Raw genomic sequence first — 144,179 nt, 5'->3', positions numbered from 1 at the left:
GAGTAGGTAGGCTTTTACCCAACAAGGCTTCCGGTTGACTTTTGGAGATTTGATTGGTGTGCGGTTTTTTTTTTAAATGTTGCTGTGGCCAGAACTTCAGTAACACAAAGATCTGTGCTGTGTTACTGAAGTTAAGCTGTGGCAGCCATTTTGTGGCTGGCTCTGCCTCCTGCGGCAGCCATTTTGTGACAGCCATTTTATTGCTGTGTACACCATGTGGTGTCAGAATTCCAGATGTGCCGACAGGTTCAAAAAGGATGGGAACCCCTGGGTTAGAATGTCAAACTGGATCAGCCTAACCTTCTTCACAGGTTTATTGTGAGAAAAAAGTAGAGGGTGGAGAATGTCGTAAGCTATGTGGAGCCTGTTGGAATAAGCGACTTCTGCATGCCTGGGTGGTGCTGTGTATCTCACTCTAACTGTGATGTTGCCTCTCTTGTTTGCCCTCCTTGTCTGGGCCAGGAGACCGCCCACTAACTTCCTTTCTTCCCCATGCTGGTTTCACTTCTGTTCTAGCCTTTGACCTGAGCGCATGGTCAATGGCAGCCTGCCACAGTGGGGCTTTCCCACTGTAGCATTCTCCTTACCCGCACACACGTGATGGCGCGTTAGTTGTGCCCACTTGTAGGGAAAGTAATCTCTTTAGACGAGGGTTTCTTTCTATCTACCTTTTTCCTGTGAACTGGAGATGCGTGAATAAATGTAAGTTTTACCTTTTACATTTATCTCTTGGGAAGTTTCTATAAACTGCACTCACACACACTACTGGGCAGATCTATGACTCTAAACTAAATCTAACAGAACCTCCATAGGGGAGAAGAGCAAACGGATCCACTAGAAGGTTCCGTACGGGCTAGAGTCCTTGCACAGGCAAAACTGTCCAAAGTAATTTTTAATAGTGAACTTAAAAATATAAAATGAAAACACAAGGAGGACACAGATACAAGGGGTCTCAAGCACATATATTGTTCATGTACATTAATCAGAATTGGGATTTTGTTTCCAGTTCCCTACCTGAACATTCCGTGGCTGGGATTGCTCAGGCTAGCTTGATTTCAGTGTAGCTTGAAGCTAAGCAGGGATCACCCTGGTTAGTACTTGGATAGGAGCCCACCAAGGAATACCAGGGGTTCTACATAAATGGCAGATCACCTCTTGCCTTGAAAACCCCTTGCAAGTGTAACCCCCATGCTCAGAATGGGTTGACCCAGAAAGGGGTGGAGACTCAAAGCAGCAGGAGGCTGCAGAGCTCCTGTAGTTTGGAGGAGACAAGGCTACCAGACTCGGACCTTGATTGGTATAAGCCCTTAACACCTTGTTAAGGGAACTGCAATGTTGTTGGGAACTAGTGGGAAGGTAGTTGTTTATTTTTGCTATGTTGTAAATGTTGGAGTTTATTGTTTCAGGGTTTCTTTTATGTTTGTAATGGGTGAGAGTTCTCCTGGAAACCTTCATCATGTTGAATCCTGTTCATCAAGCCCTTGGAGTCTTCAGGAGCCAACCCACTTGCAAAGAAGAATTGGACTTGGCAATATCAGAAGACTGTAACTAGAAGGACTTGAAAGGAAACCTGAACAGGACCTTGAAGTGTGATGTAAAATGTTGATGTTTGATGTTGTATGTTAAGAAAGTAAACCATTTTGTTTTTAAAATTTGTTGTTGCAAACTCATTCCAAGTTCTTCCCCACAGAACCCACAGATAGAGGTTACACAAGGATCACCATAAATTGACTGTGACTTGACAGTATTTCGCATGCCCCCGTGAACGTGCAGTCGTTGGCAAAGCTGCATTTGCTCTTTGTGATGTGTGAAATGGCTCTTTCTAAAAGTCCACAAGCAGCTCAGCCTCGCTCATACAGAAAGCTCTCCCAGCCTCCAGATCATTTTGGTTGCTCTTTTCCATGCCAGGTCGCTAACTGCAATATGTCCTTTCTGAGCTGGGTTTCTGCAGCACACAGCCTTCCAAATGTTGTAACATGACAGATTATGCAACGGTACGATGCCATTGACTACAACTAGGCTCTGGGAGATGTCAGGTCCAAATTGTCACTCTGCCATGGAAGCTTGCTGAGAGACCTTGGGCCAATTGAGGAGGAGAGGACAATATCACAAGCTGTTTTGGGTCCCCATTGAGAAGAGAGGTGGAGTAAATGAAGGATGGCCATTCAATTTGTTCTTTTTTAGTGCTGCAGCTTACACAGTTGATATTTTCCATTCGCACAAGACAAAAATCCCTTCCCTGGGCAGCCAATCCAGACCCCACCTATGCATGTGTGATTAACATTTTTGTTGTGCATGTCCAAATATGCATAGCTCCAACTGATGTGTGTGGGAACGCCACAGAGGGATGTGCCCAGCTGGTCCTTTGGAGTAACCTTCTGCCCAGAATCCAACACAAAGAAATACATGAAACCAACCACTGCTGGTAATAGCATCCAAGTCAAGAGCGTTCAAACAGCAGCTGGAGCATTCAAGTTGCTGCCTAGAGCATCCTTCTCTGACTGTATCTATGGTCGTTTCCCCACTTACCTCGACCACCCTTTGCTGCGCGCTACTCTCAGCACGCGTCATTTTTGGCGTGCTCCCGGGCTTCCCCCCAACCCCGCGCAGAGGTCAAAAGGCGCCATTTTGAGGAGCGCCAGGAATGACGCGTGCTGAGGGGACGCGACAGCGGCAGCGTCGGGGCAGCTGCGTTGTCGCCACCCCTGTAGTGAGGAGTGCCGGGGGACCCCGCACTACTTGGCGACAGTAGCGCGCAGCAGACAGTAAGTGGGAAAACGACCTATGAGTGTTCAAGGCTGCAGGGTATACTAAGTACAACTGGTTACTTGGAAAAAGGGGAGCTTCTCAAGGTAAAATTGTGGACTAAGATACTGAAGAGATCCACAGATTTCCACCTTCACCTGCAATCCAACCTTTATATTATTTTTGGATCCTATGTGGAACAGAAAGTTCCTCATAGGCTATGGGAGCTTACTCTATGGGGGTTGGATTTTGTAGGGGAAAAAAACCTCTGCTAGTGGAAAGGGGTGTGATTTTCACCAATTTTCCCTCTCCTGCAGCAGACCGCCCCCTCCCCCCCCCCCAATTCCCATCATTTTATTCCTGGTGATCCTGGAGCAGCCTTTGGAGGGATTTTGTGCTGAAATGGAATGCTCTGCTGACAGAAATCCCCTCAGTGAAAATGCCCCATGGGATTCAACCCCAGTTTTACAACAAGGAAGGAAGGAAGGAAGGAAGGAAGGAAGGAAGGAAGGAAGGAAGGAAGGAAGGAAGGAAGGAAGGAAGGAAGGAAGGAAGGAAGGAAGGAAGGAAGGAAGGAAGGAAGGAAGGAAGGAAGGAAGGAAGGAAGGAAGGACTCACTCACTCACTCACTCACTCACTCTATGGAATGGATTTCACACAGCAAATGTATAATGGGTTGCAGTTGTTATAAAAGATCCAATTTTCCTTTTTCCCATTCACATGCGTGCCGTGCAGGCAGCAATTGGAGCCTATGGAAACAATCCAGGTTGCCTTCGTGCCTTTGCACAGAGATGCTTCTCTCTCTCTCTTTAAAATTTCCTGCAACACATGTGTTGCTGAGCTGCACAGGTATACAGAAATGAACCCCCGCAGCCAGGCCGAACGTCCCACAATCCAATCGGCAGCACCTGCACAGCTGCACATGTGCAACACGCAATATTAAAAAGAAAAAGAAAAAGGACCTCCCTGCAACGTTCATACTCTCACTGCCACAGGAAGAAAACGTGCTTGGGGGACTTTGTACCCTCAGAGAATCTGCCCACAATTTTGCTAGGTGACCTGCCCAGAATGGCAGGTGGGCCATCTCCCTGATGGTGGACAGCATGAAACTTACAGTGAACAGGTGGAAGGGAGGGAAATAAAGTGTCTCCTGTCTGGCCATTCGCGTGGGAGTGGCTCCAACCCGGGATTTTGCAAAAGAATTGCTGATTTCGTGATTTTCCGAAAATCCTGGATCGAGGGAAATAAAATGGGGCGAACTCATTTTGGGGATGGAACCTGTACAAAGCCCCCCTCCCCACCCCCCGGTTTATATTGTGACCTAAACCCGTTATATTTGCCCAGTGTGGAATCCACCTGGGTGAGGCATTTCCCAAGATGGTTCACAATTCTGAAACGTGCATCAAGCAGGGTACTGCGGTGACAGAAATTGCCGTCCCCCACGAATTGTTCTTGAAAAGATCTCTGTTATCTCACTACTGTTTTCCTTACCCCATTCCCAGAACCAAGGTTTCAAAAAATAATAACGGTGACACAATTAAAATATAAGTGTCATATTGTGTGGATTGCTTTAAAAAAAACTGTCAAGAAGCTGCACAACCCAGAAGAGCTGATCTCTCCAAATACCTCAGAACAGGAACGTTTTTGCTTGTTTCAGGAAAACGGTGACAGAAACCGAGATAACCAGGTTTCCTTGAAAGCGTTTCCAGAATTTAGAGATAACGGCAAAGGCCCGGCTGGAAACCAGACTGGTTTTAGAACCTTCATTGGATCATCCTGAACACTGAGGAGGCTTATAGGGGTGAAGGTGCTCTTTGTGATAACCAGGATCCAGACAGATGAAGGATTTGTAGGTCAGATTATTCCTGGCTATAGCTGCTTTGTACTGTCAGTCACAAAATCAGAGCGAAATGTTCTTTCCCCCCCACCTTCCTCTCCACACCAGCGCTTGCTTTTCTTTTTTCCTCTCCTTTTTTCCCCTCTAACAGCCTTCGTCTTTGTAGGAGATTGTTTCCTGTTGATGCTACAGTTCTTGCTAAATGCACATTTTAAAAAATCCAGGTTGAGCGTAGTTAGCCCCATTAGCTGTGCTTACTTGCTGCTGGACAAAGTAGCTATTCCTTTACATGATAATCTCTCAGGTCTAGCAAGCATTCCCAAGACTCTTCTCTTTCGGCTATCCCTTCGTTGCTGTTGCTGGTATCCATGCTTGCTTCCACTGGAATCCTTTTCTCCAGAATTGACATAATCTGTTTACTGGCTGTTGTGGGTTTTCCAGGCTGTGTGGTCGTGGTCTGGTAATTTTAGCTGCTAATGTTTCACCCACTTCTGTGGCTGTCATCTTCAGAGGCATGTCGTGGTAAAAAGAAGAAGAGTGTGGATTTAAACCCTGCCTTTCTCTCCTGTAAGGAGACTCAAGGTGGCTTACAAACGCCTTTCCTTTCCTCTTCCCACAACAGGCACCTTGTGAGGCAAATGGGGTTGAGAGAAATGTGGCTAGCCCAAGGTCATCCAGCAGGAATGTAAGAGTGGGGAAACAAATCTGGCTCACCAGGTAAGGGTTCACCGTTCATGCAGAGGAGTGGGGAATCAACCCATATTAGAGTCCACTGCTCTTAACCACTACACCACCCTCTAACACATATTTGGGCTTTCCCCACTTACCTTCTGCTGTGCGCTACTCCGGGAAAGTAGTGCGGGGTCCAACAAAGCTCCCCACTTTCAAGGGTGGCAACCACGCAGCCGCCCCGACGCTGCCGCTCTTGCACCACCTCAGCGCACGTCATTCCTGGCGCTGAAAAAACAGCACCTTTTGATGACCGCAGGGTCGTGGGGAACCCCGAGAGAACCCCAGAAATGACACGCGCTGAGGGGGCGCGAGAGCGGCGCGCAGCAGAAAGTGAGTGGAGAAAGCCCCATTATCTCTAACATATATTATCATGACATGCCTCTGAAAATGCCAGGCACAGATGTGGGCGAAACATTAGGAGCTAAAACTACCAGACCATGGCCACACAGCCTGGAAAACCCCAAATCACCTGTTAATTCTGGCCATGAAAGCCTTTGACAATACATAATTTGCTCACTCGTCATGGGGCACTTTAATGAGGTGGCTGGCTAAGCTTTTGTATTTCAGTGTTTTCCATCTTACATTCCCATTTTTTAAAAAAGACCCGATTAGGGCTGATTTTTCCATTCCCCTCCCCCCTCCCCCAATATTGTTGCACCCGGGTGGACTGAAAAAGTGCCATTGATGCTCCTGGTAGAAGAGAGGTAAAGAGGCAGGTAACGGTGAAGCTCTATTTTCCATAATTGTCCCCCTCCTGTGACTAAACAGTTCTTGTAAAATATTATGGGGAAAGGAATGCTAATGCAAGCACCTGTTCTTGGCCTCTTCCGCACATGCAGAATAACGCACATTCAATCCACTTTCACAGTTGTTTGAAAGTGGATTTTGCTATTCCGCACAGTAAAATCCAGCTTCAAAGTGCATTGAAAGTGGATTATTCTGCATGTGTGGAAGGGGCCTTTAGGAATCAAGAGGCCCCTTCCGCACATGTAGAATAATGCACTTTCCATCCACTTTTAATGCACTTTGCAGCTGGATTTTACTGTGCAGAATAACAAAATCCACTTGCAAACAATTGTGAAAGTGGATTGAAAGTGCATTATTCTGCATGTGTGGAGTGACCTAAATGACACCACCCCTAAAATAATAGCAGAGTCAGAGAAAAAGGGGTGGGTAATTGCTCTGGGGAGATCCCCCCTCTCTGCCCCATAACCCAGCATCATGCTTCTCCAAGCTGCCTCTGCAGTCTCAGTTACCTGTCCTTAGCTTTCTTTTGTGTGCTACCTGCATGCCTCCTTCTTTGGTTGCGGTCTGCCTCTACACAGAAAACAAAGTATTAATACCCTGAAATCAGCCACTGGGAGAGAGGCAGAGGTGGGCTCCAACCAGTTCTCAACACTTCTCTAGAAGTGTTTACTAATTTTTTCTGAGTGCCGAGAAGGGGTTACTAAAGCAACCTCCCTGCCCAATAGGGACTGGAGGTGCGTGTGTGCGGCAGTGCCACTGTTTGAATCCCACCACTGGAGAGAGATAATGGGAAACAGATGGACTGGGTAGGGAACAGGGAACAAAATGGACCTTCTATTTGGGGATACCAGTTATGATATCTTATGGCTATGATTATACATCTATTACATCCAAAGGGATGGCCATATTTATCTCCATGTCTGGCACTGGAAGGAACGGTTGGACATTGGTGACTGTTGCTTTTTTACCGGTAGGATAAGTGGAAGAGCAGTAGCCGTGCATGCTGGGAAAGAATCCAGCAACCGCTGCAGCTGCCTTCGAGCAATTCAGTTGAAGGAATGGGAGTATTATTTCCATTCCCTTTGCGAACTGTAAAAATAAACAACACCCAGTGATATTCATTGCTTAAGATGGCCATGGCTGGGATGCTAGGATTGTAATTAGGGATGCTGTGAATTTGTGCCACGAACGTGTTGTATAGGTGAACATACCAGTGTTTGACAGCTGCGATTGTTCATGACTGTCCATGAGCCAAGCTTGAGATTTGTTCCCCTTCCACTGTCTAACAGGAGGGCTGTTGAATAGCTTGGCGGCTGGGCAGTACCTGTGGTGGAGTTTTATTCCTCACTTTGCAAGAGCTTTTGCATCTCGGCTATCAGTGAGTTGATTCTACCAAGAGTCAGGCAATTAGATGCTTAGAGAGGGGTAACTACACCTCCCAAAGGTCTTTGGGGAAATGCACCTGTGAAATAACATTGCCAACAGAGACACAAATGAAACCAAACCATAAGACCTTTTTTAAAAAGTCTTTATTATCGCTCATTAGTTATTTATTATGACGGATTTGTGCACTGTTTATGTATATGACTGACTGCATTTGCCACCCCTCCCAAATAATTGGGCCGTGTGTGTGTGTGTGTGTGTGTGTGTGTGTGTGTGTGTGTAAAGTACTTTCAAGTTGCAGCTGACTTATGGCAACACAGTAGGCAGGGCTGGATCTACATTTTTTGAAGGGGGGGCAAAAGTACAAAATGACACTTCCTAAAGTCTGCAACCTGAGGTTCTCCAGATGTTCATGGACTACAATTCCCATCAGCCCCTGCCACCATAGCCAATTGGAGAGCCGCAGATTGCAGACCCCTGCCATAGACTATATGCATTTTTTAATCTTTGTATACTATATACCAATGTATGTAATATCCTAATACATAATGCAGCAGGACTTCCTAGTCACGTGAGGGGCCGATTTTGCACCCCCCATGTGGCCAGAAGAGTGGCACCCAGGGACAAGGGTTACCCCTTGTCCCCTAGGGAGATAGGCCGCTGTCAGCTATGTCCCTTTACTTGCTGCTTAATGGGATGTTATTTACCAGGTGATACTATTTACCTACATGACAATTATAAGTGTCAGCTGCACATTTCCACATTTTAAGGAAATGGTCCCACAGACTGTTGGCAATGCGGTTGAAAACCTATAGAAGTCTTTGGTTCAGTCTGATTCTTTTAACAGTGCCTTCTGCTGATAGAGAAAGAACGTGGATTTATACCCCCTTTCTCTCCTGTAAGGAGACTTAAGATGGCTTACGAACTCTTTTACATTCCTCTTCCCACAACAGATACCTTGTGAGGTAGGTGGGCTGTGAGAGTTCTGAAAAGACTGTGACTAGCCCAAGGTCAGCTAGCAGGCTTCATGTGTAGAAGTGGGGAAACAAATCCAGTTCACCAGATAAGAGTCTGCTACACGTGCAAGGTTGGTGAATCAAACTCAGTTCTCCACTCAGTTGGAAACCGCCTGTTCTTAACCACTACACCATACTGGCTCTCAGGAAGGAAACGAAGAGTTAACAAAAAAAAATGAAGAAATATTTGAGCAGCAGCACACAGGATAGAGAAGCTTGTAATATATATATTTAATTGATTTAATTTGATTTTAATTTAATTTTAGACTGTCTGAATGCCATACCCTCTGGGTCTCATGCAAGTTGAAGAGGCACTACAGAAACATGCCCAAGATAGTGGCAATCTAATACAATAGAAATTAAGCATGTTTTTTTTTATTTTAAGAAGCATATGTTAAGCATTTGATAAAACATTTGGGTATTTCCATGGTAGAATTATTTGCATGACTTTTGATGAATTAAGAATGTGTGGAGTCTGACCTTATCTCCCAGGATGCATTGCTTTATCAGATGGAAATTAATAACGCATATACTTGACCTCTTTTCTCCTACATTGCCATCACACCTTGCTGGTTGCTGTTGATCAGAAGTTGCTGCCTATCCCATGGCTTTGTTATTGCTCTCTGTTCTAGTTTATTCAAGGAATATGAATAGGTGGGACCAGGAAGTGGAAGGTCTCATTACAGTTGTTAGAATTGGAAGAGACCACAAGAAGGGCCATCAAGTCCAACCCCCTGCCCTGCAGGAACAGACAATTAAGCACTCCTAAGGTGGCGTAGTGGTTAAGTGCTTGCACTGCCACTCACACGAACAGGAGTTCGAGCCCCCTGTGGGTCAGATATCCTGGCTGGCTCATGGTCAACTCAGCCATCCATCCATTCCTTGGTCGGTAAATGAGTACCTACCACAGTGATGGCGCACCTTTTCGAGACCGAGTGCCCAAATTGCAACCCAAAACCCACTTATTTATCGCAAAGTGCCAACACGGCAATTTAACCTGAATAACCCCCTCGAGCAGGAGCCAGCCTGCTGTAGCCTCCAGCAAGTCCCACATGCGCCGCTCTGCGCCTCTCTAGCATCTCTGCCCCCCGCCCCCCTCAGACAGCAGCCACCTGGAGCACAGGCACCAAGCCCACCAGCCAAGTCCTCCCTGCTTGCTGAGGTGCATGCACATCAAGTCCAGAGGCCCAGGCCAGCCTAGATATGGGGGGGGGGGGCGATTCCCCCCACACACATGACGAACTCTGTGCATGCGTGCCCACAGAGAGGGCTCTGAGTGCCACCTCTGGCACCCATGCCATAGGTTCGCTACCACTGACCTAGCACATAGCTGGGGGTAAAGAATAGCCAGGGAAAGCAATGGCAAACTACCCCACAAAAACGGCTTGCCTATGAAATCACTGCTTGCAGTGGTACCCCAGGGTGGGACACGACTGAAGGGAAATCTTTACTTTAACAGATGGCCATCCAGCCTCTGTTTAAAAACCTCCAAAGAAGGGGACTCCACCACTCTCCAAGGCAGTGAATCCCACTGTTGAACAGTCCTTACAGTCAGAAAGTTCTTAATGTTTAGGTGGAACCTCTCTTCCTGTACCTTGAATCTATTACTCCTTGTCCTAGCCTCTGGAACAGCAGCAGCAAACAAGCTTGTTCCCTCTTCAACATGACATCCCTTCAGATATTTAAATATGGCTATCAGGTCACCCCTTAACCTTCTCTTCTCCAGACTAGACATCCCCAGCTCCCTAAGCCACTCTTCGTAGGGCATGGATTCCAGACCTTTTACCATTTTGGTTGCCCTCCTCTGGACCCATTCCAGCTTGTCAATGTCTTTCTGGAACTGCAGTGCCCAGAACTGGACACAGTATTCCAGGTGAGATCTGACCAATGCAGAATAGAGATATATCATTACGTCCCTCAATCTAGTCTCCATTACACCTATTGATGCAGCCCAGAATTGCATTGGCTTTCTTGGCTGCCACATCACACATATGAGACTAGGATCTGGTTGACACAGGTTTGAACCCCCACTCTGCCATGAAAGCTTGCTGGGTGGTGCGGTGCTGTCAAGTCACAGCGGACTTATGGTGACCACTGAGGATTTTCAAGGCAAGAGATGTTCAGAAGTGGTTTGCCATTGCCTGCCCTCGCATGGGTTGAGAGAGTTCTGAGAGAACTGTGACTGGCCCAAAGTCACCCAACAGCCTTCATGTGGAGGAATGGGGAATCAAACCCAGTTCGCCAGATGACAGTCCACTGCTCTTAACCACTATACCACTCTGACCATTCACACACACCTCAGCCCAATCTAGCTCAGAGTGTTGTTATGAGGACAAAAAAGACGAGAGAAAGTTGTAAGCTACTGTGTGTCCCTACTGAGGAGAAATTAGCTAAGTAAATAAACAAAATATTACAATCAACTAACAGATATGACATGTCAATAGACACTTTCAATAAGTACCGTGTTTCCCCGAAAATAAGACAGTGTCTTATATTAATTTTTGCTCCCAAAGATGTGCTATGTCTTATTTTCAGGGGATATCTTATTTTTCTGTGTTCTGTTCATCGGGCATGCTTCCAAACAAAAACTTTGCTATGTCTTACTTTCGGGGGATGCCTTATATTTCGCACTTCAGCAAAACCTCTACTATGTCTTATTTTAGGGGATGTCTTATATTCGGGGAAACAGGGTACTAGATAATATGTATATATTTAGTTATCTGAGTGCCTAATATTTATACACAAACACACACATTCAGAATCATAGAATCAGAGTTGGAGGGGGCCATACAGGCCATTTAGTCCAACAACCTTTTCAACATTTTTTAAAATTCCAGCTGTGCAGTCCAATCCTACAAGTCTCACTGTGTTCTTTTAGGGAGATCAAACCAGTTTTTAAATATAAGGTTGCTGTCAGCATCACACCAGAAACATCAAAAATTCATACCAGGTCTTCGCCATGATATACCATGACCAAGATGATACAGTAAACCCCCAGAAAATTACTTTCTATTGACAAGGAGGGATGGAAGAACAGACATACACAAAAAGCCTGAGGGTGTGTGTAAAAGAGTAGAATTTTTAAAATGCATTTTAAAAGTTGAAGGGCGGATCTCGATCTCTCTCTCTCTCTCTCTCTTCGCTCGCTCGCTCACTCTTTAGGACATACACACAAAGTGGGAATTTTTTTAAAAGCTGCAATCACAATGGAGAAACTGGTTGTGGTGGGTTTTCCGGGCCGTGTGGCCAAGGTCTGGTGGATCTTGTTCGTAATGTTTTGCCTGCATCTGTGGCCGGCATCTTCAGAGATGTATCACAGAGGGAAGGCTGTTACACACTCCAGTCTGGACACAGTGAGTAACAGACTTCCCTCTGTGATACACCTCTGAAGATGCCAGCCACAGATGCAGGCAAAACGTTAGGAACAAGATCCACCAGACCACGGCCACACGGCCCGGAAAACCCACCACAACCAGGTGAATCTGGCTGTGAAAGCCTTCGATAATATAATGGAGAAACTTGGGAAGAGGGATTAAAATGAACAGAGGGATAGGTAAGGGAAGGAAAGAAGAGCAACTCCACCTATGGTGGGAGGAGAAGGGGAATCCCAGTGTGGGGTTGTGGGAGGGGGAGGGGAGAAAAAGAAAGGAAAGAAGGGTTTCCTCTGCCAATTCAGCTCATGGCTTTCCTAATATATCTACCAGCTGTCATCTTGCCTGCTGGCCATTGGCTTGCTGATCTCTTCCCCAACCCAATTCAAGCTAGCATGTTGTGTTCTCCAGGTAAGGGCTGAAGTATCCCCTTCTTTCCTTCATCCCAGGGCTGCCCAGGAAACAGACAGTGAGGGGATGGCTGCCTGCAGTGAGCTGAGGTTCAGGGGAGAGTGCGCTGGCAAGGATTGGCACCCCATGAGATTTGCCATGGACCTCCTCTGCCACCTAGCTGGGCCCTGTGGGGAGCCATTCGGTTTGTTTGCATGCGTCTGACCGGGCTGCTGCCGCCACTGACTCCATCTCTGTGCCAGCAGCCAGTACCCTGTACTCCCTTAGATCCAGCCCTACACATAGGGCTTTCAAGAGAAGAAGTGTTTGGATTTATACCCCAATCACCACTATCTCTAAGAGTGCAATGTCAACAGTAGCCTAAATCAGTGGTGGCGAACCTACGCCACGGGTGCCAGAGGTGGCACTCAGAGCCCTCTCTGTGGGCACGCATGCACAGAGTTCATCGTGTGTGTGGGGGGGAAATCGCCCCCCCCCCCACAATCATCTAGGCTGGCCTGGGCTGCTGGACTTGATGTGTGTGCACCTTAACAAGCAGGGAGGACTTGGCTGGTGGGTTTGGTGCCTGTGCTCCAGGTGGCTGCTGTCTGGGGGAGGGGGCAGAGGCGGCAGAGATGCTAGAGGGGCGCAGAGCGGCGCATGTGGGACTTGCTGGAGGCTACAGCAGGCTGGCCCCTGCTCGAGGGGGTTATTCAGGTTAAATTGCTGTGTTGGCACTTTGTGATAAATAAGTGGGTTTTGGGTTGCAATTTGGGCACTCGGTCTCAAAAAGGTTCACCATCTCTGGCCTAAATAAACAAAGAGATACACACGTTGCACTCTGGCTGTATATCCAATCTTATATATTGATTTTGCATATAATTAATCAACTTAACACTTCTATTTGTTTTACATTTCATCCGTTTCTCTTACAAAGTTCTTAAAGATACAACATAAGTCTTCCAACACTTATAACTAAACATAAATATCCACATAGTCCATTCAATTCCTGCCAATTCTTCTTCCAGAAACAAAGCTTCAGTTTCATATAGTCCATATTCCAATTCTGTAAGTTCTGCATATCCACATAAAAACGTTTCGCGCGTATAGAACGTTTTTCGTGCGTCTTCCTCAGTATGTTCAATCATACTTCCAACAGTACTTTATCTTGTATCTTTATCTTTAAGAACTTTGTAAGAGAAACGGATGAAATAGAAGTGTTAAGTTGATTAAGTTGATTAAGTTTATTAATTATATGCAAAATCAATATATAAGATTGGATTTATATTTATTTATTTATTTATTTATTTATTTATTTATTTATTTATTTATTTAGACTTTTATACCGCCCCATCCCCGAAGGGCTCTGGGTGGTTATACCGCCCCATCCCCGAAGGGCTCCTGTAATGAGACTTCCTGTAATGAGACTCCTGTAATGAGCCTTCCTGTAATGAGACTTAAGGTAGTTTGCAAACTCCTTTCCCTTCCTCTCCCCACAACAGGCAGGTGGGACTGAGAGAGTTCAGAGAGAACTGTGACTAGTCGAAAGGTCACCCAACAGGAAGGTAGGAGTGGGGAAACAAATCTGGTTCACCAGATAAGAGTCTGCTGCTCAGGTGGAGGAGCGGGGAATCAAACTCAGTTCTCCAGATTAGAATCCACCTGGTCTTAATTACTACACCAAACTGGCTCTCAAGGCAACAGGCTAACAAAGGTGGTTTACTGTTGCCTTCCTCTGCACAAGAACCCTGACTTTCCTTGTGGTCTCCCATCGAGTTACTAATCAGGACCGACCCTGCCCGTGTTTCTTAAGACATAGCCCACCCAACCAACAGGAGCAAGGAAAAGGCAAGATTCCCTGGCAGGGCAGCAAGAAATGGTGTGCCTCCTCCCAGAGACAGAATCAACACCCCCACTGCCATCTAGTAGATGCCGTCCATCCTAAATAAGAGATGCCGAGGATTATGGAAGGAGTTCAGAAGCCCTCCAGCTGCTTTTTTATTTATTGAATACAATAGTCTATTTTGAGTCTTTTGGGCCTTTTGCCCACTGTCGAAAAGGTACAATTAGTCATTTATAAATGGCTTTGCCACAGTTGTGATGCTACAGCGATCACCAAGGCAACGGGCTGCTGCTGCGTTCATAAAGATGCTGAGGAGAGGAAGCGCCGAGAGATCTTTTATCTCCAAATGAGAGTTCCCAGAACGGGAGACACCCGTTCTTACTACCACATGCTGAGAACTTCCCTAGAGTTTTCTCATCTTCTGTGCCCATCTTTGCAAAGGTGTTAATTAATCGTTATTTCCATTTTATAGACGTAGAACTGAAAGCTAGATCATGCTGAGGCATGGAGGAGCAAGGGTTAACTTTTCCTCCTCTGTCCACCACATATTCTTTCCTCAACCTCATGCCCTCTCCCATCCTTGAAGCTGAAGAAACAGAATTGGGATTTATACTCTGTTTCCCTCAACCATTCCCTCAACCTCTGCACCCTCAGAGCAGCTTACAAACTCCTTCCTTTCCTTTCCCTACCACAGACACCTTCTGAGGTAGGTGGGGCTGAGAGAGTTCTGAGAGAGCTATGACTAGCCCAAGATCACCCAGCAGGCTTGATGTGGAGGAGCAGAGAAACAAATCCAGTTCACCAGATAAGGCTCTGCCACTCATGTGGAGGAGTGGGGAATCAATCCTGATTCTCCAGATTAGAGTCCACTGCTTTTAACCACTACACCCGTGGTGGTGAACCTTTGGCACTCCAGATGTTATGGACTTCAATTCCCATCAGCCCCTTCCAGCATGGCCAATTGGCCATGCTGGCAGGGGCTGATGGGAATTGTAGTCCATAACATCTGGAGTGCCAAAGGTTCACCACCACTGCACTACACTATGCTGGCTGCTGCTTTCTGTTTGTGAAAACATTCCAGTTGGTTTGTTTACATCATTTCTACCTCACCTTTTCCCCCAGCGTGTGACTTACAACATTCTCATCTCCTCCATTTTATCATCTCAACAACCCTTCAAGGTAGGTTAGGCAGGGCCAGAGTGAGGGGGAAACTGCGCCTGAGGCATGCGTGCACCCCTACCACACCACTACCTGCCACTGCCACGACTCTGTCACGCGCCCACACTGGCACATGCTCGGTGCATTGCGCACCCCCATCCCCTTGGCGCTAAGCCACTGAGGTTAGGCTGAGAATCCATATCTAGCTGAAGCTTCCATGGCAGAGTGAGGATTCGAATCTGAGTCTCCCAGATCCTAGTCTGACTAACCCCTGGCTCAGCGTCCGCTCTGTGTGATACATCTCTGAAGAAGCCAGCCACAGATGCAGGCAAAACATTAGGAACAAGGTTTACCAGACCATAGCCCTGCAGCCTGGAAAGCCCACAACAATCACTACCAGAAGCGGTTCCTCCTTTCTTGTGCTTCAAGTTTCCCATGAGAAACCCCACCATTAAGAAATGTAAGGCCGTTTCCGCACGAGCGGAATATGGCAGCCTGGGGACGGCAAAAACGCCGTCCGCAGGCCACCATTCGCACAGGAGGTGCAGCTGCTTCGCAGCCGCGCCGCCCTCGCACTGCTGCCTGATTTGCCGAGCTCGGCATTTCCAGAGTGCTGGGAAGGCCGCACTTTTTTTCTCAACAAAAGCCGCTGGAAGCCGCTGTCGCATAACGCTTCCCCACTTCCTCTCCTTTATATGCTTACCGGTTCCTTCGGTCGCTGCCACCGGGTTTGGGGACACGCCCCCCTGCTCTGTGACACGGAAGCAGGCGCCGAACAGGGTAGAGGAGTATGCAGTTCCCAGGCTCCCGCGACACGCCTGAGGGCCGAGAGTCGGTAGACTGGCGACGGGCGGCTGGCTCAGTGCGGTTGCCCGTCTCCCGATTTCTTTCTGGGACCGCCCGTGGTGATGGTCTCATACATTGTGGTCGGTACATCAGAAGCGGGCCGACTAGTTCTTCACGCCTCCGGGTATGAAAGTGGGGCCTAAGTTATTTTCAACGCTGCTCGTCTAGCATCACAGTATCTTCTCAAGCTCCTGGTCGTACAGCTACCCTGTTTCCCTGAATATAAGACATCCCCTGAGAATAAGACATAGGTTTTGCTGAAGTGCTAAATATAAAACATCCCCTGAAAGTAAGGTTTTGCTGAAGAGGTTTTGCTGAAGTGCTAAATATAAAACATCCCCTGAAAGTAAGACATAGCAAAGTTCTTGTTTGGAAGCATGCCCGTTGAACAGAACACCAGAGCATGCAGCTGTGGAGTGGAAAAATAAGACATCCCCTGAAAATAAGACATAGCGCATCTTTGGGAGTAAAAATTAATCTCAGACACTGTCTTATTTTCGGGGAAACACGGCAAGTCTATAGAAGCAGAGTAAGTTCATCGGAAGACTTCTGTTCCCTGTGATTCTGCAGGGAAGGCAGGCAGGCAGGCAGGCAAGCCAGCTGGGAGACAGGCAGACCCTTTCCTCAAACTCAGAAGAAGCCTACCAAATCCCACAAAGTAATTGCCATTGTGAACGAGGCCTCTGATCTGGAATTCCAAAAACTAAGGTGCGTGCTAAAGCCATATTCCCTCTGCCAGCATCAGTTCAGATGTTCAGTTCATTCATCCTTTGGGAACAACAACTCCCTCTTTGAGCTGTACGGTAAAATGACTATATTTCTTCCTTTCAATTTATTTTCCCTGCCTTTCTTCCATTGTGGAATTTAGGTTGGTGCGCAGACATTTCCCATGAGATCTCCATCCAAACACTGACCAATCCCCAGACCTAGATCTGCTCAGCTTGAGCAAAGGAGATTTATCAGCTGTTTTCCTCAGCAATACTCTTTACTGATTTATTTTTAAGGGCTTGGGCCCAAAGGGATCCAAAGCAAAAAAAAATCTATATAAAAGGCCAGTAAGCAGCAGACACACCAAACAAAAACACAACCGCATCTAGGGCTAGACCTGGACTCACTGGTTTGTTCAGGTGGTGAACCACAGACTAATGGCCAAAGGGCTAAGACGTCTTTGGTTCTTGTCTTTCTGGTTCTGCCCAAGGGTTTGTGCCTCTAGTCATGCTAAAGCAGTGATGGTGAACCTTTTTGAGACCAAGTGCCCAAATTGCAACCCAAACCCCACTTATTTATCGCAAAGTGCCGACCCAGCAATTTAACCTGAATGCTGAGGTTTTGGTTTAGAAAAAACCGGTTGGCTCCCTCTTCCTCTGCCCCACCCGCTCGAGCAGGGGCCACCCTGCTCTAGACTCCAGCAAGTCCCTTACGCACTGCTCTGTGCCTCTCTAGCATCTCTGCCTCCTCCCCCTCCGCCTCGGGCAGCAGGCCCGCCAGCCGAGTCCTCCTTGCTCACCACAGTGCGCCCACGTCGTGCTCAGTGGCCCAGACCAGCCTAGATGTGTTTGTGGGGGTGGGGGTGGGGTGATTTTCCGCCCTCCACATGATGAACTCTGTGTGCATGTGCCCACAGAGAGGGCTCCAAGTGCCACCTCTGGCACCCGTGCCATAGGTTCGCCATCACTGTGCTAAAGCATTATAAGGTATCTGAAACAGGAAGGGGGGGAAATCTTAGCAAAGATTTTACACAATTGGTGACAAGCAGTCTACCGTGTTTCCCCAAAAATAAGACAGGGTCTTATATTAATTTTTGCTCCAAAAGATGCGTTAGAGCTTATTTTCAGGGGATGTCTTATTTTTTTCCCCATGATTTTGCACCCCCCATGTGACCAGATCAGCTGGGCGGGGAATCTGTAACTAGGGCTTATTTTTAGAGTAGGGTTTATATTTCAAGCATCCTCCAAAAATCCCGAAAAATCATGCTAGGGTTTATTTTCGAGATAGGTCTTATCTTTGGGGAAACAGGGTATGTGACACTACCAGATGTGACACTTTCCACATATACATTTACAGGTGTTGTAACAACTTTCCAGATACAGTGTGTAATAAGACTTCCCTCTGTGATACACCTCTGAAGATGCCAGCCACAGATGCAGGCGAAACGTTAGGAACAAGATCCTGCAGACCACGGCCACACAGCCCAGAAAACCCACCAGAACCAGTTGAATCCGACCATGAAAGCCTTTGACAATACATTTCCAGATACTGCTTCCATATGATACACCCGATTTGTCCTTGTTAAATCCAAAGAATGGGCAGAAACCCAGCATTCAACATCTGAACTCCAGGCAGGTTTTCGAAAAGCAAACTCTGTGGCTTATTTGGGATGAATTATTTCTTTGCTGCATAAATGTTTATAACGTTGAGCAGAGGTTATTTGTGGCTTCTGTTGATTCAAAGGCCGCATTTGACATAATCCCTGGATGCCTACTGCAGCAGAAATTGGAAATGACAAATATAGACAAATGCCCGTGGTTTCTTATTAAAACACTGCATACCGATATATCAGTGCAGGTCAAAAAGTCTATTTGGCTGGGTATATTGCTTAAAAATATATATAAACAATTAACAGTGTCAAGAAAGATGTACATCACCATCATTTTTCTTTACACTTGTATTTGTATCTTGCATAGGATAATGCTGGAAATGATGTTGGGTCTTTGGGTTCACAGTGGGAAGAGGGTTTGTGTTGAGCATTCAAAACCCCATCCCATTCACAAATTTTGGATTTAGGTCCAGAAACCACAAAGGAGCTGGTGTGTTTTTCGCCCCATGGCCCCTTCCGCACACGCAAAATAATGCGTTTTCAAACCACTTTCACAACTGTTTGCAAGCGTATTTTGCTATTCCGCACAGCTTCAAAGAGCACTGAAAGCAGTCTGAAAGTGCATTATTCTGCATGTGCGGAATGAGCCCATGAGCCAGTCAGTCTTTACTCAATCATTGAGCAGCCTATGCAAATCAAATACACCTTGCAAACATTACGGGAGTGCATTCTAGTAGTAACAATAAAGTACCATATTCTGGTAGCAATGTGAAGGAATTATGCCACTGTGTGTGAGATATTATCAACTCTAGCAAAAAGTTAACTAACAAATCATTAGAATAGCAGGCATGACCAAAGCATCCGCTTAGGAGAGGCAATAGTAGATGGTTTCTGACCTCTTTGTACATTTGGCAATCCAGTAAAATAGGCAAGATCGACTCAATCTTGTTTGCATCGCAGGGACCTAAATGACAAAACATTCCTTTAAATATGGCTGATGGAAACGCATTAAAATGCACCCTAGAGAAGGCCCACTGGAATTTTGCAAATGTGATGTTTGATAAGTACAGTCCTGCAGAGAATCCAGCCTGTGATTTCAGAGCGCTAAATGGGTTTGGAAGTAAGGCTGTCTCATTATGCTGCTCAGTGTCCTGGAGATGTTGATGTGCCATTTCCTTTGCCCTCCCAAATTTGAATTCTAATAAATGTTCTGTGTCTAAACCAATCATATGTCACTTTTAAAATAATCCTTACGTGCCAACTGGGGAGTAATTGAAAGGAGGCTGGGTATTAATCCTGTCAGTTGCAGATGGATTTTTCACCAATTAACAATAACCTTCCAGGCCCTCATCTCCACAGGGGAAATAATATCCCAGTGGGCTTAACTGAGGCCCCTTCCGCACATGCAGAATAATGCACTTTCAATCCACTTTCAACATGTTTTTGCAGCTGGAGTTTACTGTGCGGAAGAGCGAAATCCACTTGCAAACAATTGTGAAAGTGGATTGAAAGTGCATTATTCTGCATGTGCGGAAGGGATCCAAGTCTGCAAAATGTGCGCTGGGGGAAAGGCCTATGCTGATAATGGGAAGGAAAAGATAGAGGGATGGTCATCCTTTCCAGGGAAAAAGGATTTGTGCACAAGTTGTGTAGAAGTCAATGACTTCCAAAACCACCCCGACATCATTGCAGAAACACTTGGAGTTCAGTCCTCACTTTGGCAGGTGCTGGCTCTTGGCCAATGGGAAGATTGAAGACAAAACCCCATTTTAAAAAAATATTGTCTTTGCTTCTGTCTTTGAACGTCCTTCGAGTCCAGATGCAGGCATTGTTTGCCTAGTGCTAGCAAAAAAAGAGAACCAGATGTTTGATTGTTATCGTAGATAAATATGGCGAGCACGAGCTGAGACAGTATGGTGGGGGATCCTTGAGGGCAGCGATTCAGATGCTGACATAGGCAGGAAAAAAACATCCCAGCTTTGGGCTGTGCAGTAGCCACAATTCTGCATCCTTCTCTGTATATCCGAGAGCAGGAGAAGCTGTCTGATGGAGGTACAACATCTGGTAAGTATAAATAAGGATCTGTCATGTATCTTGGCTTGTGAGTACTCTTCCAGAGGACAAAAGAAGGACATTGTATATTCACAGCACTGCAGTCACAGTTATCTCCAGCCCAAGATCAGTAGTATAGTATTTCATCCAGGAGAAGATGGCTAGTCCTTTCAGTCTGGGGTCACTCACACAGCCAGTGTTCCACACTACATACATGATGGCAACAGATGATTTGCTAGCTTCAGGGACCGATTGCCATTGTGGCACCCATGAGCACTAAGGATGTATCTGTTGGAGTGAGAGACTCAGCATGTGTGGACAAGGGGCGTATTACATCACTCTATGTGTGCATAAAGTCAGAGGTGGGATCCAGCAGGCTCTCACAGGTTCCCGAGAGTAGGTTACTAATTAATTGTGTGTGCCGAGAGGGGGTTACTGATTGGTGATTTTGCCACGTGATTTTTGCCTTAGTTATGCCCCTCCTCTCAGCAGTAGCGCGCAGAACTGGAAGCAGTCTAGCAGGAGGTGCACCAGCGTGCGTGGCAGCTTGCGCCTGCGTGGATTTGTTTCCCGCCCAAGGACTGGCGCAGCGGCTGCGTCCTTGCCACAGCCCCGCCCATGAATGCCCCGCCCCCAGAATGCCCGGCCACACCCCCGTCGTGTTCCGCCCAGCCCCATTGGCGCTGCGCCACAGTTTGAATCCCACCACCATGGGAACCTGTTACTAAAATTTTTGGATCCCACCACTGCATAAAGTGTTATCTCCTTGAAGGGGATGTCCTCTGTGGGCGCTGCCTGGAGACTAAATGGGAACCATCTGGGGACAGTTTACCTGTATGTCCCCCTGGGCGGTACGCCCCTGCCCAGCAGGCTTCCTGTGGAAGAATGGGGAAAGAAATCCAGTTTACCAGATCAGAGTCCATCACTCATGTGGAGGAGTGGGGAATCAAACCAGGGTCTCCAAAGTAGAGTCCAGCACTCTTAACCACTACACCAAACTGTAGTACACACGGACACAGTCAGTATATATTGCCGAATGCTTCCATTACCAGAATCAATGGGCTGTCGTGTATTCTCTGAACTATGTAGCTGTGTATCTCTTCGCACACAGAAGAAACACATCTCACAGTGACATCCTTCTGAAAATGGCAGTCATAGACGCGGGAGAAATGTTAGGAGCTAAAACTGCCAGTCAACGGTGGCACAGCCTGGAAAACCCACAAGGGCCCAGCAAAATGGCATTACACAGTAAGTGTTCTGTTTTTCCTCCTATAGCTCCACCAACAAGAACTTCTCAAGCTGAAATTGCAGGCAGGCTATGAGTAAAAAGGACCCAGTTCACTGCCAATGTAAGGCCCTTTCCGCATGGGCGGTTTATGGCACCCTGGGGACGGCAAAAACGCCGTCCCCAGGGAGCCATTCGCACAGGGGGCGCAGCTGCTGCGAAGCCGGCGTTTCCAAACCTCGCTTGGCAAGCGAGGTTTACAGGAAACGGCAGCTTGGAGCCGCTGCCGTGTGAACGGCAGTGGCTTCCAGGCGCCTTTCCCCCCCCCCCCACCGGGCGACTCACCAGTCCTGCGGCCCTCTGGCGCGTCGCCAAGGCCTGGGGACACACCCCCTTTGCCCTGCGACCCTGGAGCAGTTGTGCAGGGTAGGGGGCGTGTCCCCTGGCCTCGGCGACGTGCCAGAGGGCCGCAGGACCGGTGAGTCGCTCTGACGAAGGCGCAGCTCTGCGCCGTCGTCTCGGCCGATTCTGGGACCGTCCATGCGAACGGTCTCAGAGGGGTCGGGTCGGCGTGGATTAATCCGACCCAACCCCTTCTGCCTCCGTGCAGAAACGGCCTAAGATTCCCTGTTTAACAGACTTTTTTCCGTCTTGATCTGTAGCACCACATTCACCCCAAACAATATACCCAGATTCACACCAAGAGTTTGTTCCTTGGTGTTCATCTTCAGTCTGTTTCAGGAAATATGTGTGTTTATGTTTGAGATGGTGTCTTTAGAGTAGGGGGCTCTCAATGTGGCACCTGCTAATGTTTTAAAGAAGCAGGTGGTCAGATGGGGCTTATGCCCAGCAGGGCTTCTGACCTTTATAAATATATGGTTTGTTTGTTAATCTAGATAGATGTAATCAAGAGTTTATTATTCTGTTTTATTGCGTTGATTTAATCTAATTCAATAAATACATTTATAGATAAATATGTATTGAATTAAATTAAATTAACTCATTAAAACAGAATCATAAACTCTTGATTACATCTATCTTGATTAGCAAACAAACCATTTCTTACATTTGCTAACAATTATGTATAACGCAGACTTCCAATTTTTGTCTCAAAATGTATTTTTTACATTATACTGGATACCTACTGGAAAACATAAACCAGATAGAAATTTAATTTCTCTTTGCTAAATCTTTTGGTTTAATACATTTTCAAGCTTATTCAAAAATATAGTCTTCAAAATATTAAGCAAAGGGATAACAAGTACAATAGTTATGTTTAATCTGACTGTCAACATTTGAACAAAGAAAGAAAATATTTTTTCCATCTGAATTATTTACATGCTGCTTATACAACAAAGCCAGAGACAGGTAGAGGATATCCTATTTTAAGATATGATATTAAGGGGTCCCAAGTCTTTGCATAAGAATGCCAACTTAGATTTCTTAGCAGATATGAAAAGTCTATTAGTCCATTATTATCCAGTCTTCTGGAGAGGGTATTCTTTGATCAGTATAAACTTTGGGATGTTTTAACTTTGTGAAACTCAGGACAGTTCCGTGTAAACTATGAGCCTTTGAAGAATTGCTGAGGTCAGGCATTACCAGTGGCCGAAGAGCTTAGTGGAGAAGTTTGGAGAGATTGTGCTACTGAAAGAATCTTCTGTTATTTCAATGGGAGAGGTCTGAATCTACACAGAATTAATGACCAGTTATGCACAGTATGCTTGCTGCGTGGTGGGGGCAAATCTCTGTTGCAGCAAGATTTCTGGTATGGACATTTTTCTTCAAGCCCCACTTACACGTTTCATTGTCTCCATGCCAAGTTCTCTCCATGACCATTTCATTCTCTCCATGACCACTTCTAGCATGGTTTTAATTTTGCTTTGTCATTGTGTCCAGACTGGTGTGTGTAACAGACTTATCTCTGTGATACACCTCTGAAGATGCCAGCCACAGATGTAGGTGAAACGTTAGGAACAAGATCCACCAGACCACGGCCCCACACCCCGGAAAACCCACCACAACCAGTTTCTCCATTGTGTTTGCAGCTTTTTAAAAAATTCCCACATTGTGAGTGTGTCCTAAAGAAAGAGCAAAAGAGAGAGAGAGAGAGATCCACCCTCAACTTTTTAAAAATGCATTTAAAGAAATGTGTTACACATTGTGTCCAGTGAGAAGGGAATGTTTAGTGGGGTATATATTGTCCATGTCTCAGGATGGGGAACCAAGCAGTAAGTGTTTGGGTGGAACCTGCTATGCAAAAGTGTGGTTGGCTGCATTGTATTGCGGGTGGAGTTTTCAGTCCATTTACATTCATATTCGCATTTGCATTCCCTGCAGTAGCAACAGTATTAGTGAATGCAAATCCTGCGTCTGGGTGGAGTTCATTGTCCATGAACCTATCATGCCCTTGGCCTTTGATTTTGGTGTTTTTAAGTACTAGTAGCCAAATTTTGTGAATTCTCAGAGGCCCTTTCTGCATGGAGGCGGAAGGGCTTGGGTCGGCGTTTCTGACGCCGACCCGACGACGCTGGGACCGTCCGCACGGACGGTCCCAGAAAGAACCGGGGAGACGGCGCCGCTGGGCACCTGCCGCCAGCCGAGTTTGCTGCCGGGCGTTGCCCGCCTGGGGACACGCCTCCCCTGCCCTGCGTGCCTGCTTCCGTGTCGCAGAGCGGGGAGGGGTGTCCCCAGGCCCCGGCGACACGCCGGAGGGCCGGAGAGCAGGTAAGGGAAGGGAGGGAGTGGGGGGGGGGAAGCGCCGGGAAGCCGCTGCCGTTCGCACGGCAGCGGCTTCCAGCCGGCGTTGCCAGAAAAGTGCGCTTCCCAGCGCACTCTGGAAACACTGGCTCGGCGCCGGCCGGGCGGCGCGAGGGCGGCGCGGCTGCGAAGCAGCTGGGCCCCTTGTGCGAATGGCAGCCTGGGGACGGCGTTTTTGCCGTCCCCAGGCCGCCATATTCCGCCCGTGCCAGACTCTCTTTCTTCTTGTTGAAGTTGTCTTGGTGTTTGTGGATTTCAATAGCCTCCCTGTGTAGTCTGACATAGTAACCATCCGAGTTGTCCAGAATTTCAATGTTTTCAAATAAAATGTTATATCGTTTTGTTTAGAGCATGTTCTGCATGCTGTCCCCAATTTGCTTTTTATCATCATCATCATCATCATCATCATCATCGTTATTATCGGTTGCCTTATTTGAGCCTTTTAAAATTTGTGTTTTACCATTTTCAAATATGCTAAACAGCTACGGACTGTAAGCTGCCTTTGGCATATTTTGAATAGAAAGCTAGTACTGATTTTTTTTTAAAAAAAATTAAAAATCCACCCCAGGAACCTACTTCCTCCTCTTTGACATGGCACTGCATCAACGGCAAATTGAAACTTTTTTCGAGAGGCAGGGTACGCTGCAATCTTTCTCAATTTAAGGCTAGATCAAATCGTACCCAAGTTGAGGGAAAAACATACCATCTGCTCTGTTGGGGGCTGACGTATTTCTTCATGGTCGACTGTCTAGAGAGGCATATCAATCTCAAGAGAAACGGAGCAGGGCGAAAGTATTTATTCCTGCAAAAAATCCCCAGAAGTTGTTGTTTTAACAGCAGACCCATCCTCTGGTTCTCACCCCCACGGGAGGAAAACACACCAGTATTCCTTGCCAATGAGTTCCCCCAGACTGCTCCCATTTTTCTGGGTCCACATGTACAATATGTATTCTGTTCCTTTCTTCTATTATAGCACAGAGATAATCCTCATTAATTACGCTTGGTATCAAGGCACTCTAGAGATTTATTGAAATGCATTCAGGCTGCACCCAGACAGATCAGAGAACAGAAACAGCACTCAAATCTCCATTCTTTCCTCTGACAGCTTGTAGGCTACAACCAGGGAAAGGGAAGGATGTTGATGTTTGGATTTTTGCACAGTAACAAGTAAGCAAAGGAAACGGAGAAGTGTTAAAGAGTTGCCGTAATATCTCAGTAATATCTCTAGCTGTAGCATACCATGTTTAGAAGATATGAAGGAGAAGAAGGAGAGGAATAATTGGATTTATATCCCCCTTTCTCTCCTGTAAGAAGACTCAAAGGGGTTTACAATCTCCTTTCCCTTCCCCCCTCACAACAAACACCTTGTGAGGTAGGTGGGGCTGAGAGAGGTCTGAAGAACTGTGACTAGCCCAAGGTCACCCAGCTGGCATGTGTTGGAGTGCACAAACTAATCTAGTTCACCAGATAAGCCTCCACAGCTCAAGTGGCAGAGTAGGGAATCAAACCTGGTTCTTCAGATTAGAGTGCACCTGCTCTTAACCACGCATGGTGGCTGCACGTGCAGAATAAGGCACTTTCAATTTACTTTCAATGCACTTTGCAGCTGGATTTTACTGTGCGGAACAGCAAAATCCATTTTCAAACAATTGTGAAAGTGGATTGAAAGTGCATTATTCTGCATGTGCAGAAGGGGCCTTTGCTTAGCATAGTAGTTTTACAATCTACCTTTCCACAGAGACTCAGTGGACCAATACTAATAATTGTGTGCCTGTCAAATTGCAACCCATTCATGGCTATCCAAGGACTATGGGGTTTTGAAGGCAAAAGACAAGCAGAGATGGTTCACCATTGCCTACCGCCGCATAGTAACCCCAGTAATCTTTGGTAGCAAAGTTTTAGATTCTGGAGAGATAGAATAGCAGATAGATAGGATTGTGAATTGGCTGCATCTCCTCTTTCCTTAAAAGAAAACCAAGGCCCCTTCTGCATACGCAAAATAATGCGTTTTCAAACCACGTTCACAACTGTTTGCAAGCGGATTTTGCTATTCCGCACAGCTTCAAAGAGCGCTGAAAGCAGTTTGAAAGTGCATTATTCTGCATGTTCGGAATGAGCCCAAATCAAATAAAGCCAGCACCAGTGTGGTATATAGGTTAGTGCAGGGGTAGGGAACCTGCGGCTCTCCAGATGTTCAGGAACTACAATTCCCATCAGCCTCTGTCTACAATTCCCATCAGCCAATTGGCCATGCTGGTAGGGGCTGATGGGAATTGTAGTTCCTGAACATCTGGAGAGCCGCAGGTTCGCTACCCCTGGGTTAGTGTGTTGGGGTAGGATCTCAAAGACCAGTGGTCGAAATCCCCACTCCACCATAGAAGTCTGCTGGGTGACCTTGGCTCATACTAAGCTACTTCATAGGTTGTTGTGAAGATAAAAAGGGAATGATGCATGAGAACAGTATTATTGTCTCTCTCTCTAATCCTAGACCAGGGGTCTGCAACCTGCGGCTCTCCAGATGTTCATGGACTACAATTCCAATCAGCCCCTGCCAGCATGGCATGCCAATTGGCCATGCTGGCAGGGGCTGATGGGATTTGTAGTCCATTAACATCTGGAGAGCCGCAGGTGGCAGACCCCTGACCTAGACTCTTTGGCCTGGTAATTTCCACCAGAGCAAAGAGCTCCATGAACAACATTTTCTTCCTATTTTTAGGAGAGTTCAGGTCCTCTTATTCACTTTTCTTGACTATATTGCTCTTTACGATTTCATCAGTCGCTTAATCAGTACCCAAATGTCATCAAAAAAGAAGTTCTCTTGGTCTGCTAATGGGAGCGTAGCCTTTGAATTTAGCAGAGTCAGGAATTCGCTTAGCTATGGCAGTCCTTACATTTTTTGGGATTAAATCCAAAGGTCATTTTCTACTGTCTTGATTTGCATCCTCCAGCAGAAAAGAAGAAGAAGAAGAAGAGTTTGGATTTATATCCCCCCCTTTCTCTCCTGCAGGAGACTCAAAGGGGCTTACAATCTCCTTGCCCTTTCCCCCCTCACAACAAACACCCTGCGAGGTAGGTGGGGCTGAGAGAGCACCGAGAAGCTGTGACTAGCCCAAGGTCACCCAGCTGGCGTGTGCGGGAGTGCACAGGCTAATCTGAATTCCCCAGAGAAGCCTCCACAGCTCAGGCGGCAGAGCTGGGAACCAAACCCGGTTCCTCCAGATTAGACTGCACCTGCTCTTAGCCACTACGCCACTGCTGCTCCCCCCCTGAGGGCAACTCCCCCCACCCTGCACTCCACTGAACTACCCCAAAGACTTTTCTTGAGGAGTTAAGGATCCTCAGGAATAGCGTGTGTACGAGGAGAGGGTCGGAAGCAGAAGGAAAATTGATTAAAGTTGTCACTATTGCAACAAGGGGACTGATTTCAACACTGCTCTTGGCAGCAGAATTTCCAATTGTCTCATGCTAGAAAAAAAGCTAAGCTACCTTCCACTGGGCAGTGGTATGAGACGGTGCGGAACCTTTTAATTTTAGATATCTCCTAAGCTCAAAGTAGCACAATATATCTTACTCTGTGTGTAACCCCCATGCCCAGAATGGGTTGGCCCAGAATGGGTTGACCCAGAAAGGGGTGGAGTCTGAAGGGAAGCAGAATGCTGCAGAACTCAGAGCTCTTTTGCAGAAGAACAAGGCTACCAGACTCGGACCTTGATTTCTATAAGCCCTTAACACCTTGTTAAGGTAATTGCAATATTGTTGGAAACTACTGGGAAGGTAGTTGTTGTTTTGCTGTGTTGTAAATGTTGGAGTTTATTGTTTCAGGGTTTTCTTTTGTGGTTGTAATGGGTGAGAGTTCTCCTGGAGACCTTCATCATGTTGCAACCTGTTCATCAAGCCCTTGGAGTCTTCAGGAGCCAGCCAACTTGCAAAGAAGAATTTGGACTTGGCAATATCAGTAGACTGTAAACAGAAGGACTTGAAATGCAACCTGAACAGGACCTTGAATTGTAACGTTAAATGTGAATGTTTTAAAAGTGTTAATTGTAAAGAAAAGTAAACCATTTTGTTGTTTAAAAATTGTTGTTGCAACTCATTCCAAGTACTGCCCCACAGAACCCACAAGCTGAGGTTACATGTGCACATTTTAAATAGATGGCTGCCTTTTCTAGAGTAGGAGAAGAGGGCATTACGAAGTAAACGATGCCCTCAACGCTACTGAATGATCTGCATTTGTTAAGTACCAGCAAGTGATAGGCTTTCTGTTAACAGCATTAATGTACAATAGACCAAATGTCAGAACGTTTATCGACTGCACTAGCATGTTCAAACTACTGTTGTTGAATTTTTATTTCCTTGTCGTTATAGTTGGTGGTGGAAAATGCCCGTTAAGTCATAGATGATTTACAGCAGCCCTGAAGAGTTTTCAGAGCAAGAGACATTTGGAAGTAGTTTGCCTCTGCGGAGATTGAGAGAGTTCTGACAGAGCTGAGACTGTCTCAAGGCCACCCAGCGGACTTTGTGTGAAAGAAAGGGAACTGAACTAATTTCTCCAGATTATAGAGTGCATCGCTCTTAACTACCACACTATTATGCTGGCTATCACAAACTAAACTTAGAATAAGAGATATTAAAAATAGGCATTCCGGGGGCGGGACATTAATAATTTCTCTGTTACTGTAAAAAACTCTTACTGTAAAAAAAAGTTCCTAATTTCCAGCTGGTATCTTTCTGTCCATAATTTAAACTCATTATAGCAAGTCCTATCGTCTACTGCCAACAGAAACAACTACTTCTCCTCTAATTGACTGCCAGTCAAATACTTAATACTTTCAAATACTTAATTTTGTTTCTAAAAATCAAAAGAAGAATACTTTCCTTAAAACAGGGGTCCCCAAACTTTTTAAACAGGGGACCAGTTCACTGTCCCTCAGACTGTTGGAGGGCCGGACTAAAAAAAACTATGAACAAATTCCTATGCACAAATGATTGTAAAATGTTTGATTTCACCTTTCAGCCTTTCTGTCATGGTCTATTTTTAGAACAGTGACCAAAGTATGTCAAGTACAGGGTGGGCTCCAAATATTGTTGGGGAGGCTGTGGAATACCTTCCCCAGTAAAAAAAAAAAAAAAGCAGAACTTTCCCAATGAAGCATTCCATCTAACCCAGGATCAGGTATCTTCCTGGGTTCTTTCATCCCTAGCAGCCAGCGAGCGATTCGCCAGCCTGGCTGATGCCAATGGGAGTGAGGCGGAACAGAAAGCCTGAGAGAAACACATGGAGTAGCTGAGAGGGAAGGGCGGAGCAGGCATTGCCACATGTAAGGTTTCCAACTCTGGGTCAGAAAATTCATGGAGATTTGGGGGGTGCCATCATGTAACTGCAATCAACAGCCGTTGGAGCCGGTTCCTCCTCTCCCTCGAGCCCCCACTGCACATGAATGGAGCCATCACCGCCATGCCTGGCAGGCCGGATATATGCCTTCAGGGGGCCACATTTGGCCCCCGGGCCGTAGTTTGGGGACCCCTGCCTTAAAACAAGGAACTTTACCATATTACTAAAACATGTTTTTAAAACAGCCCAACAGGGAGAGTTATCCCGTTTTCTACCTTCGCTAACCAGCCACATAGGAAATAACAGGACTTTATGATTTTTGGACCTAATGGAATTTCTAACGGAAAAGCAGACCCAATTAATAACCTTCTCTCGGCGCTCACAAATAATTAGTAACCTACTCTCGGGAACTGGTGAGAACCTGCTGGATCCCACCTCTGGGATGAACCCATGGAGTCTTTTTGATAGGCGGGAACATCCTAAAAGACCCAGAAGAGCGTACCTAAACAACCAAGACCCAAATACGGAGGAAAAGAAATGAAAGCAATTTTGACAGAGAACGCCAGATCTTATTGGATCTTTCTTCCAACGACGGATTTGAACAAGGAATCATCATTGAGTATTAAAAATATGCAAATACTGCCCGTGCAAGACATCTCAGCACATTGATGCTTACAGAAAATTTGAGTCTTCTGTTATCATGTCCTTGTTAACACATTCAGAGGGGGAAATGCAGTCTTAATCCTAATTTAACATTTCCTCTTTCAAATTCATGCAGACTCTTAAAATAACTAACCCATGAACATCTGAAGAAATCCTTTCCCTAGTGCTGAAGTTCTAGGAGGGATACTTTGGATTAACGGCGTGTTAACCCATTTACTGATTACTAAATCTGCATATTAGCAACCCCTTTAATTTTTGTTTGAGACAGCTCTTCCGTATACAACAGGGATGGTGAACCTTTTCAAGACTGAGTGACCAAATTGCCACCCAAACCCTACTTATATATCGCAAAGTGCCAACACGGCAATTTAACCTGAATACTGAGGTTTTAGTTTAGAAAAACCGGTTGGCTCCAAGGCACACGTTACTCGGAAGTAAGCTTGGTGAAGCAACTGTGCATGCTTCAAATGTGTGAATCATGACCCTAGGAGGGTTTTCTCAGAAGCAAGCCCCATTGCCAGCAACCAAGCTTACTCCCAGGTAAAGGATCGTGCCCAGGCCAGCCTAGGTGTGTGTGGGGGGAATCATTCCCCACCCCCTACATGATGAACTCTGTGCACGCATGCCCACAGAAAAGGCTCTGAGTGCCACCTCTGGCACCCGTGCCATAGGTTCGCCACCACTGGTACACAAGTTAACGCTGGACGCCTAAGAACTAAGCCAGGATGCTTAGCAATCAAAGAAAAAATGGCTATGCCGTTCCTTACTTGCTACTGCAAGGTTGAGACATTCCAGGGCAGCCTTTACCTGCTTAGTTCCCTTGGGAGGAGAGTGTATTGAACAGCTATGGCAAATTTGTAGTGTTTATATATGCACAGGCAGAGCACATGTGGAGGCAAAGATGCTCTCCTGCAGAGCATCAGGTTCACTAACCACATCTGGTCCCCCTGGGAGAGTGCGAGAGAGGTTGCAGCCCTGGTCACATGCATGAGCCAATTCCCAGCACCCTACCCATTTCTTCCAGAATCTAAACTGCTGTGTCTTCATTCACACATAGAAGAAGAAGAAGAGTTTGGACTTATATCCCCGCTTTCTCTCCTGCAGGAGACTCAAAGGGGCTGACAATCTCCTTGCCCTTCCCCCCTCGCAACAAACACCCTGTGAGGTAGGTGGGGCTGAGAGAGCTCAGAAGAGCTGTGACTAGCCCAAGGTCACCCAGCTGGCGTGTGTGGGACTGCACAGGCTAATCTGAATTCCCCAGCTAAGCCTCCACAGCTCAGGCGGCAGAGCTGGGAATCAAACCCGGTTCCTCCAGATTAGATACACGAGCTCTTAACCTCCTACGCCGCTGCTTCTCTCATACATACATGCACACCTGCCCCATCCTTTCAGACGGTGGGGAGGGGTCACCTTTTTCAGTCCTTGGTGAATGCTTGGAGAACACCTGAAGACCCGTAGTGTGATGTAGTGGTCAGAGTGTCAGATTAGGACCTGGGAGAAACCTTCATTCTGCCACGAAAGCTTGATGGGCGACTTTGGACCCACTGCATACTGTCAGCCTAACCTACTTTGCAGGGTTGTTGTGAGCATAAAATGGATGGAAGGAGAAGGATGTATACCATGTTTGGTCCCTGGTTTGAAGAAAGGGGGGATTTATACAAAATAAAGAAAAATACTTTTAACTTCTAGGACCGTGGTGGCGAACCTTTGGCACTCCAGATGTTATGGGCTACAATTCCCATCAGCCCCTGCCAATTGGCCATGCTGGCAGGGGCTGATGGGAATTGTAGTCCATAACATCTGGAGTGCCAAAGGTTCGCCACCACTGTTCTAGGACACAGAACCCGTCCCCCTTTCCCCCAGTATGGTGTAATGGTTCAGAGTGGTGTACTTTAATCTGGATAACTGGGATTGATTCCCCACTCCTTGACATGCACGCAGACTCTAATCTGGTGAGCTGGGTTTGTTCTTCCACTCCTGCACATGAAGCTTGCCAGATGACATGACCTTGGGCTACACATAATTCTCTCCAAACTCTCTCACTCCCACCTGCCTCACAAGGTGTCTGATGTGGGGAGAGGAAGGGAAGGAGTTTGCAACCCGTTTTAAGTCTCCTTACAGCTGAGAAAAGCAAGGTATGAACCCAAACTCTTCTTCTTCACTGTCTTTCAATCAACAAGGGGATACAATTTCACTGGGACTATAACAGGACTCTGGTGGCGTTTTAAAAAATTTACAGACTTCATGACAGCAGTTGCTTTTATAAATCAAAACTCGCTTTATGAGGTATACAGGAATGCACATTTGTAAGGTCACAACAGAAAAGCTGGTTGGGGAGAAGCGGTAAAAGACGTAAAAGAAGGTTTGATCAAAATTCCACCTACGATTTTCACGGGGGCTAGTTTACTGTCCGGGATAGAATTACGAGGTGTTTAAATGTCTGCAGTCGCTTTGACCAAGGAAGTATTGCGGTTTTTCTTCCCTCGCTATCAGCCATGTTCATGAAGGAAGGTAGGTTTCCTCTCTCCTTTTTGAAATTCACACACTCACCTGCTTCTGCATACCTGGAGGGTCCCCAGAGTTTGTAGAAACGCCTGGCATGTCTGTCATACCGATTAGGCACCAGACCACTGATTTGGTTATTAGAATGACAGGAGAGAACACACCACAGAACGGTGCAGAGTGTTTTGAACGGTGCTAAGTGCTGTAGGTTACCTTCCCTCTATGCCTGCGTCTCTCTCACAAGACAAAAGGCTGCAACCACAGGTGGGAAATGGCAGCCATTTCCCAAAGCTCGGGAACATATCCTGTAGTTCCCCCTACCATGCTTGGATTAGAAGGGCCTCCCTCACAAATTCAATCCTGTGGGGCAGATTGCTGGCATGGCTCCTTGGGGAAGTTCCAGTTCCAGGCTGGGTTCCTCTCTGATTTATTTCCCTCCAAAAGATCCATTTACGCCACAATGTATTTTTAAGAATCCCCAAGAGGGAAACTAGTTTAGAAAGCACGGGCTGCCTCTGAATTGTCCCCTATTTGCTGCTTGAGTCCCAGCTTTGGCTGGGAAGGGAAAGGTTTTAATATAATAAAATAAAAAATAATAAAGTAAAAAAAATGAGAACAAAAAATGAGAAACACTTCTTCAGGCGACGAGTGATTGGTGTTTGGAATATGCTGCCACAGGAGGTGGTGATGGCCACTAACCTGGATAGCTTTAAAAAGGGCTTGGACAGATTTATGGAGGAGAAGTCGATCTATGGCTACCAATCTTGATCCTCCTTGATCTGAGATTGCAAATGCCTCAGCAGATCAGGTGCTCAGGAGCAGCAGCAGCAGCAGCAGAAGGCCATTGCTTTCACATCCTGCATGTGAGCTCCCAAAGGCACCTGGTGGGCCACCACGAGTAGCAGAGTGCTGGAGTAGATGGACTCTGGTCTGATCCAGCAGGCTTTTTCTTATGTTCTTATGTTCTAATGTGATGTTCACAGCTTAGTGTTACATGAAGTGCAGAACTGCCCAAATAAATAGGTAGAAAACATTGGGGAACTAGAAATGGAGTCAAACCCTAATAGGGTCACAGAGATGTAAAGTAGTGAGAGAGTGGATTGAGGTAAAGTGAGAAGTTATTGCCTCTGTTTTTTTATTCTTTGTAAATTATTCCTCGTAACCTTTAAGCTAAAGAAATTATATAAATAAAATTTTAATTTGTTCCATTTAACCTGGAATCCTACACAAGTAACTTCCTTGGGACCACACAGCCCTTCGGAACCGCTTTAGAGTTCCGACACGCTACTTTAGGAGGAAATAACAAAGGGTTTGGAATTAAATTCCTGGTGGCATCGTCGATTTTATTTTATTTCATTTCATTTATTTTATTTTATTGTATTAATATGCTGCCCTTCCCCTTTTGGGCTCAGGGCATCTTCCCACATTTGAAATGCAATCAAAACACAAAACCATGAATAGAAATTAAAACCCAGATAGCAAATAAAATCAGATTCCGTTAAAATGCACAATTTTGAAAACCCACCAACAATAGAGGGGAGAACAAGAGGGAGGCCATTTGGATGGTAAAAATGTATCTGCCTCAACCATTTGCACGGTGGAACAGCTTTGTCTTACAGGCCCGGTGGAATTTTATCAGGTCCTGTAGGGCCCGGGTCTCACTAGAAAAGAGCGTTCCACCAGGTAGAGGCCAGGGCTGAGAATTCCCTGGCCCTGGTCGAGGTCAGACATATTTCGGGCTAGGGACCACCAGTAGATTGTTATTTGCTGACTGCAGCATCCGTTGGGGGTCAAACTGGGAGAGCTGGCGGCGCCCTCCAGTATCTCAAGAGGGGGCCTTGCACCTCCCCCCCCACAACCTGATCTATTAAACTAGAGGTGTCGGGGGCTGAACGGAGCAACCTCAGTTTGCAAAGAACAGTGCAATGGCCCTTCCGTCACCTGAACATTTTGGTTTTTCCCTTCATGTTGACTGGCAATTGCTGCAGCGGTGGGATTCAAATAATTTAACAACCGGTTCTGGTGGTGGGATTTAAATAATTTAACAACTGGTTGTTTACAACCATTTTAACAACCGGTTCTGCCGAAGTTGTGCGAACCTGCTGAATGCCACCGCTGATTTGCTGCCATATTCATAGCACCGACACTGCAACATCTTCTGCAACAGCCACCTCCCATAATCCTAAATTCCTGCACTTTCAAAAGGAGATGTGGAGCTAGAGGAAAGGCAAACAGGCCCAATCCTTCCCCATGGCCATTTCTGCTGATAAAAACAGTGCAGGAGGGAAGCCACCCCACCCCTCCAACCCCCAGCTGTGCTCTGAACCTGATAGAACAGCGGGAAGCTTTCAAGGAGACTAAACCCAACTCATACAAATTGTCCCAACTCGTTTCACATGTAACACCTACTCAGTGGTGGGATCCAAAAATTTTAGTAACAGGTTCCCATGGTGGTGGGATTCAAACTGTGGCGTAACACCAATGGGGCTGGGCAGGGCACGACGGGGGTGTGGTCGGGCATTCCTGGGCAGGGCATTCCTGGGCGGGGCTGTGGCAAGGACGCAGCCACTGCACCAGTCCTTGGGCGGGAAACGAATGCATGCAGGCGCAGGCTGCCACGCACGCCAGTGCACCTCCTGCTAGACTGCTTCAAGTTCTGCGCGCTACTGCTGAGAGGAGGGGCGTAACTAAGGCAAAAATCACTTGGCACAATCACCAATTATTAACCCCCTCTCGGCACACACAAATAATTAGTAACCTACTCTCGGGAACCTGTGAGAAGCTGCTGGATCCCACCTCTGCACCTACTTTGTAACACCTACGTTTCACATGTAACACCTACTTTGGCTTTTACAAATGGCCACTGGGAACAGAAAGAAAGCAGGGAGACTGAAAAGCCAGATTCCAAAAGACACAAAACACTCCGTGTCAAGAACAATGCAATTGCTGTTGCATTCACGGGGAACAAAATTCAGTTTGCGGAAATATCAGGCACATTAGGTAATGTTGGATGAAGCCTTCAAAAACTGAACATCTAATAAACAGAAAGGCCCAATGGTGTGCGAAAGGCTAGACAACTGGAGCCGCATGGAAGCCCTAACATGGTTAAATTATATCGAGTTAAAGCACTCTCCAGTTTCCATGCCTGAACGTTCTGAGGAAATTCAGGCCAAGTCCCACTGCGATTTGGGGCAGAGAATCTACCGGTTAAAAAGTACAATCTGTCGTTGTTGTTGTTGTTTGGTGTGGGGAATCATCTCTTGGGGCCCCATTCTTCTTATGTTATATTCCATCTGCTCTCACACTTCACACCCTTTTCATTCTTGGGCACTCTCAAAGTTCACGTCTTGGAGGAACGAGAACCTCACCGCTATGCATTTTCACAGGGGCTTGTATAAGTCATTTTGCTTCGGAGGAAGTTGCCAAAACTCATTACAATTTATGAAATATGGATGGGGCAGAGCTAAGGGGCCGATGCTTTTATCGCTGCTTTTGTCAGGAAGAGAGGGAAGGCCAACTGACGTTCCGCACAAGCCGGCATCTCCAGGGGGCAGAGTCAGTGGCGATTACATGAGCAGGACATCTGCCGGCACAAAGATGCATACTTAAGTTACTACGCTGTAGGGATTCTACCCCCCAACCGCCCTGAAGATGCTGTACAAAGTCCTGGCCACGGCAGCCAATTAATACTCTTCCAGCCGAGAAACACAGTCGCAGAGAGAGAACGATTAGCTCGTGCCCAGCTGCTGAATCCGCAGCATAGCATTTTTCTTATTTACAAGTTGTAAAGCACAGCAATTTGTATCAGCAATCTTATTTATGATGTTGCTAAATAAGGCTCTACTAGTACCTGAACTCTGGGCTTAAATTTTAAAAAAAAAACTGGTCTGCCAAAGTGACCTTACGAATATGTTTTGCAATTAGAAATTATTCCATGTTTTAACGTGGGCTCCGCAGACCCACGACAGCTTCCTGTGGGTTTGGTGGCACCATGTGGAGGATGTCGAGTGGATCATGCAGCGTCTAAAGACAATCTGTGCTCAAGTGGAATTATTAAAGCTATAATTGGGGCGAGGGAAATAAGAACAGTGTTTGGAAAAGGTAGGGCAACAACCACATAGAAATGGCAAGGTAAACAACCTTCCACACTGTTAGTCCCCACACAACAATTTAATAATGCCTGTTGTGTACAAACAGTTGCATAAATATGGTCACTGAAAGAGAACATTTCTGTGTTTATAAGTGGTGCGACCGCACTTGGAGTACTGTGTTCAGTTCTGGTCGCCACATCTCAAAAAGGATATCGAAGAGAGAAAAAGTGCAGAGAAGGGCAACGAGGATGATTGGAGGATTGGAGGACCTTCCTTATGAGGAAAGGCTGCAGCGTTTGGGGCCCTTTTTAATTTGGAGAGGAGACGTCTGAGGGGGGATATGATTGAAGTCTATAAAATTATGCATGGGGTAGAAAATGTCGACAGAGAGAAATTTTTCTCTCTTTCTCACAATACTAGAACCAGAGGGCATTCATTGAAAATGCTGGGGGGAAGAATTAGGACTAATAAAAGGAAACACTTCTTCACACAACGTGTGATTGGTGTTTGGAATATGCTGCCACAGGAGGTGGTGATGGCCACTAACCTGGATAGCTTTAAAAAGGGCTTGGGCAGATTTATGGAGAAGTCGATCTATGGCTACCAATCTTGATCCTCCTTGATCTCAGATTGCAAATGCCTTAGCAGACCAGGTGCTCAGGAGCAGGAGCAGCAGCAGCAGGCGGCCATTGCTTTCACCTCCTGCACGTGAGCTCCCAAAGGCACCTGGTGGACCACTGCGAGTAGCAGAGTGCTGGACTAGATGGACTCTGGTCTGATCCAGCAGGCTAGTTCTTATGTCCTTATGTCTCTGAACATACTATAATAGACTTGAAAGTCACTATCCCTCAAAAAAAGTCAAAGGGAATATACAATGTGAAAGTGCCAAATCAGAATACATTAAGAAATTAAACAGGAGATATCATCCTGGCTCCTTGGGTTTCCTCATGTCAACCTCTATTAGCTCCACTAGACCTACCTTAAGAAATTTTGATGGGCTGTTTCTGTTTTACTAGACTATAACTTTGCACCAGTATCTGCAATTTTTCACTTCAACTTACCATCTTATTTGTTTGTACCTCTGACCTCTCTCCCGTATTTGTAACTTGTGTTGTTTAAGCCAGGCAGGGAGCTCTCACACTGGGAAGTTTTGACTGAATTCATGTCTAACCTTTCCACCTCTTTTCCCCACACAGATTTACACTTGAAAGGTTCAGTCTCTGCCTTAAATCCTCTTCCCCCCTTCCCGTGATCTTTCCCCTTATGTAAGATTCCAACTTTGATCTCCGTGTGTCTGAACAGGTGAGCTGTGATTCATGAAAACTCATATAGAAATAAATATTGTCAGTCTTTCAAGGTGCCACTGGAGTTTTGTTTTGTTTAGCTGAAAGAGAAGAATACCCATTCTCAGTTTTTGGGGTGGGTCTCTTAAATTACTCCAGCCATTATCATCTATCAGGCCAGCTCCATGTCAAGGAATTTCAGCCTGCGTTTGTCATTTACCCTCCTTTGATACACCCTTGAGTGACTTCTACCTGGTCCCATCAGCCTTAACCAGGCTGCCATTAAGAAGAAGAAGAAGAAGAAGAAGAAGAAGAAGAAGAAGAAGAAGAAGAAGAAGAAGAAGAAGAAGAAGAAGAAGAAGAAGAAGAAGAAGAAGAAGAAGAAGAAGAAGAAGAAGAAGAAGAAGAAGAAGAGGAGGAGGAGGAGGAGAAGGAGGAGTTTGGATTTATATTCCCCCTTTCTCTCCTGTAGGAGACTCAAAGGGGCTTACAATCTCCTTGCTCTTCCCCCCTAACAACAAACACCCTGTGAGGTAGGTGGGGCTGAGAGAGCTCCGGAAAAGCTGTGACTAGCCCAAGGTCACCCAGCTGGCGTGTGTGGGAGTGCACAGGCTAATCTGAATCCCCCAGATAAGCCTCCACAACTCAAGCGGCAGAGCTGGGAATCAAACCCGGTTCCTCCAGATCAGAGTGCACCTGCTCTTAGCCACTACACCAATACACTACAGCGTCTTCACTTATTTCCTTGGGCTTATATCCCACCCTACCCCAGCCAAAGGGTGGGCTCAGGGTAGCTCACATACAAACAATGTAATATAATAAAATTCAGTCCAACCCAATTAAAACCCAGTAAAATTCCCAAATAAGTTTTCCAGTGGGAAGAGATAGTGCACTAAAAAACAAACCAAGTTAAAAACTCCCCCCCCCCACCTATTCTATTAAAATGGAGCAGGAAGGGGAAAAATGTGGGCGGTGAGAAAGGGGAAGGAGAAAAAGGGAAGGGGAGGTCAGTGTTGATGGCAGAACTGTAGCTGCTTCAACCATAAGCCTGGCAGAACATTTCTATCTTACAGGCCCCATGGAATTGTACTAAATCATGTGTGGCAGAAAAGGCTGCCATGTGAACCTTAACAGAGGCCACAGAGAAACCCCTCTGTATATGATCCAAAACTCTGGAAAGAGGACACGAAAAAGGGTTTACCTCATTCTCATCAGCCCAATGCTCAAAGGCTTTTCACCGTAGGAGCCTGGTTGAAGGCTTGCGTGCCTGAATTAGAACCTTCCTAACACCCAAGGAGGACTCCTGTCCCTGGGTAGAATGTATCAAGCTGTGAGATGGAGCCAAGACATCCCCACGCTAACAGACCCCTCTCTGAGGAGAAGGGAACGTAGTCTGGTTGAGCGATCCTGAGGAGTATCGAGAACGACACTTGTCTTGGCCAATAAGGGGCTATTGTAACCCCCATGCTCAGAATGGGTTGACCCAGAAAGGGGTGGAGACTCAAAGCAGCAGAAGGCTGCAGAGCTCATGTAGTTTGGAGGAGACAAGGCTACCAGACTCGGACCTTGATTTCTATAAGCCCTTAACCCCTTGTTAAGGGTTTTTTATGTTTGTAATGGGCGAGAGTTCTCCTGGAAACCTTCATCATGCTGAATCCTGTTCATCAAGCCCTTGGAGTCTTCAGGAGCCAACCCACTTGCAAAGAAGAATTGGACTTGGCAGTAGCAGTAGACTGTAAATATAAGGACTTGAAAATGCAACCTGAACAGGACCTTGAAGTGTGATGTTAAATGTTGATGTTATATGTTATGTGTTAAGTAAACCATTTTGTTTTTAAAATTTGTTGTTGCAAACTCATTCCAGGTTCTGCCCCACAGAACCCACAGATAGAGGTTACACTATCAGAATGCATTCTGAATGGTCAGCCAATGTTTTGCCCAACACCCTGTTGGAAGAGGGACATACACATTGCTGCTTATACGGGTACACCAGCAGCAAGAGCCATCCTTTCATACAAAACCTTCTGCATGATGAACACAAACCTTGTTCCTTGATGTGGTAGTTTCCACTAATATCTTAAGTCTCCACAGAATTAAGTCTGAAGAAGGTATAGCAAATGGTTGAAAAATCTGTTCCTGCACTAGCCCACCACACCCTGCTCTACAGCAGGAAACATGTGTAGGTGTGGGGGAATGTAAAGAACAGGTGACCTGACCAAAGGATCTGAAAGGCATCCTCCATTGATAAGTAGTTGTAATCCTCCAGAGAACAAAACTGAAGGGTCTTGGCAGAACCCCTAGTTGCAAACAGGTCTATGTCTGGATAACCCCATGTCTGAAAAATGGGTGTCAGGAAAACATCCCAAAAGGACCACTTATGGTTTGGTTCTGGTGGGTTTTCCGGGCTGTGTGTCTGTGGTCTGGTGGATTTTGTTCCCAACGTTTCGCCTGCATCTGTGGCTGGCATCTTCAGAGGTGTATCACAGAGGGAAGTCTGTTACACACTGTGTCCTCTAACTTCCCTCTATGATACACCTCTGAAGATGCCAGCCACAGATGCAGACGAAACGTGAGGAACAAGGTCCACCAGACCACGGCCACACAGCCCGGAAAACCCACCAGAACCAATTGAATCTGGCTGTGAAAGCCGTAAGTGAAACACTTATGGTTTGTTTGGAAGTGGGGGCTTAACCGATCAGCTAATTTGTTGCAGATGCCAGCTATATGGATGATGGCCAAAGAGAGATTCCCGTTTGCAATAGCTAGCTTTCCGGTCCTTGTAGCTTCCAGGCAGAGGGGACCCACCCTGTGCCGTCCTGCTTGTTGAGGTGAGATACAGCACACGTGGTGTCAGACTGTATCAGAACTCTCTTGTCTCAGAGCGTATCTGCAAAGGAGATAATGGCAAACATGATAGGCACAGAATTCGAGATTATTAATATGCAAATCTCATCCTACCGTCCTGCTCTCCCCTTGCAATGCGTGCCCCAACCTAGGAGAGTGTTAGGGCTCAGCCTGGTCTGAATGGGAACCCCTGGGAGGAAGACTCAGGTAGAGAAGAGGTGTTGGTTCCAGATTCTCAGGCACTATCCGTAGATGCAGAGACTGAGAGGCAGAAGTTCCTGCAGGACCAGGCCCCTAGGGTTCAGGCAGAGCATTCAGGCTGGGATCCACAGCCAAGTCCAAGCTCTGAGATTCTCCAGCAAGAGCTTAGCTCTGAGGGTCTTCAGCCCCTTGATACAGACCCAGAGGGGACCCTGACAGCTCTCTCACCACCACCACCCGCCCATCTCCAGAGCCCCAGGAGCAACGCAGGAGGAGACTACGTGCTAGCTTACAGCAAAGGAGATGCAGCAGCAGGTTAGCAGCTATGGGGCGAGCTAGAGCTATAGGGTGAGCTAGAACTATGGGGCGAGCTAGAGCCAGATGCAGAGTCTTTTCAGGAGCCAGACTAGAGTAAACCAGCTGCAAGAGGTTATTGCACAAGGGAATGGGAGGCTTGTGGCGGCAACCTTGTGGTTTAGTTTGCAGGTTTCTGTTTCTTGTCTTGATTCCTTGCTCTGTGCACATTAAACGTCTGAACCTGCTAAGTCCTGTGCGTGGACTATCTTTGGTTCCCGAGGGCCTGTCTACAGCAGAGGGAGGCATCAGTAGCAAGGGCTCCAGGCCCCAAAGGGGACCCCTGCACAGAGATTGGAGAGATCAAGCCACCATAGCAGGGATCTTACGAAAGAACGAGGAATAGAGAAATGATGAGCAGGAGAACAGTCAGTAGGGATGTAATGCTTCAAAAACCACGGCTGAAAGAGACGCATGTGCAGGCACACATTCTCAACCACAGAAGTGGTAGCAGCCATTAGTCCCAGGAGGCTCTGAATGGCAAGAACTGAATGCTATTGCTGTCGCTTGACAGCACAGGCAGCGTGAACTAACTTCAAAGCCCTCTCCCAAGGGAGGAAAGTTCTGGAGACGGAGGATTCTAAAACTGCCCCAATAAAGGAGGCTCGAGTAGCAAGAGATAATTTGGACTTGTTCAAACGGATAACTAACCCCCAAGCTGAGGCATGTGGAGACTACCTGAGTGTTCAGCTCACTCTCAGACGATAAGCCAATCGTTCAAATAGCGAAACACCGAGCAACCCCGCCTAGTGTGAAGGTGAACAACCATCATGGCCATGCACTTAGTAAAAACTTGCATGGTGGGGAACAACCCAAAGAGGAGAGAAGTGTGATAGAAAGTAGGGGAACCAAAACAAAAGGCTAGATATCGTCTGTGGTGAGGATGGTGGTGAGGTCCTTATATAAAGCCGTGGTGTGACTGCACTTGGGAGTCCTGTGTTCAGTTCTGGTCGCCCCATCTCAAAAAGGATATCGAAGAGATAGAAAAAGTGCAGAGAAGGGCAATGAGGATGACTGAGGGATTGGAGCACCTTCCTTATGAGGAGAGGCTGCAGCGTTTGGGACTCTTTAGTTTGGAGAGGAGACGTCTGAAGGGGGATATGATGGAAGTCTATAAAATTTTGCATGGGGTAGAAAATGTTGACAGAGAGAAATTTTTCTCTCTTTCTCACAATACTAGAACCAGGGGGCATTCATTGAAAATGCTGGGGGGAAGAATTAAGACTAATAAAAGGAAACACTTCTTCACGCAACGTGTGATTGGTGTTTGGAATATGATGCCACAGGAGGTGGTGATGGCCACTAACCTGGATAGCTTTAAAAGGGCTTGGACAGATTTATGGAGGAGAATCGATCTATGGCTACCAATCTCGATCCTCCTTGATCTGAGATTGCAAATGCCTTAGCAGACCAAGTGCTCGGGAGCAGCAGCAGCAGAAGGCCATTGCTTTCACCTCCTGCATGTGAGCTCCCAAAGGCACCTGGTGGGCCACTACGAGTAGCAGAATGCTGGACTAGATGGACTCTGGTCTGATCCAGCAGGCTTGTTCTTGTGTTCTTATGAATAGAAATATGAAAATAAACATCCTTTAAATCCATATCAGCAAACCAAGCATTGGAGATAACAGCTTAAGAACACTGGATATCATACAAAAGTTTGAAACAAGTAAACATGTATTGAGATTTCTCAAATCCACGATGGGCGTAACTTGTGGGGGATAGCTATAGCTCTTTTCAAGTGGGTGTTACAGGTTGACCTGAGGAACCTCACTAAGTGAGCTTGTGGTACTTTGTGACCTTCCCCTAGTTTCTGTCCCTCTCGGACAATATTGTCCCTCTGGTGTCTCATTGTGAGTGCCCAGTTGGCCGCTCCATCCTCCGTGAGCCACACTGGAGTGTTTCTGTCTTGGCCACTGGAGCTGGTGTCGTCAGTTCTACTGAGTAACACCCGCTCGAAAAGAGCTATAGCTATCCCCCACAAGTATGTGATGTATATGATCCTCTCCTCCTCATCAGGTATCTCTCCTGTGCAAAAGGGAAGAGTTCTTCATGGACCTTATTGGGCACATGCCATAGGGTGCGTCTGCTCCTTACCCTATGGAGGCATCGGGTAGGTACTTCTGGCAAACTCAAGTGGGCCATCGCAAACCCCCAGAAGGGAAGGAGGTCCTTTGTCACCTATGGTCTTCAGCATCCTCCTCTTAATGTGGGGTTGCTGCTGCCGCTGCCCTTTTGTGCCCTCGTCTCCTGGGCGGGCATTAGGATCGTTCCCATCTCTAGGAAGTCCATCTGTATCTCCTCTAGCCATCTTTTTCTGTTGGCATGCTCTCCCGTTGCATCCCGCAGCCCTGCCTCCCCAGTCTCTCTCCGGGTGTCAGGTGAGGTCCTCGGCCGTGAAAGCCACCTCAGCTTCAAACGCTCACGGAGAAAAGCCAAAAACATAAAAGCAAAACACTCTCAGGCAGTCCCTCGTGCCAATCCACCTCAGACAAGACAAGTCGGCGTGGTGTGGCGTGGCACGGACCCCCCCCCCCCCAATCGTCCCCCATGCCCCTCCTTCCCCATGCCAACACAACCGGTTCACTGAACTCAACCAAAAACTAGGTACAGGTTCTGGCAAAACGGTGCGAACCGGCTGAATCCCACTATTGCTCGCAGGGAAAGGAAAGACAGGCGAGGCAAGGCGAAAAACCACTGTTGGGCAAAAAAACTTATGCTCAATATTGCAGCAAGAAGAGAACGGAGAGTAGGGAGGGTGCCCTCCCAATCATGTGACCGTTTGAGCAGGAAGAGGCTGTCACGTCACATTCTGACTAGAAGGAGTGCCCTTCTCTGTTGCTAGGGCTAAAGAAAATGGCAGGCCTGCGTGAGTACAGTCCAATGTAGGACTGCACTGAGGACCGAAGATAAACTATAGCAATACTGATTTCAACAGCAACAATGGAAGGCTGAAACTATTTGGCCGTATCTGACTTAAAACTAAACACTCCTTCGAACGTGTACCATACCAATTCCTGAAATGCTGTCAAGCTGACAGATGTAACCTCCAGCTCCCGTAGCTGTATCTGCTAAATCTATTAAGCTGTCAACGACTTCAAAAATCTTCTGGATATTCAGTAAACCTTCTGTGACTGGTTTGTGGAGGGGCATTCCTCTGTGGCAACCTGAAAATGTTCAAATACGCCTGTAGTACCAGCTAATCCTTCAAGATCAGGACCTGCATTGTTGTCTACTGAAGTAGCGAAATAAGACATTGCTCTGTGAAACCCACCAGTTACCTATGGCAAAATGGTGGTTAAAGAAAAGCCCCAATGGTCTGGGGGGCTCTCCCCATCTGTGGCCACTCTAGCCAGCCCCAAGCCACCCTGCCTTAAAGAAAGGGGCAGGCGTGTGTTCCCGTTACTGTGATTTATAGGTGGAGAAAAGGAAGCACCCAACTTGGACTCCTGCTGTCCAGAGCGGTGAAGGATACACACAGCCTGTTCTCTGAAACACCTGCTCTACCCTCACCAAGGGGAGGGATACTCCAACTCACTCTGACTTCACCATAGCAAAGACTATGCTCACCTGGCCAGACAAGGGAGGGACTGATCCAGGTCTGGTCCCATCCATCCTGGCCCCTTGGCTTGACCATGCATGTCCTGCTCAGGGATGGCTCCCTCCTTTGGGAAGATCAGGGCAAGCTAAGGCAGGTTCCTTTTCTAGGGCCATTTCCCCTTCCCCAATCTGCCTCTGCTAAGTACCCCCTTTCACATAAAGCAGGGATCTTCAAACTATGGCCCTCCAGATGTTCATGGACTACAATTCCCATCAGCCCCTGCCAGCATGGCCAAATGGTAGAGCTCATGGGAATTGTAGTCTATGAACATCTGGAGGGCCATCGTTTGAAGACCCCTGACATAAAGCTTTCTCTTGTCATCTTCATAAAGGCTTCTAAATTATATCTTTTCTTGATCTTCAGCTAAGCATCTTCTTTGGTGCAGCCATTTTCTGAGAGGGCCATTGAATCTGTAACAACTGCTTCACTGAGAGGTAGCGCATGATATTTTACATGCCTTAGAACAGTGGTGGCAAACCTTTGGCACTCCAGATGTTATGGACTACAATTCCCATCAGCCCCTGCCAGCATAGTCAATTGGCCATACTGGCAGGGGCTGATGGGAATTGTAGTCCATAACATCTGAAGTGCCAAAGGTTCGCCACCACGGTGTTAGAGGGTGGTGTAGTGGTTAAGAGCAGTGGACTCTAATATGGTTTGATTCCCCACTCCTCTGCTGTTGGATTCTGGAAAGGATGTGATACCACTTTGAGGTGAATCTCTAGGCCCGTGGTGGTGAACCTTTGGCACTCCAGATGTTATGGACTACAATTCCCATCAGCCCCTGCCAGCATGGCCAATTGACCATGCTGGAAGGGGCTGATGGGAATTGTAGTCCATAACATCTGGAGTGCCAAAGGTTCGCCACCACGGCCTTAGAAAGAGGCTAGTAATGTTACTGTCTTATATCTAAAGGATAGTTACACAAAATCTTGAGATATGTTCCCACCAGTGCATTAATTCAGAATTGCTCAGCAATTCAAAACAGGCTTCATGGGTGCTGAGATACTGACATTTATCCATCTTGTTACCCACAGTCAGCATTGTTTAAATAAGGCAGTCAAACACCAAGATTACAGAAGTGATCCCAGAAGGCTAAATTTCTTCTTTAGCAGCTCAATGGATTTAAACAAAACAGAACAGGTCTGCCAAGAAAAAAATCCTCACAAGCTTCATATGTATTATTAAACCAATGATTTTTCTTCATTTAAAGGCTTAGACCTGCCAAACAATGGAGTATTATTCACTGAAAGACAAATGAGATCAGTAAGTTATTGCAAAAGCTAAGCACTGTAGTGATTCAAAATTGGAATCATAAGTACCAAGATATTGACCTTAATTTACCTCATTCGTTTTGGCTGTCATTTCTAAAAATGGTGGCCAAACACCAAGATTAGAAAAGTGATTCTCAAGCTAAATTTCTTCCTAGGTACTTCAAAAAAATCCTTCCCAGCTACAATAACAACAGCATGCTATCCAGTTGAAACCGACTCATGGTAATCCCAGCCATTGGCCTTTCAAAGTAACAGACAAGCAGAACATATGTATGACTAGACTGAGGAGGAAATTACAGCGAAAATCATGGGCACCTAATGTTTTAACACAACTCAATCACAAAGGCTTCCTCAGCTGTGAAATTTTGGAAATATATGGGATATTTTCACATTTTTATATTCTTAGTAATACTGACTGGAAGTTGCTAGGCCAAAAAAAAAAAGATTTAGAAAGATCTGACCTATTTCTATTCTTAGTTTGTGTCCTGCAAATAACATGGCTGAAGCAGAAGAAATTGGGGTACCAAACAGAAAAAAGCTATTTCAATTCCGCAAATCAAAAGCAATTTAAACAATGGTATGCTATTAAATCTTATTTCTGCTGTTAAAAATCCTGGGATTCCTTACCAGACCAAAAAATGCAATATAAAACCTCTGTGTTAATAAAAGTGTGTGTGTGGGGGGTGGGGAATCTCCAAGACAAACGCTGCAATTCTAAGTACACTTATCTGGGAGTCAACACCATCAAATAAAATGCAACTGACTTCCAATTAGTCCGATTTCAGATTTGTCCCAAATTCTTGCAGTTCCTTTAAATGTTCAACTGTCTTTTCTATATCAGTGTCTTCTCATATATGCTAATGCCTCTAATCCACAAGAGAGCTTTAACTTGAGGTCATCTATAACTCTTCAGTACATCAACCAGCTTTTGGCTTCTGCAGGAGCTTAAATACGGCACTTTAGCTGCGGATGACCGGATTCCTTCAGTTCCATCCCAATTAGGATTTGTTCTCTCGTTTAAATCCAAAGGCATTGCTTCAGTGATCACCACAGTGAATTTGGTAGACTTCCAAAGCACAGCTAGAACTGGGAGATTATTCCTCTTTATCTTTTTTATGGTTATTTTTCAATCACACAGGTATCCACGTCTGGAACCACAAGGATCAGGGAAGCTGGAAAAGTTGTATCAAACTGCAAAATAACAGCAATTCATACCTACCTACCTACCTACCTACCTACCTACCTACCTACCTACCTACCTACCTACCTACCTACCTACCTACCTACCTACCTACCTACCTACCTACCTACCTACCTACCTACCTACGGAATGTTTTTAATGAGTTTCTAATTGTCTTTGTTTCTGTTTCAAAATGTGGGTGACTTCATCTTTTTTATGGTTATTTTTCAATCCCTCAGCTATCCACATCTGGAACCACAAAGATCAGGGAAGCTGGAAAAGTAGTATCTATATATTGCTACATCAAACTGCAAAATAACAGCAATTCATGTATTTATGGCATGCTTTGTAGGAGCTTCTAATTTTCTATGTGTTTCTATGTGGGTGTGTTTTTTCCTGATTCCTACAGAACATACTTATTTTTTTTATTGCGTTTATGATGTTTGTGGAAGGAAAAGTTCAGAAGTTTCACCCTCTTCCTGACTACTCGTCAGCCATTCCAAATCAAAGTGTGGTCCAAAGAGCAGTCCAAAGCATACAGCATCCCTTTTGAAACTTCCCTTAATGAGAGTTGGTGATCACCCCTTGTTTTAACCATTTGTGGTGCCTTTCACCAGTTTTGCCCCTGCTGCCTGCAGGCATCTCTGCGCTCTACCCGAACTTTTAGAACCATCGCATCCTGTCTATACGTTTAGGATCCACTTTGCACTATAATTTATTGCATTCTTGCTTATTCAGGACAAAGCAAAAGTGATCTGGAGTGTTTCCCTACGTATTAGAAATGAAAAGCAAAGGGCATACTCCCAATTTCCACCGACCACAAGATGATCGTAAACATTAATTTATAAGGCACACGTATTCTCTATTAAAACACAGGGAGATGTATAGAATACTGTAAAAAAATACATTCTGCAGTAAGATGCACAATTACACACACACACACACAAAATCACAGCAATAGATTAAAAGTAAAACAATGGCCATCCTGAAGAGATCCAAACACTAACAAGGCAGACAAGTAACCTTAATACGTAGCCCAAAGCTGAGCCTTCAGTTACTCTTCTGAGGCCAGGGCCAAAGTCTGCTCTGCCTTACTAAATTCAACAACTGGTCTGCGCTCTCTGGCTCTTCATCTTTTCATTGGGGTGATTAAAAGCACTTGACTTAGCCCCTCGATAGCTTCGCCAACCTTCTGCCGACATGCCTCCTGCCGCTGCTTCAGTTCCGCCAGAAGTCTGACTTTTCTCTTCTTCAGCTCACTGATTACGTCGCTCGCAGCGACTCTTTCCCCAACAGTGCTCTTGGCCTCTGGCCGGATAAAACCATTCTTAACAGTGTGTGAGTTCTTCCCTGTAAACACAAGTCTGTATGGGCCGTGCACTCCGCCGACTCTACGGGGACTGCTCTGGCCTTTAAGATCCGATAGTTTCCGCCTCACGGTTTCTTGCGCTCTTTGGACAACGCTGCAGAACTCCCTTTCGCCCAGCAGTTCTCGCTTTCGTGCTCCGGCCTGTGAAGAGGAAACAATGAACAGGTCACGTCCTGCAAAAAGAGCAAAGATAAAACAGATCTTCATCGCATGAGTTGGCAGACGGGGACAGTTCAGTGGAAACCTGGGTGCTGCAGGAAACCAAATCCCCTTGACTGTTTTGGCTTACAATTTTTATTTTTGTCCTTTTTCCTCCCTTGTGGTGCAACTGAGAATAAATGTACACAGCAAGGATTTAAGAGCTGGTATAACCTATAGAATGAGCAGACATCAAACCCTCCAAATTCATAAACACCATGTCACCTTCCTGGTATGTAGTAATCAAGTCAAAGAAACGGTTAGGAGGTTTCACCATAGGTAGCAGCGGGCCCCCAAAAGCTGCCATAAGCATGTTATAGAAATCTGCATGAACTTGTACACGACAGCTGAGCACATGCGTGATAACAGACCCTAGGACACTTGATTAAAATGCCAAGGCCATTTTGAAAAAAACCAATAAACGTGCAGCTCTATATCTAATAAAATAACCCCATGTGCCAAATCAGTGTAGTCACATAGAGGACAAGACACCATCTCTCTGAATGAGGGAGGTGTACAAGGGATGGTCCGTGCCATCTAATCAAAGCCAATTTACAGCAACCCCATTGGGATTTCAAGGCAAGAGATGAGCAGAGGTGGTTTGCCATTGGCAGCCTCTGCATAGTGACCCTGGGCTTCACTGGCGGCCTCCCATCAAGTACTACTCTCCCATTGAGAGCCATCGTGGTGTAGTGGTTAAGAGCCGGCGCGCTCTAATCTGAAGAACCAGGTTTGAATCCCTGCTCTGCCACTTGAGCTGGGGAGGCTTATCTGGTGAACTGGATTAGCTTGTGCACTCCAACACATGCCAGCTGGGTGACCTTGGACTAGTTACAGTTCTTCTGAGCTCTCTCAGCCCCACCTACCTCACAGGGTGCTTGTTGTGAGGGGTGAAGGGAAAGGAGTTTGTAAGCCCCTTTGAGGAGCAGCAGTGGCGTAGGAGGTTAAGAGCTCGTGTATCTAATCTGGAGGAACTGGGTTTGATTTCCAGCTCTGCCGCCTGAGCTGTGGAGGCTTATCTGGGGAATTCAGATTAACCTGTACACTCCCACACACGCCAGCTGGGTGACCTTGGGCTAGTCACAGCTTCTCGGAGCTCTCTCAGCCCCACCTACCTCACAGGGTGTTTGTTGTGAGGGGGGAAGGGCAAGGAGATTGTAAGCCCCTTTAAGTCTCCTACAGGAGAGAAAGGAGGAATATAAATCCAAACTCTTCTTCTTCTACTACTACTACTACTACTACTACTACTACTAACCAGGACCGACCTGGTTTAGTCTTTGGGACCTGACAACAGGAGGCTAGCCTGGGCCATCCAGATGTGGGTGTATGTGTAATTTACTAGTCATTTACTAGAAGCAGTAAATATATGTATCAGACTGGTTTCTAAACTTAGAAAATAGAAGCGTAAACTTTTATGTCTAATGCAAATGTGAGAAAAAAATGATTTGTCATTCAGGAATAGAGCGCACAAAACTAGGCTGCTTTGACAGGATCCTCTTTTCTTCCTGACATTTTACAATTCTCCATGAGCCTTCCAAGAAGACAGCTAATGGTTCTGAAACCTGCCCAGCTAACTTCTGCATGATCTGTGAAGTTCACTGTCATCAGGCTCTGCTGAAGTGAGCTAAATCGAATGGACATGTATTGCTTGGCACGGCTTCTTCATTTCCTGCACCCAGGAACTGTCAACGCCCCCACCCCACCCCCCAGCTCACATTCTGTTTGCTGATGTTGCTAAAGATCCCGCCCTAGTTTCCCTTCTTGGCAAAAGGAGAAATAGTCCTTGCTGCTGTGGCTGCTTCCTTGGGACTCTTTAACAGGAAGTGTTGCTGGTTCTGTGGCTCTAGTCTTCCCAGGTAACTTGGCCCTCTTGCTGTCTTTGGTGGGGATGGTTTGTTTTCTTCTGTTGGCTAATCACACCAAGACAAGGCAAGGCAAGAGAGAATAATTCCAAGCAAACAGGGAATCCTCCAGAGCGCTTTAAGTTGCCTTTAAGTTGTCTCCTTGAGGAAGGTGAAACCGGAGCTGAGCACGGGCCTGCCTTAAACAACCTCATGACTCCTGGCCTTGTCCTCGGTGTGCTCGCCCCCAGCCTGATATGGCAGGCTAAGGGAATGCCAATCCACCCAGCTCTGACCAGCCAGAGGGCACCATATGGCCGGCAGCTGGCCATGCCGTCTTCTCCTGCCTCACACACCACAAACTGTGTTGTTGGGTGAGTCTGGGCCATGTGATGCACCACAAAGTGCTAAGAGTTAAAGGGCAAATGAAATCCACCCACTAGTCGAAGCTGCTGGAATCCACCATTTTGTGAAAAACCAACTCAGCTTTTGCTGAACAAGTCACAGGCCTCTCAAATAACATGAAAGCCAAAGGAGCCACCCCACCTCCCCATTTGCAAATCAAGCCCACCTTGATATGTGGAACAGTCTTAAATGCACCTAACCGTACCCTTTGAGTACAGGATCTTGTCAGGATCAGTACTTTTCTGAAGTCACTGAACAAAACGGACTCCCCTGTCTCATACATTTGGAAGCGAGATGTTCCTATTCAAAGCCACCTCAGAAGTGTTAATTGTTATTCCGAGACACACTGGAAAGCAATGAGGACCGCAGAAAGCAGATTTCACCCAGAAATGAATAGTTCTTAACAGAAGAAGAAAATAGAATCCTGAATAGTGTCTGGGTCTATCTTTTGAAGCTGGATGCTGGAGAGAGAGAGAGAAAAAAATGCATTGCAAACAGAGTGCCCAGAAATAGTAAGAGAAAGCACAGCCATGGTGTATTTAAATTTGTTCTCTTGCATTGTACACTAAGCTTGTGAATCCTTTTGAGACTTGGAAAGCCGATAAAAGACAGGGAAAGCAAGGTGCCTTCAGCGGGACACATCAATACAGAAAAATAAGGCCAAATATTATCTGCAACTCGACAGAAGGCGAGATCAAAATAGCCACAGAAGTAAATAAGAATCTCCTCGTCTCATCTAACAAATGTGGTTTTTGAAAGAACTAAGCTGAGCAACCGCAACAACTGCTCGATTTAAGTTTGCCACAAAAAGGTAAAGGTGAAAATGGCAGAAGAGAGGAATAATAAAGAGAGGCCATACTCCGAGGCAAAACAAAAAATGAGTTTCTTCTTAAAACTAAAAAGCAAACCAAAAACAGAAAAACCAAACCCCACTTAAGACACAAAAGGCTGTCAAAGGGGTCGACCGTGGAAAGGAGATACCCTAGTGCTGGTGTGTCTGGTTATATTGTCAGGCACAAGAATATTGTGCGTGTGTGTGTGTGTGCAATGTTTCTGGGTTCCAAAACAGAGACCAGAAGAAGGAATAGCTAAAACCATTTTAATTTAAGTTGCAACCTCAACAGGTTCATGCAAGCGCTCTCAACTAATTGGACTGCGTACCTGAACATGAAACCTTAGGGCACAGGTGTCAAACTCGCGGCCCTCCAGATGTTATGGACTACAGTTCCCACCATCCCCTGCCAACATGATGCTGGCAGGGGATGATGGGAACTGTGGTCCATAACATCTGGAGGGCTGCGAGTTTGACACCTGTGCCTTAGGGCAAGTCTTCAAGTTAACACATTAGACCCACATAAGGGAACATCTTGAAATTATAAATTCTATCACCAGGGAGGGTGGATCGTACTGAGATAGCAGGCGCCAAGCTGTAAGAATGGACCAACTCCCAGGGGAAGATGAGTGGGTAGCTTCTCATTCTGGGGATACATATCTTGGAAATGAGAGGCATCCTTCTATCTCCCAATGCAAATTCATTTTGTTGGCGCCAGCGTGAAGATTTGGGAATGTGGAGGTACGTTCCTATCTGTGCTCACCCTGCCTCAGACGAAGGGCTCAAAGAAACATCGGTCCACTCAACAAGATTCCAGACTCCCTGTCCAAGATTCCAAGCACATTATGGAGAAGAGGGGAGAAAGGTGCTTATGTAGCTGGGAAGGTAGTAAGATCTGTTACTATGCACTGTGGTTAGTGTGAAAGTATATGCCCTTGGCTAGAAAGGTGGCAACTACATGGGTCGCAAGCCAAACAAAGGAGGTTGCAGTATGCAGCTAGCTGGAGGTACCTTGGCAGCCTCTCAAACACAGTGCTCTACAGATGCGTTTCTGGTACCAGCGTGGTGTCGCGGTTAAGAGCAGGTGCACTCTAATCTGGAGAACCAGGATTGACTCCTTGCTGTGCCACTTGAGCTGTGGAGGCTTATCTGGTGAATCAGGTTAGCTTGTGCACTCCAACACATGCCAGCTGGGTGACCTAGGGCTAGTCAAAGTTCTCCAGAGCTCTCTCTGCCCCAACCACCTCACAGGGTGTTTGTTTGGGGGGGGGGGAGGAGACTGTAAGCCCCTTTGAGTCTCCTTACAGGAGAGAAAGGGGGTGGTATAAATCCAAACTACTCCTCCTCCTCCTTGTGCTCTAAATCCTGGTTGTGTCTTTGATGGCAAGGGAAGTACCTTTGGAAAGGACAAAGGTACAGCCTGCTTCCTTTCCTGAGAATATCTGTTCCCTTTAAATTGGCATACAAGGACTATCAATTTAAGACCTTCCGGTATAAACTCTAGAAATGGTTTTTGTTGGGCATTATGCTTTCGAGAAACCCTCAACCAATCAGGCCCGACCTCCACATGTGACTTCAATCCAGAAGATGCCCAAGAGGAGCTCCAAGTGAACATTGGCGAGATTACCATCGAAGGCCGCGATCAAGACTCTCAAGAACAAGGCAGCTGGATTGGATGAAATACCCGCAGAGATCCTGAAACATGGTGGGCAGGCAATGGCAGAAGCACTGATGTCACTGTTCAACAATTGTTGGCAAAGGGGTGCAGTCCCAGTAGACTGGCGAAGAGGTGCCATAGTCCAGTTTCCCAAGAAGGGCAATATCTCCGAATGCACCAATTGTCCGGGCATCACACTCCTCTCAGTCCCTGGGAAAGCATTCTGCATGATCCTTCTCCGGCGACTGCAGAGTGCCCTTGACCAATGCCTGAGAGAGGAACAAGCTGGATTTCACAGTGGAAGGTCCTGCAGTGAACAAATCTTCACCCTGTGAAACATTATGGAGCAATGCATTGAATATCAACACCCACTGGCCATCAACTTCAAGAAAGCTTTTGACAGCATTCACAGAGGGTCCCTCTGGCAGATCCTACGTTTGTACAGAGTACCAGCAGCCTTCATCACCATCTTCAAAGACATGTACCTACAATCCAGCTGTTGCATCAAGACAGATAATGGCCCTGCAGACTTCCTTGAAATCACCACGGGGGTCAGACGAGGCTGCATTCTGTCTCCACTTCTTTTCCTTGTTGCCCTTGATTATATCTTGTGAAGAACTAGAACACGCTCTGGCAGTGGCATATACAGGCCTGACCAAGACCACCTTGACAACTTGGATTTCGCTGATGACATCGCTCTGCTCGAGGAAGATGAGCCAAAGCTGCAGCACGCAACGACTGTCGTGGTTAGAGAAGTGAGCAAAATTGGCCTCAGGATAAGCACTGTTAAATCAAAGTTCATGTATTTTAGCTCCGCAGCCTGAACACAGGGGATCATCATTGGATTAACAGCAGCTAGAGAAAGTGGAGAGGTTCACCTACTTGGGCAGCGTGATCTCCCAGAAAGGAGATGCAGAGGCAGATATCAGATGCCGCATGGGCTACAGTCGTTTTTTGGACAATGAACAAGATCTGGTGCTCGCCGGCCACTGCCCTAATGACCAAGCTTCACCTATTCACCTCCACTGTGAGCCCGACAGCATTTATGCTAGCGAGACCTGAAAGGCATCAAGAAGTATCAACAGGCTCAATATCTTCCAACAGAAGTGCCCACGCCGAATCCTGAAGATCCAATCTTATGACCACATCACGAAAGAAGAGGTGCAAACCCCATACCATCGCTGCACACAGAAGACTTGGACTGGCCGGCCACATCCTTTGCGTGGAGAATGGTTGGATTCCAGAGATGGCAATGGGGTGGATGATGCCAAACAACAGTGAGGATGCCCCTGAAACACCTGGAGGAGAACGTTCACGCAAGACCTGAAGGCACTGAATATTGCATGGGAAGAGGCTGAAACGCTCGCCTAAGACGGGAAATGCTGGGGAGAACTTGTTGCCCAATATGCTACTTAGCATGATGGATATGATGATGATGAGGCATTATGCTCCATGGGAACTGCAGTGTTTCCAGTTTGCTGGTATTTCCCAACAGAGGCGTAGCTAGGGAAAATGGAGTCCGGTGCAAAATCTCAGTTTTGCTGCACCCCACCCAGTTTGTTTGTGGTTTTTTAATATTTTTTAGTGTTTTTCAAGTTTTGGGCCTGCAGGGGGCGCAGTTTTTAGGCTAGCAGCATCAGAATTTCTGGGTATCTTTAGGAGACTCTCCTAATGATACCACCCAGGTTTGGTGAAGTTTGGTTCAGGGGATCCAAGTTATGGACTCTCAAAGGTGTAGCCCCCGTCTCCTATTAACTCCCATTGGAAATAATGGGGGATGGGGACACCCCCTTTGGGAGTCTATAACTTTGGACCCCCTGAACCAAACCTCAACTAACTTGGGTGGTATCATCAGGAGAGTCCCCTAAAAACTCCCTGAAAGTTTGGTACTGCTACCCTAAAAACTGCACCCCCTGCAGGCCAAAAACTGAAAACACTAAAAAAATACAAAAAACAAACCTGAAATTTTCGCTGCCCCCCAGGTGCGCCCCCGGTGCAATGCACACACCCCAGCCCCCTTGTAGCTCCACCTCTGTTCCCCAAATATCTGGATGTAGCCACGAGAAAGTATCACTTGGGAATAGGTGTAGTTCATTCTGGCTTCACTGCTACCTCAGGCAGACAATTCAGGCTTAGGACTCCGGGAAAATACTAGAGATGCATCTTCAGGGTTTTCTGGAGGAGAATCCAAAACTGGCAGACTGCAGACTCAGCCTAACTAACGCTTCTTTCCTGACCTTAAACTGATGAGCCCTGTGATCAGCACCTAAATATATCACAATTTGGTCTGGCAAATTTCTTAGAACAAGAGGGAGGGGAACGATGAGGCGAATTCTCAGAATGATGTTACCTGACTCGCTTCTTAAATACCTTTTACCGAAGTGCGATGAAGCCATAAACACAGAATTCTGACATTGGTAAAAGCAGCATTCCGACTGACCCTTACCTTTCCTTGGCAGCTCAATTTTCTGCATTTTACAAGTTCGCACACTGTGTCGCTGAGGGCCAGCAGATCTCCCTTGCATCTGTCAATTTCTTCCGCAATGCTGACCACACCGTAGCGACTCAAGCCAGGGTCTGATGAAACAGTATGCTTGTGATGTCCATCATGAGGGCTTTGGTCTTCTGCTCCAGGATCCAAAACAGACTCCTGAGGAAGAGGAGGGGGAGGAATTTAATCTCTTTTGGGGTCTATAATTCAGCAGAGGAGCTGGTCACCAAATCTGACCTAGAGCACAATATATGTGCGAAACCGAAGTGAGAATATATCATATCTGTTTGTAAAAGTCTATGCAGATTACATTCTCAGAAAACGCAAAAACGAACTATGACCTTGGGTTAGTCACTCTTCTTCAAAATTCTCTCAGCCCCACCTACCTCACAAGGTGTCTCTAGTGGGGAGAGGAAGGGAAAGGAATTTGTAAACCCCACTGAATCTCCTTACAAGAGAGGAAGAAGGTATAAATCCAAACTCCTCCTCTTCTTCCCAATAAAAGGGCTTCCTATGGTCCTGTGAGTGAAAATGGAGCTGCAGCTTCCCATGAATAAGAAGCATGAGTCCATCAGGGAAAAGAAGGTTCACACAGGAATAGTATTAGCAGTATACGACAGCGCCCCGACAAGTTTTCAGCCACCAATCATGTACAGTCTCATCCTGCTGCTGGGATCACTGTCGGCCCCACTAGTAGGCCAGTTTGGCAGAGATCAACAGATCATCCAAACCGAACTGAAAGCCAAGGTCCATTCCACATGGGTCAATAAACACGGGTGTAGGACACTAAAAAAACTTTTTTTGGAGGGGAAACTTCACACAGATCCCGCTCCTTAAACAAGTCTGCCCCAGGTTCTTTCCCCCAAACCAGTTTTTTTGAAAATCGCTAAACTAGTGAGTCTTTTAAAAAATTCCAGGTTGTAGCCACTTGCGAGCGAACGGTCAGGCAGAGGCACTTTATTTGCCTCCCTTTTCCTTTTTAAAAAAAATTTCACAGCTTACATCTGCGTAGCTATGCAGGCACAGATGTTCGTATTGTGAGACATAGGTATGGCTGGGAGTGTTCATTTGTGCATGCCTGCGTAGCTACGCTTCGGTGGGAAGTAAATTTAAAAAACAGACTTGTCTCTGAGCAAAGGCGCGACAGCAACCTGGATTGCTTCTGCAGGCTCCAATCGCTGCATAAACCCGAAAACGGGTTCCTTTATCCAGACTGCAACCCACTATACATTTGCTGTGTGGAAAGGGCCCAGGAGTGTGTGTTACTCTAGTCTTTCTACCTCTAAGCTCATTTGCATCCTTGGAATCCAAACTCCAGTCCACATCTTATCTCACTGGTGTTAATCAGCTAGCTTTAAAAAGGGCTTGGACAGATTTATGGAGAAGTCGATCTGGCAGTGGTGGCGAACCTTTGGTGGCGAATCTGGCAGTGGTGGTGAACCTTTGGCACTCCAGATGTTATGGACTACAATTCCCATCAACCCCTGTCAGCATGGCCAATGGGCCATGCTGGCAGGGGCTGATGGGAATTGTAGTCCATGACATCTGGAGTGCCAAAGGTTCGACACCACGGATCTATGGCTACCAACCTTGATCCTCCTTGATCTGAGATTGCAAATTCCTTAGCAGACCAGGTGCTCAGGAGCAGCAGCAGCAGGCCATTGCTTTCACATCCTGCCGGTGAGCTCCCAGAGGCACCTGGTGGGGCACTGCGAGTAGCAGAGTGCTGGACTAGATGGACTCTGGTCTCATCTAGCAGGCTAGTTCTTATGTTCTTATGTAATCAAGTCAGTAAGTGTGGCCACCAGAACCTCCTTTCTCAGAAACTATTTCACATGGACATGTGCTTTATGGAGAGTCAGACCACTAGTCTGTCAAGCCACTATTGCCTACTCAAACTGGCAGTGGCTCTTCAGGGCCTCTAGCAGCAGCAGTCTTTCATATCACCCTCAACCTTCTCCTTGAAACTGCAGACTCTGGGGATTGAACCGGGGACCGCATGCCAAGCATATGCTCTACCACCGAGCCACAGCACTCTCCCCTACTTCATTGTTTTTAAAACTGTTTTTGAGCCACTATACAGCAGAAAGTTTTCCAATGCACCATCAGGTTAAGAAAACGAAGAAGAGCTTGGATTTATATCCCCCCTTTCTCTCCTGTAGGAGACTCAAAGGGGCTTACATTCTCCTTGCCCTTTCCCCCTCACAACAAACACCCTGTGAGGTGGGTGGGGCTGAGAGAGCTCCAAAGAACTGTGACTAGCTCAAGGTCACCCAGCTGGCGTGTGTTAGAGTTCACCAGATAAGCCTCCACAGCTCAAGTGGCAGAGCTGGGAATCAAACCCGGTTCCTTCAGTTTAGAATGCATCTGCTCTTAACCACTACGCCACTGCTGCTCCTTCACCCCCCATGTGTCAGGGATGCGCTTAGTTGATTGAGGTGCATTCCAAGCCTGGTGCAGTTGCTACAAAATATATTGCCCAGGATTGCATCTAATTGATCGAGATGCATTCTTACCTCAGTGTAATTGCTACAAGATATATGTAACCAGCCTGCTATATGTTACCACTTCTGTTACCACTTCTGTTGCCTTGATCTTCTTTTATGGCTTCACACACTCAGTAGATAACTAGGCTTACCCCTGACACTTTTGGTCCCATGGGAAAACGGGATGTTTCCGTTGTCCTGTAGGGGCAGGAGGCCAGGTGGCTTTATCTCTATCTATTGCCAACCTTGGGGAGCCTAGGCTCCGGAATACTTCTTTGTCACATTCCTTGGGAAAACAGGAGGGGAGATCAACTTCGGGATACAGGAGATAGCAAAAGCCAGATTCGGCAGAACGGGCTTTTCCAAGCTGGGTGTTTTGTTGCCTAGCAATAAATGCTGCTGATCAACAATACAGAATCTGTTTATTGCTTCAAGGTTCAAGACCTAACACCATGCAGGGTAAAGTTCCACCAGAACATCAGAGGCTAATGCAGCTCTCTGCCACGACAATTAACAGTCCTCAACAGCAAATCATCCCAATTACATCTGGTTTGCAGAGTGTGCTTTAATGTGGTGCTCCAGCTAACTACAGAAATTACACCCAGTGACCTTTGAAATCGGAGAAGGGTTCACGCAAGGAAACGGCAGCTGGCTAACCCTGCCTGTCTCACCCAGCTAGATAATATCTACTCTGACCTCTGGAGAAAGGGTTGAGAGAAGCTTGTACTACAGCCTTTAAAAGACAGATGTACCTGAAAATAAAATTCTTATGCTTACTAATTCAGGAAAGCTGAAGAGAGATGTTAGTTCCTTAAATCACTGAAACAGGTAATGGTTTGCTAATTAATGAACTGTAAAAGCAATTACTGGTAGTATCACTTAGCTTCTTGAATGCACTGCATTTAAATGAAGCGAGAGCCAGCATGGCGTAGTGGTTAAGAGAGGCGGGCTCTAATCTGGAGAGCCAGAGTTGATTCCCCAATTCTTCCATGTGAAGCCTGCTGGGTGGCCTTGGACCAGTCACAGTTCTCTCAGAATTCTCTCAGGCAGGCAAACCACCTCTGAATGTCTCTTGCCTTGAAGACCCTATGGGGTTGCCATAAGTCTGTTGTGCTTTGATGATACTTTACACGCACACACTGAAATTAAGTATTAGAAGAGTTGAAGGAATTCTGGGCTGTGGTCTTGGGTTCCTAAACTAACACTTAGAAATCTTCTAGCCAGCGTGGTGTAGTGGTTAAGAGCAGGTGGTTTCTAATCTGGAGAACCAGGTTAGATTCCCTACTCCTCCACCTGTGTTTCTGCACTCCTACATTCCTGATGGGTGTCCTTGGGCTAGTCACGATTCTTCGGAACTCTCTCAGCCCCACCTACCTCACCAGGTGTCTGTTGTGGGGAGAGGAAGGGAAAGGAGCTTGTAGGCCACCTTGAGTCTCCTTACAGGAGAAAAAGGTGGGGTATAAATCCAAACTCCTCCTCCTCTTCTTAAAAATTGCTAGAACTTTAAAGTATTTAGCGTTATACAACAAAGCTCCTGTGCAACTCGGTACAGGTATGTTTTTTAACTTTGGGAAGTCTTTTATAGAAAGATACTTTCCCCAATATTATGCAGAAGAAACTTATCGCTAGATGCTGCAAGTGTTAAATACTCATTATGTGAAAACAATTTCCAGAGCCAAAAAAGTATTGAAGGGTCATATTTAAACAGAACAGATATACTTGTTTCTCCTGTTACTTTATTGATTTTTAACATAATTCAGTAGCACTCAGGGAAATCTGCAATTCCAAATATGCTACCCAACTGCAGTTTCAGGCAGTTCCCAAAATTTAGTGCCCTGTAATTGGTTCTGACATTTAAGCGTCTCTCTTTGGAAAAGCCATTTGGATTATAGCAAACGACGTATCGCCATATTTTAGAGTCATAAAAAGATGAAGAACAGACATTTCTATTTGTGGTGATGAATGAAGGGAGGTTTTCTCTTGTCAGCCTGAATCTCATAGTACAGTCAAGACAATGATAAGCCACCAAATGAGTAAAGAAACATTGGCTTGGATCGAGATGGTAATATCTGCTAATGGAAAGAACTTCTGTTCCCTGAATGGGATTTCCCTACCTGCCCCCTCCCACTGTACCCCATTGATCTTCCCCAAATGCTGCTCCTGGAGACAGAGACTACCCCAATATGGGGACAAACCAAAGATCTGCAGAAAGAAGGAGGAGTTGGCTAGTAGAAATTTTCATTAGAAATAGTAGACGGTGGGATGCCATCTAAGTGACTTATAACAAAAGCTTCTGGTTAAGCGATGATGGGGGGGATCCCAAAGAACTTTCCTATAACACCCACGCAGGCACAGTTCCAAGGCACAGATCTAGCCAGGATATACTTCGATGGTAAGAGGATGAATATTTCACTGCAGCTTTGGTATCATCTCCCTTATTAGCAGAGACAGCAAGCTCATCCACTGTTATTAATTTACTCCACTCCAAATGGCATATTGGATTTCAAAGAGTGCGTTGCAAGAGGATCCGCCTCCCTTCTCTGGCTGTGAACGCTGAGCAACTTGGACATAAAGACAATTTAGCTGCGTTCACAGCGGCAACAGAACACAACGGTAAAAAATTTCCCTTGCCTCATCCCTACATGGCAGCTATTTCCCCCGCCACAAGGTTTTGTTAAATAAATATGGTAAAAGGCAGGATCAGTGTACAGTACTAGTTCCCAGCCTTCATTTTAAAAAGCAAGTCTCTATTCCTTTTGGTTGCAGAGTTATAAGGAGAAATGTGCAGACTGTGGGGTTGATCCAACACAGCACGTCTGCGGGCACAGACCTTCCACTCAGCCTCTCCTGCAGCAGTCCAAACTTTCTCCTAGATCTAGGAGAAAGGGGACCCTCAGAAGCAAGATTTCAGGGGACATTCTGAGCTCCTGAAGGAAGGGAGAATCATGCAACATGTGCTCCAAAAGTAGAAAATCCTTGCGCCCAGGGAATCACTGCATTAGATTCACCCAAGAATCTCTCCTCTTCCAAATGCAGTCAAAAGGGCTAGATATTTTTTTAAATAAAACCTGGAAAACTGTATATTGTTGAAACAGACTGTTACAAGGTAATCACACTATTAAGAAGAAGAAGAGTTTGGATTTAAACCCCACCTTTCTCTCCTGTAAGGAGACTCGAAGAGGCTTACAAGCTCCTTTCCCTCCCTTTCCCCACAACAGACACCTGGTGAGGTAGGTGGGGCTGAGAGAGTTCCAAAGAACTGTGACTAGCCCAAGGTCACCCAGCAGGAATGTAGGAGTGTGGAAACACATCTGGTTCACCAGATAAGCCTCTGCCACTCAGGTGGAGGAGTGGGGAATCAAACCTGAATCTCCAGATTAGAATCCACCTGTTCTTAACCGCTACACCACGCTGGCTCTTAACTAGTGCTGATTGTTTAAAAAGCTCAAACTCCCCATTGCCCGGGAGCTTTGCCTCCTTATGGAGATCTGCAAGTTATACTTACCTGGAAAAAGGCTGCAAAACATATTTGTGCAAGTTATTTTTCAATCTAAGATACGCAGGTATTGCACTCCCCAGTATTAACTGCATTTAAATATCTCTATTACCTCTCGGCATGTGTATGAAGTCCTGAACTTGAGAAAGGAAAGATAAAATGTTCTGAGTAAATACACTTCAACCATACCATCCAATGCCAATAAACCAGCTCCAGGGACTTCCATTTGAGAAAGGCTTCCAAACGGGCATTTTCAGACTCCATCGACTGCAACAGCTGAGGGGGAAACAAGAGAAAATCCCTGCCTCATTAATGCTCGGCAGCTGCAATATTATTACCTTATATATTCACGTATAAGTCTACTTTTTCAGCACATTTTTTGTGCTGAAAAAAGCCCCCCTCGACTTATACGTGAGTGAACGGCTGAGCTTGCAGACCTGCAAAAAAGGCTTTGGGGCAGCGGCTGCCATCACCACGCAAGCATCTTCACTGTGTCATGATAAGCTATCCGTGTTGAAGGAGAACCTGTAGGGACTTTTTAAAAGGGGGACCTTGTTGAGCATCTTCCCTATGAAACTCCAAAGATTTTAATAACAGGTTCCGATGGTGGTGGGATTCAAACAGTGGCGGCGCCGCACACACTCACCTCCAGTCCCTATTGGCAGGGAGGTTGCTTTAGTAACCCCTTCTCGGCACTCAGAAAAAATTAGTAACCACTTCTAGAGAAGTGGTGAGAACTGGTTGGATCTCACTTCTGACTGTACTCCTGAACAAGTCTGATGTGCCTCACAACCCACAAAAGTGTTTTAATTACACTGGTCACAAGTTTGGCCTCGCAGTTGTTGATATCTGCAATTTGGCTTTGACTGTTGCTAGTTGCCTCTAGAGCCAAATCTGACAGCACAGGATACTATAATCAAATAAACAAGGTTTCTGTTCACTGGACACCTTGGCTAGCTTCTTCACGATCAGTTTCTCACACAAGTCAAATAGACCTTTTCCCTCTGCATTCCCTCCTGCCCTGCCAGCCCCGACAAGTGTCAGATTCAATCTTACCTAGCATTGCCAGCTGTCTCACAGAAAATTCTGAATATGAATATTTTTAGCTGTAATGCTTTAAATCAAGGTGACAGCGCTGAATCTATTAAGGAAAAAAAAAGCCCTATAGCAAGGCTAAAAACTTGCTCCAGAATCTGAAACAAGTCCCAAGCGGCAGGAACGACTGAGATTTTAAATTATTAGGAGCCAGTTAGGTTTAGAGGGTTTATTTTTACACAGCATTAAAAATATACACACTTCAGCCTGCACCAAATCCTATAGCTGGGACCAGGAGAGAAATTTAAATAAATAACTGAAGATTAACTAACCTCAAGGGCTTTCCCACGAAAAGACCTCCCTTCCTCTCTAATTTATTCAAACTGTCATTGCTGTCTCTGCCAACGTCGCGTCACGTTTTGGCAGCTCTCCCAAGAGTCGTGATTTGGGTGGAGAAAAGAGCAACAAATGTTGTTTAAAGTCAGAAGCTCTTTGAATATTCATATGGGGCATCTCCAATGAAAATGCCATATGCAAAAACTGATGTTCAACGCACAGCATACATGCTATGTCTTCTAAATTTTGGGGGGTATGATTTTTAATGTTGATTGGGACCGGGATGTACATTTTAACACACAGCATACATGCTATGTCTTCTAAATTTTTGGGGGTATGATTTTTAATGTTGATTGGGACCGGGATGGATTGGTTTTGGTTGATTGGGCATATCATGCTGGGTTAAAGGAAAGGAAAAGGAAGTCTGACAGGTAATTTGGGTCCAAGGTGTTACAGGTTAAAACTAAGAGGCTGCCCACTTATTTCCAAATCAGAATAAGGTAAAATTGTGGCGATCTAAAAAAAATGTTAAGGGGGAAGAGGTACAATAATGGTTACATTTGGCTTTATTATAAATGATGAAATGTAAAAATGTGATCATATAACCAACTGGCTCTTTACTGATGTTTTCCTTATTGTATAATCCCCTCAATGAAGATGAGAGGAACCTATGGTTAGCTTCTGAATATTTCTACATTATTATGTTTTTTATGATGTATTTTATTTTCAAAACCAATAAAAATAATTAAAAAAATGTTTTTGGAGGGTGGAGGGACGACGGAATCAGAGCAGGATTTAGCAAAATGCCCTGTGTTCTTGTCAGACTGTCGTCCCAATTTGTCTGGCATCGCCTAGTCAGAGTCCAAGGACACATCTGGGCCTGCTATTATCTGTCATATGTTAATAGGCCTGTCTATCCATAATCACTGCGCTTTGCAACATAGTAAACAGGCATCCTCGCCTCTGGAAGGGGAGAGGGTGGAGGTTTGGGGCTAAAGACTATCGCTCAACCTTGAGACACTCAGAACACATAACGAAGCCATTCACAGTTCGTTATTCTGATAATCTGTGGGGAGGCTGGGCAGGGGAAGTTTGAGCAGAAAATGTGGGAATAAATGTGTTTGCAGGAACCACGATCGCCAGATCTGCCTTCCTGCTACTGATTCTACATTTAGAGTCTGGATTATTGACTGTTGTATCAGAACTTAACCGTTCTGGTCCCTGACATCGTTGCACTTGGAAAGGTAATCATTCTTGTGCCTTGAAAAGCCTTCAGGAAACCAAGTGGCCACGTGTGCACAGAGGACTCCGTAGGACCTGTGGCAGTTCCAGAGGTCTTTTGCAGCCATCCTGGCATAGTGGTTAAGAGCACTGGGTTCTAATCTGGAGAATCTGGTTTGCTTTCCCACTCTTGTACACAGAGCCAGCTGGATGACCTTGGGCTACTCACAGCTCTCCCAGAACCCTCTCAGCCCCACCTATTCCACAAGGTGTCTCTTGTGGGAAGAGAAGGGAAGGCAATTGGAAGCCATTTTGAGACTCCTTAAGGTGGAGAAAAGTGGGGTGCAGCAACGAACTCTTCTTCTGCTTGCACATTCCTAGCAAGGCCTAGTGCAGGGGTCTGCAACCTGCGGCTCTCCAGATGTTCATGGACATGCTAGCGGGGGCTGATGGGAATTGTAGTCCACGAACATCTGGAGAACTGCAGGTTGCAGACCCATGGCCTAGTGCCGTGGTGGCGAACCTTTGGCACTCCAGATGTTATGGACTACAGTTCCCATCAGCCCCTGCCAGCATAGCCAATTGGCCGTGCTGGCAGGGGCTGATGGGAATTGTAGTCCATAACATCTGGAGTGCCAAAGGTTCGCCACCACTGGCCTAGTGGAACATGAGACTATCGACAAGCTATAGTCCCTCACGTGAACACATAACTAGGTTAATGGTGATGCTGACTTGATGATGAGATGGTGCCTCAGACTAGATTTGAGGGCCTAGTCCAGAGTTACCAGTAGACTTCTAGGGAAGAGGAGACAGCTTAGAGGCAGTGTCAATTGTGCAAGCTATCAAAACTATTTGAGGTCGTCTCTAGGGGCTGCTTCTTCCCTAGCCTGCAGATTTTCTTATAGGAGGGGGGAATCAGGTGGACTAACTGAAAGGCACAAACTACTGCTTGAAGAGATGGCTGCCAAAATGGTGCACGGGGCAGGAAAAATAGCACTGAAGGGACCGTCAGCATACTGAAGCGCTTTTGACTGATGTGTCCCTGGGTGCTTCAGTTCTTTAGCAAGCAAGCTGATCTTTGACTGAAGCTTTTCGGATCCAGGCAACTGTTCCTGCCTGATCCAGAGGAAATGAAAGCAGGTTGTAGCCGGAGGGTCTTTCACGGCAGTCGATATTCAGAGTACAAAAACACGTGGCTTTCTCCTCATTTGTCATGCTGCCCAAGTGCCTTTCCTTAGGGATGAGTTCCCTGTTGTGAGGATATTGCATTTTCTAGCAATAAACATGATCTATTCTTTACCTGAGAGGAAAGGGGATTCTTCCGCCAGAGACTGTGCCCACTGCATCAATTTTTGATTTTATTATTGATATTTTATCAGGGAGTAAGTATCCCATTGTGGCATCAATCCTGGGCAAAACGGTCAGCCAGCACTCTCTTCAACAAATAAAATACATCAACAATACCGATTCCCTTCCCAACAGAAATGTAAACCTTTTCCTGTTATTTTGGGGGTGACCATATCCCATTTTCAGCAATGATGCTATCATCAATTTATTTTAAATAGGGCCAGCGGCCTCTCATAGTAAGGCCACTGCTAACCCCAAATTCTTGCCACTGCCACCACCAAATTCACCAAATTGTGTTGATAAACTCAGAAAGGAGAGTCCAATGGAACACCAGCCATTCAGAGGCAGTGTAGATCTGCACGCTGGATGCAGGGAACAGAAAATGTTTATCACCTTGTTAGTATCCTGCAGCATTTGAACAACGGCCTTTCAACTGCAGCAAGATTCAGAGGAAGGCAGGATTTTTAAAATATCGGCTTACTAAACAAAGTGAGCAAATGCCCATGATTGTGCCCTAACAGCAGTAAAGCGAACTATGTAAAGTCTAAGAGACTGTGGCTGATTACTAAAATGAAACCTTGCAGCCCTGGACACAATTTATTCCATAAACACATTTTACAGGTGGACCTTGAAAGGTCAGCGGATATAGGATTCTGAAAGAACTAATTTAACACTGAATTAAGAAGGGGAAGGGGGCAGAGAAAACATAACCTTGGAAACGAGATCAAAAAATTGTTCCTTACATGACCAGACTGTGTATCTATGGCGGTGGTAGCGAATCTATGGCACGGGTGCCAGAGGTGGCACTCAGAGCCCTCTCTGTGGGCATGTGCAAACAGAGTGCCCCCCCCCCCCCACACACATTTAGGCTGGCCTGGGCCTCTGGGCTCGATTATTAGTATTAAACCTAAGACCTAGTTTTGGGGAAGCAGTGTAGGTAACCCGGTTGAGCGATGTTAAACCTCACTGATTTTCATGAGAAGAACTAAAGCGCGATCCTTTACCTGCGAGTGAGCTCGGTTGCTGGCAATGGGGCTTGCTTCTGAGTAAACCCTCCTTGGGTTGTGATTCGCCCGTTGGAAGAGTTGCACGGTTGCTTCAAAGCAAAACCACCGACTACCACCAAGCTTACTCCTGAGTAACGCACGCCTCGGAGCCAACCGTTCTTTCTAAACAAAAACCTCAGTATTCAGGTTGAATTGCCGTGTTGGCACTTTGCGATAAGTGAGTTTTGGGTTGCAATTTGGGCACTCGGTCTCAAAAAGTTTGCTGTCACTGATCTATGGCCTGACTGCCTCAGCATAGCAGAAGGTTAGAGAGACAGACATATGAATCAGAAAATGCCCATTCTGATGACCCCGCCATGAATGGGCTACACTACTGGGATGCTGTCTCTAGAGTCTCCAGAGATTGTGGCTACGGTGAGAGAGCCTAGGATATCCAGAGGCATTCAGGATGCCAATTGCAGCTTGCTCTCTGAGTTTCTGAAAATGGGCTTTTGACCTACAAAGAAGGAAGTACACACAGAAAACCCAGAAGAAATAGGACGGCACTAGGGGATTCTAATAGTTCCACATTGTCCTCTTGGATTCTTGTCCAAAATCAATGAACCTGGCATTTGAAGAGTGTCATTCCAATGTGCTCTTGCCATAACAACGTACTATTCAAGGACAATGCCACCTGGAGTGCATTGTTAATTATTTCCAGATCTTTTGAAGGACAAATGACTGCTCAACAGAGATCTTCAACATTCCAAGGGATTGGATAGAACTGGTTCTGTTTTTATGTAATCCAGTTGTGGGAAACAGAACAGGTAGCCTGGCCAAGAAGAAAAGCTCTGTAACCACCACTCATCTTCAGCCATGGTCTGCCACATGATTGGTAAGCTTTAGGCCATTTTTTTTCAGTAAGATTGGACCATCTATCTCAGGGGTAGGGAACCTTTAACACTCAAAGAGCCATTTGGACCCATTTTCCACAGAAAAGAAAACTCATGGAGCCGCAAATACTTTTTGGCATTTAAAATGAAGAAAACACTGAGTATTTTGGTTTTTTACCTTGACGCACGATTTGTATAAAGGGCAACTCTCCTCTTTCCTCAACTTCATAACAGATAGGAAACAGCAGGTGAAGCTAGGAAAAATTACATCGAACTTGCCTGTAAAAAAATGAGCACAGGGGGGGGGCCCCAAGGCTGTGTACTTTCACCACTTCTCTTCTCTCTATTATACCAATGACTGCATCTCAAATGATCCATCTGTTAAAATACTGGAAATTTGCAGATGATACAACAGTGATTGAGTAGTCTCATTGAACAACTTGATGAAACATACAGACCGGGAGTTGAACAACTAGCCTCGCATTGGTGCCACTGGAACAATCTAGAACTGAACACACTTAAAACCGTAGAAATGGTGGTGGTAGATTTCAGGAGAAACCCTCCCATCCTATGCCTCCTCTCACAATACTTAGACAACACAGTATCAACAGTAGAGACCTTTAAATTTCTAGGCTCCATCACATCTCATGACCTAAAATGGACACCTAATATCCAAAAAAAATGTCATTAAAAAAAAGCACAACAAAGAATGTTCTTTCTCGCCATCTCAGGAAGCTCAAAACTGCCCAGGAGCTGCTGATACAGCCCAGTTCTACAGAGGAATCATTGGGTCTGTCATCTGCACCTCTATAACTGTGTGTTTTGGTTCTGCAACCAACAAGATGCGACACAGGAGCTTCAGAGAATAGTCAGAACTGCAGAAAAACAATTGCTGCTAACCTATAGCCTTCCATTGAGGACCTGTATGCTACTGCGGGTCAAAAAAAGGGCTGTGAAAATGTTACTGACCCCTCGCATCCCTGGACATAAACTGTTTCAACTCTTACCCTCTAAGCATTCGCTACAGAGCACTGCACACCAAGACAACTAGACCCTTAAGAACGGTTTTTCCCGAATGCCATCACTCTGTTAAACAAATAATTCCCTCGATAATGTCAAACTATTTATTATATATTTATTATGTATAATTACTTGCACTACTTTTTCATCATTCCTATACCCATGACTTCCTCCCAATTATGACTGTATGACTATAGCCTGTGCTGACATTTCATTTATTTTATGATTTTTACATTTTGTTTTATTACACTATTGATTGTTTCCTGATTGCTTACTAGACCTATATGACAATCATTAAGTGCTGTACCTTATGATTCTTGACAAATGTATTTTCTTTTATGTACACTGAGAGCATATGCACCGGAGACAAATTCCTTGTGTGTCCAATCACACTTGGCCAATAAAGATTCTATTCTATTCTATTCTATTCTATTCTATTCTATTCTTCTGCCTTCTCGTCAGGGTCTGCTTCAAACCCTGATTGTGACCTTTTCCCATTCTGTTTCCTCCTTTCCCCCTTGTTCTGTCTCTAATATTTCTACCCAGCTTTCAGTTATCTTTTCAGCTTCCCCCCCACCATCTCTACTACATTCAACCCCCTTCCCTGCTGTTCCTCCCCTCTCTGGGGCTTTTCCACAGATCTATCCCTCTCTCTCTTCTCTCTCTCTCTCCCCCTCATCCTGCAACGAGGCCGGGCCGGGGAGAGTTGTTGCCGCCATGACTCGCTCGGCGGCCTGCCCCCGCAGCGCTCGGCCCGTTGTCCCTCAGGCCGGGCTGGGCACCTTGCCGCCGCCGGCGGGGCTCGGGGCTGCGTGGCCAGGCCGAGGCCTGCCGCTGCTGGGGCGCGCAGCTGCGCCGGCGCCCGGTGTCCGCCCCGTCAAGTCTGGGGAGGAGCCTCCAGGCACCCCCGGACACCCACGCTCCCACATGAACGGGGAGCGTGCAGCCAGCCTCCCGGCCTGAGCCGGGCGCTGCTTTTTTCTCCCCTCCCCTCAGGGTAGAATCCTGATATCAGGATTCAGGCCGGGATGCTGGCTGCACGCTCCCCATTCATGCGGGAGCATGGGTGGAGGCTCCTCCCCAGACTTGACGGGGCGGGATATGTCGTGGTTTTAAAATGTTGTTGACTATCTTGTAGATATAATTAATGGGAGAGCATGATATAAAAAATATAAAGAAAATTATGGCCTGCCAGATGCTTGAGAACCACTTCAGTTTTTGCATTTTAGGTAGGCAATAAGAACATTAGTAAACATTAGTAAATTAGCTAGTAAATGTGGTTTGCTGAGTAAACATGACTGCACTTGTCTTAGTGAAGCAGTCTACAAATCAGGCTGGTGGACAAGTGTTAAAGTGTCCAAATCCAGATGTCATTAAAAACTGTGGTTAGAACAAAGATTTCCTAAAACAAGAAAAGCCCTATCTTGCATAGCATGCAAAGTAAGGCGGGAGGGAACTGGAGGATTTTAGAATCATTCACATCTTGAACAAACTCTGGTTTGTTCATGATATCTAAATACAGGATTTGATTTGTGAAATGAGGACTATTTAAAAATAAGAGGGCCTGCTGAGGTTTTTTTAAGAGTTCACTGTGTTTCTCTTTAGCCTGGAGTGGATTTTATTTTCAATACAGACTCAATGTCCCACCCAGCGCTCGGCCCATTGTCCCTCAGGCCGGGGCTGGGCACCTTGCCGCCGCCGCCGGGGCTCGGGGCTGTGTGGCCTGACCGAGGCCTGCCGCTGCTGGGGCGCGCAGCTGCGCCGGCGCCTGGCGCCCATCAGGAGGTCTGGGGAGGCCTCCACCCACGCTCCCAGCAGATAGAGGAGCGCAGCCTCCCGGCTGCCTGAGCCGGGCGCTGCTTTTTTCTCAGGATTCTACCCTGAGGGGAGGGGAGAAAAAAGCAGCGCCCGGTTCAGGCCGGGATGCTGGCTGCACGCTCCCCATTCATGCGGGAGCGTGGGTGGAGGCTCCTCCCCAGACTTGACGGGGCGGACGCCGGGCGCCGGCAGGCCTCGGTCTGGCCACGCAGCCCCGGCGGCGGCGGCAAGGTGCCCAGCACCCGGCCTGAGGGACAACGGGCCGAGCGCTGCGGGGGCAGGCCGCCGAGCGAGTCACGGCGGCAACAACTCTCCCCGGCCTGGCCTCGTTGCAGGATGAGGGGAGAAACGCCCCAGAAGGCGCTGGGGCAGGATTTAAGGGGGGTGGGGCGGCCGAACGAGGCTCCGAGGAGAAGGAAGAAGCTGGGGAAAGTGGAGGGTGGAAAGGAGAGCGGAGGTGACTAGGAGAGAGGAGGAGAGAGAGACAAGAGAGAGCGACAAGAGAGAGAGGGAAATTGCTGTGGAAAGGCCCCAGAGAGGGGAGGAAGGGGCCATGCCAGGAGCCGCACGACAAGCAGGAAAGAGCCGTTTGCGGCTCGCGAGCCGCGGGTTCCCGACCCTTGATCTATCTGCACTTTAATAACTTCGCTCCTTGACATACCAATGGAAACCTCATTGCTGAACAGTCAGCAAAGTCAAGTCTACTATCGGACAGTTATTCCAAGCACAAACTTAGTCCTCAACAACAATGACCATCAGATTAGATGAAGAAATCCCCCAGAGTGTGCTGGAGGAGGAGTAGAAGAATATGAACAGGAGGAAGAGGAGGAGGAGTTTGGATTTATATCCCACCTTTCTCTCCTGTAAGACGACTCGAGGTGGCTTACAAGCTCCTTTCCTGTCCTCTTCCCACAACAGACACCTTGTGAGGTAGGTAGGTGGGGCTGAGAGAGTTCTGAAGAACTGTGAGTAGCCTAAGGTCAGCCAGCAGGAATGTAGGAGTGCGGAAACACATCTGGTTCACCAGATAAGCCACTGCCACTCAGGTGGAAGAGTGGGGAATCAAACCCGGTTCTCCAGATTAGAATCCACCTGCTTTTAACCACTACACCACGCTGGCTCTCAGGTTCCACAAGTTCGCCATCTATATGGAAGGCTGAAGATACAACAGTGATGTGAACTCCCCAGACAAATCATGCTCTCATGCTACCAAACTGGGCCTTCAATGCTTTGCCAACTATCTACACTTTGTATTTCCTTCAGCCACTGGGAAGGATGAAATGAATTAATGAATGAATGCAATGTGGGTATTGTGCGTGTGTGCACGCGTGCCATCAAGTCATTGCTGACTGAGGATGACCCCACAGAGTTTTCAAGGCAAGAGATGTTCAGAGATGGTTTGCCACTGCCTGCCTCCATGTGGGCTGGGATAGTTATAAGAGAATTGTGACTGGCCCACGATCACCCTGTGGGAGTGAGTGGGGAATCGAACCCGGTTCTCCAGATTAGAGTCCGCCGCTCTTAACCACTACACCACACTGGCTCAAGGGTAACATATGTAATCAAAATTTCAAAGAGAAGATGCAGTGGCTGTTGCAATGGCACGGAGTATTAAACAGGGGTTTTGTTTGGCTTGCCCAAGGGAAAGGGGATCATCTCCCCCACCCCCGCTTTACTCCACTGTGCCTTTCTCCATAACTTCTTTAATAAACAGGGTCCCATTAACTATTGCACTGCAGTAAACTTATACTGAAACCTCTCCTCTCTCCCTCTGAGCAACTGATTCCTTAGTACAGTGGAACCTCGGCTTTCGGGGGTAATCCGTCCAGGAAACCTTGGCGAAATCCGAAACCGACAAAAACCGAGGCAAACACTGGCAAACAATGGAACTGAATGGGTCGCCGTTTATTGTTGTGCATGCGCCAACGAAATCCAATGAAAACCAAAGCAAACGACAAAAGGCGAGATAAAATTTTCGGGGAAAGAATCGACAAAAACCGAAACCAACGAAAACCGATGACAACAAAAACCAAGGTTCCACTGTATCATTTATTAGCCATTGCCAGGCAATGACAGAAGTCAAGTCTTCCTAAAAGACGAGCCATCAAGCCAGCCTTCTTCGAAGCTGAAATGTTTATTATGATGTTTGCAGACCCTGTGTTTAGGGACTGGCATTAGAAACCTTGTAATCCTGTTCAGAGTCCGCTGGAAAGGGTGGCACAATGATTTGGAATAAATAAACACCAACTGGAAATATCCCTCGCACGCTTCGGAGGACCCCTCTCTGAGAGAACTGCTTTCAAGACAAAAGCGAGCGCTGATACTTTCCCCAAAAAAGTCTCGGCGTGACATTTCTATTTTAATTGAAATACAATTGCTGCCTCACGCGATCGGTTCTGCCTTTTCGCCGTCAGAACCAACTCCCTCACTTATAATAAATCACAGCAAGTCACCTCATGGGAACGCTTCTTGTGAAAATTTGTTCTTGGACTCATTAAAGGCAAGCCGACGTCTCCTCTAGTTAATTTCAGAGCATCCCATAAGCTCGATATGTCTACCCTTTGAAGGATAGCAAATGAGACAAGGCAATTTATAACATCCTCCAACAACAGGCATATTCACAGTAGGAGGCGCTAGCTTCTTTCCTCCTCCGTGGAATTGGGTATCATTCAAGGTAACCTCAGCCGAAGAGTCAGCATGTTCAGAATCTGATGCAGTCCTTTCTGCATAGATCCAAAACTTGTTTGACACCGGATGTGTTAAGTGGAGGTAAAGGCCACACTCTGCAGTTACAAAGATGACATCCAAAGGGTCTTATTAAGACATGTTCACCCTGCCCTTCCCTGAGGACTCAAGACTGCTCACAAAGGCAAGGGCAGGTTGCAAAACGGATTAAAAACCTTGGAGTTATATCATGCATAATAGGCAGCGTACAACGCCCGCTCGCCCTCTACCCCATCTGGAACAGAATTTACTGCTGCTTAGCCACTGCAGAAGTTCTCCAGAATAAGAAGAGTTTGGATTTGTATCCCACATTTCTCTCTGAGCAGCAGCAGTGGAGTAGTGGTTAACAGCAGGTGCGTTCTAATCTGGAAGAACCGGGTTTGATTCCCCGCTCTGCCGCCTGAGCTGTGGAGGCTTATCTGGGGAATTCAGATTAGCCTGGGCACTCCTACACACGCCAGCTGGGTGACCTTGGGCTAGTCACAGCTTTTCGGAGCTCTCTCAGCCCCACCCCCCTCACAGGGTGTTTGTTGGGGGGGGGGGGAGGAAAAGAAGATTGCAAGCCCCTTTGAGTCTCCTACAGGAGAGAAAGGGAGGATATAAATCCAAACTCTTCTTCTTCCTGTAAGGAGACTCAAGGTGGATTACAAGCTCCTTTCCCTTCCTCTCTCCATAACAGACACCTTGTGAGGTAGGTGGGGCTGAGAGAATTCTAAAGAACTGTGACTAGCCCAAGGTTACCCAGCAGGAATGTAGGAATGCAGAAACACATCTGGTTCACCAGATAAGCTTCTGCTACTCAGGTGGAAGAGTGGGGAACCAAACCTGGTTCTCCAGATTAGAATTCACCTGCTCTTCACCACTACACCATACTAGCTCTAACATGCCAGATTAAAAAACAAAAACCCAGACCCAAGAGAGCCTTTGCCCTTCTTTCTTTAGGGCACTCCAAAGAAACAGCCAAGTCACTAAAAATGCCATTGCCTGAGCTGAATGGGAGCAAATTGTCTTGAGAGGGGGCCCAGCTAAGAGGTGATTATCTGAGAAACACCAGTGGCACACAGCCTCTTAGGGTCCCAAGATGTGAAAGGCTTTAAAGACAAATCCAAAAACAAGAATGAAATCTACAGGATACCTTTTATTAGGAGCAACCAAATGGACATGGTGGTATCATGGTCAAGAGTGGTGGACTCCTAATCTAGAAAACCGGGTTTGATTCCCCACTCTTCCACATGCATGGTGGCAGACTCTTATCTGTTGAACCAGGTTCGATTCCCCCTTCCTCCACATGAAGCCTGCTGGGTGACCTTAGGTCAGTCAGTTCTCTCAGAACTCTTTCAGCCCCACTTACTTCACCAGGTGCCTGTTGTGGGGAGAGGAAGGGAAAGGAGTACGTAAGCCACTTTGGGACACCATAAAGTTGAGAAAAGCAGGGTATAAATCAAAACTCTTCTGCAAAAAACCTCAGTGTCAAGTTTTTAGTAGTCTGAGGCAATAAACAAACAAAGTAAACCACTGACAAGTGATCTGCAGGGGGAGGAAAGGGAACAGAGATAAAGGGAAGACAATTAGCAAATGACTAATCTGTGCTAACGATCTTCTTGCAAGATGCCTCCAGCGTTGTGAGAGAGAGTGAGATAAAAATATCTGAATCGAATATTTTAATGCAGATTAAGAGGCCAACAAGTAGGAGCAAAAACAACACTAACTCTTAAAGGCAGGCAGCTTGGCAGGAGCCTACCGAGAGCCCAAGAATTACGTCAGCATTAAGTGGAGAAGCCTGAAGAACAGTTTCCAAGGTCTGAAGACGGTGGACTTCTCGAGACCGGAATGCGACAGTGTTCGCTGCGGAGCAGCTGGACATTAGTAAGACTGCCACAAACGCGCCTGGGTGTGAGGAAAGGCCATAAAGCTCTGGGCTCCTTATGTAAGATGGTGCTTTAAAGATATCACAGAGGGCTTGCTGTTTGCTGTGCAGGTCACAGTGTTTACAAAAGCTTCAAGGTGCTGATGACAACAGCCCACTAGTATCTAGCGAACTCTTCAAGATCCAGCGCATCAAGAAACTAACTCAGGGGTCTTCAAACTATGGCCCCCCAGATGTTCATGAACTACAATTCCCATCAGCCCTGCCACTTGGCCATGCTGGCAGGGGCTGATGGGAATTGTAGTCCATGAACATCTGGAGGGCCATAGTTTGAAGACCCCTGAACTAACCATTCTCCTGTTAGACCCACAAACACAGGGCATGAGATACGTCCTACTGCAGTGATGGCGAACCTATGGCACAGGTGCCAGAGGTGGCACTCAGAGCCCTCTCTGTGGGCATGCACAGAGTTCATCATGTGTGTGTGTGTGTGGGGGGGGAATCACCCCCCCTCACACGCACACATCTAGGCTGGCCTGGGCCGCTGGGCTCGATTATTAGCATTAAACCTAAGACCTGGTTTTGGGGAAGCAGTATAGGTAACCCTGTTCAGCGCTGTTAAACCCCACTGATTTTCATGCGAAGAACTAAAGCATGATCCTTTACCTGGGAGTAAGCTCGGTTGCTGGCAATGTGGCTTGCTTCTGAGTAAACCCTCTTAGGGTCGTGATTCACCCGTTGGAAGAATTGCATGGTTGCTTCAAAGCAAAGCCAGCAACTACCACCAAGCTTACTCCCGAGTAATGCACGCCTCAGAGCCAACCATTTTTTCTTAACTAAAACCTCAGTATTCAGGTTAAATTGCTGTGTTGGCACTTTGTGATAAATAAGTGGGTTTTGGGTTGCAGTTTGGGCACTCAGTCTCAAAAAGGTTCGCCGTCACTGTCCTACTGTATCAGGCCAGGGGCCCACCTAGTCGAGCGCGCTGTTTCAGAGCGGCCAACTCTGGAGAGCCAACAAAGAAGCCACAGGGGCCAAGGCCTCTGATGATTCTACCCCTTAGCACTGGGCTTCTTAGGTTTACTGCCTCTGAATGTCCAGACTGCCTTGACTCGCCGTGGCTAGTAGTCACAAAACCAGCATTTCCCACATTACAGGCAGAATACAGCACAAGGACTGAAACAATGTCAATGTTCAATATATACAGATTTATTGGAAGAACCCCTTCCAGTGCATCATTATGCCACACAAAGAGAATTACCTGAGTGCAGGTATCTGGCTGTCTCATGGCATCTGCTTCCACTGTGGAGAAATGGCCAACTGTGGGATTAGAATGAGAACCAGCTGTGTATGAATGTACCTGGAACAAAGACATGGATTAGAAAAACAAGGCACCTGTGGCACCTGTAACTCATCTATCCATCTATCCATCCATCCATCCATCCATCCATCTAATCTATCTATCTAATCTATCTATCGTGTTAATTTTATATACCTCCCCCGAAGGGTTCTGGGCGGTGTACAATATAACATGCAACAATAAAACCAGTGGAGCACATGAACAAATTACAAAATATACATAAATAATATAGGTCATAATGCTACCATTAGTACATATCCAGGGTAAATGGGTTGTATCCAAGCACTCAGAGACACCACCCATGCCTGACTAGGGTTCACAACACTGCCTTGGCAAATGCCTAGAGATGTTGGATTCTGGAAAGGATGTGATACCACTTTAAGGTGAATCTCTAGGCCTGTGGTGGCGAACCTTTGGCACTCCAGATGTTATGGACTACAATTCCCATCAGCCCCTGCCAGCATGGCCAATTGGTTCTCCAGATTAGAGTGCACCTGGTCTTAACCACTATACCACGCAGGCTCTCTGAGCTCCTTCTTGGTGACTACTCCTAGAGCTGCCTGTTTTAGAAACAATTACAGTTGTTTTAGAAACAATTTAGAACCCATTACAGGTCTTCTGACATCTGCTGAAGACTGTTTGGGAAGGCCTTTTTGATTAGATTCTTAACTCTTGGATTTAGTTTTACGTTTCAAACATAAAATGCAGGCTAAACCCATTTTAACTCTCCTCTAAGACAGAATTAACGGCTAGAAACAGATCCCTTCAGAAGTATGATCTGTGCCATTCGGAACAGGTACCTTGTGCCACAGCTTGCACTGCTCCTGCCGTTCGGCGTGCCAACTCCGCCATCGAAACTGTAGGCGGCCATTTAACCACAGCAGGTATCGGGCATCTCTCTGGCCTCTGCGGCGGGTTTCCGGAGACAGGTCCTTCCCTTCCCGCTGGCTTCTCAAAGTGGTATCACACTAAGGTCGAGAAACAACAAGAAGCAGTTGATTTCTGACAACCCAGCACAATCAGCAATTGCTCTCCCACGTCTCACTTATCTGTGCTGTGAGGCGACACTCCTATGCACGTGTCTTGCGGGGCAAGCCCTGTTAAATAAAAAATGGGACCCGTTCTGCAGAGAGTTGAGCTGAGAGTGGCTAATTAGGGCTCTTTCGCACATGCAGAAATAATGCACTTTCAATCCTCTTTCAATGCACTTTACAGCTGGACTTGACTGTGCAAAACAGCAAAATCCACTTGCAAACAATTGTGAAAGTGCATTGAAAGCGGACCGAAACTGGATTATTCTGCATGTGCGAAAGTGCCCCTTGGCCAACTAACGGCAAAGATAAGACACGAATCAAGAACGACCACAGCTCCTTCTCTCAGCTCCAGGGCGACGCCACCTCCTGAAGGCTCCCAATGCTTTCCAATTCATCTCCCTCCACCTGTGCCAAATAGTTTTTCTTCTTCTTACTTTTTTTTCTCCCCCCCCCCCCCCCCCAGTTTATTTCTTTCTGGGTCCTTCACGCCATCCAGATTTTTTCTTCTAAACTCCCATTTCAAAGGATTATCTAAAGACCTATTTCGCAGCGCTTCTGCAATTGAGAAAAAATCCATTGACATTTAAGCCGGGGTGTGCAATGATCCGCAATCTTCGTAACTGGTTGGTCAGGCAGATTCAAGAACGCCAGAGAGACACTCTGTAATGCTCCAGCTCAGCTGCCACGGCATCCAAGGGGTCTGTGACGGAAGTCTGCTCTGGTATGAATAGGGGTTTTTTTGATCTTGAAGAGCTGGTTGCTTACTGACAAAGAGCAGGCGATCACTCACTTCAGCCAGACCCCTATGTCAGCAACAATCAATCAAACTTGTCTTTCCATCTACTGACTCGCCAAAATAATGCACAAGAGGGCCACTGACTCACCAAAGCAATGCACAAGAGGGCCATCAAATTTCCCAAGCACCATGAATAAGGAGCCAATGGTTGTTTTTTAAAAACCATTTTGTGCTCTCCAGAATGTTATGAACCAGTAAAACTCAAGTATGACCCACCTTTTCCCAGCCACCTCTGGTCCAAACTCACGTTGACAAAGTTTTGTGCAGCTTTTGAGAAGACCCCATCACAGCTTCACAATCAAGTAAGCCTCCCCCCACCCCCAATTAATTGAAAGATATCAAATATTGATTTTGTGTTGCATTGAACAGAGTGAATGAACTGGCCGAATGTCTGTTCTGTGGCTTGATCCCCGACATGGGGAGGGCACTGTGAGGTGCCTCTGCATCCGGAAAGCGTCACGGAACAGGCTCCTTGCTCAGAAGAGGAGGCCGCACCACTCATCTGCCATCTGCTGGCAAATTAAGCCACCACAAAAGCAGAAGAGCGGACCAACTCTTGGACAGAACCAAGAGATATTTTATATTGTTCCCTTACATGGTTATTTCAACAAAACTGGGCATTTCACAGAATAAAATTTAGCATCCCACTTTTATCCCTCAGGGGCCCAAAACTGGACATTTCACAGAATAAAATTTTAGCATCCCACTTTTATCCCTCAGGGGCCCAAAAGTGGACATTTCACAGAATAAAATTTTAGCATCCCACTTTTATCCCTCAGGGGCCCAAAAGTGAACATTTCACAGAATAAAATTTAGCATCCCACTTTTATCCCTCAGGGGCCCAAAACTGGACATTTCACAGAATAAAATGCTAGCATCCCATTCTAATCCCTCAGGGGCCCACTTTAATTCCATAAGGATTGTTTTCTCCTTGCCATGCCCCAGTAACCACTCTCCCTGACATTTACTGTTGGGAACAAGGGATGCATTATCTATTTGAACTGTCAGTCAACAGTGTTCTTGCTAAAAACAGGATGCAATGCCCTGGATTATGATGGCCGAGGAAGTTTATGGATCAGCTTGGGAAATAAATCAGTCTCTCGCTTTTCATCAATCTCACAGTGTCTCTCTCTGTGTGTGTATGAAAGAGAAAGAGCAAAAGCTGTGGCTCCCAAACTCTGGCTCTTCTCTAAAAGCCAGCCATTGTGAGCTGCTTCTCTTTCATCACAGAAATGCACCTGAAGAGCGCATCTCTTTCCAGTTACAAAAGCCCTCTCAGTAGGTCAGGGGTCTGCAACCCGCGGCTCTTTCAGCCTGATACTGCGGCTCCACCTGGCCTGCAGGTCGGAGGGTAGCATGGGCGTGTCCCTCCAGAAAAGATGAGTGGAGGGGCCAACAGCCACCTCTCCGGCTCAGTAGATCTTTGGGGCCATGGAAAACGAGTCTAAATGGCTCTTTGGGTGGTAAAGGTTGCTGACCCCTGCAGTAGGTGAACAGTGACCTGCTAGGAGCTTGGTGGAAGCTTCTCAGCATGGGTGGAACGTGAAGCCAATATATTAATCTTGCATTATATCCAGCGAATCCAGCTGTAGAAGGCAGTGTGGAATCTGTTCAAGTAACTATTCTCTGCCACTGTCCTGGACTTGGGGAGAAGACGGCACAAATGCCCTTCTCCTGACCTTTACAAAAATTAAGGTCATCAATGGGTGGTGGAGAAGGATGTATCTTTTCCCCAAAGGCAGGAGAAGTTGTAGTTGATAGCCAAGGACAGCTCTTCCTTCAGTTTCCTGACTGCAAACCAGCTCTATTTGTTGCAATGAAAAGGGATGTAGAGACTTAATTTTTTAAAAAAGCAAGCAATCTTAAGAACTAGTAGATAGTGGCAATAGGATTCCTGAGCTATAGAACAGCAATTACCTTATATACTCGCCTATAAGTCTACTTTTTCAGCATATTTTTTGTGCTGAAAAAGCCCCCCTCGACTTATACGAGAGTGAGGGTCCCTCTTAATTCTTGTTCCCCCTCTCCCATCTTCGCTCTCCTCTGCCTTCCCCCTTTCAGCAGCTTTCTCAGCCTCCTTCTCTGCCTTCCCCCTTTCAGACTCTTTCTCTGCCTCTGCCTTCTTCTCAGCGGTGGCCGGCCCCTGGCTCTCGGCAGGTGTCAGTCAGTCTACCTGGGTGAGCTGGACAAGACTTATACTCGAGTCAATAAGTTTTCCCAGTTTTTTGTGGTAAAATTAGATGCCTCGACTTATATTCGGGTCGACTTATACACGAGTATATATGGTACACATTCCCCCCACCCACCCCAAAAACTCTCTCGTGCTGGAGATGGGATGTGGCCCTGATGCTGAGGCAAGGAAAATGGTAAGTGTGGGTGGGATCTTCTAAACTGCATCTCCCTATCTGGATGGCTTGCCAATGTGCATAGATGGCAATCTTTCTGAGAAAGAACGAACCATGGAGAAGTAAAGCCAGGAAGGCGGATACTCAGAGGATGGCATCAGACATTGGACGACTGAAAATAAACCCACTGCTGTTTGGAAGCCCAAGCAGAGAATACTCTCCACCTGGAGGCTCTGAGCACAGTTTGCAAGCAGCGCACCCTGCTGGCTGCTGACTATATTGCCCCAAGAGGATGCCTGTGTGGCTTAGTAGGAGACATGCTCCCATCTGTGTCTAAATGCTAGCTGCTGTTTGCACAAAGCTAGCTTATTTTCCATATTCCTCACTCCATCCCACTCCTGCACACAGCAACGGGATACATCAATCAAAATCTTTGTATGAAAAGACCATAAAGGCAAGACTTTTACTTATCGTGGACAAACCCACAAGGATATCCAGTTAATAGTACTTTTAAAAAGACACAATTAGTAGAAATGAGACGAATGCACAGGGACGCAATGGCTGAATTAAATGCATGGCGTATTTGGAATGAAACCATATTCTGTATGTACCATGAGGATTGAAACCATCTGCTCGCTCCTGAATGTGATCATCCTCTGTAGCAAATAACACCTGGGGCCGAGGCTAGGGAATTCTCCCCCCCCCACCCTTTCCCCATGGCGTCCTGAATGATCTCATCTTACATTAAAGAGAATTCCACTTTCAATGGCATATAGAACGCGGATATAATAAAGCTATTTCTCAGCCCAATCAAGTGTATCACACAAGCTTTGAAGAGCCCTGAGTTTTGCGACCCCACAGAAGCCGGCGGAGGATCAATGAGACACAGAAAGATGGGAGTTACAGACACAGGAAACCCATCCCAATTTTCAAATAAGAAAAGTCTTTTGCTCGCTCGAGTGGAATGAAACGAAACTGAGCTGACATTTCCTTGTAATGAAAACATATGGGGACAAAAATGGCAATTGTCTCGCCCCCACAGAAGGTCGAGTCTGACGCTGAGTTCTGGATCCCAGGGTTCCATCAGTACAATGCAGTCAGACTAAGGCAAGCTAGATTCAAACCCCTGCAATCATGATGCTCACTGAGTTAACCTGGGCCTGCCTCAGCTTTCCATGCCTTTAAAAAAAATCTTTATTCGGTTTTAATTTAAAAACAAACAACCCTTATAGGGTTGTTGTGACAATAAAACAGAGGAATGGTACCCCTGTTTATTGTGAAATGGAGATGGAGCAGCAGTGGCGTAGTGGTTAACAGCAGGTGCACTCTAATCTGGAGAACCGGGTTCGAGTCCCTGCTCTGCCACTTGAGCTGTGGAGGCTTATCTGGGGAACTAGGTTAGCCTGTGCACTCCCACACATGCCAGCTGGGTGATTTTGGGCTAGTCAGTTCTTCAGAGCTCTCTCAGCCCCACCCAACTGACAGGTGGTTTGTTGTGGGGCGGGGGGAGAAGGGAAAGGAGATTGAGTCTCCTTTGAGTCTCCTACAGGAGAGAAAGGGGAGTATTAATCCAAATTCTTCTTCTTCTTCTACATCACAATGACTTTCTCCTGTTTTCCCTTTAAGGGCTTGGGTTAGGAGATTTAGCAATTTCTATGTCTACAGAGAAGAAAGTGACATCTTGCAAAGGCACTGTGCAAGCATTTCTTGCTACCTCCGGACTTGCAGAAATCAAACTGAAAGCTGGTGCTGGACAGACGTTCAACAGTGACGCTTGCAAAAAAAGTGGAAGTTATCTTAACTTGTCTTCACAGCCCTGTGGGACCAACACCACAAGTTCCACTACCCTTCAGGGTATTTTCCAAGGGGATACTGTGAGGCTATTGACTGATCTCTGCATTAGAACCATGATCACATCCACACAACCAACAGAGAAGCAGGACACTGTGTGTTAAGAAATACTTTGTGGATGTTCTTGGGTTGCCGTTTACATGCTTTGGCGCCAATTCGAATGGGACCTCACCAAAGCTGAACAGTGGTGAGGAAAAGTTTTCCCAAAGAAATTGTTATGCTAAGAACAGGTTTTGATAAAGGCCCCTCGCTGTAGTCTTCTGACGGACTGCACAGTATATGTGCGCCTAAAAAGTACAGCTCTGTCTAAGGCCAGGTTTATAAGTCAGAGTAATTGGATGTGCTAACCTGTACGCTGACTGGTGTAGCAACGGGATGACTCAGAGAGGGAGGATATCTCTCTGACAGGAAAACTTTGAGGATCTTCTGGATGCTGATTCCATCAGATTGCCTCAACTGTGACAAACATATCTACTCGAAGAGAGTATTTCAGTTAGTGTGAGGAACCTAACTGGTTAACCTATGACAGCCTGAACTATGAGAGAGAGAGCAAAATGATGCCCAAACAAGAGAACTAGTAGATGTTTACTGAAGGGCCAAAGCTGAGGTCGATGACTAGAGTCTTTCCACAGGGGGCCAAATAAATATACCAGAAAGGAATAGATCTTCTGAGAAAGAAGAATTCCCAGGACCAGTTAGTCTGGTGTATTTGAGTTTTTGCTTTGTTTTATCTCCACAGACAGTCATGTTTAGGTTTTGGGGTTCTAACTGAAACAAGGCTGAGTGTGTAAGTACTGAGGAAAATACTAGCTGTTGGATCCCAGTTATAATCCTTAAGCCTGAAGCATCTGAAACTAGAACATCTTTGAACATCTGAGCTACTTAAACAGAAGCTTAATGAGCCCTGTGGATGAAACTAAGAAATGAATACTAAGCCAAAGCTCTTGTATATATTTATCTCCTACTTCACCTTCCATCTAAGTTTTCTCCTATACCTATAGCATCCCTTCTGTTAAACAAATGTTGATTCGGTCTGATTGAACCTGCTTCAATATTATTTTGGTGCCCTGATAAAGGGGGTTTGCCAAAAGGTTTAAATAACTGGCTGGGCAATAGTGCTTTATTTCACCACACACTACCATCTGAAGTTGCTCAGTCCCTGAGAAAAGGCGGGAAATTTTACAAGTCTAGTCAGAAGGTGACTAGCATGCCTTAAAAAGTTAGGAAGGTGAGGGGGACGGTCGCAAGTCTTCAGTGACTGGTGTAACATTTTAGCAAAGAGAAAAGTCAAGCTTTTTAATGTGTTAACGCATGGGTCAATGACTGACAAGAGGAGAACTGGATGTCATCGCTCTAAACAAGCTCTGTCCACTAGATGGTCTTTATAGATGGGGATTTTACCATGGCACACCATGGAATGAATTATGTCTTGGAATTCAGTATTGCAGTGTTTCCAGAAAATGCTGCTGTAAAGGCACAGTTTTTTTAATGACCACAGTCTTGCAGTTTTAAAGGAACAGACAGTGATACACATAGATCTTTTTGGGTCTCTATAAAGTTCACAAGGACAATTCTGTATGGTAACTTGAACTGCTTGATACACGAAGCAAGAAGATTGCCTTCAGCTACCTGATTCTGTTTTTCAATACACTTCATATAGATGATGCCACCAAGCCACAAATATCCAGAAAATATACAGGCTTAAAATGGTACAGAATGCCAAAACAACTGGCATATATGATAAGTGGATTCAGCCCGAAATGTTGGCATTGTGGGGATAAAAATGCAATTTATACCCATATGTGGTTAGAATGTCCAGAGGTAAAACATTTGTGGGAAAATGTTATAATGTACATGGAAACATATGTGAAAGTAAAATTAAAGATAAACATAGATCTATTATTTATAGGTATACTAGAACATACAATAATAGAACAAAGAAAGAGAATGTTATTTAAACTTATGATCAGAGCCAGTGATGGGATTCAAAAATTTTAGTAGCAGGTTCCCATGGTGGGGGGATTCAAACAGTAGCGTAGCGCAAATGGGGCTGGGTGGGGCACGATGGGGACGTGGCCGGGCATTCTGGGGCGGGGAATTAATAATTTCTCTGTTACTGTAAAAATTTCTTACTGTAAAAAAAAAGTTCCTAATTTCCAGCTGGTATCTTTCTGTCCATAATTTAAACTCATTATAGCAAGTCCTATCGCCTACTGCCAACAGAAACAACTACTTCTCCTCTAATTGCCTGTCAAATACTTATTACTTTCAAATATTTAATTTTGTTTCTAGAAATCAAAAGAAGGATACTTTCCTTAAACAAGGAACTTTACCACATTTCTAAAACATGTTTTTAAAACAGCCCAACAGGGAGAATTATCCCGTTTTCTACCTTCGCTAACCAGCCACATAGGAAACAACAGGACTTTATGATTTTTGGACCAAATGGAATTTCTAACGGAAAAGCAGACCCAATTAGTAACCCCTCTCGGCACACACAAATAATTAGTAACCCACTCTCGGGAACTGGTGAGAACCTGCTGGATCCCACCTCTGATCAGAGCGGCCCATGCAGTAATAGCATTAGGGTGGAAAGACAAAAGAATCTGGACAATACAGAAATGGTTGGAATATAAATAGGAACAAATACAATTAGAAATTTTTGACATAATGTCAAGAAACCAAATATGGCAAGAAAAACAAAAGGATATGATATGGATCTGGACTGAATTCAAAGACTGGTTAAACGAAATTGGAATCACAGAAGAAAACTGGAAAAGAAGACTAGAAAGAATGGACCTGCTGCTGCACATTTAAAGAAAAGAAGAAGAAGGGGGGCAGACTGGGGGGAAAAGGGGGTAAAAGGATATGGAGGATGAAACATAAAGAAATATAACATAAATCTGTAACAATCCAAAATATCAATACAAATTTTTTTTTAAAAAAAGAAAATATACAGGCACCTCTACAGGGTTCAAGTTTAATCTCTCATTTAGCAAACTGAATGAAAAAAACTGATATATATTCAAAATCTCTGATGACTCACCGGGCATAGCGACACTTCATCCCAGAGCTTCACCCTGTTCAGCATCAACAGAAGTTCCAGCAGGTTGAAACGGCACAGGAACCAGGAAAACACCAACAGCAGTTCCCTGCTCCCCACTGAACCATCGGAAGGAAGCTCATAGAATTCCAGCCTTCTGTAGCCGTGGCTGAAGGCCACGCTTTTAACAAAACGGACTTGAGTGCCTAAGGAGGTATGACAGAAAACCAGGTTCCTTGTCTGTAACTGACTGGGTGTGTAACAGTCACAAAGAATCAGTATTCAGAGTTTCTCCTGGAGAGAGAACTTTGACTTTCATTGTGTCCGTGCCTTTCTGCTTAGTTCTTTTGGCTCTCCCAGAAACAAAGTGGAACAGGGAACAAAGAGCAAGTTGTGTGATTTCACAGATGGATTACTTGAGGAACATCAGCTGTAGAAATCTGCTTTCCTTATTTTGGGTCTCTTCACCATGCCACAGAGAGGAATCTAGGAAGGTCACTTGCCTGAAGGCAGTTGCTGGTGCAACATCAGGAGGAGATGGCAGGATATCCTACCCAAATGCTGCACCAGCTATGGCCCAGACATCATGAAGAAGAAGAAGAAGAAGAAGAAGAAGAAGAAGAAGAAGAAGAAGAAGAAGAAGAAGAAGAAGAAGAAGAAGAAGAAGAGGAGGAGGAGGAGGAGGAGGAGGAGGAGGAGGAGGAGGAGGAGGAGTTTGGATTTATATCCCCCCTTTCTCTCCTGCAGGAGACTCAAAGGGGCTTACAATCTCCTTGCCCTTCCCCCCCACAACAAACACCCTGTGAGGTAGGTGGGGTTGAGAGAGCTCCGAGAAGCTGTGACTAACCCAAGGTCACCCAGCTGGCGTGTGTGGCAGTGTACAGGCTAATCTGAATTAGCCAGATAAGCCTCCACAGCTCAGGCGGCAGAGCTGGGAATCAAACCTGGTTCCTCCAGATTAGATACACGAGCTCTTAACCTCCTACGCCACTGCTGCTGAAGGGCATACTATGGGACAAGGGCTGAGAAGGTCAGCCAGGACTCTAGTTTACACATTTCCATGAGTTGTAAGGTCAAGAGAATGGAGTGTGTTCAACGTGGATTGAACACCGGAAGGAAATAAAGCCAGCTCCACGGTTTTGGAAGCCTGACCAGTAAAGTATCAATGGTCATTAGGCTAAGGTACTGGATTGTGCTCTTGTAGAGCGTAACCACCAGGCCCTGTTAAGCATGGGAAGACTCAAGGCACTGTGGCGTTAATGGTTCCTCCACTGAAATGAGGTGAAAGTTCTTTTCTGGAATGAGGTGAAAATTCTCTGAATTGCTATCAGGACCAAGTCTCCAAAGCAGAGAAAGCATAAACCAGCTACCTTATTTCCAAGATGTTCATTCTGGAAGCTCACAACAGGAAGCCAGTTATCAATGCATGGGCCACAATGCAGGAGGCTTAAACCACATGAAGGACTTAAACATCTGATGCGAAGCCTACCTGGATTTCCCAAGAGGCTTGCTCAATAACCTCAATATCCAGCTGTTCAGTGGGCAACGGGTGCAGCCAAAGAACTGACACCACAGCCAGAAAGACCAGCCACGAAGCTCTATCCTGACACTTATTCAGAACATCCATTAAGGACAACCAACATTTTACATTTTGCTAACTAGCTATCACGGGTATACTTTTATTGACAGTATCATAGCTCTAAATGACTAAACTGAGGCTATTGTACTTTGGTCACATTATGAGAAGACAAGAGTCACTTGAAAAGGTACAATAATGCTACGAAAAGTAGAAGGCAGCAGGGAAAGAGAAAGACCCAACATGACATGGATTGACTTTATACAGGAAGGCACAGCATTCAGTTTGAAAGACCTGAGGAAGGCTATTAAAGATAGGATGGTTTGGAGGACACTGATTCACAGGGTCAGCATGAGTCAGAAGCAAGTTTATGGCAATTAACACACACATCACATGTCTAATCTAATTAATTTGAAGCTATCTTTCATTAGTCAACAACATGCTGAGATGCTAATTTGGGGTATTAATTGTAATTTATCTTTCACTTCCTTTATGTTATTACTTTCTTCCCACAGCACAACAATACTATTGACAGCTGATTCTATCTAAGTTTGGGTCACACAAGTCCCCCACTATCAGTTAGAACCCTTCTGTCATATGTATCAAAGGAACTTGTAGCTGAAATGAGTCATTGGATCTAATTCAAGGGCACGGGCACTCCCAGCTCTGCATAAGATCGCAGCATGAATTAACATAGTATTTTGTTACCTGTATCAACAGGCTCCTTCCAGATACCACCTTGGATTTGCTTCAGCAGTGAGTACAGTAGCTTCCAGAAAACGAAACTCTGTTTAAGAAGAGAAAGCAAACCTCATGAGATGACAGGAAGACTCTTGCTGGATTTCATCCAAAGCCATTTGATTTCCACACAACACACCTCAACGAAGCCCAGTGGACATAGACAATAGCCCTTCCTTGGTGCCTCCCAGCTCCTGGTCTTCAGAAACACAGTGCCTCAGAAAATGGAGGTTCCATTTAACTGCCATAATAGCACTAAATGGAGCAGTAAACTCAGACATCCCTGAATTTGCCCAGTTCCTCTACAAAACTATTAAAGCTAATATCCATATCTCATGGTGGTAAATGTCATAAGTAAATCTGCAGCCTTCTTCCATCTGTCCTGAATCTACCAACAATCAGTTTCATTGGGATAGTGTAGAGTGGTGAGTATAGTGTTATCCAGTGGTTAAGAGTGCTGGGCTTGCATCAGAGAGACCCAGGTTGAAATGTCCACTCTGTCATGGAAGCTTGATCGGTGGCCTTGGGCCAGTCATACACCTATCCCAGTGATGGCGAACCTTTTAGAGACCGAGTGCCCAAACTGCAATCCAAAACCCACTTATTTATTGCAAAGTGCCACCACGACAATTTAACCTGAATACTGAGGTTTTAGTTTAGAAAAAACGGTTGGCTCCGAGGTGCAAGCTACTTGGGAGTAAACTTCGTGGTAGTTGGCGGCTACCCCTCGACCAGCCCCTCGAGCAGCAGCAGCCAGCCTGTTCCAGTCTCCAGCAGGTCCTGCGTGCACTTGCAGCTCTGGCTTGCGCTGCTGCAGCGCTTCTGCCCCACCCCTCTGCCTCCACCCCACCTCCTCGAGCAGGGGCCAGCCTGCTCTAGCCTCCAGCAAGTCCCTCGCGCGCCGCTCTGTGCCTCTCTAGCATTACCACCTCCTCCCCCCCCCTTGGGCAGAAGCCACCAGGAGCAAAGGCACCAGGCCCCCGAGCCGAGTCCTCCCTGCTTGTGCGCACATCATGCCCAGCGGCCCAGACCAGCCTAGGTGCATGTGTGTGTGGGGGGTGATTTTCCGCCCCCCACATGACGAACTCTGTGCGCCCAAAGAGAGGGCTCTGAGTGCCACCTCTGGCACCCGTGCCATAGTTTCGCCACCACTGACCTAACCCCTTCACAGGATTCTTGTGAGGCTATAATTGAGGAGAGGAGAACAGTGTAAGCTGCTTTGGGTGATCACTAGGTAGAAAGGCATGGTATAAATGATGCAATAAACAAACAAGGTATTGTGGAAGGATGCATTTTTCCTGCATCCACTTTCTCCATACTGTTTGTAATTTTACAAACCTCTATCAAGCCTTTCTTAATAGCTTTTTTCTTCTAAACTAAAAAGCAAAACAAAAACAGACACTAGGGCTCATTCCGCACATGCAGAATAATGCACTTTCAAACTGCTTTCAGTGCTCTTTGAAGCTGTGCGGAATGGCAAAATCCACTTGCAAACAGTTGTGAAAGTGGTTTGAAAACGCATTATTTTGCCTGTGCGGAAGGGGCCTAGGTTTTCCTTCTAGGGAAGATCCTCAAAGCTCCAGATCATTCTCAATTCCAATGTCTGTGTTACACCTTTTGAGATCATGAACTCCTGAGAGCGGTTCTATCATAGCTTTACACAAGGCCGTGAGTCTGCTTGCAGATAAAGGTATGGTAGAAATGATTTAAATAAATAAAATTTTTGTGACCATTTTATTTTCAGTCTCTTTCCCAATAACCCTTAGAATGGAATTTGCCTTCTTTCACTGTTTGTCATGGATTAACGCTGAATTCACACGCACAACTTAAAGAACTATTTAGCCCACTCTTCCAGTGATATTATTGTTTACTGTTTATTGAAACTGACTTAGAGAATAAAACAGTTCATGGAAGATAGAACTTTAGCCACATTAACTATGCAGAATTATGTTCAGAGGCAATATACACCTGAATATTAGTTGGCAGGGCCAATGGGGAGGTCTATTACCCTGATGACATGTTTCAAAAGACAATTGGCTGACTGACTGTTAGAAACAGACTCCTGCAAGACAATTGCTCCCATCTGAATCTAGATCAGTGGTAGTATTTAAAATCCCTTTTGCTAAAGGAGTTGTGACCTGAATGGAGGGTCTGGCTCTGAATCTAAAGGACATGGAAGAATATGTTTAAGTGAAAAACAAGGAATTTCAGCTTACAACTACCAAAACACAATACAGGAAAGGTTTCAGCTACATCTAAATCTCTCTCTGTAAGACTTTAACCACATTTAAAATCTTTTTGGCAACCATTGACAAGGCAGAAACCTCACGTGGCTTAATGTTTAGTTATATTCTCCAGGAAATTGCAAATTGTCTATCAAAAATTTTTCATTATATCATGGCTGGTAAACATTCTAGCCAGAATATATATTAGACATTACAATTTTTAATATATTGTATCCTGTATCCTTTCAGATACTGGAAATAAGTCTGCAAAGAATGACTGGTTGGTCATAATAAAATAACATAACATTACATTTCTGATATATTAATTCTGTATACTGTGGAACAGTTATAGCTATAAATTTTTATAAACATACCACTGGCAAAGACAATCAACAACACTTTGGGTCTTTTATGATATACAATAAGAATCTTCTGAAAATTACAGCTACGTTGTTTTTTTTGTTAACGTATACTTTGCTTAGATTGTACAGATGTTGAAAAGTGGATATTGTATTAATATCTTACATGGAAGCTTGCTGGGTGATTTTGAGGCAGTCACACATACTCTCATTCTGAGCCTGTGGTGACGAACCTTTGGCACTCCAGATATTATGGACTACAATTCCCATCGGCCCCTGCCAGCATGGCCAATTGGCCATGCTGGTAGGGGCTGATGGGAATTGTAGTCCATAACATCTGGAGTGCCAAAGGTTCGCCACCACTGTAATAAGTGAGGAGAAAATGGAGAAGAAAACTATGTAAGCCCTCCCATCACAGAGAAAGGTGGGTTATGAAAGAAGTAAAATAAATATAAAAACTCCTCCCCTGTTTAGCAGAATAGCCAGGAAGGTTTCTCTTGTTGTAATATCCAGCACGTTGTCAGCGCAGAACACAAATCCTGTAGGTTGGGGCCAGTGGTAGGATTCAAATAATTTAACCACCGGTTCCGGTGGTAGGATTCAAATAATTTAACAACTGGTTGTTTACAAGCACCATTTTAACAACCGGTTCTGCCAGTGGTGCGAACCTGCTGAATCCCACCGCTGGTTGGGGCCAGAAAGAGGCAAGGATTGCAAAATAAAAGGGTAGAAGAGTTCCGATTTAGACCCTATTTCACTCCTGTAAGGAGACTCGAAGTGGCTTACAAACTCCTTTCCCTTCCTCTCCCCACAAGACACCTTGTGGATAGGTGGGGCTAAGAGAGTTCCGAAGAGCTGTCACTGGCCCAAGGTCACCCAGCAGGCTTCATGTATAGAAGTGGGGAAACAAATCCAGTTCACCAGATTAGAGTCTTCTGCTCATGTGGCGGAGTGGGGAATCAAATTTGGTTCTCCAGATTAGAGTTCACTGCTCTTAACCACTACACTGCACTGGCCCCTGAAAGGGACTTCTTGCTGCTTCCCTACTGTCTATTATTATCATTATTATTATTATTATTATTATTATTATTATTATTAGTAGTAGTAGTAGTAGTAGTAGTAGTAGTAGTAGTAGTAGTAGTAGTTGTTAATCCAATTTAATAGACCGCCCTACCCCCAATGGGCTCAGGGCGGTTTACAAGCCAACCAAATAAAATACATTACAGCTAAAAAACAATAAAATAATCCCAATAAAAACAATAAAAACAGTAGCAGCAATAACCTTTCCATAAATAATTAAATGGATGACCTCCGATACTAAACCTCGGGAGGGGACTGGCAGATGTTCAGATAAGCCGATGACACATAGGGCAACAGAGAGGAGCGGACTCAGCGGCCAAAAGCCCGGAGGAACAGCTCGGTTTTACAGGCCCTACAGAAATCCCCAAGGTCCCGCAGGGCCCTAGCAGCTGCAGGAAGAGTGTTCCACCAGGCAGGGGCCAGGGCCATAAAAGCCCTGCCCCCGGGTGGAGGCTAGCCACATCATAGAGGGACAAGGGACCACCAGTAAATTCGCCTCTGCCAAATGGAGATGTTGGGGTAAGGCAGATATATGGGGTAAGGCAGTCTCGCAGGTACGTGTAATCAATTACTACCCCTAAAAAAGTTTGCACCTAATACTCTTCCAAAACAAACAATAAGAGTTCCCATCTTCCTGTTCTTCTGGAGGGGAAGACTATGATTTAGAAAGGATTGGGGAGACTGAGAAGTGTTTTAGGCTGCTGGCACACGCATCATACTTGCTGACCTGAGATGGCCTGTATTTTTATCTATAACTATTATATGGTTCTGTCTTTTTATTGTCATTTTAGATGTGCCACCAACCTTGAATCCCAACTATGCTGAGACAAGGGGATGACTTATAGAAATTTTAATAAATAATAAACATAATGGTCAGTGTCAGGCTTGAATCTCTAACGATGCAATGGCATCAGGCTGGGCGTCCTTGACCTAGTCATTTTCTCTGTGACTTAACTACTTCGCAAGGTTGATGTGATAAAAAAGTGGAGGAGAGAACGATGTTGCAAGACAATTTGCCCCTTGCCCTGGGGAGACAAGCACAGTATCAATATTTAAATAAATACACTGTTGGGGAAAAGATGCTTTCCAAAAGATACCAGTGAACCAGCCTCATTGGAGCCAGGATTTGGCCTTTCCGTCCCCCGCCTCCCTCAAGCTCTGCCCCACAGCCGACAAAGGAGCCACCAAAGAACATTGATAAACTGGCATTGACTTCTAGGACATAAAGTCCAGAATGAGGGCAAGAGCACCCATGAGCGTGTACAGAGTGCCCTTCACTCCTCATCACCCACCGCTTCCGGCCGGTCGAACTTGGCCAAGCGGAACGACTCCGGAGAGACACGCGCCCCGGGTAAAGCCAGGCTGAGCGCCCCTATGGCTCCCGGGAGATCCGCCGCCGGCCGGGCGAACTTCTGCCTGCTCATCGCCTCCGCCGCGCCTCTCATTCAAACGGAGCTACTGCGCATGGCCGGACAGAGAAGCGGAAGAACGCATGCGCAGAAGAAGCCCGCCACAGAAGTGGGAGAGTGCATGCGCAGAAGGTGCCCTCCCTCTCTTTTCCCGGGCTCGCGTTCTACTGAGCGGGAGGCGTAGGTATCCGGTTCAAATCGAATCACAACGACTAATTGCCCTCCGCGCGAATCTTGCTTCTTCTTTGGGCAAGAAGATGAGGGCAAAGCAAAAAAGTAGTGCCAAGCCTGAAGTGTCCATGGTGTGGCTTCATTAAGAAATAAAAGCAAGCCCATTCACGATTTTTTTGATTGTACCAAGCCTGTGATTTGCTGAGGAAGTGAAAATTTAGAATGGGGTCATAAGTTAGGGTTGCCAACCTCCTGGTGCTGCCTGAAGATTTTCTGATTCCCGACTAGATTACTTCCCCTAGAGGAGAAGAACAGTTAGCTTTTATACCCCGTTTATCTCTGCCTTTAAAGTGGCTTGCTTCTTCCCTTCCCCCACCCTCACAAAAGACAACTTTTTGGGTAGGTGGGGCTGAGAGTTCTGAAAGAAGTTTGACAGGCCCAAGGTCACCCAGCAGGCTACATGTGCAGGAGTGGGGAATCGAACCTGGTTCTCCAGATTCGGGTCCTCTGCTCTTAACTACTCTTGAAAGGTTGCTTTGGAGAATGGACTCTAGGGCATTATATTCCAATGAGGTCTCTTGCTTCTTTAAACCCCACTCTTACAACATCCTATGAAGGCCAGATATTGTATTTGAGTGGGTTATGTTTTTATGCATCTTCAGGTTAGTTTTTGGCCAAATTACGTTAGGAGGGGGTGTCAATCCCATGGTTGGAATCAAGCAGCATTTTTATTTATTATCACAGCTATTAGAAACTACGTACCCATTCCTACTGTGGAAAGGCGCCAGAGCACCCCATCTTCTGCCCTCAAAATCTCCTTCCAGCTGCTCTTTACTATTCAAGAAAACATCAAGAAATGTGATGATGGATCTCCCAAACAACCTCTTAAGTTAAGAGCCATAAAGTCACTCTGGAAGCAGCCCTCACTGCATTCCATTCAAACATACCAATTCCACACATACCTCAGCATTAAATACTAAAGGAGGGAAACAGATTGTCTAAATTTGAAGTAGAAATTGACCAAAAGCCCAGCACTGACTATCCATCTCCTGTCCCTATTATCTCTAACAAATCCCCACCACCACGACTTTGCAATTTTCAAATACAGGTAATGAATGGAGTTCAGGAGGAACTTTTTTGAAAAAGACAATCCATCTGAACCAATGACTAAGGAAAAGACGGCACTGACTCTCTAATTCAGGGGTCCCCAAACTACAGCCCGGGGGCCAAATGTGGCCCCCTGAAGGCATTTATCCAGCCCGCCAGGCATGGCGGCGATGGCTCCATTCATGTGCAGTGGGGGCTCGAGGGAGAGGATGAACCGGCCCCAACGGCTGTTGATTGCAGTTACATGATGGCACCCCCAAATCTCCATGAATTTTCTGACCCAGTGTTGGAAACCTTACATGTGGCAATGCCTGCTCCGCCCTCCTCTCAGCTACTCCATGTGTTGCTCCCAGGCTTTCTGTTCTGCCTCACTCCCATTGGCATCAGCCAGGCTGGCGAATCGCTCGCTGGCTGCTAGGGAGGAAAGAACCCAGGAAGATACCTGATCCTGGGTTAGATGGAATGCTTCATTGGGAAAGTTCTGCTTTTTTTTTTTTTTTTACAGGGGAAGGTATTCCACAGTTTCCCCAACAATATTTGGAGCCCACCCTATACTTGACATACTTTGGTCACTGTTCTAAAAATAGACCATGACAGAAAGGCTGAAAAGTGAAATCGAACATTTTACAATCATTTGTGCATAGGAATTTGTTCATAGTTTTTTTTAGTCCGGCCCTCCAACAGTCTGAGGGACAGTGAACTGGCCCCCTGTTTAAAAAGTTTGGGGACCCCTGCTCTAATTGAACATATATGCTGTTTTATTTGTACAGCAGTGGGCAAGAGATCTACTACGAGATGATCATTACTTCTAAAAGTATGCTCCCGTGCAGATGTGGCAGGCTCTGCCTTGGAATGAATGAATAAGCAAGTAACAGTTTGCATACTGGTGGGACATTATCTCCCCGTAGGCAGGTGAGGGTCTCTCAGCGCAGTCTCTGAAGTACAGTTGCATCCTTCTGAGCCTATCTACTTCAATGGACTCAGACAGTTGTAACTGTTTCAGATGACACCATGCATCTGTTTCTCATCTTCATTCTCCATGGAAGACCTTAGGTGCAGCCTGATTTCAGCACAAGGCCTGTGGATTGCATTTCTGCTGCCTTTCCTACAGAAAGGCTTTTATACACATTTTTCTAAGCAAATTTCATATCTTGTCTCCTGTGACAGGTACAACCATCCAAGGGGCTGCTCTAGAGCACACAGAAATGTGAGCCAGAAGGGGAAAGTGAGACAGCAACTTTTTTAAAGGTACAGGACTGTGTTCCAACGACCTGGAAACTCATCCTGCCCCCTAGCAAGGAAACTTTGATGCGGAATGACAGTAGCGAACAAATAGCTTTGGTTGATTTGGAAGGCACCTGACTTCTGGCTGGAACAAAGTCTACAGCTCCATCCCCCTTCAGTGACAGTAGATTTCATTTTCCCTAGATGTTGCCCTTTAGTCAGGGTGGAGTGGCTGTAAGTGACTAGAAACCGAGAGGCAATCTTTTGTCTTTCTTATTCACAGTAAGTGCTGCTCAAGCTTAGAACACCAGTAGAGGATCCATTGGGTATTCCACATTCTTGCTGCTGGAGGTGATGGGCAAAGTTCTTTGCACAAGCAGGGGGTGAATAATAAGTTTGTCACAATGAGGGCACAGGGCAAGGCGGTTAAATGCCGCTGGGTGTCTGCATTGCTAATGGCTGGGCTGGTGGAAAGGTGCCAACTTGATTCTGGGTGAAGGATAAACAAGCTGGTTAATAAGCTACAATAGGTTAACTTCAAAGCAACCAAACCTGAACTCTCCCGGATTTATAACTCCTGTATGCATGGGATGCAAGCACGGCTTCCACATTTTGCAAAGCCTTAGGAACATACACTTGACAGGGGGGAAAGCGTAATATATATTACAGGTTTGGATGTATACTTCCAAATCAATGGTTAAATTTGCTCAGGTGTGTGTGGGGGGGCAGGGAGTCATACTATGTTTCCTCCAAGCAAATAAATAAAATAAATGCAGTTGCATGACAAAAGTCAAGCTGCTTCAGAAACGCTTTAGATGGATGCATGTACACCAAAAAGCATTTTGTTCTTCAAGTCAGTAAACAGATGGCTCATGTAGAGAAAACAGTCAAGGTGCTGACAAGAGCATGGAGGAATGTATTCAGTGCCCCACCTTGCTCTTCCAGATCCAGGAACGATGGCTGCATCTCAAAGTTCCGGTCAGGGAAAACTGGCTGGAACAGTCTGCCACTGAAACGGTCTAGTACCAGAAGCGAAGAAAGCCTTAAGAAACAAGTTCCGCCAAGAAAAACAAGAACAGCCAAAAGCAATTCATTTGAGGTTTTATTCATTATTGTAAATTTTTTTTTTTTTACAAAAGTCAGTCCCGTTGGAAATGATTTCATTCTCAAAAGACTTCAAGTCCAAGAAACTTCTTAGACATCTGTACAGGCAGCACGGTGGATCCAGCCAAGGTGTTGGAAAGCCGAACACAGGGAAATCCCGGACAAGCCAAGAAGGGCAAATGAGCCAATGGCTCCTCTGTTTCTCTTTTTGGGCTCTGCAATAAGAAAAAATGGGAAGGTTAACATTTTGGTTGTGGTGGGCTTTCCGGGCTGTGTGGCTGTGGTCTGGTAGATCTTGCTCCTAACGTTTCGCCTGCTGACATCTTCAGAGGTGTATCACGGAGGGAAGTCTGTTACACTCTGTGTCCAGTGAGAAGGGAATGTTTTTAGTGGGGTATATATTGTCCATGTCCCAGGGTGGGGAACCAATCAGTAAGTGTTTGGGTGGAACTTGGTATGCAAAGGTGTGGTTGATAGTATTGTATTGCCGGTGGGATTTTTTTAGTCCAGGGAGTGATTCACATTTGCATTCCCTGCAGAAGCAACAGTCTTAGAGAATACAAACCCTGTGTCTAGGTGGAGTCCATTGTCCATGAACCTAGCATGCCCTTGGCCTTTGATTCTGGTTTTTTAATTATTGGTAGCCAAGTTTTGCTAATTCTCAGAGTCTCTTCCTTCTTGTTGAAGTTTTCTTCCTTCTTGTTGAAGTTTTCTTGGTGTTTATGGATTTCAATGGGCTCCCTGTGTAGTCTGACATAGTAACCTCCCGATTTGTCCAGAATTTCAATGTTTTCAAATAGAATGTTATGTCCAGTTTTGTTTAGAGCATGTTCTGCTACTGCAGATTTTTCAGGATAGTTAAGCCGAGCACTTGTATTAAGGAGCACTTAATACAAGTCTGAATGCATGAAAGACACTATCAGAGATAATTGATTATTTTAAATAAGTTTATTTGGTTGTTTGCCTTATTGTATTTCGTGTTGAAAGTTTATGATTAATGCATATGCCAATAAAGGCTATGTATGTATGTATGTATTTGATCACTGTAACTGAAAGTTCCGGGGACTGAACATGAAAGATTATGAGTGCATAGCAGATACTCCCACTTTACTTTCTAGGCACTAAAGCATCCTTTAGTAGGAACTTCCAAGGGCACTTAGAAAAAAAAACACCAGATAAAACCCTGCAAGATTTTTCCCTTTTGCCATTTTTTAAATCGATCTAAAAGAATGAATAGGGACCACCCACTAATCGCCATTTGGTTGCTATGCTGTGTAGCGTTTGTACATAACACAAAAAAAGAAAAGGATCAGGAAGCAGAGTTCAAAGACAAGTAGGATCCAAGGGAGTTAGTTGCCTAGGAGCAGTAGCTGTTTGTCGCTCCCACTGAAAGACTCACCTCCTGTGTAATAGCCATGGGCATACAGCAGTCTTCCAATGATCCACGCTACACCGAGTCCTGCAGCAGCGCGCTGGCGAGGGGGGGGGGAGAATAACAACGGTTAATGCTCAGACGATGCCTCCCCCCACAATGGCAGTCATTTTTTTCTTCAATGCTGGCCACTACCTTTTTACAAAATTCCAGAACTAATCACAAGTTCAACAAGGTTGGGGACTCCTATCACATTCCATGGCAGATGCTAGACTCTGCAAACACAAGGAATCCCGAGAGATGAAGAAATGCGATGAAAGTTTGACTAAAAAAAAGTGGGAAGGTATGAGGAACCATACCTTGGGTTCTGTAGCCACATACTGGTTTCGCTGACAGATAGCAGTACTGAACCCAGAAAAGGTATTGAATAAGCTGCATTTAGAAAAGATATTGAACAGCCTGCATTAAAGCTAGACTACGGCTTTGTACTTACTGGGTGGTAGACTCCACCTGTGGCAAGGAAGAACAGGACAGAAGGATATACTTCCAACCTGAAAATATAAACAGAATTTTTTGCAAAAACCTGGAATGCTGTAAATCTAGGAACCACCACTAACACCCTCCCGAATCCCACATACTGCCCTGCTCAATCTAACCACAAAATTACTCGAGTGGGGAGCAGAGCTACTAATTGTCCTTGAACTTGCAAAAACTGGAATGCTAACCCGACTGAAGCCCTCCAGATAAGTTTGGGGGCATGGCGAGGGAGTTACAACCCTTCTCTTAAGCAGATCTGCACAAAAAAATCCTTTATAGCATTTCCCTCTCAAATTAAGGGGAAATCAAATACACACATGTAGTCTGCCAAAATCAATCCCAATTGAATCAGGAGGTCTTGCCCACCACTAAATATGACCCAGTTACTGAGTTTTGTATCTAGGAGAGAAAATATTTATCCCCACGGAGGGCTCGCAACTGTTCGTCTGCTGTTCCCAATTCCTTTCTCATGGATGTCACTACGAAGTCAGCACTCAGGGACACCTCTCTACCCTGCCCCCCAGTAATTATGAGTTCATTATAGCAATGACCACTCACGTGTTCTGATGTGCCCTCTGGATACAGTTGAAGATGTGTCCATGTTCAGGGTCTGCACTGTACATGATTGGGTACTGTTGAGGGAGATAAATAATTGTTAGCAGATGGCCACATTTTATTAAGTGGAGATTGTGGTTAAACTGAAGGAGATTGAAGAGTGCTTCAGGAACAATGTAGTGGTCACTACTTTGTCCTCACGTGAACATGGCTTACACTGGCTGCCTGGTGCACATACCTTAAGAACATACAATTGACCAAAAAAAAGTGTAATATAGCTTGCTGTTTTAGGTGTATGCTTTCAAACAATGATCAAATCTGTTCCTGGAGTCAGGGAACAGTATATTCAAGCAAGTAAATAATATACCGGTAAATAAATTAAACAAATGGTGTTGCATGTCAAAAGGCTAGCTGCTTCAGAGACAATTAAGCTGGACACAAGTTCACATGAACACAAAAAAGCTGTGTATTGTCGAAGGCTTTCACGGCCAGATTCAACTGGTTGTTGTGGGTTTTCTGGGCTATATGGCCATGGTCTGGTAGATTTTGTTCCTAATGTTTCGCCTGCATCTGTGGCTGGCATCTTCAGAGGTGTATCACAGAGAGAAGTCATAATGTAACAGACTTCTCTCTCCGATACACTTCTGAAGATGCCAGCCACAGATGCAGGTGAAACGTTAGAAACAACATCTACCAGACCATGGCCACACAGCCCAGGAAACCCACAACAACCAACAAAAGAAGCTGCTTTATACCAAGTTATTGGTCTATCAAAGTCAGTTCTCCCATCTCTGACCAGGCCTCAGGTAGAGATCTTTCACATAAACTGCAACCTTGTCCTTTTTTTAACTGGGGGTGGAGGGGACAGAACCCAAAACCTTCAGCATGCAAATAAAGCATTCAACTATTGAGCCACAGCCCTGCCTTTAAGCCACAAGATGCATGGGATACCCTAAGAATATGCTGACAAAACAGCTAACATCCTACACAAGGCTCACATAAAGCTATCCATCTAGTGGTTATGGTCGGTTTTTCCAGGCTGTGCGGCCATGGTCTGGTGGATCTTGTTCCTAACGTTTCACCTGCATCTGTGACTGGCATCTTCAGAGGTGTATCACGGAGAGCAGTCTGTTACACACTGTGTCCAGTGTCCACTGTGTCCCGCTCTGAAGATGCCAGCCACAGATGCAGGCAAAACGTTAGGAACAGGATCCACCAGACCACAGCCACACAGGCCAGAAAACCCACCACAACCAGTTGAATCCGGCTGTGAAAGCCTTCGACCATCCATCTAGGTTGGACCTCGCCAAAGGAAATCCTGGTCGAGACGACGTCAACTAATATCCTGCATAATCACAGGTCTGTTAGGGCAGAGGATCATCTTATCTCTCTGCCTTTAAGGCAGGAAATCCTCAAGTGCAAATCCACACTGCCTATTCACTCTAAGGCCCCTTCCGCACATGCAGAATAATGCACTTTCAATCCACTTTCACAATTGTTTGAAAGCGGATTTGGCTCTTCCGCACAGTAAAATCCAGCTGCAAAGTGCATTGAAAGTGCATTATCCTGCATGTGTGGAAGGGGCCTAAGGGAGGTATTTTAGCACCCTCGCAAGAAGGATGTGTACATTCTCCATCATTCGTAGATCTCTTCCCTCCATGGGGCATCAGCCTGCCAAGTCTCAACGAGCTGCTCTTGCTCACCAGCTAAGGTGGCCAGAGTCTTTGTTTCCTTCAAAGATTGCCTTTTTTTTTTTTTTGTCTTGAGATCTGTCCTCTGAAATGACCAGGTGCGACTTCTGTCCAATAAAATCAACTGAAGCGGCTTGGGAGGCTGGATTCCTGAGAAACCATAAGAGCTCCAGAATTCCCTGCAGTTGGAAGGACAGCTTCTCAAGGCAATCAGGCTGAGATGTGTTGGAGAGCAGAAAAGCTCGTTAAACGTTTTCCTTGTCTTCAGTCAGGCCTTGGAGAGCATACAGAGCTGACTGTAGCGAGCTGCATTTTTATTATACGTATTATTGCATCTCTGAGGTGCAAAGTGCAGTCAAGTCGTATTGACTGAAGGATTTTCAAGACAAGAAACGTTTAGAGGTGGTTTGCCATTGCCTGCCTCTGTGTAGCAACTCTGGACTTCCTTGGTGGTCTCCCATCCAAGAATTAGCCAGGGCTGACCCTGCTTAGCTTCAAGATCTAGCCTGGGCCATACAGTTCGGGTCAACTGTAAATCAGCATCTCCTCTCGTTTAATCATCTGGAACAACTCCCAATCCGTGGAACAAATCCCTGCTGTTAGGGGTATTGCATCTAGTGATTGCATTCCTAAATGTAACTGCTACAAGATATATGTACCCACCTCACTACAAGATATATGTAACCAGCCTGCTATATGTTATCGCTACTATTCGGGGACATTCTTTCCTTGATCTTTGCTTTATGGCTTCACCCGCTGTGTAGATAACTAGGCTTTCCCCTGACACCCTAGTTGTCAGGAGGCCTGTTAGATTTTGGGGTTTGCTTATGCTGCTTTCTGTATACTAGGGGGGGGGGGTGGAGGAATGGGTTAATGCATTACTGTTTGACTTTCAACTGTCTTCTGCATGTAGTTTCACATTCCAGGTGCTGACCAAGGTCAGTGGCTGGGCATCTTCACTATTATCGTCTTTACAGTTACTTTGGGCACGCTTTCCCAGGCTGGGGGGTGAAAGCCGTTTTAATTACTGGATTTTGCGCGAGCAAAGTCAGTTCTGGCTTTGTCCAGGGAAGATCCACATCACTGAATAAACTGCTGTTCCTACATATGAGTTTGTTTCAGTTTTTGGGATTCTGACACTAGTCCCATGGGAAACAGGGTTGTTTCCACTGCTCAGTGAGGGAAGGATGCCAGGTGGCTTCATCTCTATCCATCGCCGACCTTGGGGAACGTATGTTCCAAATTAACTCTTTCTCATATTCCTTGGGGGAAAAGGAGGGAGGATCAACAGGTAGCAAAAGCCAGATTCCCCAGGATTGGATTTGCCAAGCTGGGTGCTTCGATTGCCGATCAATGAACGCTATTGATCAACAATACAGAGTCCGTTTATTGCCTCAAAGTTTGAGACCTGACACCTGCGGATCTTCCCCTTGGACCTCTGCCTCACCTGATTTGCAGAAGCAGCATTCAAGCCTCAGCAGCACGAGAAAATATCCTTCCCCATCCTGCTTCTGGCACAGGAATGTTGCTGTTTGAGCCGCTGCTGACAGAGTGCCAGAAACCATCATGGCATTCCGAGCACTGCTCAAAGCAGAGTTGTTGTTCACCACTCTAAATACCACACATCATTCTACACCAGGAAAGAGGCCCAAGCCCTCCAGACCCTCATTTTTTTTTAAAGAGAATCTCACAAGGACCTTTTCACCTAGGCTAATCCATCATCGTGAATCTGGCTAGGGCTGTTATTTACCACTCACTGTGTTAGAAAGCTTTGTGACAAGACGGTGAAGGGAGCCAGCTCTAACTAGCCTTAAAGTTGAGGCACTCCACCCTTGCTGTAGATGCTAGGTCCAAACAGGGAGCTTTTGCAAGCTCTGCCCTGCTGGTTCTATTTAAACCCACTAGCCAGGCGTCTGACTCACAGGGATGAACGATGCGTGCACACCCTTTGGCCCTCTGCCCGGCTGTAGCCTCAAGGCCTCCCGATGGCAGTCGAGACTAGCACTTGCTTGGCATGCTTCCCTCAGTTTCTAGAGGACTCCTCCATGTCAGCGGCCTCTGGAAGCCCATCCCTTCCCTCCCCCCTCCAGTTTCTGGCCAGGGTGGCTGCTCCCAAAGACACAAACTCACACACGCACAGTGGCAGCAGCCAAAGACTACACTGGCAGAAGCAGCTCTCCTGCTGGCAGGCCTGTGGATTTGCAAACGTTTTGTTTACTGCACACAGGGGTGACCATGTTCACAAAGGCCCAACTTGCTACCCAATTCCTCACATCTCTAAAAAGGCAGGACCAACCTCATTTAGACCACAAGAACTGACATTATTAGAATATACCCGTGGTGGCGAACCTTTGGCACTCCAGATGTTATGGACTACAATTCCCATCAGCCCCTGCCAGCATGGCCAATTGGCCATGCTGACAGGGGCTGATGGGAATTGTAGTCCATAACATCTGGAGTACCAAAGGTTCGCCACCACCGGAATATACCAAGAGGGGTGTCACCTAGCCCTTTGGGAGGTTTACAAATAAGCCATGAGGAAATGGCAGTCCAGCAGAAGGTATTCCCAGGTACACTGTTCTGAACATGGAGGCTCCATTCAGCTATAAAGCCTATCCAGTTTGACCATCAATGAGATGCTGTAGTGAGAGGTGGGATTCAGGGGGTTCCGAAGGTTCTGTAGAACCTGTTGTTAAAATTCAAAATATCACTTTTTTAATACTTAAAATATTTTATTATTAATATTTTAATACTTAAAATAAAAAGCGATATTAAAAATATTTTTTAATACTTTTCAACAGTCATTATTTGAATCCCACCACCATCGGAACCTGTTGTTAAAATGTTTGAATCCCACCACTGGCTGTAATTAGTTTTCTGTGCAAGTTGCTGCTGCTAAACCACTTTTCTTTGGGGGGTTTGGGGGTTGGAGGTTTCTCTCCAGTAGGGACAAAAAGCGGCTAACAAAACTGTTCTGTCCTCCTCCGGCTTGTTCTCACAACAACGATCCTGTGAGGTAGCTTAAGCTGTGCAACTCGCTCAGCAAGTCCACAGGGCAGAATGGAAATTTGAACCTGCCTCCCAGACCGTAGTCTGACACAAACCACTAGTTCAGCACACCAACCCCCCCCTCCCCCACATTTCTAAACAAATTGCTAACATGCTCTCTCTGCAGCTGTAAGAGCTAAAAAAACAAGGCTCTTCGCAAAAAAACAGAAAGATTAAGTGGCTGCCGTGGGTTTTCCCAGAGGAACATTGCATTTCATTTCTTCTAAGTGCAGGAAAACCCCAGGGGATATAATTCCAGTGTCACCAAAAAGTCTAATCTCAAGCAGCGATCGCTGTACAGATTTACATTAATGCTTTTTCTGTACTTGCAGCGGAATGAAGTGGGACAATGTACTGTTTCCACATAGAAGGGGGGGGGGATATCATTTCTGCATGTTAACATGCATAAAAACCTCCCTACCAGTTAGAAAAAAACCCTTAGGGAGAAAGGTTCCAATCCCAACTGTTCCCAAATGCATTCGTTTTCTGCTTACTGAGAGCCCTAAAGAAGAACATTCAATGATGTCCTCCTGAGCATCAAGGAGGGCAGAAGCAGAGCAGGGACGATGGGGTGGTGCCAGAAAGAGGTGCTTGTGCTGTTCCTTTGCAAAAGCCAACTCTCTGGCCCCTTCCGCACACGCAAAATAATGCGTTTTCAAACCACTTTCACAATTGTTTGCAAGTGGATTTTGCCATTCCGCACAGCTTCAAAGAGCACTGAAAGCAGTTTGAAAGTGCATTATTCTGCATGTGCGGAATGAGCCTCTGTTAATACAATAAAGCTGTATCAGTACAAGCATTAGATAAATAGGAAGGCGCTGGCAACAGGGCGGAGGGGGAAATGTGCAAAGCCACGCGGGGGTGTGGGGGGGGTGGAGACTTGGTGGGCTGGCTGTGGGGAGAGGGAAGTGGTCCAGGGTAAAGTGGTGCTCACTGAAAATCTGCTCACTCTGGCTTGGAAGGTAAAATTAAATTTGTACTAGAAGCACTCTTGCTTGCCACAAAGAGAACAAAAAGTGAAAGTGGGGCTTGAGGAAATAAGTCCATACAAGAAATCAAGAAGCAATGCACATTTGCCCCTGTAGAATAGCAGATATATTGTGCACAATAGGCCAAAGAAGAAGAAGAATTTGGATTTATATCTCCCTTTTCTCTCCTGTAGGAGACTCAAGGGGGCTTACAACCTCCTTGCGCTTCCCCCCTCACAACAAACACCCTGTGAGGTGGGTGGGGCTGAGAGAGATCCGAGAAGCTGTGACTAGCCCAAGGTCACCCAGCTGGCATGTGTGGGAGTGCACAGGCTAATCTGAATTCCCCAGATAAGCCTCCACAGCTCAGGCGGCAGAGCGGGGAATCAAACCCGGTTCCTCCAGATTAGAGTGCACCTGCTGTTAACCACTACGCCTCTGCTGCTCCCTGCTGCATAGCAGATATATTGTGCACAACCGGCCAAAGAAGAAGTTTGGATTTATATCCCCCCTGTAAGGAGACTCAAGGTGGCTTACAAGCTCCTTTCCCTTTCTCTTCCCACAACAGACACTGTGTGAGGTAGGTGGGACTGAGAGAGTTCCAAAGAACTGTGACTAGCCCAAGGCCACCCACCAGGAATGTAGGAGTGCAGAAACACATCTGGTTTACCAGATAAGCCTCTGCCACTCAGGTGGAGGAGTGGGGAATCAAACCCGGTTCTACAGGTTAGAATCCACCTGCTCTGAACCACTACACAACCAAAGTAAGAGGCCAGAATGTTGCCCCCTTCTATCCCAGGTAATGAAAACCTACGGTTTCTAACTCTTTAAAAAGCCACAAGGTAGGGTAACTCTGAGGCCATTCACAACTTACCTCCACATTATATTTCTTGCGTGCTCTCCCAACATTTATTGCAAGGTGCGTCACCAAGATAAAACTGGCAGCACCAGTCAGAATCACATAGCCATATTCCTTGGAAAGAACCACCATCTTGGCACTGTGAAGAAATCAAAGGGATGTATTAATCTTACACAGGCATCATTCAAAAGACAAACACAGGTCACAGGAGACAGCCTTATGCTGGAATAAAGGGTCTGGCTCCAACCTCAGAAGACTGAAGCCACCCAGGGTACATTATCTAAGAGCCTTCTGTCTGTCTAGTCCACCACTGACTTTTCTGGCAATTGACCTCTAGGGTTTCAGGCAGAGAAGGGTCATTTTCAAAGACCTGCTTCTTTACATCCTTTCACTGCAAACAACCAGGGTCTGAAATCCAGCCTTCTAGATACAAATACCAAACCGTGTCACTAATCCAGTGATGGCGAACCTATGGCACGGGTGCCAGAGGTGGCACTCGGAGCCCTCTCTGTGGGCACGCGCACACAGAGTTTGTCATGTGGGGGTGGAAAATCACCAACCAACCCCCCCCCCCCACACACACACACACACATCTAGGCTGGCCTGGGCCACTGAGCACAACGTGCGGGCACCACGGTGAGCAGGGAGGACTCGGATGGCGGGCCTGGTGCCTGTGCTCCGGGTGGCTGTTGCCTGAAGGGGGGGCAGAGGAGGCAGAGATGATAGAGAGGCACAGAGCAGTGTGCGTGGGACTTGCTGGAGGCTAGAGCAGGCTGGCCCCTGCTCAAGCGGGTGGGGCGGAGGAAGAGGGAGCCAACCATTTTTTTCTAAACTAAAACCTCAGCATTCAGGTTAAATTGCCGGGTTGGCACTTTGCGGTAAATAAGTGGGGTTTGGGTTGCAATTTGGGCACTCGGTCTTAAAAAGGTTCGCCATCACTGCACTAATCCCTTCCCTATAATAAAAAAAGGATCAATCAAAATCCAAAGCAATCACAAGAAGACAGTGAATCCTAGTCTCTATGGACCGGCAACTCTGAAGACTAAGGATTCGGTTCCTTCATTGCCACAAGAGAATGAAACAAAGTCACTCTCTGCACTGAAAAACCCCAAACCTTCCTAGACAATTTCCCAAGAACAAGAAAACCAAGAGTGCATCAATCAGTCAAGAAAACCAATCGAGTTATCCCTGACCCCACCTTCATTTCATGTAGCAATGAACATACATATTGCCTTTTTTTTAACACTCAGGGAACTGAGATGTTGCCAGAGATTCTATTAAAGGTCGCAAGCTGGTAATCTGGGACCCCATTCAGCTAGCATTAACACTTTTCTATAGATTCTATTATTGGCTCAGCAATAACAGAGTCATGATTGCTTTGTGCTCAGTGGATTAATAATTGCAAAAAACGGCATGTTACAACTCTGTGAACTAGACTCTAGAACTAGATTTACCTGTTCACAAAGCATTCTCTGGATCAAAGGTTGTGCAAGATAAACCACACAGAAATATTGTGGTGGTGCAGACTCGCACTGCATGGAAAGACAATTGCAGAAGGATAATGCTCTGCACACACAATTGACCAAGAGCCCTGTGACACCTAACAAGTTTATTGTAGCATGATCTTCAGCAAGCAGAGACATCTCTACACTCGGCTGAAAACAGCTGTCGGATAAAGGTACATTATTACCAAGAAAGCTCAGAAGGACTGGTTTCCACAGCTACCTCTCTGGAATTTGTCCTAGTGCAGCGATAGCGAACCTTTTCAAGACCGAGTGCCCAAATTGCAACCCAAAACCCACTTATTTATCGCAAAGTGCCAACACGGCAATTTAATCTGAATGCTGAGGTTTTAGTTTAGAAAAAATGGTTGGCTCCAAGGCGTGCATTACTCAGGAGTAAGCTTGGTGGTAGTTGGTGGCTTTGCTTTGAAGCAACCGTGCAACTCTTCCAATGGGTGAATCATGACCCTAGGAGGGTTTACTCAGGAGCAAGCCCCATTGCCAGCAACCGAGCTTACTCCCAGGTAAAGGATCGCGCTTTAGTTCTTTGCATGAAAATCAGTGGGGTTTAACAGTGCTTTACAGGGTTACCTACACTGCTTCCCCAAAACTAGGTCTTAGGTTTAATGCTAATAATCGAGCCCAGCGGCCCATGCCAACCTAGATGGGGGGGGCACTCTGTTTGCGCGTGCCCACACAGAGGGCTCTGAGTGCCACTTCTGGCACCTGCGCCACAGGTTCACCACCACTGTCCTAGTGGAAGGCACTGAATTGAGCTGTATGAAGAGGAAATCCATCACGTTCTCTCTCACACACACTCTTTTGAAGATACAGAGAGATATCATATTTTTATCTAAATGCAAGCAAGCTGGAAATCTTGCCAAATGGGCTCAGGTTGAAACATTTATTGCTATCTACATATTGCACAAAGTACAAACGCAGAATGAGGCAGACACTCCCAAAGAAACTATACAACCGTTTGATTGTCCTGCACAGCACATGAGAAAGCTGAAAACCCTCTTAGACCTAGGCATTTATGCACTTGAAGGCTCCTTCACATTGAGCGTTCATTCCCTTTGGGTTGGATTCTTGGTTATGCACACATTTTCCCCCTCTCCCAAACTCACCACGCCTCAGATCACAGTATCCCCATGGTTTCTTCGAAACCATGACTTTCCCTCTTCCTGCACAGGGAGAGGGAAGGGAAACAACATGCATTTTGCTTTCCTCGCGTTTTCTCATTCCTTCCCATCTCTCTTCTCCCATGCAACAACAGTTCCTCCCACTCTTCCAGCCACTGAAAGAAAGACCCCCAGACAGAAAGCAGGAATTGCAAATATAAAAGGTGCAAGAAGGGCGTGAGTAGCAAGACGGAGAGGGAACGTGACTTCCCAGCTCTCTGCCCAAAAGAAAAGACCTGCCATTACGAGCTTGCCAAATTGCCTGCCAACTTGAGAGCGTTGAAAAACGAGACAATGTTTGCTAGCTTTTTAAAATTTTCACACTGGCGGTCTATCACTCTAGCGATAGAAACTGACATAAAACTTAAATGGTCTAGCACAGGGGTGTCAAACTTGCGGCCCTCCAGATGTTCATGAACTACAATTCCCATTAGTCCTTCCCAACATAAGCATTGGCTATACTGGCAAGGGCTGGTGGGAATTGTAGTTCATGAACATCTGGAGGGCCGCGAATTTGACACCTATGGTCTAGCAAATTAATGCTAGACCACAGATGGCACCCAAAAAAAGGCAGCAGGCAACCTGTCCAGACGAAGGCTGCAGGGAGAAAATGAGGAAGCAGGAAGTGGGCAAAATGGAGGACCGGATCAGCTGGGGACGCTTTGCAGCAGGAGAATCCCCGGTGCAACCAAAAAAAACGTGGGAAAAACCCACTGCGAACCACGGTAACCAGTGCATACACAAAGGGTCCCAGCCTCTTCAATAATGAACCAGCTTGTCACATAAGCTTGCATCTAAAAGTTCTTAGACACAAATCAATCCACGTACAGCAAGCATTCGACAGAAATAAGAGGACACCAAGTTTTGGAAACCCCAATATGCTGCGCAGAACCACAACATAGGTGCTATCAGTTCCCCCAGAAATACTATCAGTCTGTCAAGCCACAAACTGAGCCAGGCCGAAGAATCTCTCAGGCCGTTTCCGCACGGAGGCAGAAGCGGCTAGGTCGGCGCATTTCGCGCTGACCCGACGACGCTGGGACCGTCCGCATGGATGGTCCTGGAAAGAGCCGGGACGCCGGCGCCGCGGAGCACTGGTGCCCGGCCGACCTGGCGTGTCCCTGGGCCTCCGGCACGTCGCCGAGGCCTGGGGACAAGCCCCCCTGGCCCTGCACGCCTGCTCCAGCGGCGCAGGGCAGGGGGGCGTGTCCCCAGGCCTCGGCGACACGCCAGAGGCCCGGGGACAAGGTAAGTGCCAGGAGGGAGTGGGGGGGAGGCATCTTGAAGCCGCTGCCGTTCGCTCAGCAGTGGCTTCAAGGCGGCGTTTCTCCAACAAGTACGCTTCTAAGCGCACTGGAGAAACGCCGGCTTCGCGGCGCGAGGGCGGCGCGGCTGTGATGCAGCTGCGCCCCCTGTGCGAATGGCGGCCTGGGGACTGCGTTTTTGCCGTCCCCATGCCGCCATATTCCGCCCATGCGGAAACGGCCTCAGATTCTCACGGATTCTCGTTCTGCCAGACCAGATCCACCGAAATGAAGCAGTTCTGTGATGACCCAGAGACTCATTTCGTGGTCTCCAATGAATGGAATACTTCCGGAACCAATGGATCAACACACCATTCCTCCAGGGTGGTCAGTTCCCCTAAACTGGATTGTGTCTGCTAATGCTCAAGCTGAAATGATAGGAAAGCAGCATCAATAACCCCAGTATGTCAACCTTGAAGAATGTTATACCGCCCACAATCCTGGAAACCACACTGACATTATCACCATATGCTGCATACCTGTATCTTCAGGCCCTGCTGAGGAATACAATAAAGAATTTCATAACCTACTGAAGAACCTTCCCTCTACATGCACAAAAGCAAGATTTATTCATTGTATTTTATTACACTTCTACGGCACCCTTCCCCTCATGGGCTCAGGGCGGCTTCTAACACGCTTCAATACAATCTAAAATCACTTAAAAGCATAGTAAAATCAATCACCAGATGGTGTCTAGTTCTCTTTTCACCACAAGATAAAACCAACCACAGAAGAAAAGATGGGGAAAAAGGGGAAGACGAGAGAGACCGACTTAACGAAGGTAACCCGTTCCTGCCTCAACCATACACCTGGTGGAACAACACTGATTCAATAATAACATGAGTAACATGTAATAATAGTAATAAGATTAACCACAAGCCGGCAAGAATGGCATCCTTGCTTTTGCGATGGCAAGAGTGTCCGCTGTGCTCACTGAATCTGCCCCCGCCCACAACTACTTGAGATGTGGTGATGCCCCCATCTTCTAGATGTCATCACCAAGGCGAATGATACAACTCCACAGTCTATCAAATGGGTTTATGGCAGATTGGAAACAAGCACCAATCAACAATTCATGGATTATCTTGAACAATAATAAGCGGATAAAATGGAGGAAAGGAGAATGAAGTAAGGCACATTGGATCCCCATGGACAGGGTATAAAATCAACAAAATCAAATAAAATAGTAAGGGGACCAGCATGGTGTAGTGGTTAAGAGCAGGTGCACTCTAATCTGGAGAACTGGGTTTGATTCCCCACTCTGCCACTTGAGCTGTGGAGGCTTATCTGGTGAACTAGATTAGCTTGTGCACTCCAACACATGTCAGATGGGTGACCTTGGGCTAGTCACAGTTCTTTGGAGCTCTCTCAGCCCCACCGACCTCCCACGGTGTTTGTTGTGAGGGGGGAAGGGAAAGGAGTTTGTAAGCCCCTTTGAGTCTCTTTACAGGAGAGAGAGGGTATATAAATCCAACTCTTCTTCCTCCTCCTCTAGAAATTCCACCAGTTTAAGCCTGAACTGCTACATGGAGTGTTCAGCTATATGATGATCTTTCAGGGATTGCACCTAGTTGATTGAGATGCATTCTTAGCCCAATGTAATCACTACAAAATATATGTAACCAGCCTGCTATATGTAAGGGGTCATTCTTTCCTTGATCTCTTCTTTATGGCTTCACATGCTATATAAATAACTAGGCTTACCCCTGACACTTCTACTCCCATGGGAAATGAGATGTTTCTGATGCTCTGTGGGGGCAGGATGCCAGGTGGCTTTATCTCTATGTGTCACCAACCTTGGGGCCCCTCAGCTTCAGAATAACTCTTACATTCTTTGGGAAAACAGGAGGGAGGATTATTTCTGAATAAAGGATATAGTGAAAGCCAGGTTCGTCAGAACTGGCTTTAACAAACTGGGTGCTTGGTTGCCTTCCAATAAATGCTTCTGATCACCAACACAGAGTCCATTTATTGATTCAAGGTTCAAAGCCTAACATGATCATACAAACACTCCTTTACCACAGATCACTACCTTGCCTTCTACCTACCATCCAGAACAGAACAGACAATCCTCAGTCTACAGTCACTGAACACACGAAGCTGACTTGAACCAAGCTGTTGTTCTAACATGGTCTACAGCCGTGGTGGCGAACCTATGGCACTCCAGATGTTCATGAACTACAGTTCCCATCAGCCCCTGCCAGCATGGCCAATTGGGAATTGTAGTCCATGAACATCTGGAGTGCCATAGGTTCGCCACCACTGGTCTACAATATTGTCTTCGCTGTCTGGCAATGGCTTTCCAAGAACTCAGGATGAGATTTTTTTTATATTATCTACTATCTGATCCTTAACTGGGAATGTTGGGTATTAAATCTGGGTCTTTATACCACGCAAAACAAAAGCTCTCCCACTCAGCCACAGTCCTTGCTCATCTGCAGCTCTCTGCCACCATTTTACCTGGAAAGCCAGGGTAGTGTAGTGGCTAAGAGCAGGTGCACTTTAATCCGGAGAACCGGGTTTGATTCCCCGATCTGCCACTTGAGTTGTGGGGGCTTAGATTAGCTTGTGCACTGGGTTTGATTCCCCGCTCTGCCACTTGAGTTGTGGGGGCCAGATTAGCTTGTGCACTCCAACACATGCCAGCTGGGTGACCTTGGGCTAGTCACAGCTTTTTGGAGCTGTCTCAGCCCCACCCACCTCACAGGGTGTTTGTGGTAGGGGAGGGGAGGGAAAAGAGATTGTAAGCTCCTTTGAGTCTCCTTACAAAAGAGAAAGGGGAGATATAAATCCAAACTCTTCTTTTTCTGCATCGTCGTTCCAGAATTGCTGGGCTCACTTACCAGTTGGGTTAGGCCTAATTCAGACCTTATGCCAGAGGCATGCAGTTGGAGACCGAACAACCGAGTGTCCGGCTTGTGAGAAGGGTCTATCTTCACAGTTCAGTGTTATTTTAATTGTGCTGGAGAAATTGCTAACAGTGTCTTTCCCTAAAATAATTATGGTGACATTTCCTGAGGAAACTAATTATGCAAAAGGCATCCACACCTGCTCATTAGCAGTAACCACACTTCCAAAGAAATGCCTGCACTCGGTTTTTGTCCACAACGGATACTGCAGGAACTTTATTAATTCTTTGCATTTTGCAACTATGACAACAGCTTTGTAAGAGACGTGGCTCAAAATTAGGCGAATGGTTTGCTGGAAGCTACCTACTGCGTTCGTAGCAGTGGCAAAATTTGAACTGGGAACCCACATCACAACTCATTGTGCGGCACCATCTGGCAAAGACTTCCCATGCTACCAGGGGCAACTCATGCCCACATGCAGCCAAGGTCATATGGAGGACAAATGAAGTGAAATATGAATGTGATGGGTATATGATCAGCACATCGTGGAGAGGCGAGCGGGGCCCAATTTGTCACTATACAGGGACAAGATCAGTGGTGGGATCCAAAAATTTTAATAACAGGGTCCGATGGTGGTGGGATCCAAACAATGGCGCCGCCGCACACACGCACCTATAGTTCCTATTGGGCAGGGAGGTTGCTTTAGTAACCCCTTCTCGGCACTCAGAAAAAATTAGTAACCACTTCTAGAGAAGTGGTGAGAACTGGTTGGATCCCACCTCTGGACAAGATACGCATGCTTCCTCTTGGCACCATTGTCCTGACCTGGAAAAAAAACCCCAGGAAAGCTCAGGAAACCAAGAGGCAACATCCAAACAACAGTCTGGAAAAACTGCCCGACTTGGGCCTGATGCCAACTCTCTACACCTACCTTGAGCTAGATGCCGACTGAGACCCCAGTGCTGAGAAGCAACAAGGAACTCCTTGTATGACAAGACTGCAGGTGAACCCAATGCAGGTCTATCAAAAGCATCACACATGTAGCTGTGCCCTGAGAAACCATGATAGCTCTGCATTTGTTTAAGACCAAGGAGAAGGTTCCAGACCAGACTGTGTTCCCTGGTGTCTGTCCCAAACTTAAATTCTGGGGCGTAGCCACTGGGTCAGACAGTTGTAAGCGTATGAACTGAGCAATTGTCATTCACTTATTCAATGGCCTCAGTGCTTTGACCTTGTCTGTTCCATATCACTGACAGAGCATGCACAGCTCTCACGTGAGGAGAGGGAGAGACGTCGGCTTCCGTTCAATATTAGAAACAAGCGCCCAATGCCCCATCTGCACAGAAAACAACCTAGAGGCAAGACCTAACTTTTCAGTCAACGCCCTAAATCCGTGGTGGCGAACCTTTGGCACTCCAGATGTTATGGACTACAATTCCCATCAGCCCCAATTGGTCATGCCGGCAGGGGCTGATGGGAATTGTAGTCCATAATATCTGGAGTGCCAAAGGTTCGCCACCACTGCCCTAAATAAAACAAGGGCTAGCACATGCTTCCTTTGGGCTGGCACGGCTCTCCCCAGCCATTGCCCAACATGCACGCTGGCAGATCACGCCCACCCCAACTCCTGGGACCTGCTTTCCAGGTTGCTGAAGTTTCTGCCCATCAATAATCAGTCTCTGGCACGGAGGCACACGCAAAGATGATTCACATGAGGCATGGGAAGGGAGAGACATCTTAAGTATGCTAATGAGAACCGAATCTATGAACATTGTGTAGGAAAGGGGTGGGAGGAAATCCCTAAATTATTCTGATCAAAGAGGGGGGGACGGGGGGGGGATCTGATCTTAGCCCACATCTCCTTGAAACCTTAAGCAGCAAAGGTGGGGAAAGAAGAGTTAGAAGACGACTTTGGATTTTTACCCTGCCGTTCTTTCCTGGAAGGAGACTCAAGGTGGCTTACAAAACTCTCCTTTCAGAAGAGGAGGAGTTTGGATTTTTACCCCCCCTTTTCTCAGCCATAAGGAGTCTGAAAGCAGTTTACAACAGCTTTCCCTCCCTCTCCCAGGCTCCCACACAACAGACACCTTGTGAAGTAGGTGGGGATGGGTGAGTTTGGAGAGACCTGTGAATGGCCCAAGGGCCTCCAGCAGGCTTCACGTGGAGGAGCGGGAACTCAAACCTGATTCTCCAGTCCACCATGCTGGCTCTCTGCAGAAGTTCAGAGACACCCGTGCAGATTTGGGGTCAGCCATGCTGGCTCTCTGCAGAAGCTCAGAGACGCTCTTGTAGATTTGGGCCAGCCACGCTGGCTCTCTACAGAGGCTCAGAGACACTCGTGCACATTTGAGGCCAGCTTTTCTGCAACCAGGGCGTGCCAAGGGGCGAGAAGGAAAGCCCACCCCGGCAGCTTCTGTAACGGGAATGCAACCGACTCCACCCGCCCAGGCGAGTGCTGCACCGGGGGAAGGGACAGTCTGGAGCCTCCCTGCAGCGTTTCCACGGCGCGCCGGAGCCCGTTCTTACCTCTGGACCCGCTCCCGACACCCCTCGAGCCTGGACCCGCCTGCGAGATGGACACCGCCCCGAAGCCTTGGAAGTGAAAGGGAAGGTGGCCCAGCCCACTCCGGGGCGGATCCGGCGCAGCCCCGCCTCTGGCGAAGAGGCGCCGAAGCAAGCAGCGTTTTAAAGTGGGAGGGGTCGGGTCTCCTTGCAGGAGGGAGAAGCAAGACGCTGAGCAATGACTTGCCTCGTTTCTGGGCTGGCCTTCGCCTGTTTCCTTTCTGCTCCGGGATCAGGGCTTCTTTATTTACTTTATTTGCAGTGGTTGAGAATGGCGGACTTCTGGAGAGTCAGGTTCGATTCCCCCTTCCTCCGCATAAAACCGGCTGGGTGACCTTGGGCTAGTGAAAGGTCTCTGAGCCCCAACTGCCTCACAAGGGGTCTGTTGTGGGGAGAGGAAGGGAAGGAGTCTGGAAACCACTTTCAGACTCCTTAGGACTGAGAAAAGCTCCTCGGTGGTGACTAGGGATGCTAATCTCCACGTGGGTAATTGCCAACTCAGTACCTGTGTGGACAATGATATCTTATGTTTACTGAGGTCTAATTATGTATACATAAAAAATAAGGATTCTCTCAATGAAGAAGCAGAAGAGTTTGTATATATCCCATCCCCTTTTTCTTCTGTAAGGAGACTCAAAGGGGTTACAAACTCATTCTCCCTGCAACAGACACCATGTGAGGTAGGTGGGACTGAGAGAATTCTGAGAGAACTGTGAACGGCCCAAGGTCACCCAACAGGCTTCAGGGGTAGGAGTGGGGAATCAAACCTGATTCTCTAGATCAGTGGTGGCGAACCTATGGCAAGGGGGCCAGAGGTGGCACTCAGAGCCCTCTATGGGCACGTGCAAACAGAGTCCCCCCCCCCACACACACACACACACATTAGGCTGGCCTGGGCCACTGGCCTAGATTATTAGCATTAAACCTAAGACCTCATTTTGGGGAGGCAGTGTAGGTAACCCTGTTAAGCGTTGTTAAACCCCACTGATTTTCATGTGAAGAACAAAAGCGCAATCCTTTTACCTGGGAGTAAGTTCGGTTGCTGGCAATGGGGCTTGCTTCTGAGTAAACCCTCATAGGGTCGTGATTCACCTGTCGGAAGAGTTGCACGGGGCTTCAAAGCCACCGACTGCCACCAAGCTTACTCCCGAGTAACACACGGCTCAGAGCCAACCGTTTTTTCTAAACTAAAACCTCAGTATGCAGGTTAAATTGCCGTGTTGGCGCTTTGCGTTAAATAAGTGGGTTATGGGTTGCAATGTGGGCACTTGGTCTCGAAAAGGTTTGCTATCACTGGTCTAGATTCTTCTTCTCTTGAACACTCTTCTGATGTTAACCTGATATGCAATGCACAAAGTTCCAAACAAACGGCACAAAGTTCAATCTATGTTTTTAAACAATGGTCATCAACAATAATTTTACAAAATACATCATGTCCATCAAGGTAAATAAAGACCACTTTCAAACAACTAAGTCTGTTGTTGAAACTAATAAAGTGACTGTTTCATATCTGATCATTGGCTCATAACTGACCATCAGACTTGAATGTCAAAAGTTCAATGGTCAAATTTATTCCAGGCGAAATTTGCAACATCCCTAATTTTATAGTGTGGCATTATAGTTGCCTTCTGGCTTATTGTCCTACCTGTTTTCCCAACTATTTTAACTGTGTTTTATGGTCACAGCGCAAAGGGTTCACCTACTCAGCTTACTAAGAAGTAAGCCCTACATTATTGAATGAGAGAAGGCTCTGGCACTCTGATCCTGAATATGATGTCTACTTATTTATTTCCTGGGCCAACTTCATTTGTTGAAGTTGAATTTCTCCCAAAGAGATATTTTTTTATACCGAGATTTTGAGGTCAAAGTGTATATTTTGGGATCCCCTTGTTATTTGTGTTGTGTTATCCACATTATTTATTGTTGCTATCTTAGTTTTTTGATACAACTTTTTCATTATTTCCATTAAAGGTTTATTTTTAATGCTGTTTTTTGAGCCAGACAGGGTTTTTGTTTTGTTCTGTTTTGTTTTTGCAGCACCAACTTCATTTGTTCCCAGAGCATCTCTTTCCCAAACCGAAAAGCCAATCTTGGCTGGTCTCTGCCCACTGGGACGTGAGATGCTTCACGAAACCCTAGAAAAAAATTGCACTTAAATCTAGAAGGATCAGCCATTTAAGAAAGGGTATCATCAGAAGAGAATACTTTTCTTGGAACTTCTCAACATTTTGTGATTGGCCTCATGGCAGCCATTTTGTGTTGATGCCCACTGCTTGGTTTCAAAATCTGGAAGTGTCTACAGGCTTAACAAGGAAAGAGCTTGTTTTGGTAAGTACCCTGTTTTCCCAAATATAAGACATCCCCTGAAAATAAGATGTAGTAGAGGTTCTGCTGAAGTGCGAAATATAAGGCATCCCCGAAAGTAAGACATAGCAAAGTTATTGTTTGGAAGCATGCCCGACGAACAGAACACAGAAAAATAAGACATCCCCTGAAAATAAGACATAGCGCATCTTTGGGAGCAAAAATTAATATAAGACACTGTCTTATTTTCGGGGAAACGTGGTAGTAGAGGCTCCCAGGAATTTGGAACCTCAGACTGAAAGGACATAATTATATTTTAATCCAACTTTTCAGCCAAAATCAGCTTTTCCAAACAGTTCTGGACTGGATTTTTAAAAAATATAGCACTCATAATTTGGTATGGGAAACACCACAGAAACTCCTTTACAGCCTGATAAAGTACAGCCCATGAAAAGCTTTATCTGGCAATTATGCTGCTAGAAGCTAAAATGACTAAACTGAAGCTACTGTACTTTAGTTACTGGAAGATGCACACTGAAAAAAGACAATGCTAGGAAATATTGAAGATATTAGAACGAGAGGAAGACCCACCATAAGATAGATTGACTCAATCTAGGAAGCTGCGGTCCTCAGTTTGTATGACCAGAGAAAGGCTGTTAACAAGAGGATGTCGGGGAGGTCATTGATTCATAAGTCAGATGCAAAATGATGGCATATAATGCATGTGAACAAGCTCTCCGTTCTTGTCCCTCCGCAAGGTGTAAAATCAGGCTCTAGGGAAGGCCAAGCCTATCAGATGATGGGGGAGGTTTACTCATGGCCTTTGCCAAAGCCACACATAACACAGGTCCCAGTTTAAAATTGGAAAGGAGGGGGGGAAGAGCCTGTCCTCTTCCCCTCCATCCTCTTCAACTCCAGGGCTTGAGAGTCAGCGTGGTATAGTGGTTAAGAGCAGGTGGATTCTAATCTGGAGAACCGGGTTTGATTCTCCACTCCTCCACCTGAGTGGCAAAGGCTTATTGTGTTTCCACATCCTACATTCCTGCTGAGTGACCTTGGGCTGGTCACAGTTCTTCAGAGCTCTCTCAGCCCCACCCACCTCACAAGGTGCCTGTTGTGGGGAGAGGAAGGGAAAGGAGTTAGTAAACCACCTTGAGTCTCCTAACAGGAGAGAAAGGTGGAGTATAAATCCAAACCACCTTTTCTTCTTCTTGTAGTGCCTTGGCAGAGCACAAGACAGGGGGTTGGGAATGAGGGATGCATCAGGCATCCTAAACTTTAACGGCCACCCCCCAAAAAAAAACCTCTTCGCCCCTTGAGAGTGTTTAGAATGCTACCTAAGCCACGCACACAGAAGCTTTGCATGTCCAAAGACTAATACGACCACTGTCAATGCACTGTCAATGCATGGGAAGGTGGAGGTGGAACTGGAGGAACCTGCAGGTGGAAGAGCAGAGGGTGCCTTGGCTGGGGGAAGAAGGGAGATCAGCGAGGCCAAGGAAGGTTACCTGGGGGTTCATGTCTCCCACTGCATAGAAGTTGAAATCTTTGAACATCTTCTTGGGAAACCTTAACTCCCCATCCTCTTCACTCACCACAATCTTGCCCAACTAACAGCTGCCAAAGGCTGCGACTAACTCCTTTCCCTTCCTCTCCCCACAACAGGCACCTTGTGAGGTGGGTGGGGCTGAGAGAGCTCTGAAGAACTGTGACCAGCCCAAGGTCACTCAGCAGGAATGTAGGATGTGGAAACACAATAAGCCTCTGCCACTCAGGTGGAGGAGTGGAGAATCAAACCCGGTTCTCCAGATTAGAATCCACCTGCTCTTAACCACTATACCACGCTGACTCTCAAGCCCTGGAGTTGAAGAGGATGGAGGGGAAGAGGACAGGCTCTCCCCCCCCCCCACTTTCCAATTTTTTTAACTGATATAGAAACTGATTGCTGCTTTTAAATTGTTTTAATTCTTAATATATCCACTGTCCTGCCTAATGTTGTGAACCGCCCTGAGCCCTTCGGGGGAGGGCGGTATAAAAGTGGAATAATAAATAAATAAAATATAAATAAACGTTGTGGTCCGTGGTCTCTTTCTCCCTTTTCCTCCCCCCACCCCAACTCTTAGCAGCAGCAGCATTGGGGGGACGGGGCGTGCGCATTTCAGAATGAGCCATCTCTCCAGGGCAATTCCATCTCCCTTACTTCCTAACAGCAGCCTATCAAGGGAACGGGGCCTGCACACATGAGCCATCTCTGCTGGGCAATTGTTGGGCAATTCAGCCTCTCCCACCTGCTAGCAGCAGCATAATCAGGGTTCTATGCCAATAAAGGCTTGCTGCTTCTAGCATAATCGGGAGAATGAGCACATGCATTGCAGGACGAGCCATCTCTTCCAGGCAATTGATGCTTCCCCCCCTTCTGCCACCGTCCGCTCTGTATATACTGCCTGGGGCACCTGCCCTCCTTCGCCCCCTAGATCCAGCCCTGAAACAGCTTTGATACATGCAATGCTATTGTCGTGTGCAGAGGGAAATTATCAGCTAGGCTGGGATCCAGGCATGCTGGCAGGACGCTCAACTGCTTCCTGCCCTCTCTCTGAGAGTCTCATCAAGAAGACACGCTGCTCTTTGATGTTAAAGCCATGAAATCTAAAGCAGAATGACTTCAAACCGGGAATACCAAAGGCTGCATTAAATTTTGTCATGTTCTGTTGCTAATTTGAAAGTTGCCCTGACAACTTCTGGGAACCAGGCAGTAATTAGAGAAGCACAGCGTTGAGGTACTGAATATTGCACATATTGTACAGGTACATTTTATACTGTCAGTTCTCCAAGAAGTTAAAGGGGTAAGGATACACGTTTTTCTGCCATTGCTTTCATCCCCCACAGCAATGAGTATGAAAGAGAGCAACTCACTTAAGTTTGCATCATAGGTTCATTCCGCACATGCAGAATAATGCACTTTCAAATTGCTTTCAGTGCTCTTTGAAGCTGTGCGGAATAGCAAAATCCACTTGCAAACAGTTGTGAAAGTGGTTTGAAAATGCATTATTTTGCATGTGCAGAAGGGGCCATAGACAAGCAGGTATGTGAAGCCTTTTCCAGTCCAAATCTAGTTCTTGTGCTAGGGGTGAAAAATATTTATTTTCCGTGTATTTATTACTTGTCCATTACCAAAGTCCCTGGGTGGGGTATAATAATAAAAACACCATAAAAATAGTCATATAAAACCATCCTAATTTTTTAAAAAAAAACGATCTCCATCCCCTACCCTAACTCCTAAAAATACAAAATCATCCAACCCAAATAAATTTCACTGAAGTTCCTGGCCAGGCCCCTGAGTGAAGAAGAAGAAGAGTTTGGATTTATATCCCACCTTTCTCACCTGTAAGGAGACTCAAGGTGGCTTACAAGCTCCTTTCCTTTCTTCTCCCCACAACAGACACCTTGGCTCATTCCTTCAAGGCCATGGAAAACAGGTCCAAATGGCTCTTTGGGTGGTAAAGGTTGCTGACCCCTGCTCTAGGGGAACTGGTCTTGGTCATCAAGAGATCAGTTGTTATTCTGGGAGGTCTACAAGGCCTAACTGGAGGCTGGCAACCCTAATGCTGATCTTGATTGGTCCAGTAGTCCAATTCATTATAAGGCAGCTTCATGGGTGTTCCATGTTTAAAGATATCTTCGGTAAAGTAGAGCACGAGGCTGCGTTTTCATGGATGCTGAACCTAGCTAAGGATCTGTGAGAAAGGGCACACTGTCATCCTCCAGGCAGTTTCAGGCATTCTCAGCTTCGGAAATCTTTCCAGAGTTGAAGGCTGCAAGTCCAGGAAGTGGGAATGAAGATGTAGGTTGCTCTCAGGGCAAAGGAAGTGTGATGTGTATATGTCAGCATGAATGCAAGGGTGTGAAACAGGCTGCAGAATTCTGACAAATTGCATCATTTTCTCGGTAACATGGCAGGCACAGACAATTTGAGGCCAAATAGGTAATTTCTCCTGCAGTGCTAAGCAGAAATCAACGGGTTTAGGCTGGAGTGTTGGCATGGGATTGAGAGAGAGCAAGCCAAAGGTCTATTCAGAAGTAAGTATGACGTTCTCTTAGGAAAGTGCTTTTAGGATTTCAGCCAATAGATTATGATTGTGGTGGTGGTGGTGGTGGTGGTGTGTGTGTGTGTATTTCAAGTTTCACAAATTATATGGAAAAACTGAGAAAAATAAAACTGGGACCTGTGAAAATTGGAAGTGATGTTTTTTGTAATATGTTAGTTGATTATCATTCCCGATTCACACACCCCTGTCTTTGTGTATTGGCTTTCGTAAGCTCCGCTTGCTTTCCATTCATTCTTAATTAATTAATTAATTAATTAATTTGTGAACTGCATATCTTATTAACATATCCCATTCACACTTACCGTTCAACCCTTCTTTCTCTTACACACAGCCAGAGGTGACCAAGGTATGGTTGTGCAATTCAAATATAAACAAATATAGTATCATTCATAGAGTTTCTTATTTTTCAACTTCTGTTTGAGGAATTTCTTTGAAAGACAGTAATGATAGCATCAAGGAAAGCATGGTGGGCTGGATGTATAAATCTTAATTAGCTGCTGCTTTGCTCATCTAAGGGTTTAATCTATGGGATGTGAACCCCTTTTGTTCTCCTACAAATGGACCTTGAACTTGTTTGTAGGTTTTAGCAGAGGAGCGCAGCTATCATATATCCTTGACTGAACAACAGCACACTCCTATCTGGGAGGCTCATCCTCTTCCACCGAGCACCAAATAGCTTCGGGAGGGATGCACATGGAGTGGTGGAAAAGGTAGGAGACACCTGCCTAGTTAGCCAGATCAACTGAATCAACCCTAGAAAGGCTCATTCCGCACATGCAGAATAATGCACTTTCAAACTGCTTTCAGTGCTCTTTGAAGCTGTTCGGAATGGCAAAATCCACTTGCAAACAGTTGTGAAAGTGGTTTGAAAACGCATTATTTTGCGTGTGCGGAAGGGGCCATAGGGATGACATGTCACAGTCAGAACACACTCACGTCCCCTTTGTTCTGTTCCATTATGTTTTTCACAGGATGCTGCTTCCACTTGATCAGAAGTTGCCACTTAAACTAGCCCTGCTCTTTTTATAAGTAGCACATCTGCTATTTATGAGCAGCCCTCCGGAGGTGGGCGGTTATAAAAATCCAGTAATAAATTAAAATATATATATATGTCTATTAAAGTCACAGGAACAGAGTCAGGAAAAAAGGGAGGCATCTTGAAATAGAGGCCAGCCCTTCCCAACCCAACCTGGAACCCCAGGGAGAGGAAAAAGGGGCTGTGGGAAAGGTGACCACCTCACAGGACTTTTCAGTGGTGGCCCCTCACCTTTGAAATACCTTCCCTCTTGAGGCCTGCCTAATGCTTACCTTACTGTCCTGAAGACACCAGATCAATACATTTCCTTTAATGAGTGCTTGTAAACAGAAAACATCCATCTTTTTAAAAAGCTGGCTTGCTTCTAGATTGAAGGCTATTTCATGGATATAATTTCAGGGGGCTGAGTATTGTTTTATGCTGTTTAAACGCTCACAGCTTTTGAAATTGGCTGGTTTTAACACAGGCATGTTTAATGTTTTAAGAAGGTTTTATTGTACTTCTTAATTTTGTGAGTCCCGCTCTGGAGAAGCAGAATATATCTCTTAAAAGTACAGCAAACCTCTTTTCCTTTCTTCCTGTGCATCTAACCATGGCCTCTGTCTTCTTTGGGTGTTTTTCTATGCCCCTTCCCCCACAAAAAGAAAACATGGATCACACACCATAATATCTCCACAGCTATGGTGCAGTCCAGCAAACCAGCTGAATCCCAAAGTCCTGCTTCCTTTTTTTTCATCAGCCCAGACCCTGGTGGAAGGTGCTAACGTAGGGTCCACCCTGCTTCCAAAACACAGAACAGTTCATTTCAGCACCTTTGAGCTAGCCAAGCTGGGGAGGGTGAAGTTTGACTTGACTGCTGAGCTTCACGTTCTTTTCATTTTTCATTTCAAAAGTTTTATTGAAGTAGTAAAAGGAAGGTTACAAAAATTTTATCCATAATTACAGCGTAACAAAGCAAAAAATCAGTGAAGCCCCACTTTACACATTTTTCTACAAATAACACAATACATAACGAAGACATTAGAAATTATGTGAATTAATATTCATCACATCCAATAGTCATTGAAAGCTCAATAGTCGTTAAGAAAGAAAAGAAGGGAGAAAATGAGAAGAAAAAAGGAAGTTGGTTGGGTGAGCAAAAGAGAACTCAACCTTCTTAATCCTCTAGTAAACTAAGAAGTAGCAGTGGCGTAGTGGTTAAGAGTAGGTGCGCTCTAATCTAGACAACTGGATTTGATTCCCTGCTCTGTCACTTGAGCCGTGGAGGCTTACCTGGGGAACTAGATTAGCCTGTGCACTCCAATACACGCCCGCTCGGTGACCTTGGGCGAGTCACAGCTTTTCGGAGCTCTCTCAGCCCCACCCACCTCACAGGCTATTTGTTGTGGGGGGAAGGGAAAGGAGATTGTAAGCCCCTCCGAGTCTCCTTACAGGAGAGAAAGGGGGGAAGTATAAGTCCAAACTCCTCCTCCTTCTCTTCTTCTTCCATTATTAACTGGACATTTCTACCTTAGAAGTGACTCTGTCCCATATACTTATATGCCTGAGCTTCACTTTTGTTGGCTTCTGAAAAGCTGTGCCCACGGAGGAGCTAAGCTAGTCCTGAGCATTTTGTTTTGACAATATAAGGCACCCAGAGTTAACCATTAAAGGAACTTTCTCCTATTGCCCTCGAGACAATGTTGGGTTCCTTCGACAATTTCAGCCAACATAGTACATTAGCACATTGTTTTTTATTTTTGTTTTCAGTATTCCTAAACTTGCACATCTCCAGAGGATGTGAGATGACACAGGTAGGGTGTGGAATGCTTCCCGTTTCCAACCTCAGCTTTCAAACAGCTGGAAACTGGTAGGGGCAGACTCTGTTTCTTGCTTTTTAACATAGAAGAAGGCTTCATTTCAGGGACAAAATGCCCAGACCCCTGCTTCACAGAAACCCACCTTTGTGCACCTGCAATTGCTCACTGGCATCTAGTGACCTGTTTCCTCATCCTCTTCCTCCTCCTCATTAGTGGGAGTCAAGCATGCATATATGACTGCACAGACCCCCAAGAGCCAAGCCAACACTGTGCCTGCTGAGAAGATGCACAAGCCGACCAGACCCAAAAAGAGATAATCTCGGTCCTCAAAATGGATGAAGCACTTGTAATGGAGCTGTTCTGGACCCCCTTCCAGCATGCTCAAGCCGTGCATGAAAGCCGGGCTGTAGCAGGTGGTGTTGTCTGAGTCTGTGGAGGAAACACAAGGATTGTTTTTAAAAATCATGGAAATCAATGTATGAATTATTGAACACTACCTCAGTGCTCAGGCCCCTTCTGCACAGCTAATGTGTAACGGGTCGCAGTCGGGATAAAGGAACCCGTTTTCCTGTTTTCGCGTTCCCATGCATCCGTGCAGGCTGCGATGGGAGCCCACGGAAACAATCCGGGTTGCTTCTGTGCCTTTGCATGGAGACTGTCTATTTTTAAAATGTACTTCCCACCAATGCGTAGCTACCCAGGAATGCACAAATTAACCCCTACAGCCAGTGGTGGGATCCAAAAATTTTAATAACAGGTTCTGATGGTGGTGGGATTCAAACAGTGGCACCGCCACACACATGGACCTCCAGTCCCTATTGGGCGGGGAGGTTGCTTTAGTAACCCCTTCTTGGCACTCAGAAAAAATTAGTAACCACTTCTAGAGAAGTGGTGAGAACTGGTTGGATCCCACCTCTGCCTACAGCCATGCTGATGTCTCACTATATGACCATCTGCACCTGTGTAGCTATGCAGATGTAAAAAAGGAAAATAAAAAATCTGATGAGATCGGAGTATGCTATTCCACCTTCCCTCCCATCCTAGTGCCGTAGCTGCACATACACGGGGACAAATGGGCTACATGCAGTGGTGGGATTCAGCCGGTTCGCACCACTTTGGCAGAACTGGTTGTTAAAATGGTGCTTGTAAACAACCAGTTGTTAAATTATTTGAATCCCACCACCGGAACTGGTTGTTAAATTATTTGAATCCTACCACTGGCTACATGCAGTGGTAGGATTCAAATAATTTAACAACCGGTTCCGGTGGTGGGAATTCAAAACATTTAACAACTGATTGTTTACAAGCACCATTTTAACAACCGGTTCTGCCAAAGTGGTGCGAACCGGCTGAATCCCACCACTGGCTACATGTGATCCTCCCAAAGTGTACAGTTACTATTTTCCCCCAAGAAGCAATGCTTGTATTTGCCACCTCTGCACACATGCATTTGAAACCAGATTAAACTGGGGTATGTAGTGTACAGTTTGGGCTCCACACTATCTATGTAACGGTCAGATGCGAGCTCTCCTCAAATTGCTGTGTGCATGATACTGAATTTGACAGGACCTCAGCATTTGTGAAAAGGGGGTTCCAGATTCCCCTGCCATTTTCCTGCCCTGAAATAGTCCATGGGTTTCTGCAGTGGACCAAATATTCCTGACCAGGACTCCTTTGTTGAAGAACCTGGCAGAATGGAAAGGTTTCTCCACCTTTTATTTATTCTTCTATTGGCATTATTTACAGCTTGCCTTTCCCACTGGGACTCCAGGCAGATTACATAGAGCAAGTCAATACAAGCTATACGAGGGGACATTTGGTAAACAGAACAATAGGATTAGAGTTGTAGAACATCAGAAATCTATAAACAGAATGGACACAAAGCATAAATATTAACATGACATTTTCAATGATGCGAAAAATTCATTGCAGGATCCCAGTTTCAGCAAAGTGTGCCAATCTACATTTCATTTCATTTTTTCATTTCAGTTTTAATTTATACCCCGCCCTATCCCTGAAGGGCTCAGGGCGGCTAACAACATAATAAAACAATAAACATTATAATAGAATAAACAATAATAGCAATAATAAATACATTAAGAACTGGAATTAAGAATCAAAATAAACTCAGATGGCGACTTAAACAGCAGCAGCACTAGAACAATGCATCAATATAGAATCTCTATCATAGCAATACATTGATAAACCTATATATAAACAATAAATCAATCATAATAACAATATATTAGCATGTGAAAAATCAATATATAAACAATCAATACCCTTACAATAATTCAATACATTTAAGACAGTATGTTCAACAATATATCAACACATTAACACTACTCTGATAGGATTAAAACTTCACACTAGCTATAACTGCTGCAAGAGTCAATCTAGTAGTAATACTGTAGAAACCCAGGACTCATCTAACCACTAATGGTTCTAGTACAAACAAAATCCAAACTAGCCTAACCACTAACATCAACTAACCTACTACCTAAGCTAAGCTAGACAATAACCATACCTAATAATAGCCAACCTATCTAACAATAATACAATAAAATTAAGCACTGCATCAGCAGGAATTGAAAAAAAAATCCCCATAACTCAAATTGGACCCTTGAACCCAGTGGTGGGATCCAAAAATTTTAGTAACAGGTTCCCATGGTGGTGGGATTCAAACAGTGGCATAGCGCCAATGGGGCTGGGCGGGGCACAATGGGGGCATGGCCAGGCATTCCTGGGCGGGGCATTCCTGGGCGGGGCTGTGGCAAGGACGCAGCCACTGCGCCGGTCCTTGGGCAGGAAATGAATGCATGCAGGCACAGGCTGCCACGCACGCCGGTGCACCTCCTGCTAGACTGCTTCATGTTCTACGCACTACTGCTGAGAGGAGGGGCGTAACTAAGGCAAAAATTACGTGTCAAAATCACCAATTAGTAACCCCCTCTCGCCTCACACAAATAATTGGTAACCTACTCTCGGAAACCTGTGAGAACCTGCTGGATCCCACCTCTGCTTGAACCCAACACTGTATACTTGGTAATGTGTGAAGCTGCCTGAAGAATCCACTCATGCAAAGTAGACAGGGGTGTTCAAATCGAGCCCTTGTGTTATCGATGCCATCTTGTGTCAGCGGCTGACATGGGATAAGGTGTGTCTTATTTCGCTTCCAAAAGGAAAAAGGAGCTACACTGCCCGATAAGCTTACACTGAGCATTAAAATTTAACAGTAGCTCTCACAAAAGGCCCATAGAAATGATGTGTCCTTTTCACACACCGTGCATTGCAAAGCTACAAGGGAGAAGGTGAGAAATGGAGCGGCCTTGGCTAGCCGACACTTTCTTTCACCTCTCTGCATCCTGTGACATCCCAGGAAAGAAAAATTTCCTGCAACTTAAACGTGTTTTGTGTGGAGAGTAGTGATCTGGATTCATTTCCAAACGAGTTTTTAAAAGGCTGATTCAATTAATTGTGCCATAAACATGGATGAGGGGAAATGCGGTGTACTAGTTAGTGTCAGATCAGGACGATCAAGGTTCAAATCCCCACTCTGCCATGAAGCTTACAGGTGACCTTAGTCCTGTCATACTCTCTCAGCATAACCTATTTCACAGGGTTGTTGTGAGGAGAAAATGGAAGTGCACAGAGTAACATAGGCTCATTCCGCACACGCAGAATAATGCACTTTCAAACTGCTTTCAGTGCTCTTTGGAGCTGTGCAGAATAGCAAAATCCACTTGCAAACAGTTGTGAAAGTGGTTTGAAAACGCATTATTTTGCGTGTGCGGAAGGGGCCATAGGCTGCACTGAGCTCCTTCGGGAAGGGTGAGATAAAAATGGACGAACTAAACAAATTGCCATTTGTATTGTCGAAGGCTTTCACGGCCAGAATCACTGGGGTGCTGTGTGGTTTTCGGGCTGTATTATGCCCATGTTCTAGCAGCATTCTCTCCTGACGTTTTGCCTGCATCTGTGGCTGGCATCTTCAGATCCTCTGAAGATGCCAGCCACAGATGCAGGCGAAATGTCAGGAGAGAATGCTGCTAGAACACGGCCATACAGCCCGAAAACTACACAAATTGCCATTTGCTCATTAATTGCTCTGGACTTGAAAAACTTATCTTCCTCTGCCATACCTTTCTTTCTGCAGTTACTGCCTGGCACAGCAGGACAGTTGCCAGACAGACAGTGTATGAATGAGGAGAAGATATTCATTCCCTGTAGCTTCAGGTGCTGTTTCTGATGAATTTGAGGTGGTGCACCCGGGAAACCAAGTCCTCAGGATGATGGGGGAAGAATAAGGAGGAAGTAAAAGATTTGCTGATTTGCTGGCTAGCCAGCTGATCCTCCACCAGTGTGGTGTAGTGGTTAAGAATGGTGGATTTTTATCTGGTGAACTGGGTTTGTTACCCTGCTCCTCCACCTGAAGGAGCACAGTGTAGTGGGCGAGAGCAGAAGACTTTACTCTGGAGAACCGAGTTTGATTCCACGCTTCTACACATGAAGCCTTTGATTCCACGCTTCTACACATGAAGCCTTTGATTCCACGCTTCTACACATGAAGCCTGCTGGGCGACCTTGGGCCGGTCACAGTTCTCACAGAATTATCTCAGCCTACTTGTAGGCAGGCATTGGCAAACCACCTCTGAATGTCTCTTGCCTTGAAAACCCTGCAGGGTCGCTGAATGCCAGCTGGGATTTGATGGCACTTCCTACCTCCAGCTGCACTCATCCGTTTGCTTGCAACCTTGGTCAGCATCTCAGCCCTCATGGGTTCTGTGACAGCTGCTGAGCATGACTCATTTATTAGTCTTCCCAGCATGGTCTGTTTGCCTTCTCTAGCCTTGGCATGTCCTGAAATATCCCGAGTTTGGTCTTTTTCAGTGGCTGCCCCATGCTTGTAGAAAAACGTCCCAGAAGAGTTCAGGGGGGCTTCTACTCTTCTGGCTTTCTGATGCTGCTGCAAAAGGGAATTATTTCCTAACGTTTAGGGCAGGGGCGTACTGCCCAGGGTGACACATGGGGTCAAATGTCCCTGGGCTGGGGCCATTTAGTCATGTGGGGGTGGAAAATCGCCCCCACACCCCTCCTCCTTCCCCCCAGGTCTATACACTGATGGTGACTTTGAGATGATCTGGTGCAAAAAAAAGTTGTTTGGTTGGGGTGGGGGAGGGTGGCTGCCCATGTGGGGGGGACACTCAGATTTTGTACCAAGCTATATTTTCCCTAGATATGCCTCTGGTTTAGGGCAGAGTTGCTCCAGGGGAAAATGGCACCCAGAGACATCCATTCTTCGGGTGCCCCCCACGCCTGGGAGGGGGTGGGGCTTCGGGGGGAGCCAAGAGGGGGCGAGGCTTGGGGGGGTCCTCTGGCTCCCTTGGCACCGCCCATGTCAATGATGACATGGGTGGGGCCAAGGGCGCCAGAAGATGACAAGGCAGCAGGACTTCCTGGTCATTCCAGCCATCTTCCTGGTCATGTGGGAGGCCGATTTCGTGCCCCCCACATGACCAGATCAGTGGTGGCCGGGGCAGAGGGTACCCCCTGTCCCTAGGCAAATACGCCACTGGTTTAGGGGGTAATCTGAGTCTGGGCAAAATATGAATCAAGGGTTTTGATTTGCGATTTTAATGTAGTGTGAATGTATTGTGTGTTTATTGCTTTAATGTTTTCTGCTTTTCGCTGTCTGGTCGTATACAGAGTTACTGCAGTGCCATGTTAGGTCCTGACATGCTCAGGAGAAAGGTGGGCATATAAATCTTCTGAATTAATAAAATTAAAAAATGTACGGCTGCTGCCTTGGGTTCCAAGTCTGGTCAAGAGAAAGGCGTACATAAAATGAACAAAAAAAAATTCTCACCCCAAGGTCTCCGTTGGCTTTTTCTAGGTAGCCCTTCAAAACCTGTAGTGCAGAGTGGTCAGCCGCTGTCCTGCAGTCCAAGCTCTGCTCACAACCTGTGTTCGATCCTGATGGAAGTTGGTTTTAGGTAGCTGGCTCAAGATTGATTCAGGTCCCTTCCGCACATGCAGAATAATGCACTTTCAATCCACTTTCAGTGGACTTTGCAGCTGTGCGGAACAGCAAAATCCACTTTCAAATAATTGTGAAAGTGGATTGAAAGTGCGTTATTCTGCATGTGCGGAATGGGGCCTTAGCTGGGGGAAAGTGTGGATGACAAGGAAAGGCAATGGCAAACCATCCCATAAACAGTCTGCCTAATATACATCATGATGTGACGTCACCCCATGGGTCAGTAACGTTCTCTGTTTTTCAGCCCCTTCTCACTCTCAGTTTTTCCACAGACTGTCTCTCTACCTCTGTGCAAAACCCTTCACAGTCTTTCTCTAGTATCCACCAGTCACCCTACTTGGAGTACTGTGTTCAGTTCTGGTCGCCACATCTCAAAAAGGATATCAAAGAGATAGAAAAAGTGCAGAGAAGGGCAACGAGAATGATTGAAGGATTAGAGCACCTTCCTTATGAGGAGAGGCTGCAGCGTTTGGGGCTCTTTAGTTTGGAGAGGAGACGTCTGAGGGGGGATATGATTGAAGTCTATAAAATTATGCATGGAGTAGAAAATGTTGACAGAGAGAGATTTTTCTCTCTTTCTCACAATACTAGAACCAGGGGGCATTCATTGAAAATGCTGGGGGGAAGAATTAGGACTAATAAAAGGAAACACTTCTTCATACAACGTGTGATTGGTGTTTGGAATATGCTGCCACAGGAGGTGGTGATGGCCACTAACCTGGATAGCTTTAAAAAGGGCTTGGACAGATTTATGGAGGCAAAGTCAATCTCTGGCTACCAATCTTGACCCTCCTTGATCTGAGATTGCAAATGCCTTAGCAGACCAGGTGCTCAGGAGCAGCAGCAGCAGGAGGCCATTGCTTTCACCTCCTGCATGTGAGCTCCCAAAGGCACTTGGTGGGCCACTGCGAGTAGCAGAGTGCTGGACTAGATGGGCTCTGGTCTGATCCAGCAGGCTAGTTCTTATGTTCTTATGTTCTTACTCATCCCCTTTTCTTCTATTTTATTTATTTATTTATATATTAAATTTGTTAAACTGCCCACCCCCGAAGGGCTCTGGGTGGTGTACAGTAGGCCAAGGACCACATTGCATCCAGCGGGCCAAGAACAACATGATAACAATAAATTAAGTTAAATTAAAACAATGTACAGAATCTATAAAAACATAAACCATAGCAGCATTAAACAAAATGACAATAGTGCAAAAGCAAGAAGCATAAAGCCTAGCGCCCGATCCCAAAGCCGAGAGGGGATGTTATTTGATGTTATATCGGGCGTGCTAATGATGGAATAGCACGCCGTACAGGGGCATCCTGGAGGGGGAACCCGCCGCCGGCCTCACCAAAGGCCCGGTGGAACAAAACCGTTTTTCAGGCCCTGTGGAACTCTCCAAGATCCCGCAGGGCCCGCACCTCAGATGGAAGAGTGTTCCACCAGGCAGGGGCCAGCTGTAAAAGCCCTGGCCTGGGGTAGAGGCCAGCTGCACTATGGAGGGGCCAGAGGCCACCAGTAGATTTGCCTCTGCCGATCGCAGAGGCCTATCCGGGACAAATGGGGTGAGACGGTCACGAAGGTACTTGCCCCCACCCCTCTCTCACACACAAAACATTTCAAATGGTTAGCAGATTGTTCCTTGATGCTCTCTCCTGGCAAGTTCTCACTGCAAGGTCCTTTTCATGGAGCAGGGCCATATGAGTCCAATAGCAGTAAAATAAAGCAGAAGCTTCATGGAACATTATATCCCAGCAGAAACTTTCACAAATCAATGTATTGTCAAAGGCTTTCCCGGCCAGATTCAACTGGTTCTGGTGGGTTTTCCGGGCTGTGTGGCCGTGGTCTGGTGGATCTTGTTCCTAACGTTTCGCCTGCATCTGTGGCTGGCATCTTCAGAGGTATATCACAGAGGGACACAGTGTATACTTCTCCCTGTGATACACCTCTGAAGATGGCAGCCACAGATGCAGGCGAAACGTTAGGAACAAGATCCACGAGACCATGGCCATACAGCCCGGAAAACCCACCAGAACCAGTTTCACAAATCAGTCACTTCGTTAGATGGATTGGGGCACACCTCTGTTAGGTTGACACTTTTCGATTCCCAACAGAAAGGGTGGAAGGAGATGTTACCAAAAAAATCCAATTTAAAACAGGAGCAACTCAGGAGAGTAGTAGGCTCACTCAGAGAGCAGGAAAGCCAACTACAGGAAAAGTGGATTAACACAAAACCTAGCAGAAGGTAAGCAGATACAATAGGAAGTTACAAAAAGGTAAGCAAGAAACTAGCACCTAGAGTGAGTAAGTAAGATCTGGTGAGTAAATAATGTTGAACTTGTTAATGAATTCTAATTCAGCAATTTCACATAGAATTCTCCCTTTGAGGTTCCCTTGTCCGAGAACAAACAAGCTTAGTAGTAGTGGCCGTCATTGGGTTTTCCTGGCCTTTAGCACCAGAAATCTCTGACCAGTGTCCAGTATATGTATATATGAATGCATGAAAGAAATGGCAGATAGGATTGACACTACTTTTTATTATATTATCAATAGCATAAGGAGAGTTGGGCCTTGTAGGATCCTATCCATCTTTCTTTGAATTTCACCCAACAGTCGGTCTTGTCCTTTGCTGGAAAATGTGGGTGATGCACTTTCAATCCACCCCAAATACTCACCTAGAAAAGTTACTCCGCTCTCTTTCATCCAGTCAAACAGTTCCACATAGGAGCAGTTACAAAACCAGGGATTTCCACTTAAGCCAAGGCGTCTCAAATTGGGCAGGTCTCGGACAACGCTTGTGTCGATGAATGTCAAGCTGCAGCGGCTGACATCCAGGTGTCTCAGCCAGGTGTTGTTGGCAAAGGAGTCCTTCTCAATCTCCACCAGGCTGGGGTTGTCCGAGAGTTTCAGCACCACCAGGCTACCGAGCTGGGAAAAGGAATTGAAGGTGACCTGGGTGAGGTTGTTGAAGCTGAGGTCCAAGTAGACCAGCTTGATGAGGCTGACAAAGAGGAAGTCCAAGTCCTCACCCAGCGCATTGTCACTGCAATCGAGGTAGATCAAGTCGCTGAGGAAGTTCAGATCCACGGGTGGCAAATAGCCGAGCTTGTTGTGCGCCAAAACCAGCTGCCTAGTGTCCAGGGGGACGGCGGCCGGGAATTCTTCCAGATGCTTCCCCGTGCAGTTGACGGCAAGATACTGGCAGGTGCATTCCTTTGGGCAGCTCGCGCTTTCCACCGTACACCCGATTCCAAACAGAAGCACCATCCATACACTTTTGAAACTGTTTGACGGGGACAAGATGTGGCATCTCCGGCAACACACCTGCCTGCCTGCAGATTGCGGTGTTCCGTGCACTCCTGGGAGAGAAGCCATTTCTCCACACTGCTCACCCCAAGGGGACCTGGAGTTCTCTGCTCGCTAGGAGGCTCTTTGCTCTCCAAGACCTCTGGTGAACTGTCGGTGAAAGCATCTGGGGCCGAGAGAAAGCTCGCCGGCTGGAAAATGCAGAGTAGCTGCAGGTTGCTGGAAGCATCTCTGTGTCACGTTGAGTGTCAATTGACACCTTGGTGACGTCTCTGGGGAACTCATGAGCAGATATGGTTTGGCCACGACCTCCATATCAGCTCTGGTGTCTCTCTGGACTTGGGGTGTCTCTGGGGTTGGCGCACGTGCCCAGTGAGCGGGATGTTTTTTAAAGCAGAGGGAAGAGAAAAATCTTGCTTAGCAGCAGCTGAATAAGGAGGGTTGAGTTTGTTTCTCCTCTGTGTGCAAGTATGTAAGCCCAGGGGCAGTCAGAGTTGCAAGCCTTATGGCGCAAACATATGCCAGCTCAGAACGTGGATTCGTATTTTCTTTTCCCTATCCATTTAAATTACATTTTATTAAATTGCTTTTAAATTGCTTTAAATTTTTTGTTTAAATTGCGTTTAAATTGCTTTTAGAGTTTATTTCAGTGATTTCTTTAAGCTGCTTTGGGTCTCCCTTGAGGAGAAAAGAAGCCTGGGTACGGTGGTTAAGAGCATCAGTGTCTAATCTAGAAAACTGAGTTCAAGTCCCCCCTTCTCCACATAAGCGGCAGATTCTAATTTGGTGATCAGCATCCGCATGGTGCAGTGGTTAAAAATGGCAGACTCTAATCTGGTGAACTGGGTTTGTTCTCCATTCCTCCACATGAAGCCTGCTGGTTAATCTTCGGCCAGTCGCAGCTCTCTTTGAACTGTCTCGGCACCATCTACCTCACAAGGTGTCTGTTGTGGGGAGGGGAAGGGGAGGTGATTGTAAGGCACTTTGGGTCTCCTTAAAGGTTGAGAAAACCAGTGAATAAAAACTAACCTTTCTTCTTCTAAATAAATAGGTGGGGGACTGTGATTAGGAATGATTGAGCAGACAGACCTTGTGAGAGGGAGCTTAACTTACATCCAGTGGTGGCGATCCTTTGGCACTCCAGATGTTATGGACTACAATTCCCATCAGCCCCTGCCAATTGGCCATGCTGGCAGGGGCTGATGGGAATTGTAGTCCATAACAGCTCTGGTGTATCTCTGGACTTGGGGTGTATCTCTGGACTTGACATTAGCCTATAAAAACCAAATGTTGCACATATAAAACTATCTGGATCCAGCTGGCCTGGGCTAGTTCTATCTGAATCAGAAGCTAAGCAGGGTTAGTACTCATGTGAAGAAGAAGAAGAAGGAGGAGGAGGAGGAGGAGGAGGAGGAGGAGTTTGGATTTATACCCCACCTTTCTCTCCTGCAAGGAGACTCAAGGTGGCTTACAAACTCCTTTCCCTTCCTCTCCTCACAACAGGCCCCTGGTGTAGGTGGGGTTGAGAGAGTTCTGAACTGTGACTAGCCCAAGGTCACCCAGCAGGAATGTAGGAGTGAGGAAACACATCTGGTTTGTTTTCTGGAGACTGCTGATTAAAGGTATTTAATTGAGCAGCTGTGAAGGAGAGCGATTCCTTGGAGGAACGGCTGCTTCAGAGGGTGGAGTCTGTGGCATTGTACCTTCCTGAGGTCCTTCTGTTCCAAGAAACTCAACCTGGGCTCTACTCCCAAATCTCCAGGAATTTCCTAACCCTGAGTTGACAACCCTAACATATGATCCACCTGGGAATACTATGAAACTTTAGGGTAGGAGCTGGGGGAGGCTTTTTAGTGTTGTATCCATGGCAAATGCAGCCTGCACTCTGGTTCTTACTCTGCACTCCTAACCAGAGTTATATCCTTACAAGCCCATTGGGTTCCATGGACCTAGTAAGGTGTAATTCTGCTTTGGATCCCTCTGACAGTATCTCAAATAAGTCTAATCCAATTTAACATTGCAAAGAAGGAGAGCAATATCTGGGTGCTTGGGTGTCATATATTGCTTTTCCCTCCACCCCTGGTTGTGGAGGCTTATCTGGGGAATTCAGATTAGCCTGTGCACTCCCACACACGCCAGCTGGGTGACCTTGGGCTAGACACAGCTTTTCAGAGCTCTCTCAGCCCTACCCACCTCACAGGGTGTTTGTTGTGAGGGGGGAAGGGCAAGGAGATTGTAAGCCCCTTTGAGTCTCCTATAGGAGAGAAAGGGGGGATATAAATCCAAAAAACCTCTTCTTCCAAATTATGGGTTGAATCTAACTTTTCCACTGGTGGAAAAAGGAGGAAGAGAAAGCTTTTGACCTTCAAAAAAAATCTATGCTGGGGACTGTGGGACTCCAATGGAGAAAACCCATTTGGGGAATTAAAAGGGTAATTAAGTATGACTGAGTGAAAAAGCTGGCTGGATCCAATTGTATTTGCTCAAAATGCTCCCATGGTAAATGGAAAGAAACTCTTGAAATTCTCTAATCTGCCAACAGCCAGGGAAGTGTGTTCTAGATTGCACAGAGGTAATAAGCTAAGCTAAGATTTATTGTTGCAGTCAATTGATCCATAAAACAACCTCATATAGCAAGAACAATATCCGGTCAACAAACAATAGGTCCAGAGATTAAAGGAACAAAAAGGGGAAGGTTACACAGATTTAGGAGCATAATATTACAAGGTAACAGCTGCTTGAGATCTCTGGTTTTTAATTCTGAAAACCTCTGCCAGAAATTTTGCAACCTGTAATGTGATCCTCAAATTTTTGTCTTCCAACATGAGATGTAGGCAGGATTGTTCTGTCCTGCCTCTAAATTTCAACAATGGAGGAAAAATCCTCTGTTGATGCTCATAGTGATAAAACTTGCAAAAAGAAGAATATGTGATAAGAGTTACAAGGGCAAAGTCTGAGAGGATAAGGAACACCTGTGAGGCTACGGCAAAGATTTTCAAATGGGAATATATTTAGCCTTGATTTGTGAACAGCCATCAGTAATTGGTGTCAAGCCCCGGATCTGGACCCATACCGGACTCAGTGATTACAATCAGAAGTCTTTTATTGTCTGTAGCCCTAGAAGGGTGTAGCCCTAGAACAGGGGTCTGCAACCTGCGGCTCTCCAGATGTTAATGGGCTACAATTCCCATCAGCCCCTGTCACCATGGCCAATTGGTCATGATGGCAGGGGCTGATGGGAATTGTAGTCCATTAACATCTGGAGAGCCGCAGGTTGCAGACCCCTGCCCTAGAAGAAGCCAATTCTAAACATCGACTCTTCTGGTATCCATGTAATGCCCTAAAGCATAGGTGTCAAACTCACTGCCCTCCAGATGTTATGGCCTACAGTTCCCATCATGATGGGAACTGTAGGCCATAACATCTGGAGGGCCGTGAGTTTGACACCTGTGCCCTAAAGGTCCCCCCAGGTCTCCCCCCTTCCTTCCATTCCCAGAAACATCAAAGCAAAACAGTACAAAGCAAAAAGATGACAACCAGTCTTTCTCAAGGAGGGGTCTCAGGCCAACTGGCGCTTGGGCACAATTTACATACTACAGGTTACAAGTACCAAGGTGGCAAGAAACCACTTTCAAGGAAGCACATTAACATAGCAGAAACCGTAGCTCCGTTTGATGTCAGGCACGCTTCCTGACAATTAGTGCAGCAGAATGGGACAGCATAGTTTATATGAAAATATGTTGGGGAGCAAACAATATGGGTCCGGGACCAGAGATTTGCTGTAGCAATATCCCATAATCTCTGCGCTAGAGATGTAAGTACAATGTCATACTCCAAAAGAGCTAGGAAGGAGGAAGAAAAAACTATTGAAGTGGCTTTTCTTGCTTCCAGTTTCTTCCAATTACTGTAAAAATCATCCTGAGCTAAGTAGGTTAGTAAACCTTCACCTAGTGAGAAGATCTTTATTTTGAGCCAGAGGCTTAGTGCTATGGACCATGGTCTATAAACTTCCTGTTTCTAATACGAGAATTGCATTCGAAACACAGTTGGGAACCTTGAGGGTTGCTCTTATGAATCTTGCTTGAAGTCTGTCCAGCTCCTGAGAGGCTCCACCAATCCATGCTACGACAGCATATAACAGTTGCATCCCTTTGCGTTACAGTTTTTTATAGTGGGAGGAACATAATCCCCCTCCCCCACCCCGTGGAGTAAAAATGTAGGATAGATAATAGACCTACATTTCCCTTCTTCAGGACTAATTGCGGGTTGTCCAATAGTGAAATGTATTGTCGAAGGCTTTCACGGCCGGATTCAACTGGTTGTAATGGGTTTTCTGGGCTGCGTGGCCGTGTTCTGGTAGATCTTGTTCCTAACATTTCGCCTGCTGACATCTTCAGAGGTGTATCACAGAGAAACGTTAGAAACAAGATCTACCAGACCACGACCACGCAGCCCGGAAAACCCACCACAACCAACAGAATAGTGAAACCGTATGTCCAGGTATTGGAAGTTCCTAACCTGCTTTAAGGAGTGGTGATCAATAGGCCATCTACACTGTAAACATTTTATCTCAAAAACCATGACTTCAGACTTCTAATGATTTATTGGGAAATCATTTTGGTTGCAATAGCCAAGGAATTTCCTCAATAAATACAGCAACCCTAATCTGGAACAGGAAAGGCAGAGGTAATGCTACCCTGACACCTTGTGGCCAACTCTAATATTGTGTTGGAGTACATGATTTGTCTGGTATTCTGAGAAAAATTCTACAGTGTTTAAAGAAACAATGTGATATAGTGGTTAGTGCCGAAGCAGGATCTGGGAGACTCCCCACTTGCTGAGTGACCTTGGGCCAATCACACACTCTCAGAGTAGCCAACCTCATAGGTTTGTTGTGGGAATAAAGGAGAAGAGAAGGTCATGAGTTTCTTTGCATCCTCAGTTGGGAGAAAGCTGGGGCATAAATGGAATACACCGAGAAATGAATGTCCTTGAAACTTTAACCACATGACCTGTTTGTAATTACCAAGGATAAGTTTGTGGCCCTGGCACCCCTGGCAATCACAATGTCTAGTGCTGGACTATTAGAAGTGTGAGGCTAACAATGCCGTCCTATGGAGAGTTATTCCAGTCTAAGCTGTGTTGTCAGTGCCTCAATGACACTGCCTCAATGACAGAGGAAGACTGCAAGAGAGTCAGAGAGGCTCATTCCACACATGCAGAATAATGCACTTTCAAACTGCTTTCAGTGCTCTTTGAAGCTGTGCGGAATGGCAAAATCCACTTGCAAACAGTTGTGAAAGTGGTTTGAAAACGCATTATTTTGCATGTGCGGAAGGGGCCAGAGATAGACAGGCAGAAACATTGGCCATCCTTGCTTACACTGCTCTGATGTGCAGATTGCTGTTCTTATGGACTTCCTTTCTTACAGACTTCCTTTCTTACGGACTTCCTTTCTTCCTGCTTCTTTTCCACACTCTTCTTTCTCTTGTCTTTCCGTCTTACACCATGGGGGCAGGGGTGTGGTCGGCATCTTTGTCTATCGAACTAGTTAGACTGGAATCGAGAATCCATCTTTTCCTTTACCTATCCAGAAAGGAGTTCTCTAATAAAGTGCGAACTGGCTCCAAGATCCTTTTGTTCTGAGCACACATGCATGCTCGAGTAAACTTCCCTGTGTTTTGCCACTGTGCACTCTGCTGTAATGCAAAGGAATCTCAAACCAGAGAATCCAGTGGCCCAGTACAGCATCAGCAGTGTAGCTGTTTCAGAAGCAACAGAGAACATAGTCATAGCAACACTGACAGACCTTCCCTGGAACCCCTGTCACTGCCAATCCATTAGGGTGCCAATTGCCAGAGATGCAACCAATCTGTTGATGGGGATGAGTGAACAACCCAACCCCACTCAGCTCAGCAATACATCTCTTTCCACACACACAGGACACAGCCACATATCCCTATGTACAATTATAGAATCATAGAGTTGGAAAAGATTACAAGGGCCATCAAGTCCAACCCCCTGCCATGCAAGAGGACTCAACCAAAGCACTTCTGACAGATGACCATTCAGTCTCTGTTTTAAAAGATGGAGACTCCACCACCCTCCAAAGCAGTGCATTCCACTGTCGAACTGCCTTTACCGCCAGGAAGTTCTTCCTAATGTTTAGGTGAAATCTCTTGTCCAGCACCTTGAATTCATTACTCCTTGTCCTAGTATCTGGAGCAGCAGAAAACAAGCTTGTTCCATCTTCAACATGACATCCCTTCAACTACTTAAACATGGCTACCATGTCACCCCTTAACCTTATCTTCTCCAGATTAAACATAACTCGCTTCCTAAGCTGTTCCTCACAGGGCATGGATTCCAGACCTTTTACCATTTTGGTCACCCTCCTCTGGACCGGTTCCAGCTTGTCAATATCCTTCTTGAATTGTGGTGCCCAGAACTGGAGACAGAATTTTAGATGAGGTCTGACCAATGCAAATTAGAATGGTACTATTACATCCCTCAACAAGGGTCTATGCTATGGCATACAGAACTGCAAATTCCCTACAAGAAATAAGAAAACTTGGCTTTATACCCTGCCAACAACCTGGAATAAAGCATCCTGTCCCTTTAATTGAAGCTGAATGGGCTGTTATTTAATATGATTTCCCTCCCTTGCCCTGAAAAGCTTCAGTTGCAAATTTCCACACATTAACTCTTTTTTTATAGGACAGATCACTTTTTCCTCCTGGTTGCTGGCAACCTCGTTAAAAACATAATAACATTTTCCTGGACAGAAGGAGCCCAAAATCAGCTCCATAACTCCCACTTTTGATACCATTCAGACAGTGTTTTTAACTGCGGCTCTTTACAGGCATTATTGGCTTTTGAGCTGTGTTTGGTTCCAACGTTTGGACGCTGCAGGTGTTTTGTTCTGGCAGCTTCTGCTGTTTTGTGAAGCACCTCGAGTCTGTAAAGATAAGATGGGGATCAAATAATTTAAATGAACACATTGCCCAGGACAGAGACCCCATAGAAATATTGTGAACTGATCAGCGACACCCGAGATTTATGATGTCACTTGCCAAAAGATTCACACAAAAAGATAAAGACTTTATTATTGATTTTATTTTTATTTATTTCATATTTATATCCTGCCCTATCCCCACAGGGGGATATACTACTTGCTCCAGATTTAAAGCTTGGTATCTTATGACCAAGGTGCAATTTAAACCTTGTATATCCAGGTGCCGTTTGAAAATATTTTTGCAAATTAATTCATCTCAGTCGTAAAGATTATAATAAACATTAACTCTAGTCTAGATGCTAGCTGTTTTAGTTTTAACTGTAGTGCCTGGTCCGAGGTTTAATCATTATTGGCATATTATTGGCATATTTAGTACATATTTAATAATTATTGGTATATTTAGTACATATTTAATAATTATTGGCATATTATTGGCATATTGGCATTTAGTACAATCAAACTCCCAGAAGCCTCTGTTCTGAGCCAGATTAGCTGCCCTGACATTGCTCTTGTAGTCGACCCACGTGGTCAGCGTAAGAACGAGACGAGACGCGGAGATAACATCTGGTGGAGATCGCCAGCAGCGGGAGCCCGGAGGTCCGTGTTCCTAGCGAGTCTCCCGCGTGCTGGTTCCTGGCACCTTTTATTGTTATTCTATCAGGGGCGTGTAGGAGGGAGGACCGGGGGGAGTTCCGGGAGAGCAGGAGGCGGGAGGTCGGGAGATCATCATGTGATGCATGATCTCACCTGGCTACGTGCGGAGAGGAGCATAAGCGTCTGAGCCTAATCCTCACCTGGGGGCAAGACCATTGTCCCTGCGCCCGGTGACTGAGCCAGACAGTTCATGACCCGTGACTCATAGGGGGATGAGGAGTGGGGGTGCGGTGCGACCAGAAGGCCGTAGGTCCGTTGGCGTTCCAACGTTCTACCACGGTGCTGCTGGGTCAGCAGTGCATTACTACAGCTATCTGCCAGCTGCACGTGCATAGAGCCTGCCTGAATGGCTAAAACGTAATTTACACTTCTAAGAACAGCAGATAACACCAGTCAATGTAGATGAGGAAGAAGCTAATTGTTGTAAATTGCTACACAGCCTTGGGGCTGATGTGAAGGGTTGGCAGGTCAGAGGCATAGCTAGGGATAAAATGGAACCCCGGGGCAAAATCTGAGTCCCACCCCACCCCAAAATGGGCAGCCACTCTCCCACCATGACCAAACAACGTTTTTTGCACCAGGTCATCTCAAAGTCACCATCACATTATAGAACTGTGGTGGTGAACCTTTGGCATTCCAGATGTTATGGACTACAAATCCCATCAGCAGGGGTGCCAAAGGTTCGCCACCACAGTTATAGAACAACACACAAATCTGAACACACCCAGGGCTCCCTAGTTTAAACAGCATTGAAAGTGATGCTATTTTTTGAAGGGGGGGGGGATTTTCCCTGAAACAGCATCACTTTTAATGTTCAAACTAGAGAGTCCAGATTTTCCTTTTAAATCCACCTCCAAGGGAGGCTCTGAGCTCCCTAGTTTAAACAACATTGAAAGAGATGCTATTCGATACGGGGGGGGGGGGGAGGAATCCACCCTGGAACAGCATAATTTTCAATGTTGTTTAAACTAGGGAGCCCAGATTCTCCTTTTAAATCTCCCTTAAGGGGAAAATCTACCCCAAAACAGGATCACTTTCAATATTGTTTAAACTAGGGAGCCCAGAGTCACCTTAAAGGGAGACTCTGGGCTCCCTAGTTTAAACAACATTGAAAGTGATGCTGTTTCAGGGTAGATTCCCCACCCACACCCCAAACAGCATCACTTTTTTTTTAAATACACAAAGCCTTTATTGGCATCATACAGTAAATTTTCATCGTCGTGGGTTTTCCAGGCCCTGGTCTGGTAGATCTTGTTCCTAATGTTTCACCTGCATCTATGGCTGGCATCTTCAGAGGTGTATCACAGGGAGAAGTATACCCTGTGTCCAGACTTCTCTTATAACAGACTTCTCTCTGTGATACACCTCTGAAGATGCCAGCCACAGATGCAGGAGAAATGTTAGGAACAAAAGATGCTTCTGAATCTATCCACACAGCCTGTAAAACCCATGCTTTAACAATACTCCAATTTTTTAAAATCTGAGGGAGCTTCCAGATTCTCTCTTTAAAATCAATTTCAAAGGGGTGGATTTAAAGAGAGAACCTGTGGAAAGATTCTTGAGGGTGCCTGTCAGGGGAGCAATGTTTAAGCTAACAGTACCAAATTTTTAGGCTATCTTCAGGAGACTCTCCTGATGATACCACCCAGGTTTAGTGAAGTTTGGTTCAGGGGGTCCAAAGTTACGGACCTCAAAAGGGTAGCCCCATCTACTATTAGCTCCCGTTGGAAACAATGGGGGATGGGGCACCCTTTGGGGAGTCCATAACTTTGGACCCCCCGAACCAAACTTCACCAAACTTGGCTGGTATCATCAGGAGAGTCACCTGAGGATAGCCTGAAATCGTAGTGCTGCCTAAAACCTGCGCCCCCTGCTGGCCAACAATGTAAAAACACTAAAAATACCCCAAAAAATTTTGAAATGAGCCCAATTTTTTCTGCGTGCCTGGGACATTTGTCCCTGGATGTCCTCATTGTAGCTTTGCCTCTGTGGCAGATTGATAACAGGGGGGAGAGATTGTAGGCACAAGAGGAGGATTAATCAGAAGTTGCCTTGTCATTGAATAGAGTTCTGTAGAAATAGTTATTATATATTGTCGAAGGCTTTCATGGCTGGAATCACTGGGGGGTTGTGTGGTTTCTGGGCTGCATGGCTGTGTTCTAGTAGTATTTTCTCCTGATGTTTCGCCTGCATCTGTGGCTGGCATCTTCCTTTGAAGATGAAGGTGAAATATCAGGAGAAAATGCTACTAGAACACAGCCATACAGCTCGGAAACTACACAACACCCCAGTTATTATATATTGCATTAGCCAAA

The 144,179-nt window shown here is 46.1% G+C and overlaps 3 protein-coding genes across 4 annotated transcripts; all 3 read right to left on the bottom strand.

Annotated features, from left to right (window-relative positions):
- Positions 1–48,551: 48,551 nt before the first annotated feature.
- On the bottom strand, positions 48,552–93,622 carry TEDC1 (tubulin epsilon and delta complex 1). Of its 2 annotated transcripts, none has more exons than XM_048495828.1 (9): positions 93,466–93,622; positions 88,480–88,558; positions 86,199–86,401; positions 77,927–78,094; positions 77,028–77,126; positions 75,251–75,262; positions 62,709–62,795; positions 56,493–56,696; positions 48,552–49,254 (listed from the first exon to the last, which is right to left on the bottom strand). In XM_048495828.1, exons 1-9 carry the CDS (start codon positions 93,616–93,618, stop codon positions 48,874–48,876), a joined length of 1,386 nt encoding a protein of 461 aa, XP_048351785.1. In that variant the 5' UTR covers positions 93,619–93,622; the 3' UTR covers positions 48,552–48,873. The 2 variants fall into 2 exon arrangements, with proteins under 2 accessions (XP_048351785.1, XP_048351786.1); XM_048495829.1 differs by having other exon boundaries at positions 49,041–49,286.
- A 3,551-nt stretch (positions 93,623–97,173) lies between these two features.
- Positions 97,174–115,724, bottom strand: MGST3 (microsomal glutathione S-transferase 3). The gene is made up of 6 exons (XM_048495873.1): positions 115,581–115,724; positions 106,234–106,357; positions 99,656–99,729; positions 99,054–99,111; positions 98,588–98,660; positions 97,174–97,403 (listed from the first exon to the last, which is right to left on the bottom strand). Exons 2-6 carry the CDS (start codon positions 106,348–106,350, stop codon positions 97,279–97,281), a joined length of 447 nt encoding a protein of 148 aa, XP_048351830.1. The 5' UTR covers positions 106,351–106,357; positions 115,581–115,724; the 3' UTR covers positions 97,174–97,278.
- A 9,309-nt stretch (positions 115,725–125,033) lies between these two features.
- On the bottom strand, positions 125,034–139,728 carry LRRC52 (leucine rich repeat containing 52). Its single transcript, XM_048497796.1, has 4 exons — positions 139,641–139,728; positions 134,214–134,361; positions 133,565–134,172; positions 125,034–125,290 (listed from the first exon to the last, which is right to left on the bottom strand). Exons 1-4 carry the CDS (start codon positions 139,726–139,728, stop codon positions 125,034–125,036), a joined length of 1,101 nt encoding a protein of 366 aa, XP_048353753.1.
- Positions 139,729–144,179: the final 4,451 nt, after the last annotated feature.

Source organism: Sphaerodactylus townsendi, linkage group LG05 (genome assembly GCF_021028975.2).
Source record: "Sphaerodactylus townsendi isolate TG3544 linkage group LG05, MPM_Stown_v2.3, whole genome shotgun sequence".
Taxonomy (NCBI): Eukaryota; Metazoa; Chordata; class Lepidosauria; order Squamata; family Sphaerodactylidae; genus Sphaerodactylus; species Sphaerodactylus townsendi.
Note: the sequence above shows the minus strand (reverse complement) of the source record. Positions and strands in the feature narration are given on the sequence as shown.

What these genes read in the sequence shown, in the direction of transcription:
- MGST3 (XM_048495873.1), bottom strand. Translation starts at nt 106,350, where the DNA reads ATGGTGGTTCTTTCCAAGGAATATGGCTATGTGATTCTGACTGGTGCT. An exon ending in GCAAGAAATATAATGTGGAG is followed by an intron (nt 99,730 to 106,233) that starts GTAAGTTGTGAA and finishes CTCCCTCAACAG; the next exon opens with TACCCAATCATGTACAGTGC. An exon ending in CAGAGGGCACATCAGAACAC is followed by an intron (nt 99,112 to 99,655) that starts GTGAGTGGTCAT and finishes TTATATTTTCAG; the next exon opens with GTTGGAAGTATATCCTTCTG.
- LRRC52 (XM_048497796.1), bottom strand. Translation starts at nt 139,728, where the DNA reads ATGCCGACCACACCCCTGCCCCCATGGTGTAAGACGGAAAGACAAGAG. An exon ending in AGCAGGAAGAAAGGAAGTCC is followed by an intron (nt 134,362 to 139,640) that starts GTAAGAAAGGAA and finishes TCTCGGCCCCAG; the next exon opens with ATGCTTTCACCGACAGTTCA. An exon ending in GAGCGGAGTAACTTTTCTAG is followed by an intron (nt 125,291 to 133,564) that starts GTGAGTATTTGG and finishes TTTCCTCCACAG; the next exon opens with ACTCAGACAACACCACCTGC.
- TEDC1 (XM_048495828.1), bottom strand. Translation starts at nt 93,618, where the DNA reads ATGAGAGGCGCGGCGGAGGCGATGAGCAGGCAGAAGTTCGCCCGGCCG. An exon ending in AGTGCAAGCTGTGGCACAAG is followed by an intron (nt 77,127 to 77,926) that starts GTACCTGTTCCG and finishes TCTTTGTTCCAG; the next exon opens with GTACATTCATACACAGCTGG. An exon ending in TGGTTTATTGGCATTGGATG is followed by an intron (nt 56,697 to 62,708) that starts GTATGGTTGAAG and finishes CCTCTTCCTCAG; the next exon opens with GAGTCTGTTTTGGATCCTGG.